The sequence below is a fragment of the Haemaphysalis longicornis genome, unplaced genomic scaffold (genome assembly GCF_048455015.1).
Source record: "Haemaphysalis longicornis isolate Haplotype H1 unplaced genomic scaffold, Haemaphysalis longicornis Haplotype H1 scaffold_2, whole genome shotgun sequence".
NCBI lineage: Eukaryota > Metazoa > Arthropoda > Arachnida > Ixodida > Ixodidae > Haemaphysalis > Haemaphysalis longicornis.
Window position 1 is genome coordinate 92,012,849 of NW_027526295.1, and position 144,179 is coordinate 92,157,027.

Sequence of the window (144,179 nt, forward strand, 5' to 3'; positions counted from 1 at the left end):
GTTGTTCTCGGATGGCGATGTAGGGAATGGGCCGAGAAGGTCCAGTCGAAACTGTTGGAAGGGCCTCGATGGGACGGCGATCGGCTGCAGAAGTCCGACTGGTCTTTCGTCACTGGCTGTCATGGCAGCTCCGGACGTAGTGGGTGACGTCGGACCTAAGGCGGGGCAGTAGTAATTTGCCTTAATTTTTTTCAGTTGTGCGGGCTGTTCCGAGATGTCGGCAAGACTGGTCGTCGTGGCACGCTTAAAATATTTCGTCGCGCAGGTCTCCTTGAATGACAAGAAGATTATTTCTTTTGGTTGCGGGGCTGAAATTCTTCTTAACAAGAACAGAGTTTTTCAGACTTAATGCTGGTAGCTTGCGTTTTAAGGTCTTAGGCACGGCGACGTTGCATCCTTTGAGGTAGTCAACTATGACGCGTAAGTCGGGATCGGCACGCTGGTGGGTGGCTAGGTCGCTCTAGTCACGACTGCGAAGAACCCGCTGCCCTCATCGGAGTCTTGTGGTGGTGGGTCTACAGGGGCGCAGGACAGGCAGTCCGCGTCGAAGTGTTTTCTGCCGGATTTATAGATTACTGTAACGTCAAATTCTTGCAGGCGAGAGCTCCACCTTCCAAGACGGCCAGAGGGGTCCTTCAAATTTGCGAGCCAAACAACGCATGGTGGTCTGTCACAACTTTGAACGGTCTTCCATACACGTATGGGCGAAATTTCGAAATGGCCAATATAATCGCGACGCACTCTTTCTCAGAGGCTGAGTAGTTTCTTTCTTCCTTGGAAAGACCACGGCTTGCATAGGCGATTACGTTTCCGCACCCGCTTTGCTTTCGCACGAGGACGGCAGCAAAGCCTATATCACTGGCGTCCGTGTGCATTTCCGTTTCGGCATTTTGTCGAAATGCGAGAGCACGGGCGGGCTTTGCAGGCATTCTTCCATCTCGCAGAATGCTTTTTCTTGGGCATTTTTTCAGCTGAAAGGAGTGCTATCTTTCTTCAAGCACGTGAGTGGCTCTCTAATGCGAGCGAAGTTTGCGACGAAGCGCCGGTAGTATGCACACAGTCCCAGAAATCTCCGCACGCCCTTCTTTTCTTTTGGTCTTGGAAAGATCGCAATGGCTGAAGCTTTCGCCAGGTCAGGCCGGACTGCCGTAGCATTGACGACATGACCCAAAAACTTGTGTTCCTCGTATACAAACTGCCACTTTTCGCGTTAACCCCGACGTATGGATGGCCTCGAGTACAGACTGCAACCTTGCAAGGTGTTCGTAGAACGTCCGGGAGAATACCACAACGTCGTCGAGGTAAACAAGGCAGGTGTGCCACTTCAGGCCAGCTAGCATAGTGTCCATGACTCTCTGAAACCTTGCTGGCTCCGTGCATTGCCCAAACGACATAACCTTGAACTCGTATAGGCCGTCCATGGTTATGAATGCAGTCATCTGTCAATCTCTCTCGTCCACTTCAATTTGCCAGTAGCCTGTCTTCAGATCCATCGATGAGAAGTACTTCGCGTGGCAGAGGGGGTCGAGGGCGTCATAAATTCGTGCCATGGGGTATACGTCCTTTTGGGTGATCTTGATCAATCGCCGCTAGTCAACGCAGAGCCTCAGAGTGCCGTCTTTTTTCTTCACGAGTACGACCGGAGCAGCCCAAGGGCTTTTCGATGGCTGCGTGATGTCGTCGCGGAGCATGTCTTCGATTTGTGTCCGGATGGCTTCTCGCTCGTGGGAAGACACGCGGTGCGGTGACTGTCGAGTAGACGGGCTCCATCTTCGGTTATATTTCGATGCTTCGCTAGGGGTGTCTCAGGTACTTTTGAGTTCGAGGAAAAACACTCGCTGTAGCGACGCAGCGATTCCAATAATTTGTTCCGATTTTCTCGCGCCAGCGCCCGGTTCACGTCGAAGGGATGCGACAGGTTGAAAGCATCTGCGCGTACGCATTCTAAGTCGGCAACCGGGATCACGTCACTTGCCTCTTGCATTTCTTCGAATATCGCAGTTTTAGAGCCCTTGTTTAGATGCTGGTACTCCTCTTAGAAATTAGTGACCAAAACTTGGGATTGGCGTTGCTTAAAGCTCGCGATGCCTCTTGCGACAGAGACACCGCGGCTAAGAAGCAACCCTTTGCCACTCTGTATAACACCTTCCACGTCAGGAGCGGCTTCTTAACAGTAGACGGCGACCATCAAGCTTGCGCGAGGGGGCAGGGTGACATGATCGTCGGCGATCCTTACAACAGCACGGTGTTCGCGGTTCGGCTGCGGCGTCGCCGAGTGATCGGTGGAAAAAGTTATCGACTTGGTCTGTACATCAATTATTGCGCCGTTGTCCGTCAAAAAGTCCATTGATAGAATTACGTCGCGGGAGCAGTTAGTCAAAATGACGAACGCCGCAGAGTACGTTGTGCCGTCTATGGTGACACGCGATGTGCACGTTCCACTTTTAGTCACGAGGTGGCCTCCTGCTGTGCGTATGGGCGGAAAACCCAATCTGGTGATAAGTGTTCTTCAGCTTAGACGCAAGTGGTTCGATTATTACTGAGTAGTCGCCGCCCGTGTCTATAAGGGCGACTACATCAAAGCCATCGATGGACAGCTGAACGTCGGACACCGCTTTCCTCAAGTTTCGGCTGGGTCGGGGCGTCGTAGCTCGGCTTGTACATGTTGACCGTCGGGCAGTATGCGTGGTCGTGTTCGTCGTGTTATCAGCGGCAAGCTCGGTCATGTCGGGTACGCATCGCGTCGTATTGTGGTCGTCGTGTTCTGGAGTTAGGTCAGGGTTAGATCGTGTCGTCGGGCATAGGGCATATCGTTGATCATGGTATTCAGCGAGCAGTTGCGCCGTTGGAGGGTTTTCCTTTTTCCGCGGTCGTGCAACGTTACCTCCAGAAGTTGGTGCTTTTAGTTTCTCCCGCGTGTGCTGGGGGACCTTCCACGTGAGAAGTCAGCAGTTCTGCGGCGGTTCGTTGACTGATACGGGTATGGCGACGGTGAACAGTTAAAGCGGGCTGATATTTGTTTTGTGTTGCTGATGTATTCTTCGATCTCAGCAGGGCGCTGGCCGTATCGGGGGCGTGGGGCGTTGGCGGAGAACACTCGTAAGCCGAGGCGAGGAAAACGACGGTAGATGGGGTCGGCCTCTCCGCAGTGGTAGCACAGCGGTCAATTATCGGGCGTTGGCCACACGTCGGTCTTCCTTGGTGTCTGATTTCGGGCTACCGGGGTTCGGGCGGGCGACTGTGGGCGGTGGTACGGTGGGTCCTGTTGACGACGTGTTGGAGCAGGGCGGGGTTGGCGAACTGCCATTGAGTAGGACATGGCTTATGGCTCGTGGGGTACTTTGGTTGGCGTAGAAGTTCCCATCGCTTGTTGAACTTCTTCCATATTCACGTCGGTAAGGGAATCTACGTGGGGCTGCGGCGGCGTGGGGAGAAGTTTCCGTAGCTCCTCTCTCACTACGGCGCGTAAGGTTTCGCGCAGGCTATTAGCAGGAATCTGCGTGTTGTCGACGTAGTTGACATTGGCCGCGCCAAAAACGTTGCGGTCATACTGCTTAGCCTGTATTTTGAGAGCCGTCTCAATCGTGCTGGCTTCGGTCACAAATTCGGCGATGGTTTTGAGAGGGTTGCCGACAAGGCTAGCAAACAGTTCCTCCTTCACACAGCGCATCAAGAAGCATAACTTCTTTTCTTCTGTCATTTCGGGGTCCATGCGGCGAAATAGTTGCTTCATCTCTTCAATGAAGATCACGACCCCTTCGTTGGGGTGTTGCGTGCGCGTTTCCAACAAAAAGGCGGCTCGTTCTTTCCGCACAACGGTGGCGAATGTTTTGAGAAACTCCCTCTCAAAGTCCAGCCGGTTAGAGAGCTTTCATGGTTTTCCAACCACGTTCGGGCCATCATCGAAGTAGAAGAAAACACAGCGAAGAGTGCCTTCGTCATCCCACCTGTTAAAGAAGCGGACGTGCTCCACTTTCTCCAACCAGTCCTCAGGGTCTTCTCCGGGGGATGGGCGGAACGTTGGTGGTTCCCGGGGCTGTTCAAGAACTAGGGGAGGGCTGGAAATGGTGCCTGCGGATATTATGGTGGTGGTCACGATGTTTTTTTTATTAACTTTATCCTTAAGAAGCCCAAACAAACTCTGGCTGAAGTTCTTGCTGTCGGCGGCTGGCACGACTGGGACTGTTCTGTCGGCTTGACAGGGCATAGGGTTCATTTACCCAGCACCTCTACCAGATGTGACGTGGCCAAAGACGACGCAGTTGTCTTAAAGGGAAACAAGTTTATTGGAGCGAACGTGTGCTCCCCAAACAACGCAAAAGAATACAGAGGCGGCGAAGCAGCGGTCAACAAATTGACTTGCGCAGGCGAGTGTCGTTGAAAGGAATGCCACTACATCTGCTCTGCAGGTTTTATTTTTCGGCGCGAGAGTTTCCGGAACCGTCGATTTACATCCAGAACATTTTAGGTCAGAGAAGACTATTCTGGGCTAGTTACGTTAAGATGAAACCGTCTACTTATCTGATCGAGATAGCCCTTGTGGCATAAAAATAAAAAAACTAAAGACGCGCTTCGCTTGGGACACGGATAACGCAGCCAGGCGTGGCCGGGCAATAAAAACAAACAATAAATAAACAAACCCATATTTGGTTCGCGGCAATATCAAAATGAGACCGATACTTTGGCTTCGAAACATCAAGCCATAAACACCTTGCATGCTTCATCTGGCCTTGAGTGGTAACAATATCCCACCTAAACCATGCAGGTAACAAATAAAGAATGTGGGATCGACAAATTTCTAAGTCAAGTAAACACGTGTCTTCTTCTCCGATCAAATATTTTCACCGGTAGTGTTTGTGTACAGATCATTAAAGGTTTCTGGGAGGGGAAATCAGGCCTTTCCACATAACGAGCTCTGGATTTTGAAGGCATTAAATGTGATGCAATGATTATGGGTGGATGAGATATATTATAAGCAGGCATCTTGCTGGAACCTTATAGTACTGAAAAAACAATGAGCAGGCCCAATGGAAGTTGGCGCTGCACACATGTACAAGATTCCTGCTGCTAGCCATTGCACACTTACTCAGGGCAGTTTCCAGCTGCTTTTCAAGCTTCGTGATCTGTTTCTAATGCAGATCGAGCTTGCGCCTCAGTTCGGCGATGGGAGCCTCCTGTAAACACTAGCTTCCACTGCACGCGTCCCACGTAAAGGACTACATTTCACATGAACCCTCGAGTTAGACATATATTACTGAGTCCAAATAAATGTGCCCTTAGCTTGGAGTCATCACTTCTTATTTACACATGGCCAGATTTATGTCAGCGAAAGTCCATGTGCAGTACGGCCAATCAGGCGTGCTACAATCGAGGCTTATACAATTACTTTTAAAGAAGCACCCTGGTCCTAGAAACTTTTTTTTTTCTTTCCATACAATTCTGATGAAACTTCTTGTACACTTACTTTTATGGAAGTACACTTGTCCTAGAAACTTTTTGCTTTCTAACCAATTCTGGCGAAACTTCATAGGCCTGTTAAATTTTTCTAGCTGATTTAAAATATCTAATTAGATTTGACGTTACGTAACTAGTTTCTGTGTTCATTAAAAAAATTCCCAGATTTTTTTAGAAGAGTAGGAAAAATCTATTCAACAAAAGATTACCAGCAAGATATCAATGAATGCCAGAAGTTGTGTAAAATATGTATAGGAAGCAGTTTTTGTTTTGCAATCACATACAACTTTAAATCGATTCTAACTCCTAGGTTCAAACTCCTCCGGCTAACCAATTAAAATAAATGCTAATTAAAAAACTACTGAAACAAAAAATACAAAATCTGTTTCCCATATCGCATGGTGTACACATTCAGCTTAACATTGCAGAAGAAATTAGGTTCCTAGCTGCACTACGTGCTGGGATATACCTCTCGAGAGTTTAGTACCTCTGCGATACCACTCGAGGTGAAAAAGCGGAGAATTCTGAGAAAATAGTTATTTCTGTGTTAAAATCGGATTCTGTGGCTTATAAAAGTACATGGCACAGTTTCACATACGGAATGCTTGGAGGAAAGGCTTTGCAAATCACCTAAAAGTGATACTAAAAAATGCTTTGAGGGGCAATTTTTTGGTCCAGAAGACCTATGTGCCCCCTTAAGAGAGCCGTGGCTCTTCAACACATGCTGAACCTTTTTTGCAAGACTAGCTTGAATTTTCACAGAAAAAGAGCTGCCCCACAATGCCACCAAAGCTTACAAGTTAGGTTAAAACGTAAGATTTTTTTCGTACCTTTTCCAGAGGTACTGTTGTGCTCAGATGTCCCGCAGAACTTCGTGTGGCGTTGAGTCCACCGTAGTCGCTGAAACATATTGTAGCGTACAGCGAATGCGTGCTCCGGGTGATAGCGGTTTTAATGAGGCACAAAAGAACAGCGACAGCCTAGGGTCTAACCTAAAGCTCGAGAGCCGAGGGACCGGGGCCAGCGCGCGCGATCCGAAGACGAAGATTCTGTTTTTTCTGCCTCGTCGTCGACCGTTGCGTGTGCCCTTTCTTATACAACACGTGACATTTACCTCCTCCACAGGGGAAGCATCGTCCCAATGCTCGGGTGAAAGTGTGGTGAAACAGCGATCCAGTATGGGCGTCTCACATTCTTGCGAAGTAAGACTTCATGCGGACGATATGGATTACTTCTGACCGGCGTTGGGGACGCCGGAATGGAACACCGTCTTCCGGAATAACTTCGTACGTGACGTCACTAAGTTGTTTCAGAACTCTGTATGGTCCAAAATAGCGTTTCAGAAGTTTTTCGCTTAGCCCTCGACGTCGGATGGGGGTGCACAACCATACATAGTCGCCAGGCTCGAAGGAAGCGTGCCTGTGACCAGCGTTGTAAAGAGAGGAATTCTGAACCGGATGTTTTCTGATGCGATACCGAGCGAGCTGCCGCGCATCTTCGGCACGCTGCGCGATCGCTTGCGCAGTCTCGTCGGCATTTCCGTGGTCGTGTGGGAGCATGGCATCCAGAATCGTTGTTGCCTCGCGTCCGTACAGGAGAGCGAATGGCGTCATGCGCGTAGTTTGTTGCCGGGCCTTGTTGTAGGCAAACGCCACGTATGCGAGAATTGCGTCCTAATTCTTGTGTTCCAAGTCGTACAAGCTTAGCATGTCTGCAATGGTTTTGTTCACGCGTTCGGTCAGGCCGTTCGTCTGTGGGTGGTAGGCAGTAGTTTTTCGGTGTGAAGTACCAGGGAGATCCTGATGGCGACTACCAACGCCGAGTTGAATGCGGTTCCCTGTCCGTGATCAAAATTTCTGGTGCTCCTTGGCACCGATCAATGTTGTCCATGTAGAATTGAGCCACGTCGTGCGCAGTGCAACGCTGAAGAGCTTTTGTTTTGGCGTATCTGGTAAGGTAATCGGTCGCGACAATTATCCGCTTATTTCCCGAAGAGTAGGTTGGGGAGGGGCCCAAAAAGTCCATGCCGATCTGTTGGAAACGTGTTTTCGGTATTTGTACAGGTTGCAGTAAACCAGCTGGGCGTCCAGGCGGTGTTTTTCGTCGGTGAAATTCCCGGCAGGTGCGAATGTAGTATTTCACTGTCGCAGGAAGCTTCGGCCAGTAGTAGTTCTGCTTGATTCGGGAAGTTGTACGCGCATAACCAAGGTGACCCGCAGTCGGCTCGTCATGTCAGGCCTGTAGTATGTCGCGGCGAAGACACGCAGGGACAACTAAAAGGTAGGCTCTGCCATTTGGACCAAAGTTGCGTTTGTAAAGGATGTTGTTCCGTAAACAAAAAGAACTTTAAGCCGCGTGCGAAGAGCTTGGGCTTCCTTGTAGAGCGGCCTTCCAAAAAGCCCACAAGTGGTTGCAGTTTGGTGTCTTGCCTCTGTTGTTTACACAACGTTGCGGCGTCGATTGCTCCCAGAAAAGCCGCGTCGTCTTCATCTTCAGGGCCGGGGCGCTCGACCGGGGCTTGGGACAAGCAATCTGCATCAGAATGATGTTTTCCTTACTTATAGACTACCGTCAGATCAAACCCCTGAAGTCGCAGGCTCCAGCGAGCAAGGCGACCAGTGGGATTTTTTAAATTGGACAACCAACAAAGTGAGTGGTGGTTGCTCACTACCTTGAAGCGACGGCCGTAAAGATACGGCCCGAACCTCAAGAGCGCCCATACAACAGCCGGACACTCTTTCTCAGTGGCGGAATAGTTGATCTCCGCATGGGACCAGGTCCCGCTTGCATAAGCAACAACTTTTCCAGCACCATCTTGCCACTGGGTAAGGACGGCGCCTAGACCTACGTTGCTGGCATCAGTATGAATGGTGGTCGCAGCGTCTTCATCAAAATGGGCGAGGACAGGTGGCTCTTGCAAACGCCGGCGCAGGTCCTCAAAAGAATCGTGCTGCTCATTGTTCCATACGAAGGCGACGTCGATACGGGTAAGGAAGGTTAGTGGAGCCGCGATGTGTGCGAAATTTTCTATGAAGCGCCGGTAATAAGAACACAGGCCTAGAAATTGCCGCAGGGCCCTTTTGTCCTTGGGCGTAGGGAAATTGGAGATCGCGGCTACCTTTTCAGGGTCGGGTGTGACGCCGGCATTGCTGACAACGTGGCCGAGGAAACGGAGCTTTTCATAACCAAAATAGCACTTTTCTGCTTTCAAGGTAAGACCTGCGGCTCGCACGGCTCGAAGGACTGAAGATAGTCGTTTCACGTGTTCTTCAAATGTTTACGAGAAAAAGATAACATCATCCAGGTACACGAGGCATGTCTGCCACTTGAGGCCGGACAAGACAGTGTCCATCCTTCTCTGGAATGTTGCCGGCGCCGAACACAAACCAAGGGGCAGGACTTTAAACTGAAAAACACCATCCGGTGTTATGAAGGCGGTCTTCTCGCGGTCGCGCTCATCTACCTCGATCTGCCAATACCCGCTATTTAAATCCATGGAAGAAAAGTAACGGGCGTGGCGAAGCCGGTCTAGAGAGTCGTCAATTCGGAGCAAGGGATAGACGTCTTTTTTGGTCACTTGGTTTAGCTTCCTGTAATCCACGCAAAACCGTAAAGTGCCATGCTTCTTTTTAACCTAAACGACGGCGACGCCCACAGACCTATATTTGTTCCACTTATCTACGAATTGCTTCACGTTCCTTGGTAGACACGCGATAAGGGTTTTGGCGAAGAGGTCTTACTGCGTCATCAGTGATGATACGATGCTTCGTGATTGGCGTTTATCGGACCGCAGATATCGCAGAGAAGCAATTCATAAACTTCATGAGCAGTTCGCGGAGTTCTTGGCGCTGCGTGACCGGCAATCTGGGGTTGACATCAATCGCGGAACGGGACTGCTCTCGCCAGGCGGGGCGCCCCTTAAGGCCAAGCAGTGTTCGTCGCCGCCAGGAATGTCCTCGAAAAAGGCGACTGCAGTATATTTGGCGACGTGTTGGTGCTCATTACTGAAATTTGTCAGCAATAACTCCGCTTTGCCGTCGACTAAGTGCACGACACTTCGGGCAACTGCAACGCCGCGACTGAATAAAAGCGCATCGACACGTTCTGCGATGCCGTCTACAGTGCTTCGCACGTCGCAGTGGGCGCAGGAAGGTGGGTGCAGAGCGGGCTGGCCGCCACCTCGTCCGCAGCTACGGTGTACGAGAGGACTCCACTGATGTGCTTGCCACAGCTGCGCTGAACAGAGAGTTGGACCTGCGGGTGCACTAACTGTAACAGCTTCGTGAAGCTTCGGTCACCGCGAGCCGCAGCAGCAAGCACTTCATCGTCAATCGCGTACCGACCACCCCTCTTCCTTCCACTATCAGCCCGCGAAATGGTGCACATCGATACCAGCATCGCAGACATCTTCCGCCTCGCCGCGTGCGACACGGCGCGAGGGCGCAAAGACGTGTGCCGCACTCTGACCCTGCTCCTGGATGACCCCGCGGGCCGCCTCGCCCCTTACATGCACACGGTCATCGAGTTCGTAATGGCGCGGACGCAGGAGCCGGACGAAAGCGTGGCTTAGGAGGTATGCGACTTCTGGATCTCACTGGCCAAGCAGCCCATTTGCCGGGAAGTGCTGGCTCCCCACCTCTCACGCCTCGTCCCCATTCTCTTGCAGAGGATGAAGTGCTCCAATGTCGACGAGATGGAGCCCGAACAGGAAGAAAACCTGCTTCCCGATGACTACCACAACGAACAGGTGGACGTTATCGTCAGCGAGGACAGATCCGTTGCCTACGATGAAAACGGCGATGCTTTGGAGTGGAACCTGCGAAAGTCCGCCGCGGCCGCGCTGGACGAACTGGCCTGCATGTTTCACGAAGTCCGGCTCGACGTGATGCTTTCATCCTGACGGAGCCGCTGTTGCACGAATAGCGGCAGACCAAGAAGGCGGGCATCCTGGCCCTCGGATGTGTCGCCGAGGGCTGTATGGGAAGCACGACCCCGCACCTGCCCCAGCTGGTGCCGTTCCTGACGGACTGCCTAAACGACGAAAAGGCCCAGGTGCGATTCACCGCCTGCTGGGCCCTGAGCCGCTACGCTTACTGGGTGGGCAACCAGCCACGAGACCGCTACCTGAAGCTGCTCGTGAGCCACTTGATGAGGCTCATGCTGGACGTCAACGAGCATGTGCAGGAGGCGGCCTGCCCTGGCTTCGCTGCCCTCGCCGAGGAGGCCCGCTCTGAATTCGTCCGTTACCTCAACCTCATCCTCAGCACGCATGCCCGCGCATTCAGCCTCTACCAGCGGCGACAGCGTCCTGCACTGCACGACAGCATAGGAGTGCTTGCGGACACCATCGGGCACTACCTCAACAGACCCCACTACATCCAGTTACTCGTACCGCCACTCATCGAAAAGTTCAAGGCCCTGAAGGACGACGACGAGGAGCTGCTGGTGGTTCTCGACTGCTTGTGTAGCGTGGCCACAGCTCTCCGGTCCGAGTTTATGCCGTACACCGCACTGCTGTTCTCAATGTGCGTCTCCATCATCGAGCAGTTGCAGGAGGAAGAAGGGGTGAGGGCGGCTCACCCAGACGTGTTCGACGGCGCCGACAAGGAGTTTATCGTCGTTTCACTCACTTTCCTCAGCGACCTCGTCGAAGGGTTGGGTGACGACGTTGCGGCACACGTCTCGCCGTCCAACATCGTGCCGCTGCTCCTCCAGTGCCCGGAGGACCCGTTGCCGGAAGTACGTCAAGAGTCGTTCGCCCTCCTCGGAGACCTAGTCAAGACCTGCTTCGGACAAGTGCAGCCTTGGATACCCAGCACCTCCACCAGTGTAGCGTACAGCGAATGCGTGCTCCGGGTGGTAGGGGTTTAATGAGGCACACAAGAACAGCGACAGCCAAGGGTCTAACCTAAAGCTCGAGAGCCGAGGGACCGTGGCCAGCGCGCGTGATCCCAAGACGAAGATTCTGTTTCTTCTGCCTCGTCGTCGACCGTTGCGTGTGCCCTTTCTTATACAACACGTGACGATATTTGCACACATCAGCACCACGGCTGGAACTTTCAGAAGCATGGGGGAGCACTCGGCAAACCGCACTCTTCTGTATTGGCAACATGACTTAGTATGTGGGCCACTATTCCTACAGCTAGAGACGTGGCTCCTTCAGCAACAAAACTCCCACATTGCTACAGGCGCTGCGTACTTTGTTCACTGTGGACACGAAGGGGTGCAAAATATTCTTCGGTGGTTATTGGCTGGTTTTCAAGTCAGCAGTATTCAGGGTACGAAAAGAACCGTTTAAGAACAAAATGTACACACTTTAACAGTAACTTTCCATTGAGGCCTTAGCTAACAAATACGCTTCGCATTCAAGGAGTGCAACCCTGCAATTGGGATTATTTGCATTATTCCAGATAAAATGGAGTGCACAAAGCTTCAGCAAAACGTACCAGGGTCATCATGCATGCCAGAGGAGATCTGGCTCACGAGTAAATGCACCTATGTAAAACAAAGATTTATAGAGAGTTCTCAATCACAACACATCCTTGGCCTTTATTACCTAATAAACACCCCCTTGTATCTGCATCTGTCACGTGCAGAGTGAGGATTTGCCCTTCTGCCTTGGCCTCTGGGAAATCCACCCCTTGCTCGTACAGAATGCCTGTTGTCTCCACAAAAAGCACACCCGGCCTTAGTTGGGGGCAGTAGTCTGTCTGCGCCTCTGCAGGGAACACAGGAGTTACAAATGGAAGGACAGCATACTTTCTTTCATTTCCTACTATAAAAACAACAAAAGGCCAGTGGGGCAGTTTAGTTGAAGCGCAAAAACACTCTGAACAATTAGGCATGTTCTCTGCAGCCAGCCTTCAATAGAGCCGACTGGCTTACACCACAGACGAACAACCTGAATTACGCGAAGGTAAGCGAGGATATTACCAGATTCAGCTGACAGAAATTCAATTTTCCATGATGAGCCCTGCACTGGAACAGTCTGTTCACACCTCTCGAAAGAGCCAGCCACTGCCGAGTCAGTGTCTGCAACAGCTGGAAATAGAAATATCAATGTCTCGTGTGCTTGTAGCCAATGCCTAGTTCTAGCCTTTTCCTTGCGCTGGTATTCATTTAATAGATGTCGTGGTGGCTCTTAGTATTTATTTGGTTCAGTTATAGTCTGCTTATGGCCCAGGATCTCCAAAAAGATTGTGCTCGTTAGAAATTGGTTTTTGCTTAACTATGGGTTCACGCAGGCAAGACGAGTTGTTTGCGGCTAGGTGTGCATGAAATGATGTGGTACGAAGCAGGCTGCACTGAGCTTTAAGCGAATCGCTGCTCATTCTTGTCGTGAAGTAAAAATATGGCACGTGACATCAAAATCTATCACGACAATTTTGCTACAGCCAGACGTGTTCTTTCCAAGATCACCTGTTTTACATTTTTCAAGGCTTCACTTCGGAGGTATGAAGAAGTTTACCAATGTAAGAAGTATATTTCTGGGCATGTTCAAGCAAAGTGCTCTGCTCAACCAACTTTGACTGCAGTTCACAGTGATTCTTCATGAATTTGCTCATTGGGCTCAATTTGGGCACATCTCTCTTTGCACCCCAAAAAACGTTTTATGGAGCCATTCATGTCAAGCTTGGACAATACAACAGATCGAAAGCCAGCCAACTGAGATAACTTTTCTGCTGTGTTCAACACTAAAATAATCATAGCAGAGCTAAAACAAAGCCACCACGTGAAATGTGCTGCATCTCAATGTCTAGGAATTCGGTAAATGAGGCACGTACAATGATGGCCAGTTTCTTGACTTCTCCGGATTTTCCTCCGCGCCTTCTTGTGCAATATTCCCCTGAGGCAAAATAGTGGGAACAGCATCCGACTTTAGAAGGCGTCCTTCATCTGCACTACCAGTCTGAAACTGGCTGTCGTCAAAGTGGTCCTGTTGAGAACTTACAAACAATTTAGGATAGCATCAATAAATTAATTTGAGTAGTCATTTTCAACGATACTTTCGGAGATTTTGGCTCCTGAAAGGTATCATTTTGTTACCCGTAAGTCCTAAACACTATGCAGAATCAAAATTAAAGCTGTGTTCTTGAATAAGCACCCAGTTTCACTTCAGATAGTCATAACTACAGGCCGGAACTTTAGGCACGAAAAAGTACGGTTTTAGGCGCCTATAATAGGCACTGAAAAGTGGCATTTAGGCATTTATAGGCAAGAAATGTTGTCGTTTAGGCACATATAGGCTCAATTCGCTTTAACTTGAGCAGCATAGTTTGCTACAAATTTCCTATTTGGAGTAAAAACTGCGGACAAGTATTGTAATGTGGGAAAGTAATAATATTTTATTCGTGGAAATAGGTCAGATTCGCGCGAATTGCAGGGTGCTTCGACACAAAAAGAGACACTTAAAAGCAATTGCAAGCCACACCCATTGCAAGTATTTGCGGCTTGAAGTTGTAGCTTATTTCGGTCGATAATTGTGGGCGAAAAAAAACACCACTCACCGTTCACTGAAGTTGGAGGAGCGTGCTTGTTCGTAGGGACGCTTATTGACCCGATTCCACCTGAAATATCATCATGTTTGGTGCGCAGAACCTTCGGCAGCTCTTTTACACAGGGAATGCAGGAATTTTATGTCAGACAGAAAGGCAGATTGTAAGACAGGAATTTCTCTATCAGAAACCGATCCTTTGGAGATTGGGGGGGGGGTAAGTGGTGGATTTTCGAAATCAGCTAAGCATTCTTAGTCAGAGTGTCACAAAATCTCACCGCTGCGGAAATGCGTTTTGCAAAGAATATTTAATAAGAACACAAATGGGCCAAGTCACGTTCAAGTTTACCGGGGTATACACAATTTCGGCTGCAATGCTTTTGTCGTCTGCAATGCTGTGAGTAGCACCGGCGAATGTATTTGTAGTAGTTTTCCGCCCTTAGCCGAGTTTTTGAGGCATAGCAATTGGCTGTGGTAGAAGAGGAAGAATCGGTAACTGCTGCTTGAAGACGCAACTGCAAACCGAAGAAAGGTCTTAACTGCAGGTATTTAATCATTTACAGAGCAGAACGACCTGCTCAGCTCTTCACAGCACCCTTGAATCTCATAGATTCACCGGCGCCGAGGTTTTTATTGCGGAAGCAATGGATGGGGCAGATAAGAAAAAATGTTCTCGCTGTTGGTCCACGAACACAACGCGTCAGAAAGACATACAACAGACCAGCTCGTGCGGACAACGGTGACGTCGGTGAGGTTGGCTGCGGTTCGCTGCGTACGGGCATCTGGCGGCTTTGCCGATGTGACGAGGTCTGTGTGGCAGTGGCTTGTGCACGGTTTGCGTTTCTGGGCTTGTTTGGCACTGCTGGCGGAGTTTTTTGCATAGGGGGTACGAGAAACACTTCGCTGCGGGTCTCTGAAGCGAGAACAGTCCGTGCAGCCCCCCAAGTCGAAAAACCAAGAATAGCATATATAACAGAAAAAGAAATTTTTAGGGGTTAAAAAGCCCATATAGGTTTATACACAGTTCAAATAGGCGCTAAAAAGCTCATATAGTCAAAATAGGCATTATAGGCACAATAAAGTATTGCTTAAAAGGCTCCCCTTCTCTTAGTTCATGCTTATATAATAAACAGGATTGATACCGACTCAACGAAAAAATAGGCATTTTGCATAAAGTTCCGCTCTCTAGTAATAACATAACGACAAGACCTAAACATGTCTCTACTGACAACTTTATATGAAGCTGCACTGGATATTAAATGATAAGAACATGCTCTCCCACAGTTTTGTTTGCTAACAGTGTTTGAGAAACTTCTACAAGTTAGAAAACAGGAACAAGGTTAGACACAGCGAGCACCCAAAGCATTGCCATGTAAGTGCTACTTCAATAACACAGAAGGGTATGAAATATGGCAAATAAAATTGCGCGCTGCCTGCCTGAATTTATTGCATGCCTGGGAAGGTCTGCAGCCGCGACATGGAACTTATTCATCGGTGGTAGTGTTACCATGGCGTCGCATTACGACGCGCGTTTGGTTATCGAAGTTATGCGCGCACGAAGCCAGCGAAGCTTGCTCAAATACAAAAGCAAAAACGACACACAAAGAAAGTGCACCGAAGTGCTTGAAAATGCTAATTCTCTTAGTAAAAAAATTTCAGACACAATTTAAGGTTGTAAGCACAGTTCGTGTGAGGCGTAAGTATGGGAATTACTGTGTGTCGGTTTGGGGGGAGATTTTACGACGCCTGCGATGCGCCAGCGAGAGCAGTGTGAGAACGTTTTTAGGAGTGCCTTCGACTGGGAAAAGTCAAACCGTTATACAAAGTATGAATTGTACGAAAGGAATGTTTACGGACTTACCTCACAGATTTTCCAGCTCGACGTCGGCTGAAAATTCTGGCTATGGACGATTTCCATCCACGCCCGCAGGCGGTCACCGTCGGACTTTCTCAGCGGGAAGCGAAGGATGCGCCTACTGTCTTTATTGCGATTGAAGCAGCCTAGAAAGACGCAGGAAGGCATTTTGTGCCTTTTGATGCATCCTTAGCGATGATAAATCACGTTTGGAGGGAAAATTAGGCTTCACAGCAACACTCAAATTTCGGCTGAGAGGCTGCGAACCAAAATGGCAGCGACCAGGAGCCTGCCACCGGCGGAGCGAGGGTCCCGTGATGCAAATGCGCCAATGACAACCGCGGCGGCAAAAAACAATGACAGAAAACAGTGCGCTATTCTCAAACCTTTATCTAGTGACGCTACCCGATATCAAACACAGTCGACCCCTGGCGGCGTGCGGACGAACCGCTCCTAGTGTGGATAGCGCTCTCGCGACGCCTGGTCATTCACGTTGCGCGCGACGCAAGACGCGTGCTGCACACGATAAAACAACCAACATGTGTACTTGTTCAGCAGTAGAGAATGACGTAGTTACCTCCACTTCCGTATTTTCTCTAGAGACGCAATATTCACCGGCCGCTGCGGGTCAATGCGCTGGTTTAATTTCACGAGACATCTTCGCCGTGAACACCGCTTGAGTGTGAAACGTGTTGTAAACATTGCTTCGACGCATTACACTTTTATTAGTGATGAGTTAAGTCGGCTGCCGTTTCCTTAAACGTCAAAGGGTGCTTTTTCAAGCTCGCATTGTGGTTATATAAAATATTAAAATTCAATACACGAAACGGGTAGGAAGCGACAAGCCCTGTGCATACCCGTGCATTTACCACACCCTTGTAAAATTGCGATGCTTCCTTATAGAAATGAAAAAAAAAACAGTTACAATGCACACAACCCGTGCGCTATCACCCATACGTTACCGAGGACGGATTTTACACCCAAAAGCGCCTTTGTGATCGAATTCTTCCCGTACCTTTTCCAAAATAAGTGCCATTTTTGGACACACATTTCTTCTACCGTGTTAATATTTTTTCATTTTATTTAAAATACGTTTTTGTGGAAGCGGAAGCGTATTTCGGGGTAACTTCTTGGTAAAATTAAGCAGTTGTGAGTCTGCACCTGTCCTGCAACATTTCGTGTTTCATTTTTATATACCCCATTTTCGAATGGCGACGTCAATCACCTTGCCCAGACGCGTGTTTCCCTCAGCATAACTAAATGCCTTGTATAACCACGTCTTCACCTGTTAAGGTGGGCCTAAGTTGAAATTGGAAAAATCGTGTAATATAATGCACGTTGTTGCCCACATGTGTGGACGGCGTGTGCCATGACTTGCTGGTTTTTTTATTTTCCCCACAATTCTCGCTTACAATACAATTTTGAAAAATGCAGAGCAATATTTCCTGACCAATCTCGGACCAAAAGGAGTTTTGAAAATACTGGCGTCCACTCGTTAAAGTACCGCTTTTTGACCGTTACAGAACACAACGCCTAGCGCACTTTATTTTGCAAGTTATACTGATAAGCAACATTTGACTTTTCGCGTTACATGTATTCTCTTCTCGCTACGCTTGGAACGTTGGCTCAAACCCTCCACCCCCGAAAAAAAAGAAAAACAAACGAGTTGCACAGAAAACTTTATCTGTGCCTTTCTTTCCAATCCTGAAGAATTTATTGCCAAGACAAAACCGAGGTTCATTTTACAACACGTAGTTCTTACCGGGAACCCATTGGGCTGTTTCGTAACGATGAATAAAATGAAAAGTTTTACCACATCTCTAATACAGCAACTTCATTTGCCATATTTATGGTTCGTAAGGAAGATTACGCAGGAATACAAACACATCCCGCTGTTCTGGGCTATTTAATTCAGGTCAATAAATTGTGGTTTATTTGCTCATAGTTCTGCATCTATCACAGTTTGGGCCATCAGGTGCACATGATATCATGGTTGCATTTTTGGATGCGTCACTATAAAACTCTGCACATTGATGTTTATGCTACAGGAACAAGAAGTGCTGCAAAACTGCAGTTTTTGGTACCCTAGTTTTATTCATTTTTATGAACGATAAGTCACAAGACTCAGGATGAAGCTGGCAGTGCGGTAAAACATCAGTAAAAGACAATGTGTGACTGTCTAAAGAAAAGGTTGAAACCCGAAGCTTCCTTTCTCACTCTAAGTGAGAACGGCAAAGAGACGGACGGGCGATTCACAAGCAGTGGTGATGTGGATGTATCATTAAAAACAGGTGGAAAAGGATGATTATTCAGCGATGAAATTTTAAAAGCATAGAGCAAGTCCATGTACGTCTGTTGGTTCTCAAGGCACCACCGGTTACCCTCGACATACAGACTTTGCACGGGGCTTATGCGGAAAGCACCCGACACAAGACGATGCCCCAAGTGCAGCGCTCGGTCAAGAATTCGCAATGTTGTTTTAGTCGCCGACCCATACACCAAACTTTCATATACAAAAGAGACCCGGTCTTAAAGGTGGCTCAAAAACAAGCTATAAAAATGGTGCCACGATGATAAAGATTCGTATGGGCCTTAACATCACCAGACTTTGTTCTGTTCCTTCTCAGAAAACTGCAAGGATGCCGTTGCTGCACGAGATAACTTCACGGGAATACACCACAGCAAGACCCCCACATTCCCGCGTGCGAGCAAGAACATCGACGAGGCTTACCAGGCGATTCACCTGCCCGACGAGCGCGAGTAGTCTTTCTGCGACGTGCAGGTCCTGACGTATCGCAAATGGTGTGAACTCCTCCATTTCTAACGCGCTGGCCGCATGATAGATTACCTCGAAGGGGCACCTGGGGTGGCCAGCAGCTCGCCAACTCTGCATCGTACTCACGCAGGACAAGGGCACTGGGATCAATCATGGCGTCATCATGTGGCATGATGCTCCAGCCGGATGGGGTACCACTGTGGGGTCGGAGAACGTGAGAGCACGTCAGAAGGGTGCGTCATTGCCATCTCCGCCACAACAAGGGTTGTAAGGAGCCCCACCGGCGACGGATGCACCACATTTAAGTCGAATCTTGCATGCCGTAGCCCTAACCCGGTACTTGCCGCGGTGGCTCAGTGGCTAAGGCGTTGCGCTTCTGAGGCCGATGACGCTGGTTCGATTCCCGGCCGCTGTCGCCAATTTTCTGAAGCAGGCGAAAAGCAAAACACCCGTTTGTACGATATTTCTGCGCACGTTAAAGAGCCCCATGTTGCAAAAATTAATCGAGAGCCCTTCACTACGGTCTACCTCATCGCCTACATTGCCTCGGAATGTTAAACCCTACATTTATTCAACCCAATATGTCTATTTGGGCGAGTATTTTTACGCGTCCAATTCCTAACTTTATGTGCCCAGTTTTAGGCAGGTGATGTTGTGGAGATATGAATGGTGTTTTGGCAGGGGGCTCACTGCAACGACCAGTGCTAAAAGATTTTACATGCAAAGTTGTAGTCTTTGCGTACATTTGTGAGGGTTCATATTGCGGGCGCACGTATTTCATGTATTCAATGGCCCAGTGTCGAGGTGTCGGAAGTAGCGAATGAGTGGTATTCGGCAATGGTTGACTCATGTAACGGGATGGTGTTCGCGCGGTACTTGTTAGGTGCTTGGTGATTGCGTATGAGTTCGCGCCAGGCTACGTGTGTCGGCAGATTTTCTCCTCTCAGTAGACCAGTTTTATTTACACATTGTGGGTTTGAAGCATGGCGTCCGGGTGTGGCTGCACATATGTGGCTCCGGAGGCTTACGCAAACCAGGACCTTAAGCGAACAAGGATGTTGACTTTCAAATTGACACTCTGCGTTGTTTGAAATTGGAACGCTCATAAGGCGGTATCGCGCGCTTCCATTGTGTTGTTAAAAGCCGTTATTACATTTATAGAGTGTTATCTGGTCTCTGCGCAGGAATTTGCATGATGAAACCTGAAGGCGAAGTACAATGCGCATGCAGAAAGGGCTTGTGACGACGATATGTCAGGTATGGGAAATTACTTTTGGCTATAAAACTTTGGAGCATATCTCTCTATAATTAGTTAGAGCCTCAATACTTATCGTCAAAAGAAACTCTGCTCATTTGCTTCGCTAAGCCGAATCGCGCCTAATAAGGCGTAATACCCTGCTTTCCTCACCACACAAGAAATAAAGGCGGAATTCTCAATCTAATAAATCTTTAGAGCATGAGGTCTTCAAAGGCACTGTGTACACACCAAAAAGCATAATGTCCCTTCTCAAAACTTACCATGATAACGAGATTGAAATATGTTATCCACATCTTTTGTTTCTGGAACAGAATAGCCATGCAAATCTTTGTTGAAGCGAAGCCTGAAAACCGAACGAACATACTTTTGTTAATATAACGGGAATAAAAATAAGCAATTTAATTTCAGTGTAAAAGATGGTGATGTTAGTGATTTTACACGGAAACGTTTGCCAGCCTATTTACCGGACTGCGAAGGTTCGGTAATTGTTATGCGCATGAGTCATGCAAAACATGTCGTCAAGCTGTAGAAATAGTGCAGCGTTAGAAATGTGTCATCAATAAATAACGACATTTCTATCATGTACTTAATAGACAAAACTGTGCTACTTGTTATAACTTGATATTACTCCGAGAGGACTAAAAAAGTTCGGTTTTTAGCGCAAAACAATTGCACTTTTAGAGAGCCAAAATATTAAAAGGCTTATATTACATACACGTGCCTTTAGAAGGACATCCGAAATAAACATAGGCGTGCACAATTTTTCGTAATAAGAGCAGGATGTTTGCCAAAAGCAGAAGCCTTCCGAAACCACCCAATATTATTCGGTCGGAACTTCTGCCGCGTCTGTATTGTACAAGGGAAGCCCTGCTTTAAAAAAATCTGACATGATATTTCTGCAAAGTACTTGAGCCCGTAATGTTGATTGGGCAGCAGCGGAGTGTTCTGTTAGCTGGCTAAAGGAATTGTCCATCCTTTATCGCATCTCTAGTCACAAAAGTACGTTTAGAGAGGCCATAAAATATAAAACTAATGCTCCCTATTAAAAAAGATATATTGGTAGAAAACGTCCGCAATTCTGTAGTGCTCTGAGAAAGCTTTCTAGCTTTCTCACGACACTACAGTATTGCCATCGTATTCATTAAAAGCTCTTTCTAGAGCTTTTAATGAATACGCTCCACTGAGTACACGGCGAGTCAAAGTGGCAACAAAGTTGGTGCACCGGCAGAAGGGCCTTCATCGTTCACTTCGTTACGTCGTCTGGCACGCTAACGTTAGCGAGATTCCCCACATCGCCACTGTAATTAGAGAGCCTGTGCTGCTCCGATGGCACTGTTTAAGACGGCACCGCGCAAATATAAACATTATTGGAATGCAATCTATATAAGAATATTGTGCAATGTGAGTTCTGCTAATAGTAACGGTCAGACCACGCAAGCAAAATGAGCACTGAGACTAAGGGAACAAAATTGACAGGAGATTCATTAGCTTTAAGTGAAAAAAATGACGACGCAGGATAATGGGCAGCATTTGCAAAAAATAGTTGCGCCACGCAACTAACATGATGGCTAGGGGCAGAGGAATTTCCCCAATGTCCGGATAAATTACGCGGCCAATATTGCACTAAGACATCCAGCTCTAAGAATGCCGATATACAACACAGCCCATAGGATATAATTTTTTCACTATGGTTGATATAAAAAAATGACGCTAAAAATATGAAACAGCACTTAACGAAGTGTATTTTACAAACGATTTATTAGTTTATTTTAAAGGCTTTATCAGAGCAGATTACGGCTAATATGACAGGTATTGCAAACATACAATTGCCCAAATAAAGGGTAAGTTATGCAAAATCCGAAGAAAGTATAAGTTAACCAAAGTGATAATGTAATTGTTAACAACAAAAAATTTTTGTTATTGCTATGGCATAATATTAATTGGCGGAACGGCATTTAACGCCACAGGGGCGTGTTACGGTGCTATTAGAAGCACAAAACAAAAATAAGGTATGTGCTTTCCGCCGGTTCACTCAGGTCACAGAAGTTAGGAAGAATACGCTTGCTCCGTACGGGTAGCCTGGCGCGCGTTTTATTTATCGTGGATGCTATACCTACCTGCGCATTTGTAAATATTCTAAGCCTATCTATGCTTCGCCTGCTCATCCAAACAAAATTGATTTTCTGCTCTCAGAAAATAAAAGGAAATCGATGGTCTCAAGGTATTATCCTTTGTCACTGTGCTTGTCCAATGTCCATTCAGAAGTAATATTCATTCTGATTACCAGCATTTAGGTGAATGCTTTTGCAAAAACAGCTGGACGTACCACGTAGAAGATCCGCTGGGGTGGATGTAGTACACTTGAGAAACGTGCCGAATCCTCTTGCGAGCATTATTTGTTATCGCAAAGGCACAATCCGTATTAAGCTTCTCGGATTCAGGAGTTTTAAAGTTTCTCCCAGATAGGTACATGGGTCTTTTATCTGCCAAAAACTGATCAGGAATTATGTATACATACTCAAAGAATATTGCACTCACGTGCAAGACTTGAATAGTGAAGCTGTTGTTGGTGAGCATTACCGGACACGTAGATAAGTTTCGGTACCATTGCTTATTTGCACTGTTGCTGTCCCCATAATCGTTGTTGTATGCATAGAAGAGGTGCTTGTCTTCCAGAGAGTGATGGATCCAAAGTCATTCTGAGCCTTATAGGATTCCACCAGCTCCTCGTCATAGACTCGAGGCAGGGGTGTCGGGACCTGCAAGTAGCCTCGGGAAGCATTCTAAGATGCGTAGGTATGTTTCCACGTATTCATAATGGCTTCTCGAGAATCCGGCGGCCCCGGTGACCTCTCCCTAGCAGAGTGCCTTTTCATATTTATCATCAGCACTGAATTTTTTTACATGCGCGGTAAGCACTTGACATCAGCGCTGGATTTTTTTTTGGTGAAGCCACTGCGCAAGCCGTGGACTCGGCTGTCGCGGCGGAGCGCGCGCTCACAGTGCTCTGGATTTTATTTCTATTTTTTCCTATAAGGCCAAATTACGGCTTGCGGAACAGGGTGACTGTTCAACTAAAAATTTTTCACTTTAGTGGCAGAAGTATGGTGTGGTCTGAATGTAGTGTGTGGACACCCATTCCGACTTTCTGGCATATTTCTATAGGCCGGCATAATTCATAATTCATAGGTGGCATCTTTCTGGCATAATTCCTAGTCCGGCAATTGAAACTTCAATACATATCACAAATCCACCAGTGCAACATTTTTTTCTGTATTTACTAGGCAGTGGAAAACACCTGGTGATATGTTTTAAAACTGGTGTGTTAATTAAGGCTGGTGTCTTTATTCTGAAGCATAAATTTACAATTCTTCGGTTTTGCGTAACTCATGCATGCTTAAGAATTAGGTAATTTTGGCTGTATGATTTGTATTAAATATTATGCTAGGAGTACACGCCCTTCCTCTCAGCTAACACATTGCCACTATTGTTAAGTGTCTTTAAATTATTTTGCAATTAAGGAAGGGCTAGAAACCTTAAGAAAGTTGGCATTCTAATCATGATTTTGTAGCGTCAAGCATGCAGTTAGTTCCTTACATCGCTATTGAACAATTGAAAATATACAAGAACTAAATGCGTACAATACTCCTCAGTACAAAAAGCAGACGGTCGAATATAAATGACAGGTCGTTGATTTCTTGAAGAGCAGAATCGTGATGGAGAAATCCTTATGTGGAAAGCTATTCTTTCCACCTTCTACAACAACATCCTACTGCATATTGGTACGCCCATTTTGCATGAGAGTGTCTGAGTCGGGCTTTTTAGGATTAGGCTGCTGGTGACATTCATCACCGTCATCGTCAAAGCCGTTTCTTCAACCTTTATATTCCTCTTCTACAGTAATAAATCAAAGCTTTTGCTTTCGCAACGGTATTATACGGAGATGCAGACCTGTAAGCAGACTAGCAGGCTGCTTTGAGCGCGCGTCTCCCCACCGACAGTACCGAGCATCACGCGTTCTTCGCTAGCCGCGGCAGCAGTTTAAACTCGCGGTGCCTGAATCACGGCCACGATCGCTTTTTGATTCAGCGGCTGACGAGATTAGTACGTTAGGGCATTAGCAGAAACTGCTGCCGATGCGGAATCTACACTGCTATGGCAGCACTGCTGTGTAATAGCTGTCCGGCAGGCAGGTGGCCGCTTTGCGTATACCAAATCCAGCCGTTCGGGGAACCCGCTGAAAACGGAAGTGCTACTGGCCGCAGTAGTAATGTCGTTAATAAAACAACAGCCACGTGCTGTAGCAAGTGATGTTTCGACACTTAATAAATAGGTCATTAGCTACTTACCGTTAACAAAAAATCACATGAAAAATTTTTATAAGTTCCTTTTTAAACCGGGCGCGGTATTCGGTCTATGGCTAAATGCGTTTTGAACAATAGTACACTATCATTTTGGTACACCCAATTCGAACTTCGTTGAGAGGAGGCGGATTGCAAAGGATACATTTCCGGGGACCAACCCTATAGTAGTGACGAAGTAGCTGCGGTAGCTTTTTCCTTCAGCTGTAAAACCAGCTGTTAAAGCTCCTATAAGTCGCATAATAACTAATGAACAACAACGCACTTCTAAGCTCCCAGAACCACCCCGATCTCCTTCCCCTCTGCTAGTCAACTTCACAAGGCTGTACATCATCCCAGGAGGCTCTTTACCACCGTCCTTTTTTGCGCTACCGATATCCAAGGGAGCAACACCCCAAGCCGCTGAGCCACCACAGTGGAGAAGCTGCTCACATCTACCGTCGCTGCTCCTGCACAAACGTGTCGGACGCGAGGTTTCTCTGTTAGTGCTCCACTCTATACCTGGCCAGCTTCTGACTGATACCGACAATAACGGTCGAGCTCCAGCCAAGGGCCAGCGCGTATCAACCGTGCTCCGTCGCCTTATACATACGTCTCGCCTATGCGCCTCAGCAATGTTGGCTTCCCATGGGGAAGATTACGCACCCAACGCCAGGAAACTAGAAACAGCAGCTTAAAGACGCTAAGTTTCATTACGGCGAACAAGAACAAAGCTTCCAATTTCCGAACGAGGCACCGAAGATCAACCCCCAAAAAACATCCACCGACCAATTCCGATTATCACTATTGACTCGAAAGCCGAAAAGGAAGCCACAACCTCTAGCGCCTGTTTAACGTGACAGATCCTGCCATAAAGAACACGACGACGATCTACGCGAGCCGACTGCCATGATTCCGCACGAGCCTTCATGACTGCGTCCTTTGACATCCAAATATTTGTCGTTGTCATGACTTAGTGGCTCTGATACACGCAGGAGCAGACTACTCAATGACAGCGGATTGTTTGTTGCGAATTTGAACAAAGCTACTATAAGTTGTATAAGTTGCACCTGTCCACATTGTCACAGCGACTGGAAAATGTACGTCTCGCGTAACCATAAACCGTAAAAGTATAGTGGCACGCGGAGGTTGAGTAAAGGCTGGGGTGAATATGGGTCATGTTGAACGGATCGGTGAAGATTGCAACTTGGAGTTGGCGCCATACGTGACTTTGTTCTTATGTAAGAGATACAATCGGCGGGATACAACCGGCGGGAGAGGAGGAAATACCTGGTGATGTCTTTAAAAGCGCTTAGACGTTCCCTTGAAAGGAACCACCATAGAAGGCACGGAGACTGATAGGAGAAACACACAGCACAGCCCCTGGTCTAACAACTTAGTTTTATTAGGTAGAAAGGAAACTATATGCGCATCAGGAATCACAACACAAACAAATGAAAAGCGAGAAAGAACAAAAACACTGGGCATAAATGAGCTACCGAAGCAAAATGTAACAAAAACGAACTGATATGCTTGAGAAAATATCAATCACTACCTCCGCAGATAAGCAAACTCTTTTGAGTATAGCAACACACTCGCTTGGATAACGCACGTGTCCTCCCTTTCTGCAATGTGAAAAGCTACTAAAACTTCACGTGTGATCTGTCGTTCATGTTTAAAGAAATGTCAGTGCCTTGGAAACTCGGTGAGCAGCAAATTCGGTACAGTGTGGTGCCAAATGAGAGCTGGTAGGATCCTTCTATGATAAATGATGCTCACCTAAGCTTACACTAATGCAACGGCCCGTTTGGCCTACATACATCAGCCCACATGGCAGGGGAATATAAACAACTCCCGTTGCGCATGACGCGCAGCGGTTCTAATGCTTAACGCCACAGCCTACCACTTGTTTAAAAGACCTATGCTTCGCCCTATTATCTGCTCTGGCGGAAATAGAACAAAGCTTATTGTGGGCTGATATAGCCACCTGCACACCGTACCGCAACCCTACTTTCTTTAGCCTATGCGTAATTCCATGAAGGTAGGTAATGACAGCAACGTTTCCTTCTCTATTGGCGTCAACTTCTACATCGACATTCTTATTTCCAGAGCTAAACATTATCTTGAGTTTTTCACATGTACCCGCCGCGGTGGCTCAGTGGCTAAGGCGTTGCGCTGCTGAGCACGAGGTCGCGGGTTCGATTCCCGGCCGCGGCGGCCGCTTTTCTGATGGAGGCGAAAAGCAAAAACGCCCGTGTGTACGAGATTTCGGCGCACGTTAAAGATCCCCAGGTGGTCAAAATAAATCCGGAGCCCTCCACTACGGCGCGCCTCATCGCCTGCGTTGCGTCGGCGCGTTAAACCCTACAATCAATCAATCAGTTTTTCACATGTACAAGTATAACGGGGCTGCCGGGAATCTGGACAGCCTTAACTTTACCACTTGGCCTTCAAAGCTATTTCCCATTTTATGAACACATGACTTTCTGACAGCGGAACGCAAGCATGACAAAGCGATGGTATTCTTCACTAGCTTTGAATGACCGGACGAATTGTGCAGCAGTGGCTTCACAGACCGCGGGGCGTACATCCAACATGTGTAGATATTGCTTAGATATTAGAGAGTTTTAGCTAACCGTTTTCGACGGTCCGCTCCGGTATCGGCGGCACGCGCAGCGGAACCGGAGCGTCAGCAGCAGAAACGCTTTTAGCTAACCGATAACCTTATCGCTCTTGAGCGAGGAACATTTGCGCTGCTGGCCGTGCCCTCTGGGAATGTAAAGCAGAAAGTCATGCAAACGAAAATACAAGAAATGCTTTTTCATCCATTCAAATGAAGCAAAATACGTTATCTCTATTTTTTTCCTTCGCATATAATGTAGTCACAAAAGCTGAACTGGGGTCACAGTTCACTAAACAAAAAACTGCTCAAGTTTGAATAGCCAAGACAAGTCTGGCTGTTTTGGGGCCAGAAAAAAGGGCGAGCATCTCGGGCAGCGTGTTTTGCTTGTGATCGTAAGGATGGCTCAGCCTCACAGCATTCTCCAGGACCCGTTCCTTCTCGTCGCACTGAAATGGGACGAGATCGTAGATCTCCTCTGCACAGAAGTGTTCTCCGCCGAACGACGAGACCCGCTTTCTTTTCACGGCTTGTTCGACAGCAACGCGATGGACGATGGTGTGTTCCGCACCCTTTTTCGCTTCGAGAAGGATCACGCCAGGCGATTGGAACGTGCCCTACTCCTACCCGAGGTCATTTACAGTGCACAGAGGGTCCCTGTGCCTGCCCATGAGGCACTGTGCCTCACTTTGCGCCGGCTGGCCTACCCCAACAGACTCTGCGACCTCGAGCGTTCGTTTGGGCGGCACTATTCAGTGATTTCAAGTGTTACGAACAAAGTGTTGGCCCACATCGACGACAGTTTCGCACACCTGCTTCATGACTTGAACAGCCATGTGTGGCTCGACCTTACCGCATTAGAAGCTTTTTCACAGGTAAAAGAAATACTTTGACCGTTTTTTTTAGATTCTTATTTAACATGCTTTAGTTTGCCTTGCAGGCGGTGCATTCAAAGGGAGCGCCGCTCAAGAATTGCTGGGAGTTTATTGACGGCACTGCACGTGCAATGTGCCGCCCGTCAAGAGATCAGAGGCCTTTTTTCTCCGGTCACAAACGCTTCTATGCCTTAAAATATCAAGCTATTATGTGTCCCAACGGGATAATTTGCGAGCTGGATGGATCTTTTCCCGGAAGTCTTCATGACGCAGGTAAGTACTCTTAGCTGGCATAAAAAAATGTATATCTGCAACAGCCCCTCACGTGTACCAAAAATTACTATATTACTGTTGCGCCTTCTCTAAATCATGCCTCTCGTTTCATTTATACTTCCTATATACGTCTCTGATTTTTTGCAAATATTCTTGAGTCTCCTTTCACATCCCTGCAGGATAGAAGAAAATTTGGCGAGTTATTTCCTAATGGCACGCTGTCGCACTTGTAGTCCCATTTTTTCTGAATGTTTTTTTTCTGTGTAACTGGTAGTTCGCGGTTATCACTTTTTACACCCTATGAGCTTTAGTGCCTACTCGTCAGAGCAATGCATGGAGCCCATAAACGGTTGTATTATTTCTGTTACTGTATTCTATGCAAATATTTTAGCCAATGCAAACCAACTGCACGACCCCGAGAACAGGTTCTTATAACTTAGCTGGAGTACTTACCTTTACTTCATTTTCCCTTTTTTTTAGGTATTCTTCGGGAAAGCGAATTGTACGGGAAGCTTGAGAAGCTGGTCCATCAGAAGAGCTACTGCCTTTATGGAGATCCAGCGTACCCTTTGAGGCCGCTGTTGCTGAAACCATACGGCGGAGTGCATCTGAACGAGCAGCAAGTCGCTTTTAACAAGGGGATGAGCCGTGTTAGGCAGGCGGTTGAGTGGGGGTTTGGGAAAATTGCTGGGCTGTTTGCTTTCCTGGATTTTAGAAAAAACCAGAAGCTCTACAAGCAGAACTTAGCACAAATGTACAGGGTCAGCACCATTTTGGCAAACTGCCACACCTCCCTCTACGGATCTCAGGTTTCGCAGTACTTTGAACTTGACCCACCCTGCCTGGAGGACTACCTCACCACCAGGATCAACTAGAAGGTACGTGGACACTGAAGATGCCACTTTAAAAATATGCAGTTTTATTTCAGTCATAAAAGTAGTCTTACAAAGGCCTACAATTTGGCCAAACATATTGCAATGAAGTTTAACTACACCAATTTCGCAAAATATAATGCCATTTCGCAGAAACTATAAAAATGGAGGTAGTTACACCCGCAACAAAGATTAGATTAACAAGAGGCTATATGTTTTCACTCACACTTTCGAAAAGCAACTCAGATTCTCTTTAACAAGTTCCTCGATCCTTTTTTCTTGTTCCTCAAACAGTTTCTTCACCTCCTGGATTATTTCCTTGTGTTCCTGGGCCCTGGAAGACGCCTCCATGTGGAATTTCTTCTCCTCGAGCATTAATTTCCTTTCGTCTAGGGCAAGCCGTTCCTCGTCATGCGCCATCCTTCGCTCTTGGAGGTCCAGTTCGCGCTGCTTGATTGTAAACTCATTCACCTCACGCTTTTCCAGGAGCATCATACCAAGCGTTTGTAGCCCTCGAAGCCCTGCGAGGCATAAACATGGCAAAGGTACTTGTTTTCTATGCTTTTAAATAAAATGCAACCAATATCACGAGATCACTTGTCTTCAATTTAATTTATGGCCACAACACACACAATGCGAAAACGCATAAGACTGATTTTCTGAGTATATATCAAGTCGCATGCGGTAAAAAGTGCAGAAAAATAACTCAAGTAATATATCCAGCTGCAATAGTATGGCAAGACCTTCTGCTTCACACGCTTTATTTTACGCTTGCAAATAGGTGATTTATCTTGTTCGGCATCCCACCTCTTGGCAGGCTTTGTGTGGTAGGTCGCTTTCGTGGTGGTTGCCGTGCAGAGTTTGGAACCGCGGTGTCTGCAGACGGGGTGGTACCACCCGCCGTGACTTCAGTTTCACCTGACTCCACAGCCTCCTGGCTGGCTGGTGGCGCTTCACCTTCATCCGGTGACGGTGCACTTGGCTCGTGCGAATTGCACATGTCCAGCAGCAGATCGCTGACACCAGATGAGTATTCTGCATGAAATTCGGGAACGGTAACACGCGCAAGTAAAGCCTGCGATCACGGTGAGAAATTTTTGCCGCACAAAAAGTTAAGTTCGAGAACTTTTCTAAACTGCGAAATATGTAACTATGCAGCGTCGCAGATACCAAAACAAGAGCTACAATCACGTGATAACAAGCTTAGCTTAGCAAACTTCCAAGTGAGGTGAGGGTGAAAAATAAACGTGAACCAAATGAAAACCATTCAAGCTCTTTTCAGTGAAAGGATGGACCAGAGGGAGCAGTCCATGCGATGTATATTTCAATAAATTCACACGCACGAGTGCAGCCAAATAAACGTCTACGCAGACTACACTTACCTCTGATCTGCTGGCTGTCACAGGGCTGGGCGGATTCTCTCGTCACGAACGACACTGCGTCCACGGTGGCTGCTTCCGTATGTTGTGCAAACGGCGCAGCTGGTCTTTTCCAAATTTGCTGTCTCACCGCCGGCGGGACGCGCACAGTGGGCAGCGCGGCATCCCTCGTTTGCTGCGCCAACAGGAGCTCGGTTGGTTTTCGTTGGGCCGTAGCGTTCCCCTTCCTCGGCTGTGTTCTCGGCATGGTTCTCGGCGCGTAGGAAAATTCCCGAGCAAGGTCTGATACATCTTGCAGTAGTCGCTCTTTCTCCCCGTATTGCTCTTCAGTGCCAGATCTGTACAAAACAGAACGGAAGCGCTTGAGGTGCTGAACGGCGGGCCGCTGATGCATGCTGTCATCACTGCGAGCATGCACCTATCGCAAAATCACGGAATGAAGTTCAGGAAACGGCAACATGAGCAATGAAACTTACTTTCTGAGGTTCACTCTGTCGTTGCGACGGAAGTAACCGATGAGCAGGTTCAACCTCTCTCGGATGCCACGAATTGTCAACGGTCGCGCGGCAAGGTATTCCACATTAGCCAAAACTTCGTCCCACCTTTGCGGTTGCTCGAACGGATTAGCCACCAAGACCTCTTTCAGGAGCGCTATATCTTCATCTACTCGGAACCGCTTTCGCCCTTTCGTCGCTGCCGTCTCAGGTAGTATTCTAGGGACTGCAGTAGTAGCGCTTGCCTCGCTAGGAGCAGCCATCTTGAAACTGCGCACAGGAGCGCGAGCTGCCGTGACGGTCCTCTAAGACAGCCCGGCGAGCGGAGCGGGGCCGCGCTCCGGTAACGCCGCTGGCGACGTAGCGCGCCGCGCATGCGCACTAGCTCTCCCGCTTGCTATCGGAGTGGAGCGGAGCGTCGAAAACGGTCAGCTAAAACTCTCTATTGCTTCGCTAACACATCACGTCTGTGAGGTGCAAGCGCAGAAGTCCGGTGTGTATTAATTCACGGTTGTCCCCGATTGTAAGCAATATCTTTCTTGCTAGTGTTTACCGGTCCCTTCAAAAGGATTTAGGGGGTATTGTGTAGAACGTTTTTCGTTATGTGGAGATTACTTGGTTATTTTTGACGCAGATTCTTGCCTCAGGTAGACATTTTAAAGGTTTTTAAAGAACGAGATCTTGGCCTTAGCTTCACAGTCGAAACACTGAAAGAAGGTTGCATTAAGTATTTAGACTTTACTGTTCATTTTAACACAGGCCCCACTTGTTGGATGTACGCCCCATGGTCTGTTAACTGACTCCTGCAGTATTCGTCTGGTCATTCAAAACTAGTGAAAAATGCCATCGCCTTATCATATTTGCGTTATACCGTCACAGAGTCATGTCTTCATAAAATGGGAAATAGCTTTGACGACCAAGTGGTAAAGTTAAGGCTGGGAACATTCCCAAAAGCCCTCGTAACTTGAACATGTGAAAAACTCCTGAAATTGTATAGGTCTGGAAGTAATAACGTCGATGAAGAAGTTGACGCCAATAGATAAAGAAACGTTGCTGTCATTCGCTACCTTGATGGCATTACGCATAGGCTAAAGAAAGTAGGGTTGTGGTATTGTTTGCACGTCGCTATAACAACCTGCGATAACCTTCGTTCTGTTTCGGCCAGAGTAGATAATAAAGGGAAGTGTATGTCTCATAAACAAGTGGTAGGCTGTGGCGTTAAGCATGTAAACCGCTATGTTTTTTGCGCAATGGCAGTTCTTTGTAGCATTCCCCGGTTATTTGGGCGAACGTATGGGAGCCAAGCGGGCCGTTGCATTAATTTACGCTTGCATGAGCATCATGTATCCTTGAAGGGTCCCGCCACTTCTTGTTTGTCATCATCATCATCATCATCATCATCATCATCCTATCTACGACCACTGCAGGGCAAAGGCCTTTCCCATTATTCTCCAATTACCGTGGTCCTGTGCAAACTGTGACCAATTTATCCCCGCAAACTTTTTAATCTCATCTGCCCATCTAACTTTCTGCCGCCCCCTGCAACGCTTGCCTTCTCTAGGGATTCACTTTGTTAGCATTAATGACCAACGGTTATCTTGCCTTCGCATTACATGCCCTGCCCACGTCCATTTCTTCTTCTTAATCTCTACTAATATGTCCTTAGCACGTGTTTGTTCCCTGACCCACTCCGCTCTCTTCTTGTCCCTTAATGTTACACCTATCATTTTACGCTCCGTTGCCTGCAGAGTCGTTTTCAATTGAAGTTGAATCCTCTTAGTGAGCGTCCAAGTTTCTGCCCCACAGCTGAGTACCGGTAAGATGCAGCTGTCGTACACTTTCTTCTTCAGCGACAATGGTAGGCTGCTATTCCTTATCTGAGAATGCCTGCCATATGCACCCCACCCCATTCTGATTCTTCTAATTATCTCTGCCTCATTGTTGGGATCTGGGATCACAACTTGGCCTAAGTAGATATAGTCGCTTACCACTTCCACTCCCTCGCCAGCTATCTTAAACCGCTGTGCTGTCCCGAGGTTATTGATCATTACTTTAGTTTTCTGCATAATATTTTCAGGCCCACCGTTCTACTCTGTTCGTCCAGTGCGGAAAGCATGCTTTGCATTTCGTCGCCCGCGTTACTTAGCAAGGCAATGTCATCAGCAAATCTGAGGTTACTGAGGTATTCTCCATTACCCCTTACTCCCACCTGTTCCCAATCCAACGTTCGCAATACTTCTTGTAAACATGCTGTGAATAACATTGGAGAGATTGTGTCTCCTTGCCTGGCACCCTTCCTTATAGATATTTTACTGCTCTTCTTATGGAGGATGATGGTAGCTGTTGACCCATTGTAGATATCCTCTAGTATTCTTACATAATGCTCATCTACCCCCTGGTTCCGTAATGCCTGAATGACTGCTAGGGTTTCAACCAAGTCAAATGCTTTCTCGTAATCTATGAAGGCTATATAAAGGGAATCAGTATACTCAGCGCACTTCTGTATAATCTTATTGATCGTGTGAATATGGTTCATTGTTGAATAACCTTTACAGAACCCTGCTTGTTCTTTAGGTTGACTGAAATCTAAGGTTGTAGAAATTCTATTAGCGATTACCTTGGTAAATATCTTGTAGACCACTCACAGTATGCTGATCGGCCTGTAATTCTTCAAGTGCTTCATGTCGCCTTTCTTATAGATTAGGATGATGTTCGCGTTCTTCCAAGGTTCCGGTACCATTGCGGCCATTAGGCATGGCGCATACAGGTTTGCCAGTTTTTCAAGTACAATTTCTTCGCCATCCGTCAAGAGGTCTGCTGTTATCGGATCCTCACCAGGTGCTTTGCCCCTTTCATTTCTTACTTCTTCGATCGTTACTGGTGGGATGTCTATCTCCTCTGAGCTACTGTCTCGTTCGGCATTATCCTGGATGTCCCGGCTACTGTACAGATCCCTGTATCACGCCTCGGCCACTGTGACTATTTTATCCCTATTTTTGATGACATTGCCTTGCTTATCTTTAAGTGAATACATCTGATTTTTCCCCACGCCAAGACGCCTATTCACAGCTTTCAGGCTACCTCCGTTCTTTACAGCGTATTCGATCCTCTCCATATTACACTTCCGTATGTCGGCTGCCTTACGCTTATGGATTAACTTCGAAAGCTCCGCTGGTTTGCCGTTTCCTAATTAGAACTTTCGTCTCCTGTGAAAGTTTGCCAGTATCCTGTCTAGTATCCTGTTTGTCATCACACTGTATCAAATGTGGCTGCTCACCCAATTTACAAAGAACTGAAATTTTGTTTTAACGCGGACTGCAGATCACACGTGTAGTTTTAGAAGCTTTCCACATTGTGGAAAGGTGCGTTAGCTTAGCGAATGTGTTGCTTCACTCACAAGTGTTTCTTATCTGCGGGGGACGTGAATGGCCTTTACCCTCACCAATCAGCTCGCGTTTGGTACACTTTGCGTCGGTCGCACATCTGTGCGCAATGTTTTTTTTTGCTTTTTGCGTTGATTTGTTTGTGTTGTGGTTCCTTATGAATATACATTTTCTTTCTACCTAATAAAACAACGTTGGCGGACCAGCGGCTGTACTGTGGCTTTTCTTCTCCCGGTCGCCTTGCCTTCTGCGCTGGTTCCGTTCAAGATGTCGTTCAAACTCGCCCAACTTGCCCTACTCCTGTAGACGGTCCCGCGTGAACTGAGCAGCGTGGTAGGGATTTGGGCTCTCCCATCTCGAAATACGTTTTCGTGCATTTTTTTTAAATTTTTTTGAGTTATGCAGGGCGAAGGACAGCTGTGCGCCGTAGAGATGTTTCTTAAGACAATATTTTGTACATTCAGTGCAGCTGGTGTAGAAAGGTGTCGTCTAAAAGGATTTTTCTTGGGCCGAAGCGTGACGCGGACGCAAGCGTACTTTGTCATGCAGCTTGTAGAGGACCATTCTATGGCCTCTTGAGACTCCCGCATGCACTATACAGTGAGAGAAACACAGTTGCCAAAGCGGCGGTTATTTAGGAGGCCTATGACCTCAATATGATCTTTTACAGGTGAAGAACCTGAGGGGGAAGCACCACCGTTCTCACGGCACACCATCGTGTAAATTTAAACATCTGTGACCACAAAGTTCACAAAAGTTTAACAGGAACAAAAGAAAAGGTTGAAGAAAGGTTAGAGAGCGAGAAAAAGAAAGACACACGCACCGTGTAAATAAAAACAGGTGTGAAGAAAAGGCTAAGAGAATGTTAACATAAACAAAAAAAAGGTTCCCAAAAGGCTAGAGAAAGAAGGGCGACAGAGAGAACTCGTTGAAAGCCATGCTGCGAATGCGCGAGGACCATTGGATTGGATTGAATTAGGTTTGGATTAGATTTGATTGAAATGGAGGGAGTTGGACAGAAATGATTTGAATTTTTTTGCAATTGATTTATTGGCATTGGACTTAATTTGATTAGATATTGATTTAGCAGTAGTAAGCACTCTCACGGGTGATTTGTACTGAATTTTGTACTGAGCACGCCCGGAAAATTAAACGGCCTTCTCGCACATATTATTTCGAACCGCAATATTCATTGTCTGTTTAAGGATTCTCTATAATTGTATAATAAGGTCTAATGTTTGTACCTGAGCACAAACTCTGTATATTTGTTTACGTTTTGTACGTTTGTATATATTGCTCATTTATCAGTAATTCATCTGACGTTAAAGGTAAAACAAATTAAGTATATCGCAATACGCTTCCTTCACTTTATTGGAGACCAAGTTTTAACCCTGTGTTGCTATTGGGGCATTACAATCATGATGCCTTTATATTCAGACGCAATTGACTCTAGCAGCTGCTGTGCGTGGAAGGCCGTGACATTTACTTCGTCGGGATAAGCAATGCTCCGTAATTCGACAGGAAGGGTGTTGATGATATGTACTTTGACAAGCAAGTTGGAGCAGAAAAGGAGTTTTGTAAGGGCCTGAAAAACATCAATATCCGCTGCTTCATTTTTAAAATAAAAAAAGCTTGGGTATCTATACACTTTTAGTAAGACCGAGCACCACTACCAGAGAAACGGCGTTGTTGATTTGGTATGTAGATATTTACGACAGTTTATATGTCGTATGACAGTTTACTTATATGTATGACATATGTCGTATGATAGTTTATTTAGTATGTGCGTATTTAGGAGCGTATGTAGATAAGATGGAACATTTGTATCCATACTACTACGCATGATGATGTCAGAGTAAAGTAGTTGTTTATAAGAGTGAAATCTGTGCAATTAAGAGAAAGACTCAAAATATTTCAGTAGGTTTATTATTTCGTTGAATATAAAGTTTTTAAGTAGACTGATCTGTAAAAGACCGCGAAACAAATTCACCATTAAAGGGTTGTTCCAGGTTTTAATATAACTCTGGACAATGCGGAGCAAAATGTATGAAGAAAAGTCCGCAATGTACTCATATTTAGTGTTTGTCTGTAGAGCAGGATTGATATTGTTTTCTTCACGGCGGCATAAAGGTTTAGGCGTAGTGGATAGACCATTATTAAGATAATCTTTGTTACTTTTTAGGCTTCTACGCGCATTAAAACCAGACTCAGTGTCTCTCTTGGATCAAGCAACGCTGTAATACTGCTAGAAAGCAAAAACCACAGGACCTTTCTATGTTATCCGGAGCGAACCGTGTCAAACGCAAAACAACAGAAGGCCCTCTCTGCGGCAAACAACGCTGCGTCGGGGCCTGATATATTAAGCTTGAAACGCGAACAAAAGAACTTTCTCTTGACTTAACAAATGCAGCAAAAGACATTAAATCAAAAAAGAAGGTTAAAAATGAAACTTTTAGTACCACCAAGCTGCTTGAACATGCATTGGTTGCTCTTCTCTCGACATGCCTTGTCTTCACGGGCAAGAATCGACGTTTCGGGAGCAGGATTTTTCTTTGCCGGGTCGCCTGTATCACTGTCCATATCAACTCGCTTCTGCTGCATCTCTTTCTATCAGTGGTTTGAAGAGGCAAGTGTTGGCACCACACAACACACTCCTGCGATATATGTTGCCAGAAGAGGCCTGTAGAGTAATGCGTCTACCATTGTAGACACAAAAACAGCTCTCCAGAATTTCAAAGCAGCACTTCCCGACAGACCACATCAAAGCATGCATCGCATTGTACTTTTCCCTAAGTGTCCGTGGTCCTGGATGACGAGAAGCGGGTGCATTACTGATGGCTCTAGCCGGTAGCCATCGTCAACCCAAGAATTCACACTACTCTATACTGCGACGAGAGTGGAGACAGCAGTGAAGAACGATGCTCACCATAGAAAGACCTGCATATTCAATCCACCAGATTTAGGCGAAATTCCCAACATGGAGTACGTTTCTGCAAAGTAATGTATAACATCCACCAGAATGCAGCCACACATCTAAGAAACTTCTCAGTTGAAAAACACATTTTCTAGGTCAAGATTCGAACCCGGGACACAGTTTAACCGATGCTGTCGAGCTATCGGCGGAGCTAGCCAGAGGGCTAGTAGTATGTTGCGCGAGGACGAATTGATCAACATCTCGAAGTAGTGAACCTATTTTATCGACCAGATTTAGGGGAAATCCCCTAGGTGGAGGTGCTTTCTGCGAAGAGAAGTTTTACATCCATCACAACGCGTCCATACGGCTTCAAAAGAAAGCTCTCAGCACTCTAAGAAACTTTGCTGTTGAAGAAAAATTTTTCCAGGTCCAGGTTTCGAACTTGGGACCACCGCTGAACCGAAGAAGTGGCTACCTGCTGAGGTAACCAGGAAGATAGTCGTCTGCAGAGCGGGAACGAATTGATCACCAACTCCAAGTGATTGACAGGTGTCAATAGACCAGAATTAGGGGAAATTCCTCATGTGGAGTACGTTTCTGAGACGCAAAATTTGACATTTATCTCAATGCAGCAATACGGCTTCGAAGAAAAGCTATACAGCTTTCTCAGAAACTTGTCGGTGAAGAAAAAGTCGCCCGGCTCCAGGATTCTAATCCGGGACCACCGCTTTCCTTTGTAGCCATTCGGCTGCATTGAGGTGGATATCCAACTTTGCTAAACATCCAAACATCTTTGCTATATAAGCTAAATATCTTGTCAATTTTCACTATATGCCAAAGAGAAAACATTTGTCAGCCCAAGTAAGAAGTCCTCCAAGCAATAACAAGATGGGAGTCAGAGCGGGACTTACACTGCTCATTAGTTACAGCACTCGTTATGAGCCCACTTATGAACGAAACCTCGTGTCACCAATTCCTCGTTCGTTCTAAGCTTCATTTTCCTAAATATATGCGCTACGAACATTTTCCTTTCAACGACATTTACTGACATTGTATTTTGATACTATTTTCGTTAAGCAGACGTTGACCGTTCTGTTAAAAGTTCTGCTACATATCGGATAAATTACATACACAGTATTTCATCGTCCGCATACATGAAAAACTCTTGTGAGAGATCACGGCCAGGAACTTTTTATTTTCTGATTTTTAATAGTAAAGATGGAGACGCCGAGGACCATGACATCAGGATTCATGCAGGTTGCAATAGCAGAGGTAGTGGAAGGCTACATGTAGTTGACCGGTCTGTACTTGATGAATAAGTTTTTCCGGGTTAGCGACTGCCCTCAGGAGAGAGAACGAAAAAACGCAGGAAAACCCAAACACACAAAAACAACAGATTCAAAATGATAACACGCACAACACAGCAACAGTTGTGCGGTTGGGTTTGGGGACATGACACGATGCAAAACATCCGCATTTGCATGTTACTTTTTTAACATTAGATTTGTTTTCTCTTCAATTCAAAACGATGGGAATGAATTGGTTTTTATTTCGCTAGCAACGTGGACAGAAAAAATACTAAAGTACGTGGCGAGCACTCCATCCGAACCATTCGTGTGTCCGAGCTTCGTGCATACCAACACCACAGTGTAAACGCCTTGACTGCCGGCGGGGGGTGACATAGTTTCATCGTGACAAATAACGCTTTAGAAAGAAGTGCGCACAACACATTCATATCCGCTGACACATCGGTGCCCCTCAAAGGCCGACGAAGGTTTTCAATTCGTTTCCCAAAATCTACACGGTGCTCTTGCTGAGTGGAGGGGGTGTTTAAAACTCGCGACAAGTCGGGGCAAAATTTTGATGGTCGCTTAGAAGTCTGAACCACCGTTGAACTCGACAAAATCTCCATCACTGGACGCATAAACTCAATCGTTTCGTTTATCGGATGTGACCCATACTTCGCAGGCACCGGGTGGCGCCACGACGTCACGTAATTATAGGTGAAACATGCGCGTGACGCAACCCCATGTTGAAAAAGACGCCTCGCCTCCCTCGTGCCCATCATTATCATCATGATCATGTTCGATTAAAGCACTTATCAGAGCTGGTCTCGGCCGCTTGTCCTTTCTCCCACATTTTAGTGCCGAAACCCTATTGCTCGACGTTCGGCGAGCTTGCGACGAACCGCCGGGAGAACAGGGAACAACGGACCTCCAGCGGTGAGCCACACCGAGCGGATTTCGGCTTACTTTCGACCGCCTTCTCACCTCTGGGGAACAGAAATAAAGTCACCGTACCCACGAACCCGTCGATAAAGATCGACGTCAGCCGAAGAAGAAGAAGTACTGAGCTAGAACAATTCGTACTGCGCCTTCGCCGACACAAATAAGATGCGCCTTCGCGGCTGCGTACCTGCCGGACTGATCGCGCCGACCTTTGCCCCGTGAGTCCGATCCCCATCCCTATCGACGTCTGCGACGCTGGACTGGACCATGGATGCTCTATACAAAAGGCGGCTGATCGTCCTGAAGCAACTGACCGATGTGATCGGCAAGGCAGAAGACTTGCTTCGTGGGGAGCAACCACCTTTTGGTGAGTGGACCGATCTTCTAAGAACTCTGACTGAACAAAACGAATGCTTGACGGAGATTAACAGAGAATTAGAAAATACAGTGGACATAGTTCATAGCTCATAGTTCATAGTTCATAGTTCGTGGACAAAATACCGTGGACATAGTTCATCGGCGAAAGTTCAACTCGAAATGAAGATCACCCATGCCAAAACTAACCGACAAGCTAGCATAGCGTCCGTCAAAGCACGAATTTGGTCAGACCTCCAACAGCAACGAAAGGGTGAACATATAGATCCGAAAAATACGGAAACACCGAAAGGAAAGAGCAATGTTGGCCCTCCAAATCACAGATGCCAGTACAATCCAGCATTGAATTTGCAAGATACCTTGCCAATGAAGAATGGATGTCTTGGGTGTTCTGCCATGGATTCTTCGTGCCATCTGGCGGACAATGATTGCTCAGAGCACGGTGGGTTTCTCCTGGGTGAAGAGAGACTAGAGCAATCGGTAAACACCGTTGACGATTCGACTGCTGGCTATAAGACACCAAGAATGACAAATGCGGAAGTTGAAGTATCCGACCCCGAGAAATCACAAGAAGCCGACAGCAGCGGGCCATCTGAAGGGCCAGAGAAAAAACCTACTATTTTTCTTGATCATCCGCATAGGTTTCCTAGAGTAAAAGATCGCATCAAGCCTCTGAAATGTCACCATAAAGGCATAAAAGGAACAACCACGCCGGTACAGAATAAATTTAGGAGTGGTTTACTTTGCAACGTGGCACATGTCAGACACAAGCGGCACCAATGGATGCGTTGTGGCAAGATGCAGAGGATGCACAGAGTCGCTAACAGCCCCTGGACGAAAGTGAGAGTTAAACGAAAGCCAGGTCAAAAGGAAACAATGCCTTCGAGTCCAGACTTCTTGAGGCTGCTAAAGACAATACAAACAGCGCAAACTTTTATGAAGAACGGCAAAGCCTACCGGCGAAAAAAGGGTATTGGTGCTACTGGTGAACTCATCGGTTCGATGCCTCTAAGCTACACGCAAGGTTAAGCAGTTGCTCATCGAGGTCAGAGTTCCAAGCTTCGGCTGGCTAACCAGCATCGATTTCATCCGTGGAAGCAGAAGCTGCGAGCTCTCTGACCCTTCTTCCTTCAACGGACTTGAATTCTTGGTACCTTTCAACTGGACTGCTTATCGGCCATGAACTCTGGCACGCCGTGATACTTTTAGCCATCTTCGTGCGGGGGAGGATGTTGAAAAAAAGACGCCTCGCCTCCCTCGTGCCCATCATCATCATGATCATGTTCAATAAAGCACTCTTCAGAACGGGTCTCGGCGGCTTGTCCTTTTTCCCACACCCCGGTGGCGCTTTCGCCTTGGGCCAATCGTGTGAGACCGTGCGGTAAATCTTCCGACTTGCCTCCGGAGGCAGCGTGATCTAGCACCCGGTTAAATACTTATATTGCGCCTCCAATGTACTTGGAGGTTTTTTAGTCTAAACAATGAGGACATATACGGCCAGTGTCCACGGATCTAGGAGCTTGTAACGTTTCTGCCTATATGATACTCTTGGGCATCATCATCATCGTCACCATCATCATCACCAGCCTATCTACGCCCACTGCGGGGCAAAGGCCTCTCCCATTATTCTCCAATTACCTCGGTCCTGTGCCAACTGTGACCAATTTATCCCCGCAAACTTATTGATTTCATATGCCCATCTAACTATCTGCCGCCCCCTGCAGCGCTTGCCTTCTCTAGGGATCCACTCTGTTACCCTTAATGACCAGCGGTTATCTTGCCTTTGCATTACAGGCCCTGCCCACGTCCATTTCTTCTTCCTAATTTCTACTACTATGTCTTTAACACCAGTTTGCTCCCTGACCCACTCCGCTCTCTTCTTGTCCATTAATGTTACACCTATCATTTTCCGCTCCATTGCCCGCAGAGTCATTTTCAATTTAGGTTGAACCCTCTTAGTGAGCCTCCAAGTTTCTGCCCCGTAGGTGAGTACCGGTAGGATGCAGCTGTCATACACTTTCTTCTTCAGCGACAATGGTAGGCTGCTATTCATTATCTGAGAATGTCTGCCATATGCACCCCACCCCATTCTGATCCTCCTAATTATCTCTGCCTCATGGTTGGGATCTGGGGTCACTACTTGGCCTAAGTAGATATATTCGCTTACCACTTCCACTGCCTCCCCACCTATCTCAAACTGCTGTGCTGTCCCGAGGTTATTGATCATTACTTTAGTTTTCTGCATATTAATTTTCAGGCCCACGGTTCTACTCTGTTTGTCCAGTTCGGAAAGCATGCTTTGCAATTCGTCCCCCGAGTTACTTAGCAAGGAAAGGTCATCAGCATATCTGAGGTTACTGAGGTACCTCTTGGGCAAGTATCCTCTTAATCTTTGGCGGGAAGGCTGAGTCGATCGACAAGTACGATATCTTTTCGTAGCCTCTGTTAAGGTGCCCGACGGCGCGTGTCTGTTTGGGTTCGTGACGCCACGTGACATTATGAGCGCAGAAGATGAGCTACGAAGATAAGATGGGCCTCTGAAGAGCGCCGAACTTAGAACTTCCCAAATCGCCAAATACATCGCGCGCTTGACAGGTCAGAGCGTTCACCTCTGCCGTGAGGAAACCCAACATAATGCTTTCTGCGACGTGCAAAACCTGGCTCGGCACCCGGCTGTTCTTTCAAATTTCGACTAGTCAGCCGAGACAGTAAAGCACACAGACGCAATTGACGTATTCTTGGGTGCTATCCTAATGTAATTGCAGAACGGCAGCAATAAGTAATCGGTTACGCAAGCCATGACCTATTCAGCAAACCATGAAAGATTTCAACCTCGAAATGGAGTGCCGAGCCAAAATCTCGCTCATTATTATGCTTCGCTCGTACGTCTATGGAACGCCCTTTTTCATGGGAAATCAGTATTTCGCGCTGTGTTGCCTTGAAATTTCGAATGCCAGTAAGACGATTTTTGGCGGTGCAGCCTGCGCGTGCAGGCTCTCGGCTTCAGCGCCCTCTGCAAATATTGCAGGAAGCAATACAGTGCCGACTGCCTATCACTTGAACTGTAGACACTTCACCATAGGACCCCAATAAAGACAGCGGGTGTTTCAGCATGATGTTGCAAAATCCACCTAGCGGCTTAACAGAAAGTCGACTCTGACTTGCAGAACTTCATCGATCACCTTGAAATACGCGATGTCGCCGAGCCGATGGATTTTAAGCGAAACTTTCTTACTTCTGCCTGGCAAATCCGTTGTCGTGGTGAAAGACTTCAACGCCGTACATACAACAATGTGTCTTTTTGGCGACTCGCTAGAATTACCTATGTGACAAAATTATAAAAGCGTACGCGTCAGGACACATCTCCGGAAATATTCTGCACAATTCGCACAATATAGTAAACAGCATGTTCTGCAGCCCCGCCTTAGAAGCGATGCCATTCACGGCATGCGGGCCTCCCGTGATTTCCAGTGACAAATTACATCCAATGAGACCTGGCGCACTACAGCTGATCATTGCCATACCGGCGAGGGGGTGGCGACAAAGCAGCACACGAAGAAACTGCACGCAAAGAAGACCATCGACTTAACATCACGGCGTCGAAAGGGCATGCGACAAAACAACACGTGACAGAAGCGCATGCGACAGTAGAGCACAGCGACGAAACAGTACAGCGTCAAAACAGCACAGAGAGAGTAGGGCACAATTTCATGAAACGCCTAAGCGGGAAATTGTTTAGATTGTTTATTTATATATACATTATATGACGCAAAACGCTCTCTATGCGTTTCAATCAAAGTTGGGTGGCTATATCTCGGAAAAAATGTCCTAGCTTTAAGTATTACATAATCTAGGATGGTTGAAATGAAAGCGGCCAAGCGAAAGCCGAAATTTGGTAAAACTATTCAGACGCCAAGAGAAAACACAATTAGTTAGAACCACAAAATACATAAAGAAAAGGCAAAAGGTTGGCTTGCGTGAAACTCAAAATGGCTTTTGTTTCTTTTTAAACAGCAACATTTATAGGAATGATCTCTTACACTAATCATTTTTGAAGTACCCCGACAATTTTTGAGAATAATACCAGACTCTAGTATTCAATCAATCAATCAATCAATCAATCAATCAATCAATCAATCAATCAATCAATCAACCAATAAATCAATTAATCAATCAATCACTCCGCCAATCAATCAATCAATCAATCGATCAATCACTTATTAACGTGCCCAGCAACATTTGGGTGCCTATATGCTGGCGCACGGAAACAAAAATGCCCAAACATGATGTGCATAAGGCCGCCCCCCCCAAAAAATATGTTTGTAACAGTAGTGGTTACACACACACGCAGAAAACTATATTTTGAAATAAACGCGTACAAGCGCACACACCCACAAGCCCCCATTCATAGAAAACAATAATGCCCACTACAGAGGCACATCTGACTGAAGTAAACCAGAAAATTAAAAAAGGAATATAAAGAAAAGAACGAAAAGATAGCTATGAAAATTGTGATCTAGGATTATAGTTACTACTACCACCGAAGTGATGGTTGAGGATTTCTATAAACCTATTTTGGACCCTTTCGATAAGCATGTAGTTTGTTTTCTGCGGGCTCTTCCAGACTGATGCGTACCCAAGCTGGGGACGACATATATTTTTGTAGAGCTTGAGAAGAGAATTTGGATCCTTGACCTCCTTCGACGGGTGACAGATAACCCCAAGCGATCAACGATCTCTAGGAGTGATTACCTTAATATCTGAAGAGAAGCTCAGTTTTCTGTCGAAATTGACGCCTAGGTCATTACGTCTAGCACACCCGGTAGTAATTCACCATTGATGTTATTGGAGAACAAGATGTCAGTGTTTCTTGTGTAGGTCATTACTGCATTACTCAGTTTTAGATGTGATGATGAGGAGTTTGTTGCATGAGTACCACTGCGAAAAAGACCAAATTTCTCTCTCAAGAGCGGAACAGCTGGCAGTGTTTTAACCAGGGTGAATGTTTTCACATCATTGGCATATAAAAGAAAATTACAATCATATACTGGAGAGTCATCATTTACAAAAATTGAGCATGTGGCCCGAGAACTGAGCCCTGAGAGACACCACTGGTGGCCTCTTAGGAAAGCGAAGACTGCCCATTTACTCGCACAGCACATGACCTACAACCTAAATAAGTATATATAAGCGATATAAGGGATGGTTGTATATCAAGCTGAAACCTTTTTAATAAGATCTCCAGCAGAAGACATCAAAAGCTTTGCTCAAAGCGAAAGTAGACGTATCAAGTTGGCCTCTCCCTTGCATAGCTTCTGAAGTGTGCAGCATAAAGTTGAGCGAATTGGTAGTGGTCGCTCGCCCCGAAAAAACGCCATGCTGTTCAGGTATTAAAATAGCTTTTATACTGGAAGCGAGTAGTTTATGCAGCATGGACTCAAACAGGTTACTGGTCGCACGTAAAATAGATATTGGTCAGTAGTTCGGAGGGTCCAGTTTTGAACCTGATTTAGATACAGGAACAACGCATGCATTCTTGCAACGAGCGATGAACTTGCCAGTGTTGAGAGAAGTTTCAAATGTACATCTCAAGACTGGAACAAAAATATCACCAAAAGATCTCAGTACTGCAGGAAAAATGCCGTTGTGCCCACGCAAAAGTAACAATTTTAATTTTTTTAGCGCTCTCCAAACAGGACTTTTGGTAACCAACACTGCTGAGCATTTATAGTAACGTAGAGAAAGTTGAGGGGGGAGGGAGCTGTACTTTTTCGCTGTATGTGAAACAAAATTGCTGCTCAAAGGTATTAGAGAGTTTTAGCTGACCGTTTTTGACGCTCCGCTATGCTCCTGACGGCCCCCTAACCACAACCGGAGCGCCAGCGGCAGAAATGCTTTTAGCTAAGCGATAACCGTATGTCCATCGACGGGGAACGATTGGCGTCACTGGGCGTGCCCTGTGCTTGGGCAAACCAAAACGTCATCGCAAGATACGAATTAGAATTTGCTCGCTCAAGTAATGTAAAGTGTCGTTTAGTGCCTACCTTTTTAAAACGATGTAGTCGCTTACATAATGGTTCTAAATTATTTTAAAGAAGCCGATAAACTTTGGAACAGCCAAGACAAGGCTGTCTTTTTCGGCGCTGCATAGAAGGATCCCCGCGCTTCGGTCGACGTTTTTCGCTTTCGTACTAAAGCTTGTTAAGGAGTGTGGCGCCTTTGCCTATTCGGAAGAGCTTTCGCGATTTTGTCGCTCGCGTTTCAACTAAAGAAACGGAGTTCGCGGGAGCGCGCTCACATCTCGCGGTAGCCAAGCTGATATTCCGCACGGTTACGTAAGCTGCCGCGAAGGTCCGCTAAGATGCCCCGGTTAGCGGAGCCGGGCCCCGTTCCTGTATCGCCGCTAGCGCCTTTGCGCGCCACGCATGCGCAATGGCGCTCCCGCTAGCTATCGGAGCGGAGCGGACCGTCAGAAACGGTCAGCTAAAATTCTCTATTGCCAACTTCTGATATTGTCCCGTGTGCTTCGACGCCTTCACCAGATACTCGTTATCCCCGTGGGTGTATGTGCATAGACTGTGGCGTAGTGTACAAACGGACAATCAAAGGAGACGGCGAAGAAGCGTGCTTACTTATGCTTTATTCGCCATATTGATTCTCGTTTGAGCTGACCTAAGCATTTAGTTATGTCACCCCATAAAATCAACATTGCTGAGTGTAGCCAACTTGTGTCTCCATCTGGAAGGTGATTGATTTTTATTGTAAGGATTTAACATGCCGACGCAGCATAGGCGATGAGGCGCGATTCAGGAGCGGGGGGCTCCGGATTAATTTCGACAACCTGGGGATCTTTAACGTCCGCCTAAATATCGTACGCCCGAGCGTTCTTGCTGTTCGCCTCCACCAGAAAAGCGGCGGCTGCGGCCGGGAATTCAACCCGCGTCCCCATGCTGAGCAGTACAGCGCCATTAGCCACTAAGCCACCGCGATGGGGTTTCTGGAACGACGCAACAGTGGTGACAGGAGCTTTCGGTGTCCATGACACCCCCTGACTTCAGCCCTCAAAGACCTCGGATCATAACCACTCCGGTCCATTGGTTCAGCCGATCCGTCCAGCTATATCTTCCGCTGGAACGCGGTGTTCTTTGAGTCGGTACCAGGCCGTCAACACTCCGAGCCGGGAGAGATGGGGCAGGCGGTACCTACGTTCGGGACGTTCTAGTAGTCTCGTGTCCCCACTGCCTCGCATGGGGAAGCCTACGAAGACGTTGAAGACTGGCTTGAACCGTTCGAGTGAGTATCAGCTAATGGAGCGCCCTTCAGAAACTGCAGAACGTTTACTACTGACTCGAGTAGGGCGCGATAGCGTGGTTTGATAACCAGGAAGGAAGCTGCGCTCATGGGACGCCTTTTCCTACCAGGTCACTAATAGCTTTTCAAATGCAAACCGCCGCGACTATGCACAGCGTCTGCTTGACGCGCGTTACCAGAAGCCGAACGATAGCGTTTCAATGTTTGCGGAGGACATCGTCCATCTCTTTCGGCGAGCAGACCCTGATTCGGCGAAAAGCAAGCAAGTGCGCCAACGTATGCATGACAACAAAGAACAGCTGTTCGCCAGTCTCGTGCAGAGTTCACGAGGTCCTGTCGACGAATTGATCCGTGAGGCTACTGCCATCGAGTGGGCTCTAAAGCACCCTTCTCTTCAGTACGACCACATGGCCACCAGGACAACACGACACAAAGGTGTCATGGTGGCCATCCGGTCGAGCATCTCTGCTCTGTTGGACGGGGATGATGATAACCGCCTTCACGACCTCATCCGTGTAGTCATAAGAGAAGAGCGTGCTAAGTGCGGTATCATTCCGTGGGAGAAACTGCACAAGCCTCCGTTGCCAATGTTGTCCGTGCAGAAATTCCCAACACCCTTTCTGTGCCAGGGGCATAGTAGAGTCGCCATCTCTATCTCTTAGATGGCGTCCTATCTCTTATACCTTTCTCTATCCCTGCCATTGCTCACAAAAGGAATAGAACGTCGCTGTCGCTCGTAAAGAAGGAACCTTGCATTTTTCATTCTCATAGCAACGCTGCGAGGAGGAACAGAAGAACGGAACATAATCGTGAACAGCAGGGCCGTAGCCGGTATATTTTTCTCGGGGAAGGGTATTCTTTTTGGTTTTAGGAATTCAGGAGAAGGTTTGCAAAATGGTCACCTCCCCTCGCATACACGCTGCTTTAAAAAAGCGGGCGGTAGAGGATTGAATCACCCAACCCCTACCTCTACCCCTGGCTATGATCCTAGCGAACAGGTTTTTTTTTTTACCGTTAGTTGTTTACTCAATCAATAATTTTTAGCGTCTCAAAACAATCCGCAATAAGCAAACTGCAATAAGCGGATCTTTTACTGACAGTTCTTCTAAAAGCGGGCGACACTGCACTCCAGCAAGATACAACAGATTCGAAAAGATCTCACACGTGGAGTTTTATGGAATAATTTTCGAAGGAGGTGCCCGGGAACATTTGTTTCGGCACCAATTATCCGGGACCATTATTTCCGGAACCATAAGTTCCGGGACCATAGGTTTTGTGGCCACTTGTTCCGAGACCATTTGTTCCTAAACCCGTGTGGAGCCGATACCTATGAGGTTGCCGGAGAGTAGTTAAACTTGCAATATAGGAAAACGAAGTGGTGGCACAAGCAGTCATGAAGCCGCAACGAGTCCTCGAATCTCACGGCTTGTAATGGAATCCGCACAAAAAAAGGGAATTATATGATGCGAGTAAATCTACACAGCCGCAGCTTGACATAGCGAACATGTGCGTGTCCTGCCCGCTAATTGAAGTGATAAAAATGACGGGAGAAACAAGAAAGAAGGGGACCCTTCTTCGGGGTTACGGACATTTCGGTGTCGAAAATTTCGGTACAGGGCATATCGGTGTCGAGATTTCGGTGCAAGGGCATTCCGTTGGACGGACAATTTTATGCGCGGACGGTTCAGTGGAGGACGTCTCGGTGCGGATGTTTTAGTGCAGGGAATATCAAAGGCATTCTTTTAAAGTTTTTTTTTATATTGTGCCGAATTTGGCACGACAATCTGATTTTAACATTCCAGAGTTAGCTTGGGCCGCAATGCGTTTAAATGAACAGTTAACCTAGGTGGTACCTGACCCCGTAAAACCCCATTTCTATAATATCGATTAAACATTACCTTATTTTATTTACATTCAACCTTCAATTGATATTATAGTTTTTGTAAACAGCCATAATCCTTTAATATAAATGTGCCTAAACGGCTTTGATTTAACCTCTTCCTATTTCCATTTTAGTCCAATTTATCTCATATCGCCGCGCCAAAACGCTGCAAAAAAGGAAACGAGGTAGCAAAGGGACCCTGCAGCACTCTTTGAGCATCGCAAGTGGACTTGCGGACGTTTAAATTAAACTGCCAGGAACACCTTAGCCAAACACAACACATGCACGGGAAGTGGTCAACGCGTAAATCGCTGTTAAAGACGCAGAAAAATTATCCGCGCTCTCTTTACGTTTTCTCATTATGCGCCCCTGGCATGTCCTACACGCCGTCATTTAGGCCATGGCTGTCCTATTGGCTGTCGCTGGTCAGCTTTGCGTCTTATTTGTCGAATTTCCTCTGACCGCTCGCCGTCATTGCCGCTGTGTAAAAATATTTTTGATTCCCAAACCTTTACTCATAGTTTTGGCGTTTATTTTGTGTTTTGAGTATGCGTGGATTTCGAGCGACGAACTCAATCTTCCTCTTTCAACGAGACCACTCGACAACAAGCGTCTATTTCTTCATAAACGCCCTACCAGACAGAGCACGCGCTTGCGAGGAGGCAGCCATGCTTGCTGTTTTGTTGACCCAAACCACGTTTCAGAGAAAAGGAGAACACTCACCGGTTTGTCATATATCGAATGCCGCGGAGAAGACGCCGCGAGCTGCCCCTCTCTCCGGAAGAGAGCGCGCAGCTTTCGTAGCGTTGTCCGCGGTTGGGGAGAGAGAGGACAATTAAGCGCGATTGCTCATCACGGGTACTTTCGGTGATATTGAAAGGGGTTTTATAACTCTTGCCTGAGGATAATAATGGAAGATTTAATTTCACCCCAAAATAAATTTCGAGAAGTCGATGGTAAGTGCTGCAGGTTCGCTTTAGGCATGTGTGCATTTCCTTTTCAATATTTTCTCTATCAAATTTATCTTCGCAGCATTAGGTGTCTGTTCTACTTAAAAACTTTCGAACGATCGCTCTTGAATTGGGCACTTATAAACGAGTAGGGAGGAACAGGGCACCGGATGCCAGCCCGCTTGGTGGATGAAGGGGGTGCCACTTGTACTTCTTCAATGTGTAAACAGGGCGTATAACACTGGGAAGACGATTTGCGGAGCTCTTGCTAAACCAGCCTATTGATTTTTTTGTTTCTTTACATACAAGAACGGGAGAAGAGTCTTGGTTGCCAATAATATGTACGACTTGAAGATTCAATTGCCGATGGGGTGACGGAGGGAGAAGAGGTGACTCCTGGAGAGGGGGCGCCGTCGGTACGACCGCATTTCGCGGAAAGATGTAGCGAGCAAGCTTGTTCCTTGAGGGGGAGACAGGGGCCAACAATACTGGTCATTGTGCCCTCGGAGGCTTTTTGGGCGGCTTTTTCTTGGGCATTAGACAGGTTGTCTGAGCTCATGGTAAATGTGCAGCTTTTTTTTGCATCAATGTGGTGAATATTTGACGACCATGAACTCTGCTAGGCCTGTAAGAGTTTCACGGAAAACCGAAAATAATATGACTGATAAAGAAATGTGGGTGAGATTAAAACTTGAAGACGGAGAGCTACTGCGACAATAAATCAAAATGCCAAGAAAGTAAGCGTTTATACATAGAGCGAAGGTTTTTTTGTCCGACCAGTGCGCGCTTTATCAACATTGAGGATGTACAGAAGTTGCGCCTGTTTTCAAAAAGGTCCGTTCTTTCTCCACGAAAATAATCTGACTTGTCCAGGAAAAATAGTGAGTGACTAGAGTGTTTGTGAATTCAGTTTATTGTGACAACGCCACCTACATTGAACTTTTCACACGATTCTAGGCATTTTGTGGGGAGACTGAATGTTCGTAAAGCTGATTTCTTTGTAAAGTGAGAGCGCCTTTTCTTTTAGGAAAATTTTATTAACAAAGCAGTATACCATTCTGAACACCGCAAACTGTCCGAGCTGATTTTCCTGCCGTAAAACGAGCGAATATGAGAAGCAACTTTTATCTGATAAAATAAAACAAGCCTGCGCGAAAGAATTCAAAAATCAGTTGGCTGCATACCAGGGCTTTTCTGGACGAATTATGAATAAAAAATGCTCAAATGATCAATTTCTAAAAAGACTACCAATATCCAAGACGAGATCACGTTTAACTTGTGCTTCTCAATCTATTTTCTTTAGATTCCTTGTCGGTTTGTACCCGGTTTCTGTCCAATTAGAGCCAAGTTCCTCCCATACTAGGGAAAGTTTCTTCTCAGAAAGTCGCTTTTATTGGCAAAAATGAATGTATATAAAAGGTGTACGAAACACCCAAGGGTACGTTAGCTTATCTTTGGAGGTATCGTTTGCACCAAGTGCAAAGTCCAGGTCAGGTTTCTTCTTTTTTAGTTTGTAAATAGAGAAAAAAGCAATCATGTACTCTCCTAGCACAGTGCTTTTGTTTTCTGACCCGCTGTCTCCCACAATGCTGCTGGAGCCCTTAAGTTTTTTGTTGTTGGCTGGACGTCTTTCCAAGTGCAATTCGTCGTTTTGTTAGTTTTTAAATGCGGAGCATTTCTTAGGCTCGCCTTGCCCTGCGTCGTCGATGGCGGCGCCGTCCACACGCTCACTGCGCATGCGCAACTCTCCTCCTTACACCCACAGCTCCGCGATACTACACTATAAAAAAAAATAGTTAGCGGCACCCGGTTTCGATCCCACGACTCTCTGGCCGCAACGGGACGTACGCGGTGCTCTTCCCACTACGCTACAAATCCGGGACAGGAACAAGTGCTACGAACGCGCCTTATGTCCTTGACTCATTCAAACTACGTCAAGAAGCTACTGATACAACGAAGGCACGCGAAGCTGAACGTCAACGGAAACGACGAACTGAAAACTTTAGAGGGGGATGCTGAATTTCCCGTGGGAAAGCTGTGGCGGGAAGCGCCACGAGCCTTGCAGCTCAACCAGACCCGTCCGCAGCGCCTCTGATGCTGATTGCGGCAGGATGCCCCTATGGATTGGCCAACCAAAGAATCCATAACGAGGTAGTTTCGCGTTCAACCACCGTCGTCATATTCCGTTAGGGGAACCGCCGAAGAAGAAGAGGAACGAGAAGACAAAGCTGCGAAGAGGAGGGCGTGTACATTGCTCTCAGCCGGTGCACCAATGTCAACAACCTTTACCTCACCAAAGCTGACGGAGACTACCGATTCTACCACAGAGACAACATCGACAAGAACATGATGGACAAGTTTCGGCGCCTTGAGAACCACCGCCTACTCACCGTAACACAACAGCACTTGCGTGCCTTTGCCACCGGTGTGGACCCGGACGCGGAATTCCCTCTGGCGCTAGTAAAAACCAGATCGCTAACATAACGGCAACACAATGGAACCACACGGAACCGCCACGATGCTTCGCATCCTCATCAGGCTTCCCCACGCGGAAGATGGTGCAATTTTTTTTAACACCTTCGCGTGAGTGCATTTTGGTTTTTTGTTTTCATTTCACCTAAACGATCGATGAGCCGAATTGTTCTTATTAACCTTTTAAAGTTTGCCGCAAACGACTGCCGGGACTTATGAATTACCCGGTCCGGCGTGAGCGGGTCCGGGCCAGAAAAGTTTGTGTTTAAGCACGAGCTTGGCCCAGGAACAATAAAATTCGCGCTACGCGGCGCGAGCCTGGGCTTGGGCTTTCCGGCTGGCCCGGCTCCGTGCAATACACAAAGTAGAGAACTGCATCAGTTGCAATTTCTAGGCCCGTCTCGACCTGAGCCTATGGAGCCGGGGTCGTTCCGAGCCCGCTGAATCTTATACAATCTGCGCGCTATTCTGGCCCGAGCCTGACCAACTTTGAAATATAAGCCAAAGCCAGGCCCGAGCCCGGCAGAATTCAATAAAATAAGCACTAGTCCGCAAGGCTATTCCTAAATATCATCAATATTCCGACAGGCTATAAACACAGAATTGAATAAGTCTGCTGTTAACCTAAAAAGCGTAAACACAAAGCGAATACGGGTAATTTGAATTCAAAGTTCCTTTAAATTTGTACAGAACTTTCAACGACTTTGATAAACTGAATTAGAAGCTGTAATTTAATATGTCGTGGAACTTTATTTACCACATAATTTTCCAGTCTTCGAAATCAAGGCACACCGAGGATACTTTAACGTGACCCTGCAACACTTTTTGGAACGTAGCCACCCTACGCACCCAGTACTTTGATTGTGGAGTCGCAATGCATCTCGTCCAAAAATAACTGCTCTGTGCCCCTCAGATAACCAGGAAACTCACTCAAAAGTTTTTATCTTTCCTGGTCTTTACGATCTTCCACCGCTCCAATTACGTCATTTATTTATTTAGTCAATATACCCGCAAGGCCCCAGGGGCATTAGTGAGGGGAGTAGTACATGAGTAGTACAACACAAAGAAAAAGGACAAACATAAGACAACATTGCAACGCCTGTACAAGACCAAAGCAAAAAGATATTTAGGGTCATGTAGCGGCTTTTGGCCGGTTTTTCTTCAGTTGTAGGAATGAGTGCTTTTTGATAGCAGCGTTAAAATAAAGAAAAAAAGCAAATACGGAAGACGCACATGGTGCGGCAAGCAAATAAGGAAGGGCTGCTCCATGCTAGAGATAACTGTAGCTTTCACAGTTCTTCCAGACGCGGAGTAAAGAAAGAAAGTGTTTATCGAAAGTTTGTCAGAGTCCCTCTGAATGATGCAAGTAGATAATTTGTTAACAATGAAATTTTTCAAAAGATATTGCGCGTGTTGTTGTTACATTACTTTCAGAAATTTTAGCAGACGATGCGTCCGATTTTACTACTTCATTGTTGTCTTTTCCTCTAAGATGGCAGCATTAATTTATCTGAGCGTCCGTTCTTTCTGGCCTTAAATTATGGTTTTCTGAAAAAAATGTTACGCAAAGAAATCGTGGTCTCTCATTCGTAAATTGGTTCTTCAAACTCTGCATACCGTGAACAGTCCAGATCACGTTTGTTCTCTTTGTTTTAGTTTGAAAAGCAAAAGGAAACGACCAACATGTCGTAATCTGTAGCTGGAGTGCCCTCGTTTTCTGGCCCGCTCTCTACAACTATGCTTATTAGTGCCAGACATTATTTTATTGATTTGGATGCTTTCTATACGCATTCAACTTTTTATCATACATATTTATGTCAGGGTAGTGGATTTGCAATTCACTTCTTTTTGTTTTCACTTAACCTGAGAGATCAAGGAGAAAACTTTTTGTTGTCAACAATTTCCAACTTTCGGCACAGGATTGCCGGGCCGCCGGCGAAAAAAATTGTGCTTGAAGCGAGAGCCCAGCCCGGGCCCGAGAAAAGGTGTATTACCAGACCCTACACTGGCCAGCGAGTACACTATGCAAGGCTAGCTCGCTATACTACCACACTCATCTATTTTAGTGCTTTGCTTATGCGGTGTGCTGTTCTGTCGAGGGCTCTTTCGGTGCCGTGTTCTTCTCCCGGGGGCGCTTTTGTCGGTTTGCTATTCTGATGATGTGCTCTTCGGTAGGGTGCTGTTTTGCAGCGTGCCCTTTCTTCGCGTGCTCATCCGTCGGAATACCACAGGCGAGGCACCTCCAACAAACTGAAATAAACATTCTTATTCCCCTCCTTACGTCACGTGCCGAGAGGAAGCGGAGCGTAGCAGCCACAAATATCATCGCGTGGCAAAGTCGAACCGCAATCAAGTTGATGAATTCTTCATCCGGCCAATTTTGCCGTGACATTGAGCTACTACGCTAACCACTGGCAGCGCTACGACCTTCACGGGAAAGCTCAAAAAGTAGTCGTACGTTGGAAAAGCAGCCATGACAGCAGAACAAGGCTGAACATACATGCACATGCAAAGTGGAGCAGTGAATGCCGAGTATACAAAATGGCTGGAAACTGTCCCTTACATTTCAGTTGCTATACGATACAGCTATCCAGAACACAGCCTATATGACTCGGCTTGAACTTGTGTAAAGAAAGCAGCTGACTACGATTGTTCAGGCCATACTGTAGCACGTAGAACACAACCGCAACGACGAAGTCCAAGCATGCCACAGCCTGTGAAGCAGGCCCGGCAGCTTTTTTCAGTTCGTACAGTAGACCCGCAGCTCCAGACGCCCAACCCTGCGACATCCGATGAGAACTGCACCCAGGGAAATTCCTGTGGATTTAGACCGTACTTTGTCTACACCGACTCAGTGAGAAGCTTCTGAGACGGTATCTTGTACATCGGTGGTAGCAGGACCTCATAACGACGCATGCAGACAGAAATTGTTCACGCTGTTCGAGTCAAGCCGCATAAGAGTCTTGGTAACAGCGAATATGTTCTAAGTAGAGCCTCGCGGTCTGCCTAGCGGTGTCACTAATGGGCAGAGTTCTGCAACTACGGCCATAGTGTGCCCCAGCCACAACGGGGGGGAAGCGGCCCAATCAATGTGTGCCCGGGTCGCAGAGGGTTGATGGTCGGCGCACGTCTTTTCGACAATTACTCTTAGAACGCTGCTGGCGCGACCGGCATTAGGAGCTCTCCAGAAAACAGAAGCGCTCGCGAAGTGCAACTCACGAGCTTTTAAACGGGGGTGCCGAAGCAAACCGCCAAAATTCAGTAACATCGACAAAAGTCACGTGGACAAAATTACATTTTGCGGCAAAGCCAGCTTTCCGGTAAATTCTCCGTAGATGTTTATCCAATGTATAGATAATATAAAATTGCTAATTTGTAAATTCCTGTTTCTTTGGACGATTTTTTATCTGCGCCTAACAACGCTGGTAGTACTTTTTCACAAAACAGAAGGGCACTGAATTTCAGTTTTTGGACGTTCGTTTTATTTAGGCATGATTTCGATACTCTCATAGATGGTGGCTATGATCACAAAATCTTCTCTTTGTTTCCTTTCCAGCGCCTGGGCGCGACGGCCGATCTGTTTTTTGTCTAGTCAGACGGGGTTTTATATTCACGCGGTGTGCCACGCCGGTGATCATCTGCTCCAGACAAAAGACTTCACGCGGTATTTACTAGTCTAGACCTGTATACGTTTAGTGAGCAGTATTCTTGATCTATTTGTACACTTGGGTAAAGCATAGCACCGGGAGATCAATGATCGCGCCGCAAAATCCGCAGCATTCCGGATGCCGAGGCTCGAGTGTACGTGGTGCTTTGTTCACAACTTCGTTTTCGCTTGTGTCCTTGTTTCTTGGAACACTGAGCGAGAGAGAAGGCTTTTTATTGTAAAAGCTCGAGAGTTCTGCGGCGTTTGCAGTCGCCTACGTGATTATTTGCTAGGAATCGGGAATGAGGGGAAAATAGGCCCTAGAAAAAGGAGGGCAGAGACAAAAAAAAAAAAAAACACTGGCGTGGCTTAACGTGTTTGATGGACTATTGTGTAAATTTTGTCCCAGAATTGACATTTTGAATTGTGACCAATGTCCTCCAAATAAGCACACTTTTTAGAGCCTGGCGCTGCTTTGAGGGGCAAGTTCATAGTCCCAAGATAGTCTTCAAATTTACCGGGCCTTGATCTAGGCGTTCAATATCTTTATAAAACAGGATCTTGGTGAAACTACGCCACATATTCTAATAAAATGTGTTCAACGGTTTCTAAAGAACAACAGAGTTCGCTGTACGGGTTGGTCGTCAGTCCGAGGTGAAAATGGTAACTGTTGGTGCAAGCCGAGTTGTCGTTGGCGATGTTATAATGTCTCTAGGCTACAAGGGAGAGGTCTTGGTAGTCTTGAATTCAACTCCCAGTCAATCGAGTTCAAAAAGACATCGTTATTTGGTTGGCTACAGCATAGCCGGCTTCTGTGTTTTTGTAAGCAACACTTTACTGTATTTTCTGTGGTTAAGACCAATACGTGCCGATTGCTTCATCGGCTTTGTGATTTCCAGTAATACCACCGTGGCCGGGTATCCATTGTAATTTTACACTGTCCAGCAATGCAAGCGAGGTGGTCAAGGTAGGAGATATCGGAGTTTACGGTATGGTGGGGGGAAGACCTGCTCCTCTTTGACAAAACTTGCAGAGCTGCCTAAGAGTCTGCCAAGACGCTCCACTGAGGCGGCTCGTGGCACAAGACGCAAAATTATTGCTTTTGTAAGGGCATAGAGCTCAGCCGCTGTAGATGACATTGGTCGCTACAGACAAAATGAAAACATTTCACTAGTAATAGGCACGTACATTACAGGTGAAGCGCTCTGCGTGGACGACGATCCCTCAGTAAATATGTGAGTTCCAGCAGAAGCATTTTCTACATGTATTCTGGCACTATATGTAGTATTTCAGTATGGGAAATTGTCTTCTTGGGACAAATTCTATTGATGCGACACTGCATTTGTAAAGGAGTAACTTTGCAAGGAGGAAAATGGGGAGGCATTATTTCTTTGGGCTCGCTTGCAATTACGGAGGTATACTCTCAATGGCGTGGACGAATTCAGATCTCGAGCAGCTTGAGGTTACTCAACTTATGAAGGAATTTTTTGAGTGAAGCTGATGCCTCAGGTGCGCACGGAGTCTTCTGTTCCTTAACCACGTCAAACAGAAAAAAACATGACTCTGCAAGGGTTCTGAAGGACGAAGATCGCTTCGGAAGGCCTAGACAGATGCCCAAATTGTTGTTACTTGCTGCCTCTTGACTGTTCCTCCTCGTGTCGGATATACGTTGCACGATAGGGAGGCTGTACCTCAGCAAACCATCCACGGAGCTGGTTTGCAGCATACCATTGAATGGCAATCCCTGCTCCAGCGTGGAAGCTGCTTACCGCTGCGGGAAATGACCGTCCACGAACAGTCGGAATCCTGAGCCCTGTCCTCAAATGGACCAGCGTAGATCACCGACGAGCTTGCGGACTATGGGCCGGCCAACAGTGCATGCGGGCGTCCTTGGGTGCAGACAGGCGATCACCCATCAACAGGCGGATTGTGGCAAGCGAGAGAGAATCGACGTTTACTGAGCCCTTAAACAAGGCGTGCGCGCGTAGGCACCAGATTTGTTGGCTACCTAGTCACGAGCCGTATATGGTTCCAGTAACTCATATGCCCTGGCCACCAGCCCGAACTGAGGGTCAAGGTTGGGGCTGAACAGCAAGGTCTTCTATCGCTCGACGGGGATGGGGACAGAAGTTGGCGTTGGGAAGGGGGGTCTTGATTTTGATGCTCTACCTTATGATTTGCGCGAGAGTGCCTTTTGTCTCCTTGTAAAACGGGCACAAGCTGTCACGGTCGGTGAGGTACATCTTGTTCAGGTGCACGGGATGCGCTATCGAACCACTTGCTTGCGAGGAAATATCGTCTGCTGTCGTCTGTCCATCTGCGGATGCGGACCGGGATGCCTGCATTGCTCGTTGCGGTTCGTTTGGAATATGTCTTTGTACCTTGTGGCAGGGTGCGGTAGCGAGTCCTCAGCACGGATTGACATTTCCCGGGCGTGATGGTCTCAACGAGGTCGCCTTCCACCTGCGAGTAAGCCGGGATGCACACGAGCTTGGTCGCTCGTCCCCGCGATATGTGTTTAGAATGGCTTGTGCTGTTGGAGAAAATCTCCCTCTCCGCTGCGCACGTATGCCATCTTAGAATTGGTTACTACGGTCTTCGCCTCCGGCGTAGCTAGGGAGTGGGTCACGGGCACCTCTTCTGCTTCGACCGCGTCCATCGTGCACACCAATGCGCTGGTGAGCAGCTTGTCCATGGTGGCTACGACCACCACGTTGCCTTCGTGTCGTGTTTTGGGAGCGAAGCGTCGACGTAGAGTAGCCGAGGGTCCTTTTCCAGCTGCCGGGCCAGAGCTTTGGCCCGCGCCAATCGCCTGTGCTCATGCCTTCCCTTTTGCATGTTAGTACGGAGTGGTTAAATGTCGATTGCTCCTTTCCACTTCTTGGGGAGCGCGGTGTATGGCTGTGGTTCGTTCTGCCATCCGATATTTCTCAGGACGGCCCGGCCGTGCTACGTCTTGCTCAGCCGAATTCGTTGGGTCGACAAGTGAGCCTCGGTCAGCTCTTCCGCGGTGCTGAGCGTGCCCGTGTCCATCACACGTTGCGTCAACCAGTACATCGGCATGCCCATGGTGGTATTTGTTGCTTTTCTCCAGGGTTGCGTTGAGCGCTTCCCGGTCCGCATGTGTCAGCCGGAGGTAAGGGGCCGTGTAAGCGATGCGCTACTCGGCTAAAGCCCGCAGCAGGCACAAGACGCCTTCTTCCTTGAGTCGTCTGTTGATGTTATCAACTATTCTCATCATGCTCGTATCTGGTCCGACATGTTCTTCTTATTTCTCACAGCTCCCCTCGCCTTGCCGCCGCTTCGAGGCAAGAGGCCCAGATTCGGCTCTGCTCCATCGGCTTGATCAGCGTGCCGTCGATGGAGATGGTCATGTTTGGCTGCGCCTCCTTCTTCGGTGTGCCCGGTTGCACCATAATCAGCTTCGATATCTGTTAAGCGCAGAGGGCGGTCGTTGCCCCTCCCTGCAGCAGGTCCTCCTCCCAGGCGTCTGAAGCCGCGCGATTCATTCATACCATCATGTCTTCGGCGTAGATGGCGCCGTCCACGCCTTCGATTTGCTAGAGTAGTTCACGTAGCGGGAGGACGGCAGTTTTAAAAGCAGAAGCAACACTACCGACCCCTGTGGGGTGCCCCTGTCTCCGAGTTCCACTGGCTCCAATCGTTCCTTCCCTATTGTTATCGTTGCGGTCCTCTTGGTGAGAAAGTCCGTGATATAGCCGAATGTTTTGCGGCCGCATCCCATCTTCCTTAGGTTCTCCAGAACGCTCACGTGAGACGCGTCGTCAGACGTCTAGTGAGAGTATCCCCCTGGGTGCGTTTTTCTGGCTCGCTTGGCTACCAGTTCGGTGAACTGGACGAGGATGTCCTGGATGCTCAGGTGTTGCCGGAACCCGTACATAATCACCAGCAGCTGGTCCGTCTCGTCCATGTTCACTTGAAATCTTCTGAGAACCAGGCGCTTCACGACCTTGCCCATGCAGGACGTGAGCGAGATGTGGCACATATTCTTTATCACTGGCTTTCTAGGCTTCGTTTCGAAACGTGCCTCGGCCTCTTCCCATTCAGCAGGCAATCAGGAGCACTCCCAGGCCCTGTTAATGTGACCCAGGCACCCCTGCCCCGCCGCGCTGTTCATGTTCCCGCGCAGCTTGTACGTAGTACCATCCGTTGCGGGCGCACTCTTCTGTTGCTCTTGTCTATGGCTGAGAGGAGCTGCACGATGATGAATAGCTGGTCCAGACTTGAGTGTTCGGACCATTGTACTTATCGGGTATCGGGTAGTGGCCATTTTGAGTCTTGAGGTAAGTCTTCTCGAGTTCTCTCAGCAGCCGCTGCCCGCCCCGTCGTAAGCGTTGGGCACCTTGGTCAGATTACTGGTGCTCGCAGTCTTGCTTCTGAGCCGGTCGATCAGTTGCCAGAGCAGGCACCAGGTCTTGCGCGCGGACAGCTTGCCCTGCAGTCTGTCACACGCAGTCAGCCAGTTTTCCTGGCTGAGCTTGCTAGCATAGTCAGGTATGCCCTTGTTCAGGACCGCGATTCGTTTCACTAGCTCCTTGTTGTGACATATCCGATAATGACAGCCATCTGACCACTCATACAATGAATGAGTAATTTCCATGAGTGAAACTTAAGCGCAAAATTTTTCACAGGGACGAGAAAGGGAACGACACAGGCGCTTGTATAAAACAATGTATAAAATATTGTATAAAAAATTGTATAAAACATTGTATAAAACAATGAGTAATTGTTTTATACAACGATCAAATTATTAAGATTGCAGTTAGGTTAATCTGGGCTTTTGTTTTGTCTTCCCTTGAGCCACTGCTGCCTATGATTGCAAGCATTTTGGAGGTTGTTAAATATCACCATCATCTGTTCAGAAGAGGAAGAAGACCAGCTCGTCGCAGCGTGAGCACGAGATTGGTTCGGGCAGCTATAAAAAGAATACACGTGGTTCCCCGGCCTCTCGCGTATTTACAAGTGGTGCCGTGAGCAGGATATCTATCTCAATGCAATGAACGCCAACAACCTGCCTTGGAGCAGCGGAGAAAACGGCGGAGTCGGAGCAGCTGATCGACCTGGTTTAGACAACGAGGAGGCTACCGCGGAAATCAATGGGATCCGACGAGCTGACTGAAACGTAAGCGAGCTTCAGACAACCACCTTCCAAGATGAGCAGAGATTGTAACCAAGAAAAGAAACGCTTTAAGGTTGCAAATAACGTAGCTCATCAACGCCACCGAACAGCAAATAAGAGAAGGAGCCGAAAGAAGGGCGCTTTGCTCTACGCAAGCACAGATCAAGGGGCTAGAAGCACGGCTAAAAGAAGCAAAAAACCAAACAAAGCAGTGGTAATGTACGAAGGTGAAGACAGTGAATTTGAGAGGAGAATTGAATAAGACATGAAGATATTGGCTATTCTATCAAAGCTTGAAATAAGCATTGCGGAGTCCATAACGAGCAGCGTGAATGCACAGGCTAACAACCAGAAATTAGCACGAAGCACTGAGCACAACGCCAGGCCAGATGGCATCAAGCTGGACAAGCTTCCAAAGCTGAAGCCTATAGAGTTCAATACAAGTCATCAGTTCACGAGAGGCCTAGCATGAGTAATGCCCAGACGTTCAACTACTTAACGGCTTCATTAGTGCAAGGCAGCGGCTACAATAGAAGGACTGTAGTTTTCCGCTGAGAAGTACTATAACCACGCAATACAGTTATCGGAGGACATGCTCGGAAGGCATGAAAGATCACCGGATCAACACATGACCGAACTGCTAAACCGTCCAAAGGTAAAGTCAGCGAGGGGTACCAAAGAGCTAAGAAAGCTATTCCAAGCCGTACAAGTGAACACGCTCGCCCTGGACTCACTGAATAGAAAACCCTAGTTGTATGCCCCAATGCAAGTGCCAGTGCTGGACTGGATTGGAGTTTTATCGCACATAAGCAACTAGGGCAATCATACGCCAAACAGGGGGTAGTGTGTTTACTTTTGTGTAATTGCCTATTTTTAGAACAGTTTGAGCTTGTTTAAGAGTTTAGCATCTTTAAGAAAACTAACAAGGGAGGACATTTCAACAAAGGCATACTCTCGTATGAGTAAGCTAGGATGAAAAGGGATTTGTTGTCTCTAAAACTGCAGAAAATGTTTTTTTCCTGATTGCCCCAAATTTCGCACAAGAGAGTATGATTTACTAATAGATCTTCGTCACATCCTTTACATCTTGGTTTATCTTGTTTCATCCGGAGAATGTTATGTGTCACATGAGTGTGTCCAAAGCGAAGGCGGCGTAAAATGATTTCTGTGAGGTGATCTTCATGTCTGCCCGTTTTCCTGTTTTCTATAGTGGTTTTAACCATGTGCAGTTTGTTGTTAGTTTCAGTATCCCATAAGGACTGCCATGTGGCTGCGAGTTTACTTCGTTAACGTTCATGCAGTCGCGGTGAGGAATGTTTACTTTAGTTATCGTTTCATTACTGGCCTGTGCGCCGCCTCAGTCGGATCTCTCATTTCCAATAATTCCCCTGTGGCTAGGAACCCAGCAGAATAAAATTTTGTGTCCGAGAGCTTCGGCTTTTATTACATCGCGTATTATATATCCTACTACAGGCTGGGAAGCATTTTTGTAACTCAGTGCTGTGATGGCGCTTAGCGGGCCTGTGTAGATAATACTGTCTTTAATTTTTTTATTTTATTATTATTTTTACAGCCACAATACTAGCGCAACAATCCGCTTTGAAAATAGAGGCACATTGAGGTAGCTTGACCCCTTTTCCCATTTCCTTTGCAATACTGCCGCCCCAACGTAGCTTGATGTGTTTGAACCGTCTGTGTAAAAAGGTGTGTGGTCTTTATAATTTTTGTTGAGTGCTAAAAACTCCTGCGTGATATGTTCACCTGGTGTTTTGGTTTTTTGAAACTGTGTTAGTGTAAAGTGACATACAGTAGGAAAAGTATACCAAAGTGGTGGTTGGTAATGTATCTGGTTCAATTTCAGGTAACGCATCTAATATAATCAGCTCTTCGAATTTTTCTTTGAACCGAAGAAGTAATGATTTAATTGCTTGGGGTTTGTTAATAAACAGTGTCCTTGACAAATATTTTGTGACTATGGGGTAACACAGATGTTTTGGTAGACAACGGATCTTTAGGATGTATGAGCATGTCAGCATATATCTTCTGTCTGCGTGTGGTTGTTCATTTATTTCGACGTAAATAACGGTGATGGGTGATGTTTTATATGCCTCAGACGAGAGATGTAGACGTAAATTGTCGACTGAGTTTGATCGTTTCAAATAAGATTTTCTGGCTGAGCCATCTATAATGCCGCCATTATCCAAGCAGGAGCGTACAACAGAGCGGTAAATATGTAAAAGGCAGGCGCTGTCTGAACGCCAGTGTTATCGGGACAGGACTTTAAGTATGTTTAGAGCTCTGTTTGCTTTCTTTTTCAACATATTGATGTGAGGCACGAAAGTGATTTTTCTGTCAAATATTATGCCAAGAAATTTGTTTTCGTTTTTTATGGGTAAGTCGATTTCCTTGAGGTGTAGATTGGGATTGGTCTTTGCAACTCGTTTGAGTGAAAAGGGAATAGCGACGCTGTTGTGTGGTGAGATCTGAAAACCGTTTCTGTCCGCCCATGTTCTTAGTCTATTTATAGTTAACCGTAATTGTCTCTCGCATATTACTCAATTGGAACATGTGCAAGCTATTTGGAGATCATCAACATAAAAAGAATACATAATAGACTTCGGAAATATTTTCGATATACAGTTCATTTTTTACAAAAAACAGTGTTGTGCTTAAAATACACCCCTGAGGGACTCCGTTTTCCTTTACATAGTTCTTTGAGAAAGGTGAGCCTAGGCGCACTTGAAATAAACGGTGTTCCATAAAGTCGTTCATGAACTTCAGCATTCAACGGATGCCTAATTCTACTAAATTGTGCAGGATTCCAAATCTCCATGTGGTATCGTACGCCTTCTCAAGCTCGAAAACGACAGCAAGGCAATGTTGTTTGTGTATAAATGCTTTTCGTATAGTATTTTCGAGGCGGACAAGATGGTCAGTTATTGAGCATGGTTTTTGAAACCCGCATTGATAAACATAGATAAGTTGGTTTGATTTTAGAACAAAGCTTAAGCTGGTATTTATGATATGTTCGAACGTTTTGGTATGACAGCTGGTAATAGCAATAGGTCCGTAACTTCTGGGAGAGGTTGGTGGCTTCCAGGTTTTAAGAGTACTACAAAAAATGCTTTTTTGCGACCTTTTGGCATTCTTCCAAATACCCAAATTTTGTTACAAAACTTCAAGAGTGCTTCAACAGATGGACCCGAGAGATGTGCAAGCATTTCGTAATGTATTTCATCTGGTCCGGGGGAGGTCTTCTTGTAGACCAACAGAGCTCTTTTAGTTCTTGAAGTGTAATTAAACTGTTGTATAGTACGTTTGTTCTACCATATGTTGCAAGTCTTTATTTTTGTGTCGTGGTTTTGTACTTCAAGAACTCTTCAGTGTAATGTGCAGAACTTCAAACTCTGGAGAAGTGTTCCCCCAGTATATCTGCCTGCTCTGTTATGCTGGTCTGTACAACTGCTGCAGTTAACAGGAGGAATGTGTAGGGGTAGTAGGTCCCATTTATCCTGTGAACTTGCTCCTATACATTTTTTGATGTAACAGAGCTATTTATAGAAGAGACACATTTTGCCAAGAGGATTTCTCGCCATTGCGGCGGATGTACCTTGCTTTTGTTCTTTTCTTTTTAAACTTTATTAGGTTTTCCTGCGTTGGGTACGTTCGAAACACACCCCATGCTTTATTTCGCTCTTTTTTCGCCTGTGTACACTCTGGGTTCCACTATACCTTGTGGTTTCGCCTCACCACTCCGGTGGACTGTGAAACAGCTATGCGTGTAGAATTAACAATGCGGTATCTAAATACTTTAATATGTTCGTCAATGCTAAGGCTGTACTAGAAAACGCGTAAATTTGCGTGGGAAGTAAATAGTTCCTAGTTGGCAAGCTGAAGTTTCCACCGGCGTGGTTTCGTTGGGATCATGGTTGGTGAAGGTATTACGCTGATCATCACAGGTATATGATCGCTCCCATATGAATTGTCTATGATGTCCAACCTACAATCCCTAAAAACAATCGGTGAACTGAAAGACAAATCTATGCATCTCATGTTTCCTGAGCTTGGACAGCTGTATGTAGGTTTGCCGGTGTTTAAAAGACAGACATTATCGGAAAGAATAAAATCCTCTAATATCTGACCCCTTGCATCAGTGTTTCGCTCCCCCAAAAAGACGAGTGGGCATTAAAATCGCCAACTATTAAAAAGGCTCCGGTAGTTGTTTACCAAGTCTTCAAAATCTTCCAGTGTTACTGTGAGGTGTGGCTCCATGCACACACAGCACACTGTGATTGTTTTAAATGCAAGCACGGTGACAGCCGCTGCTTCTAGACCAATTTTAAGTTTGTCTTCTCGAGCTGCTACGCCATTTTGGACAATTATTGCCACTCCGCCCGAGAGCCTACTCGCCAGCTCTCGGTCGCAGCGGAAGACCTGCTAACCTTTCAGTATATTCTTGTGTTTAGGACCGAAGTTTGTTTCCTAAACACCAACGGCAACAGGTTACTGTGTGGCGAAGATGTTATTTGATGAAATGAAATCTAGGTTTTAAGTCCAGTGATTAGGGGCTTGTTTCTCTCTGTGTTGTCCAAGGTGTTCTGCCGCCCATCCGAAGTAGAGGGCGCAGAACCTCCTTCAGTTGTGTCGATCGTCTCTTCAGAGACGCTGGAGGTTCGTGCAAGACGCACGTGTGTTGAATGAAGTGTCTGACCTCACCGTGTGGCGTGAGGCCTTGGAGACTGCCGAACCAGGGGTCCGTGCAGCGCGCTTTGGGGGTGATGGCGCAGTCTTAGCTGCTTCCACCTGGGGCACGAGGAGCCTTGCTTTAGCCTCACTCTGTGTGGCTTCAGCAGGCACCGAAGGCCGCTGTGACGCTGCGCCCTGTTGCACCACAATAGAGTTAGATTGGGTATGTGCCGGTGAGAGTCGCCTTCTTGCATCAGGAAATGTTAGTTTCTCTGTCACTGTGAGTGTGATTATTTCTTTGTATTTTTTCATGGCGGGCAAGCACGGGAGTATGCTGCGTCGTTGCCCTTGCAGTTCACACAGAGCTGTTGTTCAGATTTGCAGTTGTCGGCAACGTGATCGTTGGAGGCACATTTGGCGCACGTGTCTTGGCCCCGGCAGCTCAGCGAGCCGTGGCCGTAGTGTTGGCACTTGTAGCATCGGCGTGGATTTGGTATGTAGGGTAAAGAGTTTCATCTTTGTGTACCCCACCTCTACAGATTCTGGGAGGATGCCTGATGCCAAGGTCAGGACGATGTGCTTAGTCTCAATCTCCTTGTTTTCACATTTGATTTTGATTCTGTAGACATTTGCGACATTTTGCTTTTTTACGCCTTCTAGAAATTGCTCCTCCGGCGAGTACTTCAGGTCGTCACAAGAGATAACTCCACGTGCTGTATTGAGTGACCTGTGTTCACTGACGGGTAAACGGATGTCTCCAAAAGACGTTAGTTGCGGCAGCTTCTCGCATTAATGTTTGTAGAGCATTTCGATGGGATGTCTTCATTCGCCAGCTTTTTGATGTTGTAGCCTTCCGCAATGGTGGGTGTTAACGTCTTTGCAACAAAAAAGGCGAGACGAGTCGTGTGGTTTTTTTCTGAGTCATTACTGTGCACCACGTGGAAGTGTGGGAAGTTGTTCACATTTTATTAAAGAAGTTGGCAGTCGCGTCGGTGCCCCTTTTTTCGAGAGGGATCATTTGAACGAAAAAAGGAATCTATGAAATCAAAAACATGTTCGGCCATGGTGCTAGCCACTCACCAAGGAGCCCAACGAGGGGACGGGACAGAAACTCGCGGGCAAGTCCTGCCCACGCCAGCCATACACCACGACTATAACCAAATATTGCTGAACGCAGTGTCATTCGCCACACAAGCTTAACCCTAGCCGCCAGAAAAAAGGGAAAACGAAGAAGGAACGAGACGACAGGAAAGTTGTTAGAAAGAAGATAGGAAAGTAAAAGATGAAGGGGAGGGCAGGAAGAGGTGAGTGTCGCTTCCCCCCGGGTGGGTCAGGCCGGAGGTGCCGTCTACGAGAAGCAGAGGCGACAGTGGTGTGTTGCCTTCGCCAAGGGGCCTTAATGGTCCAAACACTCGGCGTCGGCTCAACCACCAGGGCCCTCTTTTCCCCGGACACGGCGCTGCCTCGCAGGTCTAGGCGTGGGTGCTCGGGGTCCGTGGTGTCGCACTGTACACACAAACATCTGCTTGAACAGATGCCCCCTGCGCGGAAGTGCCAGTGCTGAAGACAGTTATTCCATCAGAGTTGTCAGTGGAGCTCAGGTTCAAGAAGATGGGTCAGAGTAGGCAGGTCAGAGAAAGGGAAGGAGAGCAAAGCGAGTCAGCAGGAAAAACAAGTGCGGACGCCCTAATACGACTGCTTGAATTTCTTCGGCATCAAGTACATATGAGAGTAGAGACAGAAAAGGGGCAAAGATCGCGGATTCAGAAACAGACAATAGATAGTACGAGAACGTTCCCAACAGCAGCGAGTTGTTACAGGTAATGGGAAAAAGTGTGCATCTTTTGCAAACAAAACAACCATGCGACAGAAGATTGTCGGCGCAGCATCCTGATGGCAGGAGGGCGGCGCTCGCAGCCAGCAGCCCATGCTCTAGGTGTATACGGCCAAACCACATGGCACGCGTTTGCAGAGCAAATGTGCAATGCAAATAATGCGAAGGACGGCACGCGACGTCAATGTGTCGGGCGAAACGAGAAGCGAAAGCAGTACAACATGCCGCAATGGTGCACCCACAAGGATCGACCACGTGCAGCACGCATACCATTGAATGACAGGAAAACAAATGCGTGCTACTACAAACTGGGGTAGCTTGGAATAAAGAAAATCCTCATGGAACTACGCGTGACTATTACTAGACAGCAGCAGCCAAAGATCTATTCATTGCCACCCGATTACCGTAATCAATAGGAGCGAAGGTCATTAAACAAGAAAAGTTGATGATTGGCTCTTTCAGCGCTACCGAAACGGTGGAGATCATAGACGTGGTAAAAGCGAAAGTAAAGCATCAAACCAAAAACCAAGCCACCGTGATTGAAGCCCTAAATGTGGATGTGATATCCCGCGACTGTCTGCCAGGACCCACAAAAGGAATCAGAGAAGAAATGGAGAAACTACATAATGAGATCGCAGACGAGACACGCAGAACAAAAACGCCGAGATTGGTAGGCTTGCTAATTGGGTCTGATTTTTCTTGGGAGTTCTTCACGGGACCAATCAATCGACTAGGAGAGAGGCTAATCGCTGCGGGGACAACGCTTGGATGAATAGTTCAAGGGCCATGCGCATAAAACGAGCTGAAAGCAATAAAAGGAGAGGCAGTCATGGTACTTCACATTGACGCGGCTGATAAAGAAATTCTGAAAGAACTGCAGGAAGTTTCTAGTTTCGAGTCGATCGGCCTAGCAACAAAACATGGTCAACCGAGTTCAGAAGATAAAATCTTTGAGCGGTTCGAGGAGCAAATAACGATGGACAATGGTCGCTACTCGGTCGGTCTACCATGGAAAGAAAAACATAAACATAGACAGCAGCAAAACGATTGCAACAAAGGCTAGTACAGTTAACAACCAGGCTTAAGAACAGTGATTCTGTCAAGAGATATGACGATGCCATACCGCAATATTTCACCTCTGGTGTGCCTGAAATAGGTAAAGAGAAAGCTGTACAAATGACTAATCTTTCGTACTTTGTACCTGAACACGCACTGATTCGGGGGAACCGAGAAAACGCGAAAGTTAGAATGGTTTTTCACGCGTCGGCAAGGTGGATGGAAAACAGATCACTCAAGGGCAACTCAGAAGCTGGCCACAACTTCAGCAAAGAGAGAAAAGAAAAGACGCCACCAACCGGAGACCTGGAAAAAATATTGCTGCTGATGAGCATCAATGAGAACGACCAAAAAATCTTGCGTTTTCGAGTGCATAAACACTATGCCAGGGCAGACTAACGGATGAAATTGAAACACGGAGAACAGCAAGAGAGACATTAGGAACCACAGTGAGAAAATTTGTACTTTTGGCGATGATCAATGACTATCTCAAAAAAATTAATTCCCTATTTACAAGAACAACAGAAAAGCTACAGATGGCAATTTATGTCCACGACGTCATACTGGGAGCCGCAAGGATCGCTGAATCCATCAATTGGTACGACGACACAAAAATGGTGCTTCAGAGTTAGGGAGGAGTTCATCATCATATAAGAAGCCTTAAGACCTACATGAGCAAAATAATTTCGAGGATGACGATCGCAGTAGAACAGTTGCAAACCTAAGCAACAGAAGTGGAAGGAGTGCTAAATAATTGACCCTTAACCTGTCTGTACATCGAGCCTGTCGAGCCTATGCTAATAAATCCTGCGGATATGATTGGACAACGATGTCACCTCAACGAGGCACAAAGTCGATTGGCTGGAGATACTAAAAAAGGACGGAAAAACCAAGGTAAGATCACAAGGAACTGGTCGGCAAGATGGCACCGAGAGTACTTGAAGGAAGTCGGACAAATATCAAGCACAAAAGCAGCAATCGGACAAACATTAGAGGAAGGCGACGTCGTTCTACTGGGAGGAACTGTACTGAGAGACACCTTTACCCGCTCGAGAACTGCTTGAAAGACGCGCCCCACAGGCCATCCTAGCGCACTTTTGGCGGGCGGCAATCTGTTAATTATCACCATCATCGGCCCTGAAGAGGAAGAAGACCAGCGCCTAGCACTGTGAGCGCGTGATCGGTTCTGGCAGACATGAATGATGGAATGCAAACGGCTTGCCGGCCTCCGTCGTGTTTACAGAGGTATTTGTATTTTGACGCAGTGATGTTCAGCCGTATTTTACCTTCAGTCATAGTGAACCTTACTTCCGTCCATCTTATTGAAACTTTCAACAACAATGCATCTTTTAGTCCCCTTGGGGATGCAACACCGTAGTTTCACATTATTGTCCACCTCGCTTTTCAACAGTGGCCCGCTATCGAATATTTTATTGAGATGCAGTTGTATGATACAGTAACAGACTCACGTACCGATCTAAATGTTAAATGCTCGTAGAGAGGTTTTTACAGGACTGCGGCCAAAAAAATCATCTACATCAGGGCAATTTTAAGGGCAAAATAAATTGCTATATACTCGCCTGTGTGCTTGCTCCAGAGGAATGCTTTTTCCGGCTAGACCAAACACTGTTTGTTAGACCCAATACGCGTTGGTGAGATGGCAAACTAAGCATTGCACGTGACGGAGAAAGTGGAAGTAACATAAAGAAGGTCCACTTTCAAAGTTTTCGTACACACATTATGAAGGAACATCGTCGTTATATAGAGAAAAATAATTTACATAACAAAAGTAAAACATTAAACCTAATAAAGGGGCTACGGAGACAAAATGCAAGTTCGGTATATTCGAAGATTGCGTCGTTCCTTCACTTCCATGAAACCTAACTTGAATAACCGATATAATTAATAAAAAATGGCCATGCGACCCACGAGCTCATTTCACGCACTAGTGTACATGACGTATTAGCGGCAGCTGTGCGTTTGGCTGTGGTCAAGAAAATCGGACATATATTAAACAGGGGTTTGAGCTTGCTGAACGTGCTATTCGCGCTTAAAATAACTGCATATTGTTCTTATAGCAGTAAGAATGGTGGCGTAAACAATTGAAGTGACGAACTGGCACATGCATATAGAAGCACCGGAGCCTACAGGGTGCAAAAAGCCGGTTATTGCTGCGAAGCCGTCCAGCGCGTAGAGCTCACAGTTGCCGACGGGCATAAGCGCACTTTCATTTGTGATTCTTTCGACCTGACTTAACGTTTATGAAATGAATACTCTAAACCGTAACGACGTTTATCCATGTACAATCCGGTGAGAAACTAAGCGAGGGTGGATCGCAGTCCGGATCGGTATTGTGAAGCTATCTAGGAGCATATACAGCAAACATGGCGTTCCGATTTTTTCTACATCCCTAGATGGCATACTTACGTTTCCTTCAGTAATTTCTCTGGATACGTCAAACCATACATAACGAAACACATGATTTATAGGGAAAATCACAATTATCACTTGAAATTATTTTTCGGGAATAGCTATTGTTTGGTGCCAGCCAATTGCTGGAGGCATATAAAACACCAACAGTTCTGAATAAAACATACTTGCATTTTGTCTGCATGACCCCTTAATTAGGAGGGGAACAAGTACGAATTTGAAAAATATAGAACGAGACCCGGGATGTCATAGTTAAGTTACTCTCACAGCACTCATGCAATTATTTCAGAAAAGTAAACAAAAATGTTCCCCTGTTAGGGCAATGCACAGTATGCAAACTGGAGAGAAATCTTTAGTGTGAAATTATCAGATCCGCCACCACCGAAAACGCTTTAAGTCATAGGCATCTAGGGAATATCGCATACAAAAATATCAACCAGTGAGAATACTTATTTATTTATTTGTCGTATACTTGGAATCATTTACGATTCAAGCAGGAAAGATAGAGCAAGATGCAAGGTAATCAATGTTACAACTAAATTAGAAGAAAATAACACAAGTACACATTAAAGGTACAACTACATGCTAATCCTTGAGAGTGGAGGGCAGCGCAACAAACGTGAAGAACCGAGGACGAGAGGAACACGTGCGCTTATTAACAAACAGATGATTTATTGCATCGGGGCGCCAGTGTTATGCATGGTTTCTGGCCACCGAAAACAACAAGGATGAGAGAATGAAGGATAGGGGAGAATCAAAGCACTCTGACGGGCTAGTTGGTCTGACATAATGGAAATAAAATTGCGCTACAAGGACAGGGCGAGCTGAAGAAAACACACTAAAAGCTTAGACTAACAAACTGGGTTAACTTCCATGCTCATATATACCACTATCAAGTTGAGACGTGTAACCATGAAGCTATCCAAGAAGGTATCTGTTTCCCGCTCACAAAGAAGGTGGTTTTGCGGTTTTGCCAAGCCATTTGTACCTTGCAACAGCCGCATCAGAGTATGATTTGGTGTTTGAGTGGCGTGGCAATGTCGTGCTTTCCAAGGTGCAGATCTGAGGATTGGAAGTTAGGCAACGCAGTTGGACTTGAAAAAGTTGACTTGTTTAGAAAAACCCCAACTTAACTTTGGTCTTTTTTAGCCTCAAATCGCACAAAGTGGACTAGCCATTCAGAGCGATGGTTTTAGAAATCGGCACTTCGCAAAAACTGATTGTTAGATGCCTACAAGATAAACTTGCAATTGTAACGTTGGACGACCCGTTTCGGATTCAATGCTCTGACACCATTAGCGACTACATTAAGCAGAATTCGGAACTGAGCTTTGCCGTTTGCTCAATGGACATAAAGGACCTTTTCTACTGTCGTCCTTGCGAAGATCTGCTTATTTTCGGGCCGGAATTTATTGTCAAACTTGGTGTTGCTTTTTAAACAATGCCGGCACGTCTGTCGGTAATTTGTTCGAGCTGTTATGGTGCTTAGGTCCAGTTAAGTGTGTTTTCACGGTAAGGCGTTCATTTAGTTGCATGATGCATTGCATCATGCATAGCGCCAGTTCTTTGCGATTTGTACGTCGCAAATTTGGGCAGACACTTTAACGAGTATCTGGATGACTCAAAATTGTTGAAATTATTTCAATACGTCAACGATTCAACGATTACCTATTTGTTGATTTTGTAGCCTAGAACCTGGAAGGCCCCCCAGAGCGTGTCATTTAACTTTTAGCCAGGACCTGGAGCATTTGCTTATTACTAGCTACTTACTCGATGAAGCCCATATCAGGGTTTTAGAACTGGACCTACATTTCACAGCATCCATGTCTGCTGGTCATACGCTCCTAGGGCGAACAAACCACTCCTTCCGTTTAGGTCTTCCCACTCCAAGCTGGTCAAGACAGCCATCGCTTCACTGTGCATCAGGAATGCCTTATTGTAGTAATTCCGACGCACACAGAACAGCAGTTAGGACGAGGGTCGGGTAGAGAAGAACAACGTTTTTTTGCGACAGGCGCGTATCTTGCCATTCTTGCCGTTCCGAGAGGGTTACACAGAAGGGGGATAGAGGTAAGAGCACTTAGGCGCACGGGGCCAAAAATAATTGGGTGTACGCGCAACGTATTTTGCTGGCCGCCACAAAAGAAAAACATAACACTTATCAAAATTATGCCCGCACATAATGACGCCTAGCCCGGCTTAGCAAACTGAGCGATTATCGAGTTCCGGCTACCCCACACACCTGCTCGCGTCAGCAGCCGAAACGTTGCTTAAAGAGGCTAAGCTGGCACAGCGAGACACGACGAGGGCAGCAGGTGGTGTGAATCTATAGGACAAACAAATCGCTGGTATTCCTTCTATCCACAAGCTGAGCAACAACCTTAACCATATCGCTCACGTGTACAGGCCAAGGTGTTTTTTTCCGCACCCGACAGGCTTGCAAAACTTTGTCGCCAGGTCAACTGCACTCAAAAAGAAGAGAATGGGCGCCGCGCGAAGCACCATAGTTCGTTCGTTACCTGCAAGCAGGGAGTGGTTATCTGGTAAGAAAGTGTAACAGCAGCGAAAGTGAAATATGTTTTAACGATAGAATTTGTGAACACAAGAATAATGTTCGTAACCCGATAAGCGGTCACTTTGGTATTCATTCCATGATTGTAAGTGTTCGCCATTTTTTGAAAAACTAAGGTGTTCTTTAGAAGCCGTGACTCGCTCACGAGGGAATTTATAGAATTGCGTAAAATTGCACGTGGGGGTGATGTATGCATTGTAGTCGCTTCACTATCGTGGTTGGGCAAAGAAATCGCGTTTTTTATGGGGTCTAATCTGTTGGAGACAGCTCGTGTGTCATGGTGCAAGCGTGCATTTTTCTTTGTTTTGGAGGAATTTGGTTTTGTATTTTAAACTTCTCTTCCTTCCACATTCCAACTTGATAGTAGGGTATATGAGTGTCAACATCAAATGAGTCTGTTAGTCGACGCTGTGTGGTGTGCCTTCTTCTGGTCGTCCGGTCCTTCTAGCGCAATTTTATTTCGATAGGATAGAAGGAACAAGAGAAGCCCTTGTTCTATTTTCTTTACCTCTCCTTCTTGCTTGTTTTTGGTGTACCACTAACATGTATAAAACTGGAGCCCTGATGCAATAAATCATTTCGTTGTTAATGAGCGATTGTGTTTATCCCGTCTTCGCATCGTCCCGCTCATTGCGGTGCCCTCCAATTTCAAAGTTATGTACCAAGAGACTCAAGCTTCAATTCTTCTGAACACGGTAATTGACACAAATAATGCATGTTTTCCACACATATGGGCTGAGTACACGCACAGCAACCCAGTACAACATGAAGGCGAAACGCTATTATGCAGGCAACATGTTGATAACAAAATAGATACATATAGCATTGTGAAAGTCAGAAAACAAAGTGTATTTTAAGGTGGAACAGAGGGCAGAGTTAGGATTCGGGGCGGCGTATTTCACTCAGGTATTCTTTTTGAAAATATGGGTCCTACCCACGCTGTGAAGGTGGTTGTAATGCACTCCGTGTGCACTTGAATTTACACAAGTAGCATCCGCTCACTGCTACCACCCATTACGCTGGTCGCGTCACTGTCTCCTCCACTCTTGATGAATTTAAGGGACATTTGTCCAATGGGATTCAAGTTTCGAGCTCGCGCGTCCCCTGCCAGAAGAGCGCGAGCGGGAGATGTTTTCTTTTTTCGCTTGCTCTCATGTCGCCCGTGCCGCACCTCACTGCGCAGTTTGGAACGCTCCGTTCCTGGCGGCACTTTTAGCGCATTTCGAAGGCTGAGTAGAAAGGTGGCACCAGGACTTTGGCGTCACGTAGCCGACCAGCTCACCCCGGCTTCACGTGCCACTGCGGCACAACTGCACATGTTGCCGACCCCCCCCCCCCAGGGACACGCAACTAGGGGCCATTTGCAGTAACGACATCCCTCACCGGGAGCTGCGGGCTGCCCTGGATTGATGCCCCAAGTGGCATTCGCCCTTGGCGTCGACAGGGTGACGTACCAGAGGCTCCGGAACCTGGATGTCAGAAAGCTGGAGCAGGTTCTAGAGCTCGTAAACCGGGTGTGGAGACAGGGCAGCCTTCAACCATCTAGGCGGGTGGCATTTGTCAGGGATATGCTGAAGGTTGGTAAGCCTCCCAGAAGTGGGGAAGTTGATGGAAACCCTCTCTAGTGGATTGCTGATCAAGAGGGCGTCTTCGAGGAGCAGCAAACTGGCTTCAGGCGGCATCTCTGCAGGGCCGACCCACTGGGGGATCTGGTGTCTAAGGTGCAGCAGTTACTATGACAAGAAGATGGCCTTCGTCTCCTGCTGGACATGAAGTCGGCATTCGACTTCATCCCCCAAACGACACCACATGAGGCACTGGACAGCATTGGCATTCTGGGGCATCTCCGAAGTTACTGAAGGCATTCCTGGCAAAAAGGACTGTTCGAGTCAAGGTGAACCAAGCAACGAGCAGCCCACGAGACGTGAGCTGTGGGGTTCGTCAGGGGAGTGTGCTCAGTCCATTCCTCTTCAACCAAGTCCTGGCTGCCCTCCCGTACTGCAACCCAGCTGGATTTGCGTGTTCAATGGGGATGCAAGCTGATCCTACGACATAGCTATCTGGGTACACGCGCCAAAGAAACTACTATCCAAGGTGAAGGCGTGCCTCTAGGGGGTGCTGTGTGCAGTCACCACCTTCCTGACAAGCCGCGGCCTGCACCAGTCTGGGTCAAAAACACAGGCCTTGGTCTTCCAGGAGAGGCTACAGGGCACGCAAGGTGACACCGCCTCTCACCTTGAATGGCCAGCCCCTTCCATGGTGCACCAGTTCCAAGTATCTGGGGCTTCTGGACGACTTCCAGTTTTCCTGCCTACCAGCGTTGAAGGCGGCACTCCTCCCGCACTAGTGCAGCGGCCAAACTCTCTGATGGGCATGGTGCTCAATACTGACGAGAGCCACATCAGGTTGGCGCAGCAGCCCGCCTGGAGTTCCTAGCACCAGAAACTAGGCACGCGCTAGGCATCGCCACCACATTGCCTGGGGTTCTTAGCAAGAGGTCCACTCCATCCCAGACCATCCACAAGAAAGTGGCAGCCGTGCAGACGGACGATGCTGCTGGACTCATGCTAGTGTACACAGAGGGCTTCGTGCAACAGTCGATGGGCGAGCTGCACCCCCTGAAACTCGGCAGCAGCCACTGTGTACCTAGCACTTCCCAGCCCAATCCATCTTCGCATAGCTGGCCAGACTCTACTTGGCTGCGGTTCTTCTTCTAGAACAGGGCACCCAGGTCCGCGGGACCATTATCCTGACTGACTCCTGGTTTCCATCGCCTTCTGAGCCCGCCGACCAGCCAGCCAGCTCCAGCGGCTATTTAGAGGTCGCTGGTGGCCAAGCTCCATGTGGTGGAGTTTCAAGGGTGTCCACTGCAAATTCACTGGCTGCCATCGCATGTGGGCATCAATGGCAACAAGGTTGCAGACGCCTCGGCCATGGGTGCTGCTTGCCAGGCAGGAGTCTCAGCCTCCCGAGATGTGGTGACATTCGACGGTGCAAGGACTATCCTGGGCCCAGTGATGGAGGCCATGCTTCCAGATGCCGGAGTTGCCAGTGGCCACGCCAAAGGAGTCCTGTCAGGAAGCATCAGCAGAGATGCCCTGTCGCTCCTGTTTTGCTGCGGCAGAATTGCTGCAATGTGGGAGCCTGCCTGAACCATCAGAGCCGCCGAGCGCCCCCCCCCCGCGCGCGCCCGCGCCTACTACCTTGAGTCCGAGACGCTCGAGAACTTACTTTGCTCTTCTTTCCGCCAGCATGACACCGCGATGGAGAAATTCCGGGCTGCGCTCCAGCGACTCGGTGCACCAAGCCACAAGCTGGAGCACTTCCTGTTCCCCACGGGACCGGACGACATCCGACGGAAAGTCTTCCGGCACTTACTTAACTTCCTGGACGTGACAGGTCTAGTGCAGCATTTGTAGCCGTCGAACCATGGACTTGATGAACGCGACGTAGATTGTCCCCAACACTCGTCCCTCTCTCCTTTTATAGACGATAATCTTTCTTGGGCTACTTATACCCAGAAATTTCGATCTGTCTGTATGTCTGTCTGTCTGTCTGTCTGTCTGTGTGTCTGTCCGTCTGTCTGTCTGTCTGTAACTAGATCCAGCTACCCGGCCAAAGTGAAACGCTTACTGCGTAATAGTCTTATATACTCATAGCCAACTCATAGCCAATTGTAAACGTCTAAGCCCAGTTCAGATGTTCATACTTGTCAACTTTGTTGAACAAGAACTAGACATTGCGCAAATATAAGAGAGGAAATTAGTACACAAGGGTTATTTAGGGTGTTTCTTTATTAAAAAAATCATGGATGCTTGGTTTTTCGATAGCAATTGATATTCAACATCTACTGCAGACAACCTCCGCCTGCTGTTCTGTTTTCGACGCCACCTCCTGGCGGCATACGAGAAATCACGCGGCAACAGAAAAGAAAGGCTCCGCTAGCTAGGTTTCGCGCTCTGCTTGGAACGCACGTGGAGCACGACGACGCGGTTCTATAAACCTTGAAGTCGGCCGCCTCGATTCACGCGCGTCTCTGCCGTGCTGCAGCGCTGGCATCGAGGAACCCAGCCGGTAGCAGTGGAACGCGGTAAAGTCGAATCGCCTTGAGAAAACCTTTAGTGTGTTTACCTTGGGATGAGTGCGACGGAGCAAAAACAGCGCGAGAGGTGAGCGGGAAAGCAATGAGCGTCCTTTTCTTTGCAAATGTGTACAAATACTACCGTGTTTTGACGACATTTGCAACGAAAGGAGCAGATATGCGGCCAATTTTTTCTTCCCTCTCTTCCTGTCCTTTGACACCCCCCCCTCTTCCCTAAACTGGAGTCTATGATGGCAAACTCTCCTTCGGTTCAAAAATATCACCAGTTCTTTTCTCTTCCGTTTCTCAATAACCTCCATCACCACCGCCACCTCTCTCAATGCTTCCCACGCACTCTTTTTATGCGTCGCTGCAAAGAGCACCCTCCTACAGATCGCCCCCTAAAAGCGCCCTGCAAGACCCTGAATTCAAACAAATGTTTTCCTCCTCCTTCTGCACGGAGGTTTGCTTACTCCGCAAGACGACCAGCTCGCTTCTCTTCTCTATGTCGGGCCAGGTTCGGTCCTTGGTGGTGGCAGCAGTTTCTTTGCGTAGCGCGGGTGTTGCCAGTAGCTAGTATTAGCTTGGAAAGTATGTTTGTGTAGCCAGTAGTAGCCTGGGAGTTTTCTGCTCACGCCGACACGAATGTTTCCTTGGCTGGTTAGAGGTACACTGCTTTGCAGTACAAAACGAGTTTATACATCTTAGTTCTTGCGAATATTGGCGTGATGCAGCATCTGTGTTTCTGGCTCGAAGCTCCAAAAGAATCTTCAACTTCAGTTTATAATAATATATTATACGAAATAAGAAGTCGAGCAGTTTGTCGTCTGTCCTCAAGTGGTTTAAGGTTTCCAGACTGCAACATCGTGGAGGGGGAAGATTGAGATCTGTATTTAGTGTAAATGAACGCACGGCTGGGCGCTGAATTGAGTCAAGCGTCTCAAGGTTTTTGTGTGAGGGTCTAATACTACACTGGCGTATTGCAGAGACGGTCTTATCAAAATTTCGTATGCTTTAGGCCTTACGAAACTCGGGTTATTATCTAATTTGTGCTTTCAAAATTCTAGTTTGTTACTTGGAGCTGAGGATGTGTGTTACATGTGAGCTATCAAGTTGGTGCTTGAGGTAAAGGTTGCGCCCAAATATTGATATACTTTTAATCTGCAATCATGCTTCCTGTTACATATGCAGAATGGGACGGTAACATCTTCCTTCAAAAGCAAGTTGTATGTATTGGGTCATGCATCGCCCCCATTATCAGGAACCTATATTTGGCAGCGAAGAACCGAAATGTCGCTTCGCTGCTAGAAGGGTCAAAGGTCACTCGCGTCTTTCGTTACGTGGACGACTTTCTTGTTTTCATTGACGCGAACGGCGATCTTGACACAGCAGTGTCAACAACGCTATCTGTCGTTCTGCCTTCGCAAGGGACTTGTGCCGCCAGAGATATGTGCTTTGTTTGGTTACGTCAAGCCATCCCACAGCCATGTGAAACGTCTCATCAGGATCCTACGGTCAGAGCTTGGGCACCAAGTTCGGATGTTCAACGACTGGTTGCGTGTGATCACCCACGCTCAGCATCAGGACTGGACAGCCCAGAGGTATTTGCACTCTCTCCGACGGCAAGCTTCCGAAGCTACAGAATTTTTGTGGAAGGGCACGCTGCTAGGACTCCCAAGGAGACAGGAAAAGTTCCCTGTTTGCGAGGCAGCACCTGTAGTAACTGAACAGGTTCAGCTTCCCGACCGAGTCAAGTCTGTTCTAGGAAGAGGACCCAAATTTAGTCAAGAGCCTAAGATCCCTGCTCATGAGCTGCTGACACTCAATAGGCAGATCGCTGGAAAAGCCGGCGTCGAAGACCGTGAACGGTGTCTCCTAGACGGTGTTGACAGCCTTCGTAGGACTGCTCCTACGCAGCCAAGGCAGTGTTCCCAGCTGAAGACCAAGCCTGTGGTTCAGTACTTCAATGACAATGGGCTCCGACTACTACTGAGTGACAAGGAGGGTGGGTTTGTTGCGATGCCGTCTGGTGTTTTCAATGAGAAATCAAGGCAAGCGATAGAAAAGAGCTTCAAACCTGTGAAGGCAAGTGCCCTAAAGGTGAAAGCAAAGGCTGCGGAATTATGTCGGGAACTTGAGCTGCCCCGTCTAGCAAAGGCCATTACTAGTTGTAAAAACAATAATTGTTTGAGCGTGTTTTTCACTGCTAAGACACATAAAGATAAGATGCCCTTCCGGTGTATTGTTAGCGAGCGCGGTGCTTGGCAGTCGCATTTAAGCCAGTTTTTACAAAGGCATCTTGGTAGCCTTAACCTCGACGACCCGTTTATCACCAAAAATTCACTTGAAGTCATAGATTATATTAAGAATGACGCCACGGTAGGGTTCGCCTTTTCGGTTGACGTCGAAGATTTATTTTATTCTGTCCCGCACGTGGAACTGTTTGCGTCTGTTAGGCAATGCATCGATGTAAACGGCGTGGTCAAGTTCCAGAATTCTTGTGGTATGTCGGTGGAATGTTTTATGCGGTTGTTGGAATTTTATCTGGACGCAACATTTGTTTCTTTCGAAGGACGCACGTACATTCAGAAACAAGGAATTTGTATCGGGTCATGCGTTGCGCCAGTCTTATGCAATATTTTTCTTGCTAGTGTTGACCGGGACTTGCTTTTAAGTTTTGACAAGGATGTTGTTCTGCGTGTTTTTAGATATGTCGACGATTTTTTAGTGGTTTTAAAAAAACAGTGTTCTTTTAACTACATTGCAGCCGCAGAAGGGATTTTAGAGAATTTTAGTCGCCATGGGAAAGGTCTTGCATTTACACACGAGATTCCAAGTGATGACACCCTGCAGTTTTTGGATATCAATTTTAAATTTTCTTCCGACCATGTTTGTTGGGTCTATCGCCCGCGTGCCCGTAAACAGCTCCTGCCTTTTTCATCATCTCATTCAAAGACTGTCAAAAGGGCCATAGCGTCTCTGGTTTTAGAATCTGCACTGAAGAAGTCGTGTGCACATGCTGTTCAAGAGAGCTTTGACTCTCAATTGAAGAGACTTCTGTCGGTCGGCTACCCAAGCTATGTCTTGGTGGGTGTTGCCGAAGCCTTGCTGCGGAAAGCCAAAGGCCAAGTAGGTGCGAGGCGGCCAGAACAACCTAAGGTGAAGCCTGTTGTTCTGCCCTATATACATAAGGTTACGCACAACCTGAAAAAAGTGGCAGAACGGTACCAAGTGCCGGTGGTGTTTTCTGCTCCACAGAAACTTGGCCGCCTGTGTGCGCAAATTTCCGGCAAGCCAAAACCGAAAAAGTGCGAAAAGAAGCATGCCAAGCGCTTTGTGGCGTGTGACGTCGGTGTAGTCTACGAGATACCGCTTTTATGCGGGGAGGCCTACATCGGCCAGACGGGCAGGTGTGTGAATGACCGGGCACGCGAGCATAGTTCTTCTCTTAACAATGATACGCGTGCGCATTTACCCGCACACTGCAAAGACTGTAGGCCTGTCAGTCCCTTGGAAAAGTGCAGACCTCTGTTTGACCAGATTAGGATTCTCGGTAGGAGTAAAAATTCCGTGGCGAGAGAGCTGTTAGAAGCGTTCCATATTAAGCAGAAAGGTGATAAATGCGTCAGTGATACTTCGGTTCTTTTGCGTGCCAGTGAGTGTGAATTTTTGAAAATGTCACTGTGATTATGTTCTCTGGTTGATTCGTTCTACGTAGTGTTCCAAAGTGCGCATGCTCCTGGTACATGTATAAATATGAGACGATGCCTCAATAAATGTTAGTTGAAAGTGAGCGCTTGTCCCGTCGTCCTTCTCTACTGTCGTTGTCCAAGTCGCGCTTTTTACCTTTTCACGCTACAAGTGTTCATGAATTCCTTAAGGCCGCTTGTAATCACCCACGAGATTCCTGAACGTGAGAGTATTAGGTTTTTGGATCTCCGGCTTCGGTTTTATTACAAACATGTGTGCTGGAAATACGAGCCACGATCAATGAAGCCGCTGCTTCCCCACTCTTCGGGCCACTCAAAACTCGTTAAACGTGGCATCGCTAACCTTTGCCTAAAAAACGCGCTTAACAAATCTTGCTTTCATAAGTGCAAGCACAGTCTGTTGGCGCAAGTGAATCGTCTAGGCAAGGCTGGATACCCACTGGCGCTTGTTACCTCTGTGGCAAATAAGCTCCTGGGAGACGTCAAACGTTCCCTCAGAAATGAACCGCTCGAGGCTGACGTGAGGGACCAGGCCAAGGGGAAAACCGCAGTTGTCCCGTACGTACACCACCTTTCCCATAGGCTCAAGCAGATCGGTGCCCGCAGCAATGTGAAGGTAGTTTTTTCCGCTCCTGAAAAGCTTTCAAAGCTTTGTAAAGAAACTTCCCCAGGACAGAAGCAGATGATGATGATGATGATGTTTTGATGTTTATGGCACAAGGCCAACTGGGGCAAAGAGCGCCAAAACAATAGTGATATATGAGGGGTGAAACCTTAAACCCTACGTAAACTCAGCAAAAACAAAAGTAAAATCACAAAACGACAATGAGCATGACTGGTGTATAGGGCCAGATTTCATTATGCATGATAGGAAATGAGGTTTAAAAACTTGACTTCTGACAAAAACTCAAACACACGTTTCACGGAAACAATGGCATCATCACCTAGAAAAAACGACGGATGTAGGGGAATATGTTGTCTGTAGAGTTCTCTGAAGTGTTTGTGTCGTGTTGTGTGAAGTGCCTTGCATGGGATTAGTATGTGCACTACGGATAGGGCCCCTCCGCACCTGCTGCACTGGGGTCTAGATGATCGCATCAGCAGATACGAGTGCGTCGCATGGGTGTGCCCTATCCGCAGCCTACCCAAGGCGACTTCCGTGTGTCTGTTGTGTGAGTCAGTTGTGTATCGTCCCAAGTGTGGCTTCATTACGTGTAGTTTGTTATCTGTCTGTTCATTCCACTGTGCTTGCCATTTCCTACGAAGGTGTTGTCGAATTTGTGGCTTAAGGTCACTCTGTGGTAGCATTGTTATATCTACTGTGTTCCTTTGTGCAGCAACTGCGGCGTTCTGATCCGCAACCTCATTGCCAGCAATCCCAGCATGGCCTGGAACCCAGCACAACACCAGAACAAGTTTTTGGGCATATATAGACATAATAGTGTTGAAAACCATATGGACAATTCTGTTTTTGCATGGCTTGTACGATGCCAATGCGCGCACAACGCTCAAGGAATCTGTATATATGATGGACTTCGAGATTTTGTGTTCAAGAATGTGTTGTGCAACGAGTAATATGCCATATGCTTCAGCTGAGTAAATTGTGGTGTATGTGCTCATGGTTCTGCATGCATCAAAGTTTGGTCCATGAGCAGCGCAAGACACTATGGTTGCAGTTTTTGATGCATCACTATAAAACTCTGCATATTGATACTTGTACTGGAGGGACAAGAAGTGCTGCAAAATTGCAGTTTGTGGTACCCTGGTTTTATCAATATTCGTGAAAGACAAGTCACAACACACAGGTTGAAGCTGCCAGGGTGGTAAGACGTCAGTAAAAGAAGATGTGTGAATGTCTAAAAAGGAGATGTCGAAATTTGAAGCTTCCTGTCTCACTCTAAGTGAGAACGGCAAAGGAACAGACGGGCGATTTACAAACAGTGGCGATGTGGATGTATCATTAAGAACACGTTTAAAAGGATGGTCATTCAAAGATGAAACTTTAAAAGCGTACAGAAAGTCCACATACGTTCGTTGGTACTCAAGGCACCACTTATTACATTCAACATATAGACTCTGGGCCGGGCTAGTGCGGAACGCACCCGACGCAAGGCGCAGACCCAAGTGCAGTACTGGATCAAGACTTTTTAGCGTTGTTTTCGATGCCGACCCATACACGACACTGCCGTAGTCTAATCGAGACCCGACTAACGCGGTAAAGACCCGGAGAAGCAGTTCTTTGTCTGCACCATAGGATTGGTGGGAGAGGACCTTGAGAATGTTTAGTGTTTTGAGGCATTTATGTTTAAGTGTTTTGACGTGAGGTATGAACGTGAGCTTGTTGTCAAATATGACACCTAAAAACTTGTGCTCCCGTTTAACAGGAATAGGTGCACGGTTAAGCGTAATCGCAGGGTCGGCGTTAATCCCGCGCTTGCGGGAAAATACAACACAAGTACTCTTGGCCGGGTTCAGTTTAAACCCGTTAAGGTCCGCCCAGCCAGCTAGTTTCTTAACACGGAGTTGTACTTGACGTTCGCATATTGACAGGTTACAGGATTTAAAAGATATTTGCACATCGTCTACATAGATGGAACAGGAAATGGTCGGCGGCAATGACTTTCGGAGGGAGTTCATCTTAGCTATAAACAAGGTGCAGCTTAGAACTCCACCTTGCGGCACACCATTTTCCTGCAAATATACAGTGGAGAGTGCACCGCCAACCCTCACTCGAAAGGTTCGCTCGGCCAAATAACTACAAAGAGTGTTCATCATGTTGCCAGAGACACTAAATGACTTAAGGTCCCTGAGGATGCCGTAGCGCCAGGCTGTATCATAAGCTTTTTCAATATCAAAAAATACAGTAAGGCAGAACTGGTTATGGACAAATGCATCTTTTATGTAGGATTCCAGTGCAAGAAGTTGATCATTGGTAGATCGCCCCACCCTGAAGCCTGCCTGGCAGCCCTCGAGAAGACCGTTGTACTCCAGAAAGTACACTAGCCTACGGTTTATCATCTTCTCGAGGAGCTTACACAGGCAGCTTGTCAGGGCGATGGGACGATAACTTGCAGGAGAGGAAGGGTCCTTCCCCTCCTTCAGAAAGGCCACAACTATAGCCTCCTTCCAAGACCTTGGAAGCTGCCCCGAAAGCCATATTATGTTGTAGAGGTGTAGGAGTGTCTCAAGAGTGTCTGTGTGTAGGTGTTGTATCATGGTGTATGTAATGCTGTCTGGCCCTGGAGCTGAGGGTTTACAGGTGGAAAGAGCAACCTTCAGCTCATGAAGTGTGAATTCAGAGTTGTAAGCAGAATTCGACTTGTTCTTGTCTCGTAAGGGCTTCTTTTCTGCATTAGTTTTGTGTTGCATGAAAGTATTAGTGTAGTGTGCTGAGCTGGACACGTGTTGGAAGTGTTGTGCGAGTGTGTTAGCCTGGTCTTCCAGTGTGTCCCCTGTTGTACTAACCAGGGGCAGGCTGTGTGTCTGTTGTCCTTTTAGTTTTCGTATTCGTGTCCAGACTTTGTGAGTGTCCGTGTATGAGTTTATGGAAGTGAGGAACGCGCGCCAACTCTCCCTTTTCGCCTCACGACGCACTCGCTTCCCAAAAGCCTTTGCCCGTTTAAAAGAAATGAGGTTATCTGACGTGGGGTACCGGCGAAGGACACCCCACGCCTTGTTCTGGGCCTCTCGCGCCCGCCTGCAGTCCTCGTTCCACCAGGGCCCCCTTGGGCTGCGGGACCCACTGGAGGCCTGGGGAATGGACTTTTCGGCGGCGTCGAGGATGTGCGCCGTGACGAGTTGGGCGGCTTCCTCAACGTGTGGGTGCTTTATGGATGTGTGGTGTAGTTGAGATGTTTGTGTGAATGTGCTCCAGTTTGCTTTTGATTCATTAAACTTTTTATGGGAAGATGGACTGCTCGGGCCTATACCTATATACGTTAATGAAGTGGGGAAATGGTCACTACCATATGGGTCTGTGCCCACACCCCACTCAAGACATGGAAAGAGAACTGCGGAACCAATAGCCAAGTCAAGATGCGAGTATGTATTGTGTCCTAAGTTATGGTATGTAGGCTGTTTTTTGTTGAAAAGGCATGCTCCGGAAGATGTAAGAAACTTCTCTATCAGGCGACCTCGGGCATCCGTTCTGGAGGAGCCCCAAAGAGAGTTGTGCGCATTAAGGTCGCCTGTTAGTATGTATGGTTCGGGCAGCTGGTCAACCAGTGCCTCGAAATCAGAGCTCAGAAGTGCAAAATCAGGAGGAATGTAAATGGAGCACACCGTTATCAACCTATTAAATATTATCGTACGGATTGCTACAGCCTCAAGGACAGTGTTCAAAGTGACAGGGTGGCAGGCTAAGGATTTCCGGGCGACAATTGCCACACCTCCTGAAGAGTGTGTGCAGCCAACCCTGTCCTTTCTGAATACCATGTACCTATTCAAGAAATTTGTTTGTTTAGAATTGAGGTGGGTTTCCTGGAGACACATGATACTTGGCTGACTGGCATGCAGAATCTCATACACATCGTCAAGATTTTTAAGGAGGCCTCTGCAGTTCCATTGGATGATGTTTTCACTTCCCATTATTTAAATTTAAGAATAACTGGAGTGTGTGTGTGTGTGTTTGTTTATGTGTCGTCTTTCGGGGCAGTTATTCTAGGATTTCTAGGCCTTTCTGTCGGCTTGGACATCGGAGGCCGTTCCTTGCGCTGCGTTGCAGGCAGGAACGGCGCGACATCCATCTCCTCATCGGATGCCAGAAGGGTGCCTGGCGGACCAGGCCCCTCGGACTTGGCCCTCTTTCGGGAGCCCTTCGTTTGAGCCGCCACCGCCGAGGGCGTCCGGGGCACCAGAGGTGGCACGGGAGGGGCGGTGGCGGTGGGAGCCGATGCGGGGCCCCCGGTGTCCATCCGGTCGGCACCCTCCAACGCACTGGAGGACGGGGAGGCATAGGCGGGAGCGGCACCGGTCCCTACAGAAGAGGTTGTCACCACAACCACTGCTGCCTCAGCAAGCGGCGTGGCAACGGATTGGGCTGCCAGAGGCAACCCAGGGGGGGCGGGGGAGGGACCAGATCAGACTCGCTGAACTGGGTCCCTGTGGACACCAGACGCCGCTCCGCCCCCCGGCGAGCCGCGTCGGCATACCTTCCCAGGGGGAAAGAGGCGAACCTCTTTCGCGCCTCTGGGAAGGTGATGTTCTCAGTTACCTTCACATTAATGATCGCCTCCTCCTGCTTAAACTTCTCGCACGTTCGAGCGTAGGCGGCATGGGGTCCCTGGCAGTTGGCGCAGGTGAGGGTTGATGATGGACAATTATCAGATGGATGATCATGCTCAGCGCACTTTGCGCAGGTCAGACGACCACGGCAGGAGTTGGTTCCGTGCCCGAACCGCTGGCACTTAAAGAAGCGGCGCGGGTTCGGAATGTAAGGACGAATGGAGCATCGGATGAACCCTGCGTTGATATGGTCAGGAAGTGAGGAGCAGTTGAAGGTCAAGATGATATGTTTCGTGGGGATTACCTTATCATCTCTACGCATCGTGATGCGGCGCACGGCTGTGACACCCTGATCCTTTAGACCTTCAAGAATGTCGGCATCTGTCTCGTTAAGAAGATCTGCCTCAGAGATCACACCCTGCGAGCTATTCAGGCAGCGGTGGGGTGTGACCCTGATGTCCAGATCGACCATTTTCGTCTGACCAAGAAGTGTGGTTGCCTGCTGTTGGTTTTTTACTTCAACAAGGACTTCACCTGTGCGTTGTTTTTTGGCGTTATAGGTTTTCCCAATGATTCCATCAAGGTATTTTGTAATCAAAAATACTGATTGTGAAGCAAGAGGGCGGGCTGTGTCAAGGGATTCGATAACAAGGAAACGAGAGTATTTGTCTGGCTTTGGGAAGCTCATGCTTGGAAGTGGAGGGAAAGATACTTCGGTGCGGCCCCTTTTCAGGGACCGATCACGTTTGGGGGGGGGGGTTTGAATTTTCCATACAGCATAGAAAAAAGCAGGGGACGGGGGTACTTTCTTCTCAAACCTTACCCTGATAGCCTGAGAGGTCCCGGAGCTCCCTGCCTGGTAAACAGACAGGGAGCCCATCCGCCGGAGCTTGACCTGGGCTCCGACGGCCACCGTTTGAGGCTTCTACCCTTCACCTTTAAACACATCACCACGGTAGGTTACAGTTTATGTTGGGGGCTCGGGGTCCGCGGTGTCGCCAACACTGTCACCATGAATACTCAAGGTGCCCCGTGCGGGGCAGAAGCAAAAAAGGACCTGCAAGGTCAAACACAAGAACAAGTTTGTTGTGTGTACCAAAAATGTGGTGTATGTGATTCCCCTCTCCTGTGGTCGCAAATACGTGGGCCAGACATCCCGGTCTTTAAATGATCGACTGCGGGAGCACAAATGGAATGTAGAGCGTGGAAACACGGGGCACCTTAGTGCGCACTGCCGAGATTGTATGAAATGTACAGAAAGTAAACCTGACTTCAATAAGACTGTAACAATAGCAAGACATCACAACCAGTTAACAAGGGAACTTATCGAAGCTTCTGAAATGGCCCGCCTCGGAGGGGATGGATGCGTGAGCAAGGCATCTCTGACTCTATCACAAAAGGAACTTTCGTATCTGAACATACGAATCTGAATGCACGTGTCGCACAAGCTGCTGTCGAACAAATATTTTTTATCGTTTTTTCGGTTTTCTTGATTTTGTTTTAACGTTGTTTTACCGTATTCCGATTTTATCATGCGTGTCTTGGGTGTGTGCGGCGTGACCTCAAGAATGTACCGGTGTGCGCACGATTTCTGTGTATATATTTGCCTTCTTTTCCTAATAAATCTTAGTTGGAAGTAGCGCGTGTCCCTGTGCCTCTCGTCGTGCCTCGTTTTACGTTTTGCGCTTTGAACGGTCTTGCAATGTTACATCGTATTTAAAACAAAACGCCTTTTTGTGGGTGATAGACGCAAGAGTAGTTTTTCTAGACTGATTGCCCTCTTCTTCTACGCCCCCCGAGTATTCAGACGGCCGATATCTGCTTTTAAAACTGGCTGATCTGACGCAAAATGGATTACTTTGAAATTATTGCAGTCGTCTGCGAATTGCTAAGTGATACACTTGGATCTATTACTTCAATCAAACGATTCCTGAAAGTTCAGCCATTACATCTGCAAGACGCAAGCGCGATCCCCCATCTATACGAATGGCTTACGGTTTAGTAGTATGGCTTACGGCCCCATTTGTTATACCTGAGCGAATGTTCCTTCAATTCAGTTTAGACTTTTAACTTTTTAGGTAACCTTTATTGAATACTTTTGAGAAGCAAATTAAAACACGCCAACCTGGGTACCAGCATCTAAAGCCTTGGCAAAGTCAATATTTTAGAATAATGTTTGTAGTAGTACAACAAGCTCGTCTGAAACAGTATTAATGCTCACACAGAACATTCGAAAGTTATAGCAAGTTATTCAAAAATTTTGTGATATGTTATAGTAATTACCAACAACGACAGGTAACTAAAAACGCCGATAGCTAATAAAGTTGAGACGGTGACCCTTAATAAAATCTGTAGTCCAGCGTGGAATACGCAAGTCGTCAGGTATTGAACCAGATGAAACAAATTTGAAAAGTGACTACAAGAAACTTACCCAACTGTGTAGCATTACCTCTGAGTAATGCGGAGGGATATCGGCTGAACCTGTGAATTTTATGTTTATCCAGTCCCAAAAGCTTTATGGTGAGACCGTACCTTGCTGCGTAATGATTATATCAAGAATGCTGAGCGAGAAAGAAAGAGGAGGTGCAATCTCCTTTCTTCTCTCAGCCAAGCTGTGTTGCCGGCTCGTTCGCTTCTTTTTGCCGTTTCGTGTGAGGCGTGCGTACCAAGTGATTCAGTCTCTTCTTTCCATCGCCTTATGAGTGTACTGGAGGGTGGGTAATACGTCGACATAATGGCTAATTGGCTCACGCTGAATACCTCACGTAAAACCTTTTTCTGCCATGCGAGAATCCCAGTTAGAACCAAGCAGCACCGAGTCCACCGGTGGTTAACTATGCGACAGAACACCATGATAAAAGTTAGAAGGACTGCAAAGAGCACAGGAGCAACGTTAATCTACTTATATAGACTTTAAAAGTTTGCGATCTATTTTACCCTTGCTCAGAGTGAAAAAGAGAAAGAGAGAGAGGGAGAACTTTTATTCTAGCAACGGGCACTGAGGGTTTGTTGAAAATCTACGACTGAACTAGCTCCTATGCATGTAACAGCTATCACAACTTTCGTACCTACGCTAAGATGGTTGTGTTCGCTGACACCTTCCGAGCTCTGTCACTACCGCCTCACTCCCCTAAGAAACTGGTTACTATGTTTGCTTCCTTTATGTTACCGATTCAATGTTGCTTTTCCCTTAATTATTCGTCAAATGAAGTGATTTAGTGAAGTGGCTAAAGGCACTTAATATCAATCTTCAGACGGCCCAGTTTGAATGCTCAGTGCTTTCGGCAACTATCATCATCACTGCAGCGGGTATAAATCTAGCCACGCCAAGAAAAAAATTGCAGTAACAATACATTACTTCAAATTGACTGCAGTTGTTTTTTACGTGTATAGAAAACAGTGTAATGAGCTAAAGAGCTGAAGCCATTAGAAGCATAACGCGTTGCCCACGTCCTCTGTCACGTCAGTGTGGCTACCTCAAACACATCCTGGTTGGTACTAATTAGCAAAATAACATTTGTCGGATTTTATGGCAAGCTCAATGCTTTCGTCGAAATGAACGCTTTATTAGCTACGCCCGATTTAAGCGCGTGTAGAACTGCTTCTCTGCCTGTCGCCCTCAGAGAGCATCCCCATTGCCTATTCGCAGGTTCTGAAACGTGCGTTTGAACAGCGACAAGCTTCAAGGACAAACAGGATAATACCTCTCACTCAGTGGTTGCATCACGATATTGAAATAAACTTGCGTCATTCCGCTGCACGGTAGGCAGAATAATAACGCAAGGCACGGGGCTGAAGGAAAGGCGCCTTGGAATGGCAACCATAGATATTAAAGCGCCATCTTGTGAAGTGGTTGCACGAATTTCCCTTCGCTGTCGAAACTCGCAGATCCCATTCGCATAGCAGGACAATGGGCGTGGTGTACCGTAAGGACATAATCGTGTAATGTAAATTTTGCATATGCATAATTTTTTGTGATGGCGAAAGGCGTGAAAAAATATATTAAGCAATGCAACTTCCCGCCTACGTTAACAAGGCACTCATGCGCCAACATATTTTATTAAGTTTCTTGGCCAGTACGACGTATTTATTTTGCACGGCAAATTATAACCGAGCAGAAATGGTGGTCGAAGTAATGCGTTATAGACACGAGCACTGACACCTGATACAGAATACAGAAAATAGCGGACACACCAAGCATCCCTTCTCTGCGGCGCCGTAGTTAGTTTTCCTAGTAATACACCAAAACCCCGCAATAGAAACTTATTTGCCGTGTTTTAACCTACTTGTTGGGGCAGCATGCGGACGCTGTGTCTCCTACAACAATGTAGGGAGTGTTTCATGCAATGGCTTGAAGCTAACACTATTAGCAATGTGGTCGGTGCAAATGTGTTTGCCGGCATCAAACAGAGACTCCAGGGCATAACGACTCACTTACTGAAAATAAAGGGTACTCTTGTCAGTCTTTCGCATGCAACCAAAATTGCTTTTCGTACGGAAATTTGTAGAGAAGGACCTATTTACTTTGCAAACCGTGGTAAATGATTCGCAAACGTCATCCAATACTACAACTTTTCCATACCAAAAGGTTCATAGAGTACCTGCTGCAGATTGAAAGAAATTAGTTTGAATGAACCTACTGCAGAAACCGAAAAGTGCACTTTTAAAAAAAATGGGTCCATCAAATTCTAACCTTCCATCCATCTTGCGGCTCAGATGGCAATGAAAACGGGCACGAAGAGTCTTCGGAACATTCAGCTTCTTGGAGAGCATACAGAAGTATTGCAGTGAGCAAAATTATAGCATAGAAGTCGTCGACACTGTTTCGTGGTTTGACTACCTTTGCCATTGCAAAGAAGCAAGAAAGTGGTTCAGCTTTGCGCTTGCTGATGTGTAAATATGCCAGTAGGTCACTTCATATGCTTGAAGTGAATTTATTTCCCGGAAAACATTTTCAAACGAAAGCGATGTCAGCGTATCCAGAAAAACAAAATGTGTGGTCTTCTCTGTATTTATTTCTTATGAAGATTTGTTCCCGTCATCCAGACATACTTTGTTCGAGTATTGTTTTGAATAAATCCACATGAAACCAGCTATAACGCAACAATGAAAAGAAAACTATTGTTAACGTTGATTGACGTATGTATACACAACGAAAGAAAACTTATTGCAGATGAATTCTTAGTGTTTCTTGTTGGCAGATAAAAGTTGGAACTTTCTTTCATATTTTATACCAGTGTCTATATCAAAAGTTCATCAGGAATATTTTAGTAAACATTTCTGATGTGGCTTGTCTAAAATCTGTATTTTTACAGGCAAATATGCCTACAAATAGAGAAATAAGTTTAAATATTTTTTTTGTTTTTATTTTTCTTGTTTTGGCCAATGATGTAAATACAGGCTATTATAGTGTACGAATGCCTGTATTTTGGTAATTACAGATTTTTAAGAGCAAGCACGCGATACTGCAGGTGCTGGCCCATTTAAGCTTTTTTATACGTATGAACACGTTCTTTTTCGGATTTTTTTGCTTATTGTAACGATTCAGGGGAAGATGTAAAAGATGCAAATTTTTGATTTGGCAGATAATGTTTGTAGATATTTTCTTTTTATCTTTTTTTCTTTGTCAAAATGTTTTTCAACCAATTATCTTCATTGAGGGTACTCTAAATATTACAGGTGTTCCTTCCGTCAAATCGGCATTTTTGAGAAAATGCAGGATATAACAGGGCTCGCTGCTTTTGCCATTTTTATTTTGACGGTTTTTTGACGGAATTTTGACGGAATACCATTGATATTTTTTTTACATTTGCACAACAATATTGTAACAATTTCTTCTATTTTTATGTGCTTTTCTTTTTTCGTTTTTTAAAATTCTCTTCGACCAACCAGCTGCATTTACGGTACCGTAATAATTACTGGTATGTTTTGCTAAATCTGCATTTCGGCGGTAAAGGAACACAGTAAACAGCTTTGTCGCCACTTTCGCCATTTTTATTCCTGTTTTGAACGTTTTTTTTTTGTACTTATATTTATTTATTCATTTATTTATTTATTAAGGAATACTGCCAATCCCTTGTCGGGATTTTCGCAGGAGGGACATGGGGAAAGACACAATAAAAGCACACAATAACAACATCCGTAAGTTATGCACCGTTTAGGATAGAGAGAGAGAGAGAGAACAATCTTTAATAAAAACTGGCGATGTCAGCCCAGCTAAGATAAGCTTTCGATTACGATACGCGCATCGTTTAGGATACGCGTTACATTGATGCTACCAAGTTCTCACAATTTCTGACAACCAAATTCAAACAAGTTCAAACCAAGTTCTAACATCAAAGTTTTAACAATAGTTGTGCTACATCCAAGTGATTACATTACTGTGCGAACGAGTCAAAATAACACAGCCTCAAAACAATCGATTTTGCAAAGATGACTACAATAGCGCAATTTTAGGGTTCCGAACGCAAATGTGCTTCAACAAGAGGTGAAAAAATATTTAAAGAATTGCTACTAGTAATCATGGCGGCTGAGGTTTTTTATTCCCTTATAATGGCTGGGAAGAATGAGTGTTTGAAACATGCCGTGCGGAATTCGTATTCTTGCAGCATTTCGGGGTGCCGCATACGCGTGAGTCGTGATTGTTTAGCCGCAATTTATCTGGAGGCATCGATGTTGGTTTGCTTATGGCGTAGCTGGTACATGAATCGAAGGCGTGCTAGGCTTGCTCGTTTTTGCGGCGTTAGCATGCCCACTTTTTCAAGCATTGCTGTAGGTGAGTCCGTTTGCCTAAACTTGCTATAAATGAACCAGACGGCCATTCTTTGGACGCGGCTAAGGTTGCGCCGCTGAGCACGAGGTCGCGGGTTCGATTCCCGGCCGCGGCGGTCGCTTTTCTGATGGAGGCGAAAAGCAAAAACGCCCGTGTGTACGAGATTTCGGCGCACGATAAAGATCCCCAGTTGGTCAAAATTATTCTGGAGCCCTCTACTACGGCGCGCCTCATCGCCTGCGTTGCGTCGGCGCGTTAAACCCTACAATCAATCAATCAATCAATCATTCTTTGTACGCCTTCTAGCTTCGCAATATGTTTTTTTGTGTACGAGAACCAAACAATGTTCGCATATTCAAGAACAGATCTCACGTACGTGTTGTAGGGTAACAGTTTAATTTCAGAAGGTGCTAGCCGAAGGCATCGTCTCAGAAAAAATAGTCGTTTCAGCGCAGTTGCTGTAACGTTAGAAACGTGGGCATCGCATCTGAGATCACTAGTAAAGGTGAGGCCAAGGTACTTATGATGACTTGCTCTAGGAAGTGGGATGCAATTGATGGTATATGAGAACTGTGACCATTCCCTTTTTCTTGTTACTGTCATTATAGCTGATTTTTTTACATTCAATACAATGCCAAGCTGAAGACCAGTTTGATATTAACTCAAGGGTTTTGTTTAAGGCAAGATGATCTTCTGCAGAGTTTATTTCATGATAAATTACACAATCATCCGCGAAAAGTCTGACGTGGACGGGAACTTGAAAGGGTAGGTCATTGATAAAAATTAGTAATAAGGTCGGAGGAAAAACACAACCTTGGGGAACACCAAATTTGACGGGAACTGTTGTGGATACTTGGCTATTGAAATTAACAAATTGTGTGCGACCGGTAAGGTAGTTTTTGATCCATTTTGTAACGAAGCCATTGCCTCAGGTACATTCTAACTTTTCTACCAGTTTTTATGCGAAACCTTATGAAAGGAATTTGCGAAGTCTAATAGGATAAGGTCGACCTGTTTTTGTTTGTCCACACTTCAGGATAAATCATGGGTTAGTTCTGTTAGTTGCGTGACTGTAGAAGGCCCCCTACGGAAACCGTGTTGAGAAGGCGACAGGATGCGTTCGTTTTGAAGATACATATTGATATGTTTTAAGATAATATGTTCAAGATGCTTGCTGGAAGTGCAAGTAAGAGATGTAGGCCTGCAGTTATTTACATCATCTTTTGGGCCTGAGTTGTGTATCGGTGTAACTTTCGCTTTTTTCCAATCATCCCGTATGGTGCATGTTGCTAGGGATTTATTAAATATAATGCACAGATAATTTGCCATCCACTCCGCATATCGGTTGAGAAACAAATTTGTAATGATGTCTGGTCCTGAGCATTTTTTTGTGTCAAGTTGGAGAAGCAGATGAAAGATACCTTGTTCGGTTATCAGGGGCAGTTCCAATGGTTCATTGTTCAAAATGTCGATTGGTGGTTGATTGCCGTCATCGGTCGTGAAAACTGATGGGTTTCTGATAAAAACCCAATGTATTTCTGATGAAAACCCAATGACATACATACATCAGTTTTCTGATGAAAACTGATGAAAACCCCATGTATTGTGTATTTGTAAATTCTTTGGGTTTTGGGCAAGATGATGCAAGATTTTGCCAAATGATGCATATTTTGGATTTGTTAAGATTTTTTAGATGCAAAAGGTACTTTTTTAATATTTCTGAGTTTCTGGTTTTTCAAAGTTTAGATCAATGAATTATCTCCGTTTACGGAATTTTAACAATTTCCGGCGTTTCTTTTTTGCCAATTGTACATTTGTTGTAGAAGTAGTGGGCGCTACACAGGTATAATAGTCATTCTTTTCTTCGCGTTTTGAATGTTATGGGGAACTTTTTTGTTTACTCTGGGGCTTTAGGAGGAGATGTATATGCAAAGAAGTGACTTTGTTAGATGATTTGTGTAAAAAGTGTTTTTATCTGTTCCCATTTTTTTGTTTCCACAAATTCTTTTCGTCTAATGAACTCCATTTACGCTTGTTGCGGCGCAAAGCGGCCTTCCGTGTGTGGTGCAAAGAGCAGATGCTCACGGAAGAGAAACTTATCTTCGAGATTAAGGCTGTAATAAAAAGTCAGTTGTTTTTTTGGGACGCGGTGGTTCACTTGCGCAGCTCTGCAGAGCAACGCGTACCAACATTAGTGACCCGGAATTCAGACGCAGCCACCAGCCGCCTATGGCTTCAACTTACACGACAGACGCTCCCCCTCCCACCCCCCCCCCCCCCACCACCCGATAATATCCTCAGTCGACGCTAAGTTGCCGCCTTTTTGGACTGCGGACCCCGTACTTTCGTTCATACAAGCGGAGTCAGACTCCGTAGCCCGACACAACACCGCGGACCTTACGAAATACCACTACGTAGTCTGCAGTCTGCCGCCGCCCACCATCGCCAGTGAAGTAAGGGTTCTTTCGCTCGCGCCGCCTGTCGAAAGTCCCTATGCAACGCTAAAAAAAAACCCTTGTTCGTCGAGTTACGCCCTCCGAACCACAACGACTGCACCAATTGCTTCGCGGCATGGAAGTCGGGGACCGTACTCCTAGCCGTCTTTTGCGGCACATGTAAATATTGCTCGGCGAGATATCAACCTCGCTAGAAGGAGCATTGCTCCGAGAACGTTTTTTGCAAAAGTTGTTTCAGCTGTCCGCATCTTCGGCGCTGCCTCAGAGAACCAAGGTTTAACCCCGGCTGCCGAGCTTTCCGACCAAAAGGTAGTGTTAACCCCGCCCACACCCGAGCCTTCCGTGCAAGCACACCAGTGTAGAGGCGAACTTTGCGGATGTAACCTGAGTGTCAGCGCCGCGGACAGCGCCGCGGAGAACAGAGCACAAGAAGAAAAAGTAACAAGGTAGCAAATTGGGCGAGTTGGGTAGCATTCATGGTGGTGAGCGAGAACAGAAACAACACACAAAGAAGAGAATAGACGACACAGGCGCTGTCTAGCAACTGAAATTTTATTGGAAGAAGAAGTGTTATTTAAGCAACCAAGAAGAGATACAAAATTGATGAAATCATAGACGAGTCACACAGCCATATCACGTACGCACTTTACCCACACGAAATGTCAACAAAATCTACTTCCTCATCTATTAGTGCGATAGACGGGTGGCTCACGCACGTGTCGCCGCTTTTTATGATTCAGTGCGCTTCCGCAATTTTCCACGTGCGCTGGCTTCTGCTTGTCATCACCACGACCGTTTTTCAAAGTCGGAACGCAACCGCATTCCCCCGAGTAATTGCAAATGGTTGTGTTGCAGTTCCTAGACCTGTCCTTGCACTTCCAGAACGACCATGTTTGCTGGTCATATTTCCCCGATCTGTAAAGCCGTTGTTAGTTTTCATCCCTAACACTCAGAAAATGTAAAAAACTGGTTGGCCAGGTCGTGTATCCGCGCAGCACTAACGAAGTCATGTGCGCATGTCGTCCAAACAGCTTTTCTTCGCTATGTTGCCAGATTAGAAACGGCAGGTTTCCAGCGCCTCGGCCTTGCTCCGGTGTCGCAAAGACTGTTTCATCGTTGAAGTTAGAACAAAACACTAGCAAGGAGGTGGTAGCACCGCTTTCAGAAAAGAGAAAACTGTTCGCCGTAATACCCTATCTACACGCTGTTTTACACTGCCTCAAAAAGATTTTCGGGCAGCACGACGTGAATGTCGTTTTTCGTGCAGGCAACAGGCTGGGGAGTGTGTGTGCCAGCATTGATAGAAAGGTGAAGGAAGGAGAAGCAGCCCGCGGTGATAAGTGCTCGAGAAAAACGAAAAGCGTTTCATCAAATGCATCTGCGGAGATGTGTACTCCATCCCGTTGCTTCCATGCGGTGGCCAATACATAGGCCAGACAGGGCAGTGCTTACATGTCCGATTGAGGGAACACGCTGGGTCTCTCAAGGGAGTGCCGTCCTCACACCTGTCCCACCACTGCAAGGAATGCGGTTGCGCTCCCGACTTTGAAAAATACGGTCATGGTGATGAGAAGCAGAAGCCAGCGCACGTGGTAAATCGCGAAAGCGTGCGGAATTACAAAAAGCGGCGACACGTGAGTGAGCCACCCGCCTATCGCACTAATAGATGAGGAAGTAGATTTTCTTGACAGGTCGTGTGTGTAAAATGCGTACGTGATATGGTTGTGTGACTCGTGTATGATTTCATCAATTTTGTTTCTTTTTTTGGTTGCCTAAATAACACGTGTTTTTCCAATAAAATTTCTGTTGCTAGACAGCGCCTGTGTCGTCTATTCTCTTCTTCGTATGTTGTTTCAGTTCACGCTGACCACCATGAAGCAGATCAAGAAGTAGGAGCAGCACCTACTCCTTCCGTGATCGTCCACGCGGAACACAAAAATGCCGACCTCATTACGAGCCAAGACTTGGTGCGCCTGATCAAACACGCGAGTCCATAGGCGGCCGTGCGCAAGCACCAGTACATCATGAACCGGGACGAATACTACAACTTGATGAGGATGACAAACGAGGAACAACGTGAGCTACTGCGCGAGATCATCCACCGGCAGACGACGATGTCAGCACCTCCGGTATGGGTCTGCTTCACCGTACCGGCCGGTTGCGGCAAGACGTTCGTCCTCCCGCTTGCAATGGAGCTCTACAACCGGCACAGCAACACCGGCAACAACAATGCCTACAACGCGTTCGTCATCTGAGCGAGCACCGCAAAGGCGGCTGCGGCAGTGAGAGGAACCACTGTGCACGCGGCTTTCAAGCTCTCCCGGAAGACCACCTGCCACAACAACGACGGACACCTCAGTGCCAGCGAGTTGAACACCTTCCGCGTGGCCTTCCGCAACCAGAAATGCCTGATTATAGACGAGGTGAGCATGATGTCTCGCGCAACCTAAACGCAGTTGACTTGAGTTGACACCATGGCTGCTTCGCGCACTACTTAGTTTTCCCCTACCGGAAGTTGGGGTATTTTTTTCTAGAAGTCGCCTTAATAGCATTCAGCAGTTAAGTGTAAGGATGCTGGTGTTCCAGGCTCCACCTATCACACTCTGTGGATAAGCTTTCAATGGGACTCGTCCGGAAAGCTCCAGGTGGAAGACGGTGCCCTAAGTGGACACTGGGTCTAACATTTTCAGAGCAGTTTTACAGGCGGACCCATAGACGACACTTCCGTACTTCTACTGTGAGCCAACAAGGCTGGGAAAAACAAGGAGGAGTATTTGTTTGTCCGCTCCATAGGAGCAATGCGAGATGGCCTTCAGGATATTCATGGTTTTCAGGCATTTTTGTTTGAGGTGATGAATATGGGAAATAAAAGTCAGTGTTTCAAGTACCCCGCTTAAAAATTTGTTACAATTTTGGAGCGTTTGAGACACCTTTAGGCCTAAAACAGGATCAGCATGGATTCCGCGCCCCCTTGAAAATACAACACAAGTACACGTGTCTGGATTAAGTGTAAATTCATTCCTGTCTGCCCAGTCAGCGGCTTTGTTGACCCCAACCTGACCCTACCTGTGAACGTGTTCCAATAAGCTCTCGCTTCTTTGAGCTTTTTATGGGAAGGAGAACTGTTTCGGCCTATATGTGATAATGACGTAGGGACGTGGTCACCACCGTACAGGTTGGTATCCACCTCCCATTTCAGAGATGGGAACAGAACTGCTTAGCCAATAGATAAGAATAGGTGTATATGGTTTGTGCTGTGTTATGGTATGCAGGCTGATTCTTGTTATGTAGGCATGCTCCTGATGATGTTAAGAACTTCGCAATGAGGCGGCTTTGCGCATCTGTGCAAGAACAGCCCCAGATTCAGTTGGGTGCATTCAGGTCACCTAACAATATATATGGTTCAGGTAACTCATCTTTAAGTGTTTCAAAATCGGAACTTGTGAGCCGATAATCAGGAGGGATGTACATGCAGCATATTGTTACCAGCCTCTTGAATACTATCGTTCCCATAGAAACATCTTCAAGGACAGTGCTCAGTGTGACTGGATGACATTCTAAGACTTTTTGGGTGATTAGGGCCGCAACATCAGGAGAAGTTGGGCACCCGTCCCTCTCCTTTCTGAAAACTAGGGAAGTGTTGTAGAAGTTGGTATGTTTTATTTTAAATGTGTCTCTTGTAAGCACATGACACTTGTTTGGCTGGCAGGGAGTAGCTCGTAAACATCATCAAGGTTTTTAAGGATGCCTCTGCAGGTCAATTGGATGATATTTTGTCGGCCTATTAAAGCCAGTTAAGAACTGCTTGAATTTGTGCGTGAGTGTGTATTCATGTTTTGTGTATCGGTGCCTGTACTCTTGAAAGGGGCTTTTTGGGCCTGCCTGTTGGCTAGGACGTCAGAAGCCGTTCCTTGCGCTGCGATGCAGGCAGGTACGGCCCGACGTTCATCGCATCCTCAGATGTACTGGGTGTGCCCGGTCGACTGGGATCCCTGCACCTGGATGTAGCCCCCTTTCGGGCGCTCTTCTCTTCATCCACCACTGTCGAGAGCTTCATGGGTGCCACGGGCAGGACAGGGGCTCGAGCGAGGTTTGTAGAGGGCACGGTTCCATCCGTGGCCATTTCCGCAGGGCTCTCGGGTGTGCTCGAGACCTGTGAGGCAGGAACACCAGTGACTATGCTCCCATCAGCAGAGGCCACCTCAACCACTACCGGTCCAGTAAGAGATGTGGTGACTGGGGCGGCTGCAACAGGTATTCTTGTGGCAGGGGCCGGCAGGAGTGGGTCAGCTGAGCTGTATTGTGTCCCCGCCGAAAGCAGGCGCCGCTGTACCAGCCGGCAAGCAGCGTCGGTGTACGTTCCGGAGCTGGATTGCGAATCTCTTCCGGGCTTCGGGAAAGCTGATCTTCTGATTGACCTTCAAAGTGATTCTTTGTTTTTCCGGTTTGAATTTTTTGCATAAACGATTGGAAACAGTGAAGTTGTTAGCATCGCAGTTGTCTTTAGGATGGTCAGTTTGCCAGCACTTCTAACATGTTATTCTACCGTGGCACGAGTTCCTACCGTGTTCCTACCGCTGCCACATGTAGCAGCGACATGGGTTTGGCACATACCGGTGCGTGAGACATCGCAGGAAACCTGCTGTCAGGGAGTCTAGTAGTGGGGCTGTGTGAAATGTCGGGATTATGTGCTGTGTTTTGATTTCTTTATTGTTGCAGCTTATTGTGATGCGCCGGACTGCTGTGACCCCTTCGCCACGGAGTCTCTATAGGTTGTGGGTTTCTGTTTCATAGATGAAAGCGACTTCAAAGATGGCGCCTTGAGAAGAGTTTAGGATCCCATGGGGAGGTACTGTTTCTAGATCGTGGTATCTGCTTTGTTTCACAAGCTCATTTGCCTGCACTTTCTGGCTAACTTCAGTGAGCACATCTCCAGAGTTAAGAAGACAATTGCAATTTTGGGGGGGTGCGCGGCGAATGGTGATGGACCGGATTGTTGGCGGCGTACGCTCAACTAACCTGCACAAGCAATTACTGGCTAAGAAAGATATAACGCTAGAAGAGGCGGAAGGAATGGCCGTATCAGACGAAGCGACTGACATCGGTGCGAAAGATTTGAGTGCGGAACTGTCGACGGAGCTCAAAATGCAAGCGCAGCATCACTCGCTTTCAGGTCAGAACCGTTCACGAGGCGCGTCGCAAGAGTTCGGGTGATGTATAAGCGCGAAGCCCAACGATAACGCCTCCTCCTCGACTTAAGCACGCTGCTATCGCTGCAGCCAACGCGGTTATTTGTCAAAAAAATGTTACCGTGCCTCAGCGGATCTAACTTTTGGTAGGAGGACAGCGAGCGTAGAGACAATGACAGTTGAAACCCCGGCAAGCAGCGACGACATTAATGGCGTGCATGTTTGGACGCTGATTTAGGGAAGAAAAGGCCGCTTGCAACCACTGATACGTCATCCACTGATACGGGCGGACAGTGATCTATCTATAAAAGTGGACACAGGTTCTTCAGTGTGTGTCATATCGCAGCAAGTGTACGACCGACACTACGTACAGTGGCCATGCCTGGAACCAGAACGAGTGAACTTATTGTGTTACACCAGTTAGCTACCGGTGTTGGGCGAACAAGAATTTCCAGTGCGATATCAGGATGTATCAGTACCTTGTCCACTCGTTGTTCTTTACAGAGCAGGATCAAGCCTATGTGGCCTCGACTTCATTGCTCTGCTTGGCACGGCGGGCGTTCATATTGCAAACCTGACTGCGCTGGACCCCACAACAAGAACCAAGCCTGGGGACCATATGGTGAACCGGCTGTTCTGCAAATATTAAGACGTTTTCTCAGGAGACCTTGGCCTAATCAATGGGGCACCAGCCAGCCTGAAACTCAAGTCGACCGTGGCACTTAAATTATGTAAGCCCAGATCCCTTCCTTACCCCCCCCCCCCCCAGCGAAAAGGTCTCTCGTGAAACTGGTCGGCTTGTGTCACTTGGTATCCTACCTAGCGTGCAACACACGAAATGGGCTACGTGTATTGTAGTCGAATTGAGAAAGACGGTAGCGCGAGGATATGCGGTGACCTAAAGGTCACTCTTAACCCACCGTGCGAGGTGGAGCATTACCCCCTGCCTGTGGTAGACGACATGATCGCATGCCCAAATGGTGGTGGATATTTCAGCATCTTCAATTTCAAGGATGCCCACAACAAAGTGCCCCTTGAGGAAGCATCCCGCGGGCTCTGTGTCATTGCACGCACCGCGGGATTTTCTAATATAACAAACTCCCGTTTGGGTATAGCTTCTGCACCGGCCATTTTTCAACGGAAGATGGATGCAATACTGTGCAGGCTACGCGGCGTCCAAGCCTACCTCGACGATATGCTATTGTCTGAAGGCAAAGGGGACAATAGAGAGCGACTCAAGAGAGAGCACGGCGTTAAAATTAAGCTTGGCAAATGCAAGTTTGGACAGCCTTCCGTAACTTAACTTGCGCATCGCATAGATCGGCGAGGACTCCACACAATTAAAAAGAACGTAGATGCCTTCATGCACGCCCCGCCCTAGCGTAAAGCTAGCGATGTACGCTCATTTCTTGGCATGCTTATGTTCTACGCAGGTTTTCTACGGAACATGTCGACTGCGCTCAGACCGTTGTATCGGCTCATGGAAAAGGGAGCCCGTTTGGAGTGGCTGGAACCACAGCAGTCTGCGTTTGAGAGAGCGTAACAAATGCTGTAGTTTGCACAACTGTTAGTTTATTTTGAACATAGCAAGGAGCTCAAGCTGGAATGTGACGCTTCCCTTTATGGTGTGGGTGCAGTTCTGTTTGACGCCGTGGGAAATCAGCAAGGACCCATTGGTTTCCACTCCATAACGCTCACAAATGCAGAACAACACTACACGCAGCTAGAGCGAGAAGCCTTAGCAATCATTTTAGGCGTCTCTAGTTTTCGGGACTACAGTCGAGGTCGGCAATTCACCCTGGTCACCGACCATCTGGCACAGCTGGGACGGCTCCGGCCTGATGGTCAGCTACCGCCAAAGGCCGCCGCGCGCATGCAACGATGGGCACTGTTCTTGGGTGGGTACCAGTACAAGTTGCAGAACATGTCGGGGAAACTACTACTTACAGCTGATGCACTCAGCAGGCTTCTAGCATGGGCAGCGGCACTGGGAACTGAGGGAGAACCCCCTGAATACGTCTTGGGCTTGGAAGCTCTTGACTAAGGTAGATGAATGACCCACGAGTTGCAGGAGCTCACCGCCCAGGATCAGTTATTAGCCCTTGTCGAGCGCCACATATCGAATGGGTGGCCTCGAACTACAAGTGGAATCGCACCTGACTTGTTGCCATTTTTTAATCGGAAAACGGAGCTTTCGTGGCTCATCACCTTGTGTACCGGGGTAACAGGGTGGTGATAGCTCGAGAAAATTGGGGTGGTGATACCTCGAGAAACAGGGTGGTCGAGGAATCTCGAGGGTTGTCGAGGGTGGTATCTCGAGGGTGGTCGAGGGTGGTGATACCTCAAAAAACAGGGAGCTCGAGGTATCTCGAGCTCCTTTATAAAACCCACCAAGGCTACTGGTCGATGAAAGCCGTGTCACGGTCTTTCTTTTGATGGCCGCTCGCAGACAATAAATTTGAAGAGTTGTCGTCACAAAGTAGAAACTGTGTGAAAAACGTGCCCATTCCTGCGTCAGCCTCATCTGTATCGTGAAAAAAAACAGGTGGCATTTGGTCGCGCATTCACCTCGACTATGCAGGACCGCTAGCTGGAAAATGGTACTAGTGGTTGTAGACGCGCACACAAAGTGGATCGAAGCAGTTTCATTGAAGCACGCGAACGCAAATAGTACTATTTGCTGCTTAAGAAGCATGGTTTGTCGTTTCGGTGAGCCATTTACGATAGCGTCCGATAACGGAACACAATTCACAAGGCAGGCATATGGTTCGTGGGTGGCAAGAAACAATATTGTACACTTGCGTATGGTGCCTTTCCACCCGCAGTCGAAATGGAGGAGCGGATAGAGCTGTTCGAACCCAGAAAGACGGACTGCGAAAATGGTGACATGGACCTCTCAAAGACGACCTTTTGCGGATGTTATAGAATTACAGGTGGACTCCAGAGAACGGCGGACTCGTTCAAAAATGCTTCGGAAAGTTACCAGCTCCGGTGTCCTCTGGACACGTGCCTGCCTCTCAGGGATGCCAACTCGTCACCAGGCGCTGATGACAACACCCTATCGCCAGGCAGCAGCGTCTACTTGCGCAGCTATGGTGTGGGTGAAAGATGCACTCCTTCACGCTTACAAACTACTGCAGGCACCCTAATGATGAAATTGGAGACGTCGAAGGATGTAGTGCAGCGGCACGTCGGCCAAATCCATCGCTGTCTCGAGCCGACCCCGGAGACTGCGTGTGCGGAGGCGAATTCAGCCACGCAGGGTGAACGTGAATATGACGGAATGGTTACCGCTGCCCCTCCCCCTGGGTTCACATATTCCCCAGGCGGAATCTCCAAGACCGAAGCATGGAGCTTGCAACAGGGAATGGTCGGGGTGAGGTCCCTTCGGACCACGCTCAGGTGATCGACAAGAATGAGAAAACGGGTACTTGGGTCGCAGTTTTCAGGGGGAAGAATTACTGTATTTGTTTTATTTTGTGGCCTCCAGCAAAACCGTCTGCGCGCGCAGCCATTTCGTTTGGCCAGTGGGCTACGGCATTCACCCCTTTCCCACACCTCTGTAACTCTTTCTGGATGCTGAGAGAAATACGCGCTTGTCACATAAACGGGGTTGTTTTCTACCCGACCCTGGGCTACACTGCTGCACCTTGTGCGCTCAGGTTACTACAATAGTTATCCTTCAAAAACCACGCTAAAGAGTCTGGGGCAAGTGTCGCATTTAGGGCTCCGCGTGTTGTCTGGGGCTTTCCGTACAATAACTATGGAACTTCTGTATGTTGAAACCGTCAGTGGTGCTTAGGGAACCAACGCAAAAACATGGCGCTTTTGCACTGCGTGAGAGCGACGTCGATGAGGAATCATTGGTTGAATGCTAGTATTCAAACCACAATTTCTGGAAGGCTGCTTTTGGGCCATCCATCGCTCCCTCTGCCTTTTTTTCTGAGTGAGAACAGAAGCAGAGGACCTTGTTGTCACCCGGACCGACACCTACACAACAAAGATCACCAAGTTTACTGCACCTTGGGATCAGCTTCCTACAAACTGTGCCATGTCTTTCATGGAAACTGACAGAAGACACGCACCCAAGGAACTCATTACACAACACTTTCTACACTTACACACAACAAAGATCACCAAGTTTACTGCACCTTGGGATCAGCTTCCTACAAACTGTGCCATGTCTTTCAAGGAAACTGACAGAAGACACGCACCCAAGGAACTCATTACACAACACTTTCTACACTTAGAATAAAATCACCCATACACTGCTTTTTTTACGCGTGCCTCAAGGTCTACCACTGCCGTTGTATGCACTACACATGGTCCCACTTGTCTAGCACTCGTGCTAAAGAGGAACAGAAGTATATTTACGGCAGAACCGCGTGCTATTTCAATACATGTGGGACATGTAACGTGAACAAAAACAAAGCAATTCATTACATATACAGACTCCTTAGGTGATCTAACAGCGTTACAATCAGGCAAAAAAAGTGGAATTGCAATACTGGACAAAGTATTGCACAAATCATGTCAGGGTATCCTTTCAATTATACCATAATAGTGCGCTGGGTGCCAGGACGCAGCCGAATACCTGGAAATGACCTTGCTGACCACAGCGCCGCTGCAGCACCACTGCTGTGAAATCAATCTTCCTCAGCTGTCCTATCGTGACATGAAGCCACTCATTCGTAAGGCAATAGGGAAACGCTTAAAGCAACACTGGCTCATACAGACAGAACGAAAACTCCAGAATATAAAACCCGAAATTGCCAGATAGTACACATAAAAACATCCCAGAACAACAGAGCTGTGTGTGTGTGTAGAATATGTTTAGGACATACATATGCCACGCATTCGAATCTCCGTAATGGAATCCCACCACCACGATGCAACAGTTGTGGACAACGTCTGTCAGTAATGCATGCTCTCGTTGAAGGTACGCACTCCCACAGGGCGAGGAAGAAACATTTCCGGGAACTGTACACTCCCAAGATTCTACTTGTTTCGTCATTGTTTTGAAGTGCTAAACCCCTCATTTAAAGTAAACGTCTCTTTGATTACCTTGGAGACACTGGATTTCGAAAATGCATCTCCTACAGCGCATCATAACAAAGCCCCTCGGAGATAGAGTATTGACAGAACATTTATTCATTCCAAAGTGTTTGTTTTAAATTAAGCAGCACCTACACCCCCCTTTTGTGCAATTTCTAACTATTTTACTTCACATACTACGCCAGAAATGACAATATCATTGTGTTGGCACTTTTCGGCCTTTGTTGCTCTTGCGCGAGAAAACAAACATCATCGAGCAATCAATTTGTAATTTTGCAGGTTATGCATACTAAATATCCCCCTAACAGTTAGAAAACTTTCATGCAGAAATAACAAGTTCTCGGTTTAAATTTAGTGTTTTAGCTTTTTTGTAGGCCCAAGTAAAGTTTTCAGAATTGTTGTTCACAGTTGAAACATCTCTATGCGTGTCATGTACATGGCCGTCTATGCGTGGCTTTCTACTGAATTTCTGTAATACCAGTTGCAACCACCATTCATTTTTTTAAATATTTCGATTTTACAAACAAAAATTTAATAACTCTTAACAGAAAAAGTGTGCATAAAAAGGCAGTTTAGGTGTTAAAACGCCAATTTGGTTTACAATGTGTATATTGCATTGATTAGAACTCCACAGAAAATGATTTTGTAAACTCAAATATATTATGGGAAACCTTATATTCCTGGAGGAATAGGCTCCACCGAATAACACAGTTCAAAAATTTCGCGCTGTGAAAATATTATAATTGTTGGTGATCGGCTTGCAAAATGAAGTTCTTGCCGTATAAGTACAACTGTTAATTACGTACAGTCCAGATCCGTGCTACACTTTCGCGTTCAACAGTTAAATACCTGCTTTCCCGAGGTGCTAGAGCGCGGGTAGCATACGATACAGGATGTAGTGTCCCCTCAACCTCGCGAAGAAGTTCGGCGCCCAGACTATGGTCGGATGAGGCAGTCCGCAAGACGAAGCTTTTCTGAATGTTGCACGGGCGCAGGATAGCAGCAGAAGGAAACTTTCTCATTAAAACAGAGAAAGCTTGCTGATGGTTTTTGTTTAATTGAATCTGGTTTCCTGGGCTCTCAAAAGTTTGATCTGCGAGAGGCTTGTCCAGTTCAGCGTAATGGGGAACAAACTGACTGTAGTATCCTGTGATTCCCAGGAATGATCTACTTGCTTCTTGCTCTGAGATCGTTTGGAACCAAGGATCTTTGCCAGCGTCTTGTCTATGGGCTCCAGTCGACCATTACCTATCTTGTATCACAAAAAGGAGACACTAGGCTGCCCGATTTCAGATTTTTTGGTTTGAGGGTCTCTTCGCTCCACGAATTCGTCGAAAAACCATTCGTAAGGTGTCCGACTGCTCACTACAGGTTTGACTTGCGATAACGGCTTCGTCAACATTTGGGATGCCTTCGAAAACCTTCCGCATTAGTATATCGTAAGCCACGGAGGCGGATTTATTCCCAAAGGGCAAGAACATGAAATGGTATGAATATGACGGGCATGGAAAAGCTGTATTTGCATGGCATTCTTGCGCGGCATTCTTAGTTAGTATCTTTTTGGGAAATCAAATTTGGGAAGTACTTATTAGGTCCTACTTGTGGAAGAGTAACATCGATTAGAAGAATCGCGTCAGTGTTAGGAACAATAAGTTTAACTCCCTGTACTCAACGCATAGCCGGATAATGTATCCGTCTTATGGACTGAAACCAGTGAAGCATAGTACGGGGATGTAGATCGCTTCATTAAATTTCACTGTAGCCTGTCTTTCACCTTTTTTTAGTCGATTTCTTTAGGGTAAAGGAATAGGGTACTGCCGTGATTGCACTACAAATCACTGAATATGCCTTGGTATGCTTCGCAGAGTAGACGAGCCATCTGACTCTGTGTTGTAGGCAGTCTAGGTGATATGGGGATGTCTTGGAAGGTCTGATGCTGTTTAATCGGTAAGGCAGGTATCTGTTTCCCTTCGGCTCTAAATTCGATGCTGCTAACCACATCTACGCTATCCATGGCTGTCTTGCGGTTTTCGTACTTCTTAAGCATGTCGATGTAGAAGAGCGTGGTGGGGTTCACTTGAAGTTCATAGTTCATATCGTTCTTCCTTTGGAGTACAACAAATGGCCCTTTTCATAGCATGGTTAACCTATTAGGGTTGCTCGGTAGCAACCCTAACGGTAGCAACCTTTCAACCTTTCAATAGCAACCTTTTAATGGTAGCAACCTTTCAATGACCTACCCCATACTCCCCTTTGCTTTCCGAGGTATTATTTACTTCCAAACTTATGTCTGTGTTAATTCGACGAGCCCCTAATTTCCCATTCTGATGCGTTACATGCAAAGCGTCGGTCTGTGTCCTGCAAGTCTTGGTACCATACGTAGCTTAAGAGGATTCAACGCTGGTCGACCACTCTTGACATGTAGTAGAAGAGCGAGGCACGCCCCGGGAAAAAAAAAGAAGGTACCCTTCACCCCGAGTAGTTGAAGTGGCGGCGGTTGACACCCCCAAGCGCAGGAAACAAAATACCTTAACTTACATGCCCCATAAAGTGTAGGGGAAACAGCGCCGTTGGAAGCGTAGTTGCCATCACACAAAACACGTATTCTGGAGGACATAGGGTCAGATCCCAAACAGCGGGCATTTTTGCTCCACTTTATGTCTTTCAAAATTCTTCATTAGTTTCAGTGAGCTGCCCCGATCTCTCCTTTAATTTTCGAGGTGTTTTCGACTGCCAACCCTTATTTGTGCGGTTTTCAACGAGCTTTATTATCCCCACTCTGATTCGCTATCTATCTATATATATATATACAGTATAAGTAAAGAGTCGGATACACAGCAAGAACAATAACAAACAAGGTTTACTTACGTAGCGGCAACGGGACTTGCCTTCATCAGAGTAAAGTTACATGATTTTGCTGTCGCAAGCATTTCGTACACATTTCTTATATAGGTTTGCAGAAAACTGTGAGAAGGAGCGGAAAATGTTTCGGAAATGGAGAGGGTGCATACAGTCGGGCTAGGCCTATGTTACAACAACAAAAAAAAGAGAAAGAAAAAAAGGGGGCGGGGAGCGAGAGAGAGAAAAAGGGGTCGTGTTAACAATGCAGCGTTCAAGGTTCACGATGACGGGTCAACGTATGCCGCGCGGGCTGCAAGTTCAGACAATGGGGGAAACTGGACAACCGCGGTTTGAAAAGAAAGGGAAGAGTGTACAGTAAGGTATCCAGTGGCTGGGGAGACTGGTTGGGGCGGAAGCGAAGATGGGTGTGCCCCGCGCGGATGAACAGAATAGATAGGGGGCACAAAAGAGCATTTCACAGGAGCTAGCAACTGAACAGGAAATAGGTAGGGTCACAAAAGGTTAAACATGAATAGATCTAAAAAAGTTAAACATTCTTAAGTGGTGGTGGGAACGAGGCCTCCTTCCCCAGGACAATTGGCATTGTTGAGCCGCATTAGGCTAGTAAAGCTGCTGTATTAGGAGAGTTTCTGCGAATTCTGATGGGAAACTCGAGGGTAGGAATAATGAACATAGTTATAAAAATTATGAAGCCGCTAATTTTAATCGAGGGATAAGCACGTTAGTTTTCCGTGCCTTTCATTATTCCAAGTGTGGCTGACCCAAACTTATAAATGAGATAAGATTCCCGAACCTCGCGGTCGTTGTGTGTTTTGAAGGTGGATTCTAAAATCGTTGCTTTGAGATGTTCAAATGCTTGCCCGGGACTGTTCACATGTCTTGACAGAGGCAAATAAGGGCAGCTTTTTGCATGAGAGTGGTAATTATTGAACCGTATTCGGAAGGGCGTTTCAGTTTGCCCGATATATTGTTGGCTACAAACAGTACACTCTAGAAGATATACGACATTAGCGGAGTCACAGTTAAAGTTACCTTTTATATTTACGTAGTAGTCTGAAGTCGTGCTGCTGGCGCGCTTTGCAGTGGTCATGTGTGGGCATACTTTACATAGGGGTTTATTGCAGGGCATGCAGCCAGTAGTTGCCCGTCGGTTGATACGAGAGTTAGTAAGAAAGTCACCTAAATTCTTATTACGCCTGTAGACAACGCGTGGTTGTTCGGGGAATATGCTTTTTAAGCGGTCAGTTTGCATTAGGATATTGTGATGTTTTTTTAGCACGGTTGACACTCTTGGAGCGGAAGATGAGCGGGTTAATACTAAGTTAGTTTGCGGGTTCCCGTTCGGCGCTTTTTTCTTACAGATTTCGTTACGTTCTAATTGGTTGGCTCGCACAATAGCGTCGTCGATAACTTCTTCCGAGTATTTTTTATTCAGGAGGGCGGTCTTGAGTTCTCGACAGTTTGAGTCAAAGTCGGCTTGGTTTGAGGAGATTCTCCTAAATCGGTGGGCTTGGCTGTAAGGTATTGCTGTCTTGCAGTGTCTGACATGGCTACTTCGGAAGTGCAAATACTGCCGCGTGTCTGTCGGTTTTCTATACAGTTTAGTTTGAAGCCGACCTTGGAAGGTAGTAGCGGTGACGTCCAGAAAGTTTACACTGTGTTCCGAATAGGAATGAGCAAGGGAAATACTAGGATGGGCTAGGTTAAATGCCTCAATGAAGGCGAGGAGCTCCGCCTCACCGTGTTGCCAGATCACAAATATGTCATCAATATACCTTTTACAGTACATTGGCTTTAAATTTTCGGTGTCAAGAAAGTTGGATTCGAGGTGAGCCATAAAGATATTAGCGTAGTTAGGTCCAATTCGAGTTCCCATTGACGTTCCGCTGACTTGCACGTAATGAACTCCGACGAACTCAAAAATGTTAAGTTCAAGAATAAGCCTAAGGAATGTTTGGAGAGCAGAAGAATCGATAGGTTTGTCGCACGATGACTGCTCATACGCAAGGGATACAGTGGCGATGCCATCTTCATGGGGGATGTTAGTATACAGTGACGCAACATCAAGGGTGACTAGAAGGCAGTTATCAGGAATTTCAATTTTTGAGATGTCTGAGAGAAAGTCATTGGTATCCTTAATGAAGGAGGGAAAGCTGGGCGGAATGTCGCAAATGAGATTATCCACATAGCGCGAGAGGTTTTCGGTAACAGTGCCAATGCCAGAAACAATGGGGCGACCTGGGTTGTTCACCTTGTGAATCTTTGGGAGAAGCTAGAATTTACCGGTTACTGGGCTTAAGGGCTTAAGGGGATCAGGGAACGAGCCGTGGTTTCATTTATTGTTTTATTTTTAACAAGCTCAGCAAGGTTATCTTTGACAATTTACTTATAATCTTGAGTGGGATCATTGGGTAGTGCTTTATATAACATCGATACTGATAGTTGCTTATTGGCTTCGTTAACATAGTCGGTTTTTTCAAGGATTACGATTGCGCCTCTCTTGTTGGCAGGTGTAATAATTATATCGGGACAGCTTGCGAGTTCCACTAGGGCTTTCTTTTCGTTGGTAGTCATGTTGTGGTGGAACGAAATTTGTGTTTGTTATGCTTTTCGCACATCGCGTTGCACAGCTTTGATGCACATGTCGAGGCAACTATCACGCTGTGTGGGAGGGGTCCAGTGCTTATAGCTAGGTAGGGTTCTGCGGGCCTCTTCCGTCGCGGGGTGATCGTAGAAGTATTCTCGTAGCCTCATGTTTCTTGCGAAGTTATCTAAGTCCTTAAAAAGTTGAAATTCATCAAAACCGCCAGTAGCCGGGCAAAAGTTTAGGCCCTTTGAGAAGGCGTTCATCTGAGCTGGGGACAGGATTGTACTTGAAAGGTTCATTACATTCCCGGTAAGGTTTTCTTTTGTGACGGCAGGCGAGGGGAAAATATTAGTACAGGGGTTTAACTGAACTGTTTGGGGTGCAGTAGTCGCAGCATTTATTACAGTCGTAGTGACATTATCGGCCGTATTGTCAGAGTTGGGGCAGTTACTAGTGCCGGAGCTTGTTAGGTTCTAACGCATGTGGCCAGTGTTAGAAACCTTATCTCGGTTAAAAACTTTCGGTCTTTTTTTCGGGATATGGCGGAGGCCGTCTTAGATTCGTAGTTGCTTAAAAGGTTCAACTCTCTTTTGCTTAGTCCCTGACTAAGTAGTTTCTCTTTCTTTCGGAGAGAATGGGCAGTAGTTTCGTAGTGATTGAGGATTATTTCAGTTAATTGTAAAGATGCTTTATCGAGTACCTGTTTCTACTTATTCATGTTGTACAGGGAGAGTTCGGTAGTAGCAGGTTTTATTCTAATCCTGAGACCCCTGCGAGCGACCGCGGCAGTCAAGTACTGTGCAAGAGCGAAAACGTGCAATTCGGAACGTATGCGATTTTCGGTGATTTTTCTTAGCTTTAAAAACTGTCTTCAAACGGGGAAGGAGGTCTGACATCCGAAATAGTCTCTGGTACATGGCATGTCTCACAGTCGGGGTCACTCGTAAAGCCAATGAGCTGCTTGTAGCGACGGGTAAAGGCTACGCCAAGCCGTAGTCGGCGAAACAGCCAGGAGGTAACCAAAACTTGCCGTCGGGGTCCAGCCGGGGTAGTCTTCTATGACAATGGTCAGGGTGGGACCAGTGACTCGCCGAGGCGTGGCGGAGAATGGTAGACAGAAGGGCGGTCGTGTCCGTCCTTGCGAAGGGCAGACGTACAACATCTGCATTTTCAGAAACCTTCTTTGCCTCCTGGTCAGCCCAGTTGTTACCAGCTAGCCCGCAATGGCGTGGTACCCACTGAATGGTGAGGTCATGTCCTTGTTGCAGTGCCAATGAGCATAATTTGAGTACCTCAGCAGGAAGGGCATAATAAGGTCCTTGCCTCATAACTCCGTTGAGGACCTGGAGTGCTTGCTTCGAATCACAAAACAGGGTCCAAGCTTGAGGTGATTCACGCGAGACTAAACAAATCGCCTCCCGTGTGGCAACCAACTCAGTGGCAGTAGACGTTGTCTTGTGGTCTAGTGTGAAACCTCGGGTAACGCATAGGCTTGGAATTACCACAGCCCCGGTAGACCGGGATGCAGTCACAGAGCCATCAGTACATACATGTACAGTTCCGGCGTACTTGTCTGTCAAGAACGCTATAGTCAACTGTTTGATGGCTATTGATGGCAAAGAGGACTTCTTCCCAGTTCACGGGATGGAAAGGTGGATGGATGGTTTTGATAGTACCCAGAGAGGATTCTAGGAAACCACCAATGGGGCGAAACCTGATGGGATGTTATGTTAGGGTTGCAAAATGGCTGCCGCAAAACTACTTCTCGAAGACGTAGTAGGAAGAGCCAATATTAGACGGTATTCATGCCTTGTGAAACATCTAAGGTAGAATCGAAGGGGTTCACCCAAGAGAAGTGCATCCGTTGGAAAAACACGTGCCTCGGCAATTGTGTCCACAGTAGAGGTACATCGTGGTAGTCCCAAGCATATTCTGAGGGCTTGTGCTTGTAAACCCTCCAATGTGCGCCGGGAAGAAGTTCACAGGTTTGAAATGACTGGCAGGCTGTAACGAAGATGCCCCAAAAACAGGCTCCGGTACAACTGGAGAAGAGCGCTCTCAGATGGACCCCATCTCAACCCCGCCACGAAGCGAAGAACATGTAAAAGGCTTGCAAGTTTAGTCTACAACGAGGCGATGTGTTTCGTCCACGACAGACCGCGGTCTACAGTCACTCCCAAAAATAAATGGTTGGTGGGTGTAAGGTACCAGTGTCCCCTCAATAATATTAGGATACCGGAGCATCGACTTTCTGGTGAATGCAAGAACAGCGCATTTTTATGGCGCTAAACTCAGACCTTGACGGCACAAATACCGAGACGTCCTTGTTGGGGCTCGCTGTAAACGGGCTCGCAGCTGCCGTCGAGTTACACCAGAAGTCCAGATGCAGTGGTAACTGGAAATCCAATCATAGAGTCGGCCGCCTACACCCACAAAATCTAGAGCATCCATAATCGCATTGTGGAGCGCGTTGTCATAGGCGCCTTTGATGTCAAAAAACAATGCGCCCGCGATTCGGCGACGGTTTCTTTCTTGCTCCACTGAAGACACCAGATCGATAACACTGTTTATAGAGGATCGTCCTCTTCGGAATCCTGTCATGACATCCGGGTAAATGTAGTTTTTCTTCAGAAAACATTCGAGTCGGGCCGGCACCATTCTCTCCATAACCTTTCCGATGCAGCTTGCCAAGGCGATGGGTCTGTATGAGAAAAGCTCCAAGGGGATTTTCCTGGCTTCAGTAGAGCAACCACTCGACTGCACTTCCAGTGGTTGGGGACAGAGCTGGAGACCCCCGTTGCATTGAACCATGATAAGAGAGCTTTCCGACCTTCGCTGCCAAGGTTTCGCAGTACGCAGTACCGTACACCATCAGGTCCTGGAGCAGATGAACGGCAGGAGGCTGAAATAGCGGCATCCAGTTCCTGCATCGAGAACGGAACGTTGAGGTGGTAGTCTGTGGTATGCGGTGCACGCCTTTGTATACTGGGAAGCAGGGCGTGGGTTTCATCAACAAGCAATTTGCAATATGCTTCAGCTACATCTACTTCGCTTCTTCCTGTGCTTAGAGCCAAAGCACGAAAAGGGTACAGTTGCTTCGGGTGGTACTGGAGACTTCACTCCGCTTGCTAAATTCTTGAAAAAGGCTCGCGCGGATCTACTGAAGAGCGAAATCGCCTCCACTGCTCCCTTCCAAGCTTTTCTAAATGGCGTCGTATTTTCCGTTGCGCGCGGCGACATTCTGTTGGATCTGCTGCAGCCTGGGTCCTTCTATACCTCCTCTCTGCGCGGCGTCTTATGGCACGGAGTTCTTCGTACACGGCATCTATGGTTGTTCGATGTTTGGGAGTGCTGACGTACTTCGTGGTGCGCTCCATAGCAGAAAATATTGTGCTTTCTACATCGGACTCCGACGTAATAGTTGCGCATGACTCGTCAACCATCAACGTAAACTTCTGCCAATCAGTACAACTGATCCTAGGCACATCACACGTGTGGAGCCAGCGCAGTTGTATGTAGGTCAGAATGTGGTCACTCCCATGTGCCTCAACATCACATCACCAAGTTGCAGATGTCGACAGAGTCTTTGATACGGTTGCAAGGTCCAAGCAGCTACTGTACGAGAGCTCATGAAGAAAGGTAAGGGAACCGTCGTTAATAACCAGGAAGCTTTCGTCCTGAATAAAGTCTGCAAGTTCATTTCCTTTCTTGTTAGTATCCGCACTGCCCCACAAGGGGTGGTGGGCACTAAAATCACCGATGATGATATCTGGACCGGAAAAAGTGTGCCCCACAGAGCTCAGGTACATGAAGTCAACGTCCGCGCGTGGAGCTAAGTAAGCCCCGGTAACCGAAATGACTCGACGCCTGTGCGTTAACGTCACGCAAATATATTCATTTGAAGCATGAGCAGAAAGCGTATGGCTGACGTAAGGTATGTCCTTTCGTACGCATAATAATACCTTGCTGGGTATTGCTTCCTTCTGTGACATTTAAATGGAGAACGTAACCGGAGAGACGAAACGGGGCAGATATGTTTGGCTCACATATAACCACGACTGGGAACTTGTACTTAAACATGCGCTGCCGAAAATCTGACATCCGCTCTCGCAGTGCTCTTGCGTTCCATTGCATCACGAAAGAATTGCGAAGTCTCTCTTCTAGTAAAGTTATGCCGGTTTGTTGTGCCATATAAATCACTGGAGTGCCTCAATGAGCGGCTCCAACGCATCTAGAGCCTGCACCACAAATTTCGCAGATTGACTTTTCAGACCATCGACGAGCTCTCGCATAGTGTTAACAGCTGTTTAAGCATGCGTAACACCTCATCGGCGAGCTTCTCTTCATTGCTATGCTTTTCATGGGGGCCTTTCTCTACAATGGCTGACTTGTTTGCAGCAGAAGCTGTTAAAACTTTATGGATTATCATCATCGCTGCACCGATGAGGTCATCATCATCGGTGCTGCTTGTCATTTCGCGGGAGCAGCTCACGCTCGAGCTGCTTCGTCTTTCATCATCCGCCATTTTGTAAATACAACCACCATCGCATCACCGGGACGTCTCGGCCCTTGGTCCTCTTATATTTTTATATGGTGCCGTAACCCGGGCAGAAGGCCCTCTGCGATTCGGAGGGATCCGAACTTTGGCCTATTAGAAGGAGGACCCCTCGATACCGATGACAAACCCTGGTGATGGACAGGTCGACGGTGGTGCTACCGAAAACGGAACAACGCGATGGGTGGACGAGACGACGATGACTCCTCACTTGCAACGATTTTCCACGATGACCTCTGGCAGCGATATTCTAAATGGTGAGGAGAATTCCGCTGCTCATCGCGCAATGGAAGACTCAGCACCTTTGATGCACGAACAAAGTATTCCTCTGCCTATGATCCGCCTCGACACATTCAATATGCAAAAAGATAAAACGCGGTTAATCGCTAGGGACCTGTGCAGAAACGCGAAAGCGATATTAGACTCGTCCATAACGATAACTGATGCTGGCGGTGTGTTAACGAGCTATCTGCGGCAGCTACGGAAAAGCGAACGTGAATTGAGATTGTTGAATGAGGAGATCGAACCGTTTATTGATATCGAAGACTTGGACCAGGAATTTGCTGCCAACATCGAATATGAAGAGGAAATTGTGCATGTCATGATCCGATTGTACTACCGATTGTAGGACACTAAACCTGAAACCATCGGACAGTGCGAGATTATCGAGAAATTGTATTCTTCGCGAAACTTCAAAGAATTTCGCGCACTTACGGCACACCTGATATTAAAACCATTCGTAAACCAGCCATGTTGGCAGAAAAGTCACCCCTGTCAGATTTCTTTCCTCGGAAAGAATGTGAGAATGTGTCCCCTTTGTTGGCCGCCCTAGAAGGTCAAGCGGAAAGTTCCTTACGTACTTGTGAATTTAAGAGTGTGCCCATATGACCGCGAGCAAGACAAAGGGCGCATCGACTCCCACTGCGTTGGCAGAAGCTGCGTATGCCGAATGTCTCGAGCATGATACCATGAATGCTGCACTGCCAATGTTGAAAGAGCAAGATGAGACGCACATATCGACCTACCTTCAAGCGATGCACAAAACTGAAAAGTGGCATCACTACGTTTTTATAAAGTATGCAAGGAAGATGGCCGAAGGACGCAGTCGTCAATGCAATCTGAAGAAAGAAATATACTGCAGAAACCTTCCGAAGAACAAGGCAGCTGACAGCGACAATCTAATTGCGAGAGTCCAGAGCTTCAGAAAGAAGCGGAAGCCTCCAAGACACTATTCGGAGATCGCAGTGATGAAAGCTGAGGAACTTGCGTCAGAGTACAAGAACGCCGAAGACGGGCTTCGTATTTCATCCTGGCTGCGTCACCTCCGCCGACATTCTGGGCGTGTCTTCAAAAGACGTCCGCTGTGACAGTTTCACCCTCTGAGTGCCCTATCGGATCTGACCGGACCGAACTTATCGCATAATCTCGCGGACGCGGACTGATCCCGGGTTCTTTGTGGCCGGGCAAGATGTTAAAACTCTATGAATTATCATCATCGCTGCACCGATGAGGTCATCATCATCGGTGATGCTTGTCATCTCGCGGGAGCAGCTAACGCTCGAGCTGCTTCGTCTTTCATCATCCGCCATCTTGTAGATACAACCACCATCGCATCACCGGGACGTCTCGGCCCTTGGTCTCTTTTTAGTTTACATTTTTTGGTGCCGAAACCCGGGAGATGACAAGCAGCACCGATGATGATGACCTCATCAGTGCAGCGATGATGATAATCCATAAAGTTTTAACATCTGCGGCAAGAGAGGCCAGTCGTCGGCGGATACAGTTCCAGCCGCAATATTATCTTGACGAGGAGTAACCGGAGGAGGTCGTGGTTCTTCCTGTGTCAACACCTGAGGGGGTGGTGCCAACGGTGGGGCCGCTGTGGTTGGCAAATCCCTGGGGCGAAATATACTGAGTGACAGTCGTCGTCTGCGATGGGAGCTTCGACGACGTCTCCGAACAGACGCTGCAGCCTCTCTGTGCGTAGAGTTATCTCTGACCATCGTGCGCAGAACTCGACGCTCATGCATAATTTTTGGGCATTCATTAGAGGTTGCCTCATGAGGACCCGAACAGTATGCACATTTCAGCGTGCCTTTGCAGTTAACATGGTCATGAGCACCACCACACCGCTTGCATGCTACTACATTCTTACAAGCAGCACTCACATGACCTAGCTTCTGACACTTATGGCACTGAAGGGGCCGTGGCACATACGGACGCACACGATGTCGCACGTACCCTACCTTCACAGACACTGGCTGCGAATCGCACTTTAACACCACCTTCACGCACCGTGAGCGACCGACGCGATGAATGTCCACGATGTGGACCATTGACGAAAGGAGCTGCACTAGGTCACTGTCGTTGATCGCCAGGTCTACATCAGAGATGACACCAGCCGTTGTTTTTCTTTCCGTAAGCCAAGACCTAACGCACCTGGATGATTCCTAACCGTGTGATGGCCTTCAAAGTGTCTATGATGCCGTCGGTGGTCACATCAGGCGTTAGCACGTTCAAGCGGGCATTGATCAGGATTTCCTTGACCTGGTTAACCGCAACCCGGCGAAAGTACTCTGTCAGTTTCTCACAGTTCAACGTGTTTAGGTTATCCATCTCCTGGCACATAGCCAACCGTGAAGACCTTCGGACCAGTGGGCATTCCGGCCATCGTCTCACTTGTCGTTGAGGTGCGGCGGAGTTTCCTCTTCAAACGACGCCCTGTGACGACGGTGAATTCGCTGTGCGAGTCCATTTCCTCAGTCATGAAGCCTTCCGAGGATTCGTGGCAGCCAGGGGAATCCAAGTTGTCAGCTCTCGGCAGCGGAGACGACACCGACCGCTGTGCAGCGTCGGGGGGAAGGGGGGTTTATTATACCCCATCCTTGAAGATATCGTGTCGAGAAAGCAGTTTTTTGATAAGAAAACTCGGGAAAAAACAAGAGCGCTCAAGGAACAGAATTTTCCGTCTGCTTCTTCTTCTTCTGCCGCACCGATTTGAAGCGTATGGAAATGCAGGGCGAGGAAATCTCACGGGGGATCGACAGACTTTCTGAAAATGGGAAAGCGACCGGGTATTCAGAACTCCCGTTGATCTGATGTTCTCATTTCTGTTACAACTAGTGGCGGCACTGGTCACGTTTTCATCTTTTCTGGACCGGAACCTTCGATGCACACTCGGCATAGACAGGGACACCTCTTCCTCTTCTTCGCTACCTTCACCTCTGAATGCTGTTACCATCGCACTTGCCTCAGCGGCCTACGCAAGTATTTAGAGGATCTTTCCTTACCAGATGCACTCTGCGACACCATTTTTTCAGAGTTCGCATGTATCATTTTCTCACTTTTCTGCATACTATTTCCGGCGAGAAACTGTTGCCTCGCTCCCCATGCTCTATTTTATGTCTGTGTACCTCAAGAAGATTTTTTGTAACTCGAGTCTGTCAGAAGACATGAAAATATATAACCTTCTCCTAAAATGTGTCTGACGCCAATCAGTGGAGTGTGATTTTACGTACTCACCACTTAGGGTAGGCGTCAATAGTGCGTAAAACTTTGAAATACGAGAAATATGGTTGCTGCTAGCATCACAGTGCGTATTTACGCGCTCAACATTTATCGTAGCTATCTGTCGGTAGCCCCACAAAATTTTGAAAACAAAAATTATTCGCATTTATCATGGGAATGAAGGACTCCATTCGAACTGCCCAAGATGCAACATAAAAACAAGTAAGGAGGCTAGTGACTAAGCAGTAGCTGCGCTGACTACCGTAGTGAGGATGATGTGATGCTAATACCCCCACAGCATCTAAGAACAATAATTAGACAAACAATTTGCGAGAAAACTCATGAAGATTGAGATACATAACGATTAAAGAAGCTTCTCTCAAGCGCACCTAATATAAACAGGGAAATAACAGAAAACGTTGGTTGGGTATCTGCTCAGCTCGCTTTAAATGTCGTCGAAAGATTATAGTCGTCTGCCACCGCTGCCCCCTAACGGCTCCCACAATAAATACGTCACAATATTGCTCAATTAAACTCAAGTGTACCGTCTTCCTCTCCCTCTCTCTCCGTCTCTGGATTTTGACTACGTTCGTTTGCTAGTGCTATGGGTATAGACCGTATGCAAAAACTGGCGCCCTATTGCGGGAACCGCGCGCGCTTCCGCCATGTTGGGGGATTCCCGGGCCTCCGGATACCGCTGTGTACATGATAGGCCGGGGTTATCGACGCGAACGTCAGCATTTATCGTTGTCCAAGATGCCCAAATACAGCCGCGTAACTTGCTGTGCACAAACACGTTACGAGGACGACCACGGAGATAGCGTGCACATCTTTTTTTTTTTCACAACAAAAGCATGACTCGAGCCTTACCTATAGTCGCCTGTGGGTGTCGACTTCTCTTGACGCAGTAATATTATAGATAGATCACATGCATAGTCTTGAAAACGAATGCAGTGCAGGACTAAAAAGATCCCAAAGTGAGCTATTTTCTAGCCCTGTATTTGCCACGGAGCACTGCTCTCTGCTTGTAGTTAAGGAGCACTGAATCGGTCACCTCGTACTTTATCGCGGGGGTAGAGTTTTGAGTCTGACGTTCGTGCTTTACGCGCCCGCCTTGTCTTTTTATTCTGGACGTTCGGTAGGTTTTTATGGAAGTACTACGCATTCTTTCGTTTTCCAAACGTTACAGAAAATAAGAGGTCCGCGAGAGTTGAAACCTTCACGTAGCGCCATGAGCAGCACGAGTAACGTACTTAGTAATTCCGTGTATCGGTCATTTTCCGCTGGTCGCTTGCTATTCAACCGTAGCCTATTGTTCCAAGATCAAATTTTTCGAGCGCAATTTTCTAAGCGGTAGTGTGCACCCAGTTTTCTTGTCTATGGCACGAGCAAAGGAGGCTCAGCGGTCGCCGCGAGGCACGCGCTGACGAGCGCTCGGCATTTTCTCGCTCTTTAAGGTTTGCGCAGTTTTCTTTTCTAAAGCCTTTGCGTGTGGTGGGGACGCTCGGTGGGGTCCCCGAGGCACGTCACCAGCGCTCGGCAATTTATTGGTAATTTGAATATTCATTCGCAATTTATTGGTAATTTATTCGCAATGGTTAACGCGTTACACGCCACACACGTTACGTGCTACACATTACGGCCAGCTACAACTGCTCCACTATAAAAAATGCCAGGTATGCAATTTATTTTGTTAAGTGTTTTTTTTTTCTTTTGCAAGTTTCCTCTGCGTCCCAGAGGATCCTTACCGTATAGCGATATCGCGAGTGCCCCTCCACCATTTAAACCTCACGACAGCCCGCAACTTTCGAAGCGTTTTAGGAATGACCTCCTGAGAAACCCGCAGGACGCTAACCAACAGGGATGTACTTTCAATGTTTGCGTTCTCAAGCCAAAAAAGGAGAAGAAATGCGACAGCCTCCAACAGCTTCTCTGCCGGTGCCTCCCTGACTGCTTTTTCGATGCATAATGCCTATTTACGAAGTCACCCGCAAATGTGGGCAACAGAGAAAGGTCCACAGATCACTCGTCGCTTATTTTACTGCGATTAATAATGAATAGAAAAGGATCACCAAGCCGAGAAAGCCCCTCACACGCTCCGTACCAAGCAACCTCGCGACCGTCATCCCCCAACATGGCATCGCGTGCTCGTTTCGTTTTTCTTCCAGTAGATGACGGCATTTTGCATAAGGTCTATTGGCTCTATGTTGTCGTACCATGTACTGAAACTTTTCGTTGCTGCTAGAATTCTTCGAGCACCGCTACGCGAGCGTTTGTCGCTCACGAGCGCTTTTTGGGCTTTTGAAGTTAAAACTTTTTACGGCGTATTTGTTGTTGTTTAATGTTTATTGACAAAAACAATGTTCAATAGCGGTCTGTCTTGGTGCCAAGGCAAGACGCGGCATTGAAAGCCACCTGACCGGGCCTTCGACACCAGACAGTACACGCAGCAGACAACTTGAGCGCAACATACTTCAAACCACATAGCGGGATATCAAACGCGAAAACACACTATATCAAACATTAAATCGAAATTGTTCAAACGCATTGCAAATTATCACGCGCATACAATAAAAATACACGCACAGAGTATCAAACACGATAAGCAATATAGGCGAAAAAAATGACAGAATTTGTGGTGAAAACATACATCACCAACATGACACATAACCATTAGGCCAAAGGAAGAACATGTTCTTTAGGACTGAAAAACAATATGTACAGAAAAAATCACGATTGTTCAAGGAAATAGGTTTTACTCAATTTTCTGAAGGCAAGCAAGAAGGGAGAACTGTCTATTGTATCCAGAAATGGTGGATAACAATTCAGAAGGTTGGGAATTTGCCATTTTATTAATTGCATGCCATATTTAGTTCTAGCCTTAATTTTGACAATGCTTTTATTTCTCGATTGATATGGTGTCTCCGTATTTGTATGTATCAAAGAACAGCTCATGATTTGCTTTGAATTCAGGAAAAACCATTTCCAGCAAACGCTGTTTGTACAACATTTCTATATGAAGGATCCGGTTCTGGGCAAAGTATGTGAATGTGTTATCACGAGTAGATAGATTTTGAATGAATCGTATATCTTTTTTCTGCATTATATATAGTCGTTCCACATTATACTTTCATGTAACCCCCCAGACTAATAAACAACATTGTATTCGGGAATGCACTGTAATAAAATAAAGTTGCCGTTTTATTCGTATTGGCAACAACGCCCGAAATGTATTTAGCACACCAAGTGATTTAGCAATGATACCTTTTATAAAGTTTACCAGACTTCTCCACCGAAGATTTTCATGAAATAGTACCCTTAAAAACTTGTATTCTAAAGTCTGTTCTAGCGGGCATGATTTAAACGTTATAGAGGTATTAAGGTGAATTGGTTTATTAACGGCGGAGAAGACAATGTACTTGGTTTTTCTAACATTCAATAAGAGCCTATTTGCGTCTAACCAGCAGTACAAATTTTGAATCCATAGATTGACAATAGGAATGAGAGAGGAAAGGTTATTAGACGTGAAAAAGACATTCACATCATCGGCATAAAGGACAATGTCTGAGGTCAGTGGGATGTTGACAATATTGTTTATATATAGTAAAAATATGGTTGGTCCTAATATAGATCCTTGCAGAATTCCATAATTTATTAACTCCGTATCCGACTGCAGATTTATGCAGTAACTTAAGTGGAACTCCTCTTATTCCATAGTACGGTACCTTTGCAAACAGTATTGGATGTTCTATAGGATCAAAAGCTTTGTTAAAATCTAAAAAGATACCTATTGTGTACAGTTGATTTTCTATATTGGTTGCAATTTTCTCTCTAATGCTTAATAATGCTGATTCAGTAGATTTACCTTGCCGAAACCCATACTGATATTAGTTTATTAGGTTGTGCTTGCGAAGATGCTGAGTAATTCTATTATTTACAACTTTCTCTGCTATTTTGGAAAAAAGGGGAAGTACTGATATTGGTCTGCAATTAGAAATACAGTCAAGAGCATCACCTTTATGTAAAACAGAAACCCTAGCAATTTTCATTTTATCCGGAAATATTCTTGTCAACAAAATGGTATTTATTAGGTGGCAAACTACACCGCATAGCAAATCTGAGACCGCTTTAATTGGAGCCACTTTAATGCCATAGAAACCACACGAAACAATAATTTTAAGGCTGTTAATTATATCAACAATTTCAACTTGGGTAGCCGGGTAAATAAATAAGGTCTATGGCAGATTGTGCTTTATATACGTTTCAAAATGCTCACAAGTGGTCCACTCCGACGCTCCAAAAGACAAAAACTGGAGGTTGAACTCGTTAGCAAGAGCCTTATCAGTTAATATCGGCCCATCTATTTTAATTTCCTTAGGAGCGGCAGTTCGCGTTTTCCGTAGTAAATCTTTGATAGTGCGCCAAGTTTTCTGAGGGTCAAAATGTATCTCGGAAAATTTATTAGCGTAGTAAGTAATACGGGACTTTTTAATATCAGAGCTCAGCCTATTTCTGATCTTTTTGTACTCTATAAGCAGTCTCAGGTCTTTGCCAGGCTGACTTCTCTTCATTCATTAGAGGCATTCCTCCTCCTCCCTCCCTGTTTCCTGTACATTTATGAAAGAGTTTACTTTTTCTTTTATTCGACGCAAAAGTTCATTGGTTATCCAGGGTTTTCTTGCTTTCTTACTTTTCTTAATTATTTTGGTCGGAAACGCATGATCGTATGCTCTAATAATTTTATAAAAAAATGCATGATAGATACCGTTGGGATCAGTTTCTTGCATTAATCTACCCCAATCTATAAACAATACAAGCTGTTGAAAATTATCACCACAACTCGTTGTTATAGCCCTAATGCTATAACTTGTCGCTATAGGTTTAACCCTGTCCACCGAGCATTTCGGAATAAGACAATAACGAGACATATGGTCACTGATAGCCGTAATAAGTACCCCAGAATTAACATCGTTTTTATCAAGATTTGTGAGACACAAGTCAATCAGACTCTCAGGAGTGGCTGTTATGCGTGTGGGAACATCAATAAGATTCGAAAAACCGTTTAGTGATACAATATCTAGAAAGTCTCCTACTGAATCAGTTTGATTTAGAATGTTTATATTTAAATCACCTAAAATAATTACTCGCGATTTAAAAGCTAAAAAATATTTCAACATTGGCTCAAAAAAGTGCTGAAATTCTTCTAAGGATCCACAGGGCGGGCGGTAAATAACTCCAATTTCTTATTTGCTATCACAAACTCAGAAAAGTTTTTTTTATTGAAGAAACCCTACAAAGGCCATCATCTATAGGCATTTTGCCGCAGCTATGCAACTGATTTTCTTTTTTTCTCCATATTTTTGGGAAATGACAATATTGCCACAAGAATAAGTAGTATTGGCAGCTTTGGCGTATTGTTCCCGAGTTACTTTCCTTTTTCGCTGGTCGACTGAATGGAAAGACTGATAGAATTACATGCACACAGACCTAAATTTTCGCATTTAGCACCAAAGGAACTATGACGAGAAAAATCAAGTTTGTGGTATTCGAAAAATTTCGTGTTTTATACGGCAAATTAATTAGTGTAAATAATTGTGTTTTATAGCGTAGATAATGGATTTCAGTTAAAATGTTGATTTTTCCCCTAAATTGTGCGTTATCATGGTCTGCAATGACATCACAGGAACTAGAGCCACTAGAAAAGGTTTCAACAGGAACCGACCGCTCTACAGCCGACTGAGAAGCCTTGTTTACCGTTAGTAAGCCTAGATTGCGCCACCATACCATGGCAAACCGTTTTCTGCCTTTGGTTTCTTTTTGACCGCATTTTAACCTGGCTTGTTTTTGTTCAGTGAGAAAATATTAGTTTAGTGAAACATACTGCTCGCTGGACAAACATAATCACGTAAGACACCGTCGCTTGCGTCAATCGGAGTGTCGTCTGAGACAACCAAAAAGCCCCGCAGTCGTGTGCAGCTAAACCAAGTATAGTCCGCGTAGTACCCACAGCAGCACGTATCGGTACTTCTGTGTTTGCGTGTGCTTTCCTACCTTCTACTGTTTGTCCCACCATTCTTATTGCTTTAAAAAGAATGTGCCATAAATTAGGCGCAAATAGCTCGCTCGGCAAGCTTATAAGTTCTGCCTAATTTGCGTTTGCTTTTCCCGCCCTCCGCCAATCGTAGAGCTGTCTGGTATGACATCATAGGTTCTGTTGCGGGAAATGAGCTAGTAGGTCGCATCGCCATTCCCTTTTTTTTATAATTATGTAGTTTATTTGAGCGGAGTTTACGCCAAAAGTGGTTTCAGTATGATTTCAACGAAGGATTCTTTTGCATAAACGAAACCTGTGTTTTCTCTTCATGGCTCCTTTAAAAACGGCTATCGTTTTTAAATCCAAATATATCAATAAATTTCAATTATTGTGGATTTAGAAAAGACACACCCATGGCTCACATTTTTATCTTTCTAAGGACACACAAAACTACCATTTTTACGACGCACATGACCACTTACGTCCTCGTCACTCTTGCTGAAAGCCTAGAACACGTCGCCAAACCACGCAAACACGTTTCAAAATTCTACTCATCCACATCCCACCGCACCCTGCACTCTTCCTTCCGGACAAAACTTTGCTTTTATGTACTGGAGTTTTGGAATTCTTATTTAACGTCGAATTTATATTCTCGAACTAGAGTGGCAATAGCAGCGTCTGTGTGTTCGACCATACAATGCAGTAACTCGATGCGGACGATGCCTGCCGACAATGGTTTAATAAAGAAGGAGAGCACTGAAGTTAAGGGTCGTTAATTCTAGTGGCTGACTGACATTTTGCTGAGTGGCTAAAAGAATGCGACTGCTTGTGGCGACAGTCAATCAATCAATCAATCAATCAATCAATCAACTTTTTTTCTCTTCAGAAAGGCGCAGTCAGAAATAAAAGATCGAGCAGCTTGATGAGGGGCCGACGGTATTGAAAGTTGGCAAACTAAAAGAATGCGGTCATTTCCCCACGAACAATACGGATATATGCATAAGTACTATGTAACATTGATTAACAGCGGCCAGGCAGCGCGCGCCCATCTCCCCCCGTTGCCAAGGAAGACGAGGAGATTCCTGGCCAATCCCCACGTGGGTATGCTATGCGGACATCGCCGGTGGACGCAGGTTCAGGGTCGCTTAAGAAGTGCATTCGCACTTAACTGGCCAATCCCCCACGTGGGTATGTTATGCGGACATCGCCGGTGGACGCAGGTTCAGGGTCGCTTAAGAAGTGCATTGCACTTAACATAAAATGGTGTTACAGAGCGCTCAACAAAGAGGCGACCTCTTTTCGCAGTGATGAACTGCCATGAACCAAGAAGCACAGATTGCAAAAAAAGGTACAAAAATGAAAAGGGGTGAACTTGAAAATAACTTAGGTAGGCGAAGTGTTGAATCGCGTAATTCGATTTCTCGACGCCTCAAAATCTTCTGGGTTTAATACGTTGAGTAGGAAAGGCAGCTTGTAGTGAAGATTATTCACCATAACAAGATTTACGTCTGAGTATAGCCAATATTTTATTGTGCCCGTTGTCAGTGACGACTGAGTTTCCTTTAAACTTAGGCAGACTCGTTATAGTATCAATAGTGCACTGTATCAAAGCTCTCTAGCATAGCGTCAACTTAGATTTGTACGAACGTCAGAACGCAAGAAGTTCGTACAGCAGAAAATAGGTTTTCTAGAAGAGGACCAATGTGAAGCAACTTTATGATATGTGAATTTTTTGGCAACATATAGCTTCCGAATACTTGTCACGCCCCTACTACACACTATGCTGTAGTATTTCAGAAGCGATGAGAGTAGTACATTCTACATGGTAATTTTGCCTTTTTGAATTCGGAAGATGTCGCGTACGTGTGAAGACACCATGGCTAATGACACATTTGAATGCATGTAATGGGCATGTTCATTGCAATTGAGATGCTATGAAAAATGTTCCCTAAGTGTAGTAGCAGAATCCGTTATCTATAGCTGTGGGGAGCCATCAAACATATTAAAGTGCATTGTTTGAATTTTTCCCTTAGCTGGGCAATAAATTGTTCATGTTTTCCAAGGGTTTGCTTTTAAGAATTATGTGAAGCCCTGCTTTCTATAGGTAAGAAATTGGGGCTTTGTTTTTAAAGCCAGTACTATGTTTCCAAATTATCTCAGCAAAAAGTGATGTGTGATCCGCATGCGAAACAATTTTTGCAATTATCAGTACAGAGTAAAGTGTCACGTATGTGAAAGAAAAAGTTGGAGTCGCTAGAATACTTTTTCGCAGCAGCGAAACAACCAGCGGGAGCGGCTCTTTCAGTGTTTTTTTGTGTCGGAGTGGTTACGAATGTTGGAAATTTATTCGTGTTCAAATTAAAAATTAAAAATTTTAGAAGAGCATGCCGTATTTTGGACCCATGATATCTTTATAATTGCCTACTAAGGGCGGAATATGTACATAAACAAAATGCATTGGAGCAACTGACGTACATATTCTAACACCATTTTTTTACAAAAAAATACATCTCTAATTTATTCTTGAGCCAAAATGACTGTTTGCCTAGTGGACGCTGCCTAGCATTTCGGTGAACTTGGAACAAATTGCTGTAATGATGCTGACAGTGATCTGATATGTATTTTAATTTAGCCCCTCCGGGAAATGCTTCAAATGATAAATAAATGGGCAGTTATTTATTGCACCCTTTACACCATGCCTAGACTTCAACATGTTGATGTTTGGGTTTTTATCCCCAAGATCAACTAAGGGTAAGGAGCGCCAAGAATTAATGCCTAAAATCTTCTTTGGAATAGGATACACCATATTTATCGTCATCAGCATCACCAGCACCATCATCATCACCCAACTCAGGTCCACATTCCTGTAAAAAATAAAAGGCAAAATATGGGTATGTACAGGGCACAGAACCCCGAGCACTATTTCATGGGGGAATCTAACGTAACTGACAAATATAGCATAGCAAACGTGCACTACCTTCTTCTTACTAAGAACCTTTGTCTGAAGTATGACATTGTTTGAGTGTATACTTGGTATGATTACCGGCTGTTCATAATTTACACTTTGTATGTAGAATGAAAACATCTTATTCTCGCTAAAAGAACGGCGACAAAATACCCATTGTCGGCAAAAACCTTACATAGAAATGTGAAAAATGCCGACACCCCACGCTTACTACGTTTTATAATATTTACGATACAGATTGCCTCTTCTGGTCAACAAGATTCTTTAAAAAACATTGACTCTTTGTGTGATCATCACAACTTCGTCGATATCATCAAGAACAACTACATCAACAAAACGATGCTCTATTAACTTTTCAGCCCTATAGATGCGGCGCGGAGAAATCTCAGAAAAGAAAGCCCCGACGCCTCAAGAGGCGAGGAGAGACCTCTGACAGGGAATCCTTCAAATATGGTAGTCCAAACTTACGGCACCACATACGTCTTACTAACCAAAATCTCGCAATGTAACTGTAGATTATCAGGCGCAAAATAGCTAAACTTCTACATCTCACCAAAGAAGATCAACAACATGTGATAGTCCCCCAGGAAACAAACAGCACGAACAATCGCCTTCAAGAATACAACGCCTTCAGCAGAACAGAGCGTACCTCAGGCCTGACCAAACAGACCCTCACCACCCAATTGCACGAAATAGCGGACAGAGACATGGACCGTACCCTCATCGAAATCTTACCTGACAGAATGACTCAGCAAAGTCTCTTTAGTTTAAGCGTCTACAGCCCCCTTCGAGAGCAGATCCCGAACTTCGAGCAATTTATAAGGAAAATGAGGAAATCTCAAGGAAGTGCACAAAGTTGAGATCGCGGGATACTTTATAGCTTCATACAAGGTGGGGGCTACCCTTGAATAACCACATCCATGACGCAGCCCAATCTCATTATTTAGGTCTCTGGAACGATCCGCTGCAACAAACCCGAGTATGAAACAGCGTCGCCAGAGACACTAATCAAGATCTCTCTTTTACCCACAGCATCCCGCAGGCGGAATGAACCCGACTGGAGGATAAGTTAGAAAGTGATCATCATAACTAAAACTCAATATAAGACATTGAAAAACTACCATTCGCTACGAGACAGAAAAAATCATGGATTGGAAAGCTCCGTACGTACCTCAATACCGAAAACTTCAAAAAAATGGCTTATGGCTCTGCAAGATACCTGAGAAAGGGGACGAGAACACAAAAATAATGCAAATGAGCAGAGATAGCCCCGCTGTTGACCTTCACCTTTCCCACTTTCAAGGCGCAAGAAGAAGCCAGCTCAAACGATAGAAAAGACCGAAGCGCAAGAGAAAAGTCAAGCTAAAAATCGCGCTGTCACTAAGAAAGCGGAAGAACATGGCGCCCTACTCTACTACAAAATTGGGACGAAGATTGGTACCAACTTCAGGGCACCTTCAGCTCGAGAAAGACATGGAATATCTTACGGGGCCTCGTGGCGACTACAAGGACAAAAATGCAGCAAAACAAGACCTACAAACAATAATCCACTGATATACAGGGACCCAACCATGTATACTAGATGAGATTCAAGGCAAGTTTACCGATAACACACCATCGAGTCCGACAAGTGCTGATCCGTACCGTGGCCAACATAATCCTGAGCTTGATCGGCCCTTCACAATAGCTCAAATGGGGGCAAGCCTGGCCGAACGCACAAGAAATACTTCGCCCAACAAAGAAGAAATTACCAATATGGTTCTCCATAACCAACCTTCAAACGCAACAAAAGCGCTTACAGTATTTTAACGTATGCTGTAAAACAGGACAACTGCTGCCAACGTGGAAGCATTCGGATGCGACGATGGTTCCCAAGCCAAACAAGCGTCTACGTATTAATAATCTTCACCCCATATAGCTGACTTCCGGCGCTGGTAAATGTCTTGAACATATGATCCTCGAACGCCTCACGCCATTTCTCGAGGACAAAGGGCACATAGGCCTCCTGCGCTGCCCAGGGGGCAGCGCAGGAGGGGGCAGCGCAGGAGGCCTATGTGCCTCCGGGTAGTACAAGTATGTGCCTCCGGGTATGTGCCTCCGGGTAGTACCCGGGTAGCAGTACTTCCGGGTAGTACAAAGCAGCGCGGGTCCCGTAGGATCCCGTGTTGACAGAAGCAAAATGAGCTCGACGCTCCCGATTATTTTGCGACGTGGTCACCAGCTCATCCCCGACGCGTCCGATATATTTCAGCGATCAACTTGGCATTAGGGGAAAAAGCTTTGCAGCGCTGAACACGTTTACAGCGCCGACGAAAGTGTCGGGACCGTGACGGCGTCTGCTACTCGCAGGTTCACCGATCGATGGTCGTACGAAGTGAAATTTTAAGTGAAATTTCTAGTTTAAACTAATACTCTAGGTGACAAAGACTTCTCAGAAACAGCCGATCAAAAAATAAGAGTGACGCAATCGGCGATGATCGCGCTTTAAAAAAACCAGCGAGTCCGGCGCACCGCAGGCTCGCCTGCTGCGGTGCGCCGCTCTTTTGCGTACCTGCACAGTATGCGTGCACTTTCATTAAACAGTGCTCGTTTGCGTCGCCGTTACGAATACATGGTGCAGCGTTAGCTTGCCGTTTTGTTGCGTGCCTCAGTGACAAAATGCCGCGACCGTCAGAAGCGTGAAATCTGTTTTGGGATTCCGAAATTAGTGGCCGTAAAACAAAGTGGTCGGGCGAACTAAGAGGCCGCTCGCTTTCCTTCTTCGCTCTCACTTTACTTAATTACGCTCTTGCAGCATACATTCCCAGTTCGCACATAATAGCCTAGAATGAGGGTCGGCAACGGCCGAGTTCCATGCAGCCGACACGGCGGAGGGCAGGGCTGGACGGCAAATCGGGGGGTGGGGGTGGCAGGGGGGCAGCGGGGGGGGGGGCTTTGAAATCAAAGAGAAATAATTCAGCGAATTTCTAATACTATTTGACAATAATCTGGCGAAGTGTGAAGATGGGGTGGGGGGGTAATTCAACTGGAGGACGCCAATTCTATGTTCTTGTCTCGCTGTCTAACTCCATTTGAAGTCAAAACTGGCGTGTCGGCGTTCAGATTCAACGACCCCTGCACTAGAAATCCAACACACTCGTATGTAAATATTCGGGGCCCCGCGCTGTGTATGCGGCTGTGTTATGTGATGTTATAGAAGTACATATCTCTGCAGGCAGCGGGCGTGTGATTTGGTGTATGTTTTGCGTCCTTTAATAGTGCTTAATTTGTTTTTTTGGCACTATTGCCCGACCTACTCGCTAGTATACATGTACCCTGCCGTTCGTAAATTGTGTGGCATAAACCCTTACGCAAGAATTATTTAGTTTGTGAAAATACGAAACAAAATTTCCACTCGTTTCAAAGGCGGTGCCAGGCCAACAGTGTCAGCTGAGTCGGCTGCGCAATTCTTGCGTTCGCTTGCATGCTCCCGCTGAAGCAACCTTTTGCAGTTACCTCAGGATATAGGATGAGCAGCGTTCCGTGTTTATGCTACTCGTGAACTTTCCTTTGTCGACCGCACGCAAGAAGAAAAAACTAACTGTCGTCAAACAGTTAAACCACCCGACCTGGCGATACTGTCCCACGCCGCGACCACCGCGACCGGTCGCTCAAAAGAAAGCCGACAAATCGGCTTCTTTTAGCAGATATTACTCTGTTTAGCCTCTGCAACTACTTTAAGGGCTATTTCATACAGTATGCAGTCATTTAAACACGCCACAAAGCGCCACAACCAACTTTCTATCTGGCTTGTAATTGAAAACGCATGGAGGGCGGCGAGGGTCGTCTGCTTTTGTACCACCCAGAGGCGTCGGCCGCAATGGGCGCTGCATGTCGCCAAAACTCCAGCGCAGGAGGCCTATACCTGACAGAATGTCTGGGTGATGACAGCATCTGTCTACCCATGACAACCTTTTGCTTCTAAATAAGGACATCATAGACTGTTTGGGTCGCCATCACAGGTTCTGTATAGTCGCCGTCGACGTCAAGGGCGCTTTTGAAAATGTCAAGCACCAAGGGTGCTCAAAAATCTGCAAAGTACCAATGGTGGCCCCAAAGCTTTCAATTATATCCGAAACTTCCTTACGAATCGCACGGCAATGGTGGGCATCGGTGTTCTTCGAAGCCCAAAAGTACACCTACCAAACAGAGGCAGGCCTCACGGTTTCGTGGTCTCTCCGTTAGTTTCTAACTTCGCCATGGTACACCTGCCAAAGAAACGTGAGACCATCGAAGGACCAAGGCATGGTCTTTACGCAGACGACCTCACTCTGAGGCTGAGATCGCCTACAACAGGGAAACAACAGGGCGCTCTTAAGGAGCCTATCGATGTGATAGGCGCCTTTGATGTCAAAAAACAATGCGCCCGCGATTCGGCGACGGTTTCTTTCTTGCTCCACTGAAGACACCAGATCGATAACACTGTTTATAGAGGATCGTCCTCTTCGGAATCCTGTCATGACATCCGGGTAAATGTAGTTTTTCTTCAGAAAACATTCGAGTCGGGCCGGCACCATTCTCTCCATAACCTTTCCGATGCAGCTTGCCAAGGCGATGGGTCTGTATGAGAAAAGCTCCAAGGGGATTTTCCTGGCTTCAGTAGCGCAACCACTCGACTGCACTTCCAGTGGTTGGGGACAGAGCTGGAGATCCCCGTTGCATAGAACCATGATAAGAGAGCTTTCCGACCTTCGCTGCCAAGGTTTCGCAGTACGCAGTACCGTACACCATCAGGTCCTGGAGCAGATGAACGGCAGGAGGCTGAAATAGCGGCATCCAGTTCCTGTATCGAGAACGGAACGTTGAGGTGGTAGTCTGTGGTATGCGGTGCACGCCTTTTATACTGGGAAGCAGGGCGTGGGTTCCATTAACAAGCAATTTGCAATATGCTTCAGCTACATCACACTAAAAATTTTTACGCCCGAAAGGGTGCTTCAGCTTGTCGCCGCAGGAGCACCCTAAAAACTGAATTTTTTACGCCCTTTAGGGTGCTTGGATTTTGTCGCCGCACGAGCACCCTTTGTGAAGCACCCCAGAAGACAGGTGCCTTATAACACCCTTGTCCGCCTAAAAGTATCCTAGGGTGCTACTTAGCACCCCAATCTGTAGGAGCATCTTCTGCAAAAGCACCCACATAAAGGGGTACAAAACGGGTGCGTCATCCTCGGTTCACAATTGGTGCAGCAGGTGTGAGACCACATATTGCACAATATCACACACGATTATGGTATGAAACATTCGTGCTTTCCAAGCTCGGTTCTGTGAGACATTCCATTGAAGCTCAACATCAGCTGATAATTTCCTTGAACTTGTGTCACCGATTGTTAAAACATCAATTTAAAGAGTCAGGAGCCACATCTCAGTACAGAGTTATAACTTTAGAGGTAGTTGATTATCCAAAGCTTCGTAAAAAACCAATTATATGTTCACTTTGCCGAACAGCAGTAGACATCCTTCGAGATTCACTGCACAGCCTAACCATGCTGTGCAGTGAAAGCAATTAGGTGTGCAACACTTCAACCACACAAAACTTCCTTGAACCTTAAAACCCTTGGCTTCTTAGTATTGCATCAAACTTCCAATCAAGGTAGCTACCTGCAATGTTTAGTGCCTTATTCTTGAGCTGAGCAGGAAGGTTCAATATGAAGGAAGACCAAATGCAAAATGTATAGTTTCCTCCGTAATGCGGCTCATAATCTACTTATAAAAGTTGGGTACCCAAGCCATTTATTTTCGTTTGCATTATTCTTTTTGCTTTACGAAAAAATATGCATATGGTACAGCACTTGCAAGATTTGGTGGTATATGGAGTTTTATAAGCATACGTTTAGACTAAATGACCCCACATAGCAATAACAAGAACTGCAAACATCACAGAACAATGCATACAAGTTCCCTGGTGAAGCCCATGGTTGAAATGTAATGTCATTGTTCAGAAAACATTATTTTATCATGAGGCTAGCTTGTACATGGTGCCTTGCATTATGTCCCTGCCGGTGGATGTGGGGTCATTTGTCACTGCTGCAAATGAAAAGCCAACAGCCAGGGCCCATTAGTTTTGGCTAGTATTGCGAGGTGCCTCACGGTAAGCATTCTACGTCGATAGACTTTTTTAGAGTTGACTAGAACTGAAATCAGCAAAAGATTCTCTACAAAACATGCAGTCTATCCACAGCTTTAGGGTTTGCTAATTTCCATATTTGGGTTTCTTCTGTCTTTCTTAACATTTTTCTTTTGATAAGAAGGTGCATAACCAAAAGCAAAAAGCTTTTCTGTAAACCTTTGGTAGCTATATAATTGTTACAAAATATTTTACTCTAAATATGGCAGCTTAAACTGAGAATATTTGCATTTAAAAAAATTAAAGTAAGGTTAAAGTGATCATAAATTTTTAGCTGTTTTTACGCAAAACTGTACATGGGATATGAAGTGCACCACAAGGAGGGCTTTGGATTAGCCTTAGCAAATTTGGGACATTTAAGGTGCACTGAAATCTCTACACATGCGCTTTTTCACTTTCTGTATCCACCAGGAAAATGGCTGCCAATTTAGACCGCGATTCTAAATAGTAGTTGACGTGCATTTTAAAATAATCTCAAACATTATAGCCACAAAATTAATTTTTACAAGTTGTAGACATTGGACTACACTGTCAAGACCTTTGACATCTACAATTACGTCTACAAAGCAAGCTTATACTGGTAGAATGTTTCATACCATAATTACTGTATGTTCAGAGCTCACCTGTGAAGTATGGATACTGCTGCTTCAGCAAGAACCGAGGATGAGCACCCTTACTGGTTCTGAAAAAAAATAACAGAGGAAATGCCTTAAGCAGGATTCTGAAACGGGGTTGAAAGAAACAAGAATGAACAAGAAATTCTTTCAAAACATGTAAAGCAATGCAAACAAATATTTATTTCAACTTCATTTCTACAAAAGACCACCTCATGAAGACTGGTGATGGGGTATTGGCTCAAAAAAAAGCAGAGAGCACTTATATAAATGCTACAGGGAGCCTTCGCAGCCAAAAATTGTTTGAGCACCTAAACTAATCACTGTTCAACAAACTCATAAAAAATGTTTGCATAAAAAACCAGTGGTAAACACAGGAAACAGTTAAAACAGAATGACGGCACAAGTTTGTCCCGTCGTTCTCTTCTGTGTCCTGGGTTTTCCTATGGTTTTTCATCCAGTCAAACATGTACCAGCTAGCCCAGTCCAACGCCTTGGTATCATAAAAATATGGATAGTCAATCCTTACAGAAAGTTGAAAAAAAAAGAAAGTATAAAGTAGGTGACAAAATTAAAACGACAGCAAATTGGTTGGCTGTTAATTTTAAATGATAATATAAAAAATAATGGCATGAATGAAAGTGAGCAGCACGCGAAGTACCTTGTTGCTAGCCCGACATTCCACTTTGAAGCAAAATCTCCGCTTTCAACACTACATAGGCTAAACATGCAATGAGGCATTCCTTTAGGCACACAAAATATACCATAATTGTTAAAAAAGCTACGAATTAGTTGAAAAAAACCTGACCACAACAAATTGGAATTAGTGACTAGATACAGTTTCAGAAATACACAGCGACATCATATAAAAATATATGGTTCCCATACAAAGATTGATCATAACAAAAATTCAGGACTACATTTATCAGACTGGCATCAATGTGCAAAGCAGCTTACTGAAGGAAGACGGTCTTCACTAAAAACATGTTAATATTGAGAGCTCATGTGCTTCCCTGCAAGTTGGGTGTGTAAACCCACTTAACTAACCCGCTAACTAACCCGCCTGAATCATCACTTGATGGACATTGAGGAATTTTACGAATTGGTTTATTGTAGCGAGCTGTCTAGTTTATTTCCCTATTTTTCTTGGCATTTCGTGTCTAATTCTAAATTTGGTGACTAGATAGCTTTTACTATGGTCATGCACTGGTGACAACGAATATTTGATTTTAATTTTAAAAAATTTCAGTTTTGTTTTATTGCTCACCAGCCAACGATCTGAAATATCAGAGGCGCTTAAAACGTATGTTGGCATTTCCTTCCTGCACTGTAGTACAACTAATCATGACTTTTACCATAATTTGTTCACAAATCGTAATATTTGGAAAGTAATCAGCCGAATGAAAATGTCATTTCAGAAGCATGCACAATCAACAAGGCCTCAATGACTCTCACGACGTGGTCCACTTGTTTCTGTCACAAATAACCTGAGTGCAGACATATTCCACCGAAGACGAAGGTAACATGCCCTCTTGGGTGATGAATATTTAAAAAGCCTTACGAGTAAATTTGCTGCTGAGCACGTGAAATTGTTGCATTAAAACAAAAGATCCCTCTGCGGCATCTTTCACTTGGAGGAGCGCTTGGCCACAAACTTTGAGAAGCTGGAAAATGCTCCATGAGCCGCTCCAGCCAGCAGAAACGATGCAGGACACAAGTTGGTAGGCGGACCGTTGGCATCCTGCGATTGTGAAGATATTTTTGTTTAGTAGATGCTCTTCTTTTTGTACCACTGTTTATTTCACCTTTAACAAGCAGCTGAACTCCTTAACGTTCGCATAATAAAATGCTGCAATGCGGAACAGTTAGCAGGGTTACCTCAATTTTGCTTTTCTACGAATTAACACAATGTAGGTAATCTGCACACAACTACAATCAAACTACAATTTTCACCTACTTCACTGCTAACATCAGCGTTTGACTGCTCAAGCACAAATACACATCAGACATGTGAGTAATCTGCTAAACTTATCCCCACAAACTGAACAATCAGTCATCAGAAATCGGCAAGGAAGGAGGTGTCACGTTTAAATGGCACTTTTTTTGTTCAAAACTTAAACAACACCTGGAAGCTTGAAGCGTGAGAGGGGGTCTTTCACGCTGACAATGTCAGAACATAGCTTGCTAGTGGGCACGTGCACGAATGTGTTTCTTGAAAATGCGTGCGAAAGCTTGATTGATGTGTAGTACGAGAATTGCAGCACGTTTTGACACAGGCCTTGTGGACGCTCCTGCCTGCTAATGTCAATGTGGATTCCTGCTAGTCGCCCTCTTCGCTTCTTTCTGAATATAATGCTTTAGGCATTATATTCAGGACAAGGACTGCATCAAAACGTGCAGCAATTACCTACGTCCCACACATCGGTGAAACTCTCGCACACATTTTCAAGAAACGCAGTGCATACATCGTGTATGTGCCCACTAGCAAGCTGCGTTCTGACATTGTCAGCGTGAAAGACCCCCTTTCACGCTCCAAGCTTCCGGGTATTGTGTATTAGATTCCATGCGCTGAATGCAAATCAGTGTACATTGACGAAACGGGCAATCTGCACAGAAGATTAACGCAGCACTGGAACGAAGTGAACAAGGGCCATGCAAAAACAAATCCACTGGCAGAGCACTGTGAGAGGACGGGACACGTGGTCGACTGGAACAAGACAGAATTACTGGCAACTGAGTGCAATCTATCTTCTCGATTACTGCTCGAGTCCCTCATCGTTCAGACGACGCCCAACATTATCAACATAATGGATGGCAATCTGCACCATATCTATGCAAACTCATTGTGCCATGTAATGCCCAATATATAGCTTCGTTTTCCACGACACATCCTCACCGTGAACAAGCACCAAACCGTTAAATGGCTTTCTTGACTTGGTCAGTGACCTACGTTTCATCATTGCAATAATGCTTTTACCTGCCTACTTGGCATTCCGTCAAACACTGGACTACACTACATGAGCCATAGCCGTTCTTAACCTGCACCAGAGTATATAACCTTTCACTACTGCTATAAGATAGACCCATAAACGCACTTCAATATGTCCTTTATATTTAGCCCTTGGAAACATTCTGTATAATTTCACCTTTATGTTGCATCTGCTACAGCAGCTGATAATATATCAAAAACATGAAAAAAAAAACTGTGGTTTAACACGCCAAAGCTACAGTTGGGATATGGGGAGCACTATAGGGGAAGGCTTCGCATTAATTTTGACCACCTGGGTATTTTTGTGCGCAACAAAATCTAAAAACACGGGCGTCTTTACGTGTTGCCTCCATCTGAAGGGCGGCCACACCAAGCGGTATCTAACCGACATTCGCCTCCACAGCACACCACCCTAGCCACTGCAGTGGGTTAAACATATGAAATAAAGCGAATTTTGGAGTGCAAATGAAAATATTAATCACACGTCTTATTTTCCCAATCGATCTACCTTTTGAAATTCACCATGCAATCCCCCCTCCCCTACCGGCCTACCAAAACACCTTTGTCTCAAGAGGTAATCAGGCTGTTGTTAATGAAGTATTTAGAATTCGAGACTTGCCACCGTTAAAGTCATGCACTTTGTTTTAGAGATAAGTGACATTAGCCATTTGCAGCACCAGGAGTTCATTGTGTTAAGGTCAGATTGAAAGCATTGACCGTAGTAGTTGAAAGAAATTGTGTGATAAATTACAACATCATCTGCAAATAGACCTACATGGGAGGATATGCAACATGGAAGATAGACAGGACCAAGCAACCTGCCTGGGGGGACAACAAAGTGGCACGAGCAAAAGAAGTATATAGTTATTAGAAGTAAACTGCATTTGAGAAGAATGAAAATCTTTCACTCAAGTAAGGACATTAGGGTGAAGTTTGAGAAGTAGTCTGCGGTGTGCAATGCGATTGAATGCTTTAGAAAAATCGAGAAAAACTACCGCAGTTTGTAAGCCTGCGTCAATGGATCAATGTAGATCGTGAACAAATCCTGAAAGTTGTGTTTCTCAAGTAACCCTTGTGAAAACCGTGGTGATATTCGAATGTGATACTGTGATTTTATAAATAATTAGCGACCTGGGAGTGGATGAAATGTTTCCCGACCTTGCATATGGTGCTTGTTAGGGAAATTTAATGGTGAAGTACCGTCTCCTGATTTAAAGATTGGTGCTACCTCGACTATCTTCCAATCATTGAGAATAGTGCCTGTCATGAGAGACTGCGAAAAAAGCGCTGCCGGAATTCTACAGACTGCGGGATGTAGTTTTCGGTATAGTATGATTAATACCAGTATGATCTGAAGTAGACCAGTTTGTATTGCAAGTTCAAAACCATATCAAAAGATCCTAAATGTTTGCTTGGCTTGATTACACACGAATTCTTGCTTCAAAGTCAATTCAATTTCTCTTCTTGCCCTTTAGTCATCGGCCCCAGATTCTCTTCAATATCTCTGCTAAGCAATGACACGCTCCAAACGCACAGCACTGCTTCATGAAAATGTTTCAAATAATCAGAGGCCACAGCACTGCTAACAGGTATACATCATGGCAGGTTCCACAACATGCAATAACTAACCTGAAAGTACATAATCGGTGGGTGCACCGATATGGCAGCAGTGCCTGGACCGATGTGTCGAGCAAATGCGCTGACTTCTGAACGGGCGGTCCAAGCGGCCAGATGATGGATGAATGGCCATTCCTGGCGGCAAAGCGTACGGAGCACGAACGAAAGGCCAGGCAGTACTTGGGTACAGCAGGTGCAGTGTCGGTTGGCGAAGGGAGGCCCTGGCAAAGCCTTTGAAACTGGACTGGAAAGCAGCTGACCCAGGACAGCCAGCAGCAGCACCTGCAGGTGCATAATCTGTGAGTGTGCTGACACTTGCTGAAATACAAGAAGAGCACACACAAAGCACAAATGCTCACATCAAGTAGATTTTAATCGTTTAAAGACAGTAACCTCCAAGACACTAATAAGAACATTCCCAGAACACCCCAAGTGAAATGTAGGTCACAGTAAGAATGTATTAGACCCGCAGGTACTGTGAGTGGGGTATGCATAATTTATGCAAAGCTCACTGCTGAGCTAATTTGCAGGGAACGCATGCTAGCAGCTCATCTGTATCCCTTGCTTTCCAATCGGAACTGGTGTGTGATAGTTGAGGCTCCTCCATTTCAATGTCTGACTTGTATCTGCACGTTCAATTCTCCAATATAAATCGAGTGAGTGAGTGCCTACAGCTTTCTTGTTAGTCTCTGTATGGCCTGCGGTTTTGCGAAAATGAGAACTTGCGAATTCGCCAATTTTCTGCACTAATTTAAACAATACATTTGCCTCTGATATCAAGCCCCAGACTTCCCGAGAGCTACTCTGACGGAATCGGCAGGCGTTTCGTAGGCGTTGTGAAATCTCCCCCACTACCCCGAGATTATGCTAACTCCCTGCGAGGCCACATGCGCGCATTTCACCTTCAATTTGCACGGATGTGAATTCTTCGCGGCCCGAAGACCGCGAGGCGTACGGTCGCCGGTCTCGCGAGCGCAATAGCTGCGAAGCTCACTGCACGGAATTCGTGTAGGGGAGGGGGGGGGGATTTCAACCCACCTACGAGACGCCAACCAAGGAATCAAGTGTACGCTTTTTCACATGCACTTCCAGGGAACCTCCTGTTCATGTTATTTCTTGTTATACCGCGGGTATTCACGAGGGAGGACTAATCACAGCGTTATGCCACTCACGCGAAATTGCGACTGCGATCTGCAACCGCAAAGGCACTGTTTGAGAGACACATAAACAAACGCCCCGGTGTTAAAGAGCCTTGCGTGATGTGAAATTATTAGCAGCCGTGTACCACAGCGCGAGCATCGTAGCCAAGGTCTACCTTCAGCGTAAATTGATGCTGACATCTGCAGAAACGGTGGACTGCGCGCCACACAAGTATACTAACTCACGTAGGCTCTCAGAGCAAACGAGATGGGGGTGTAGCGAATTACTGACCCATAAACACCAGAACTCGTTCCAACCAAATACAGAATAATAAAAAATGTGTACTTACCCGAGCAAAAACGATGTTTCCAAAGTACAATTCTCCTTCACTGTCGTCTTCATCTCCGGGACACGCTTTGTTCAGATGCAATGTAATCCACTTTTGACGCGCAGTATTTTATGCGGCGATGATCGTTCTTCCGGGGTCCCCATGTACAACACACGCGTAGGTTGGAAGGGTAGACATCACCCATAAAGCTTTTATAACTAAGATTTAAGCTTGAAATAGATAAAACTGATCAAAGCACGCCAGCGACCACTCGGCACAAAACGCCATGAAAAAACACACAAAAAGTGAGAGATAGTTGCCAGACTCCAAATGCAGCACCTCTATGTTTGGCGAAAATCGTGTTAGTATTGTAATATTGGTAATTATCTTTATGCTTTCAAAGTCTGAAATGTGTTTATAACTTAAATTTAAGGTTTTTAAACGCAAAAGTGAATACATATAAAGTAACTGACATATATACTGATACTGTAAAAAGGTTTTGACGTTTGTTTTGGTTTTGTTTTCACGGCGGGCTTCTCAAGAGAGAAGGTGCGAGAAAACGAGCTGCCTTTGGTTTAGGAAGAGGGTGGTAAATGTCGGCGTGATAGAAAGCAAGGAACAGGCGCTTACCCTGGTCCTAAAAAAAGAGCTAATGTAACCCTCACATAAAAAAAAGCTAGGTTCGACGAGGATTCGAACCAGTGACCTACAAAACAGTAAACGGACGCGTTAGCACTCAGCTATCTCGGCGGGAAGTACGAGGACGCCTAAAACTACTCTATACTTACGTAAGTTTTCAGCGAATATTGTCACTTGTGTTTAGTTTATGCGGCATTTTTGAAATTCTGGTTGTACTAACGCTTGTTTCTCACGCACAGGTCTTGCAGACGAGGCCGCATTGCTAGCGCGGCAAGCGATTGAGCCAAAGCTCCCTTTTGACTCACGAAAAGCTATCGCAGTCAACCCGACCTTTCCTGCGCAAGCCACGGTAGCCACGAAATAAATGGAATGTGCCGTTAGAATTATGGCGGTGATAACGCTTGTTTGTCCGGCACCGTCTTGCAGACAAGCAACGTCGCGCTAATACTACAAGCGATGTCACTCCTGGCATGTCAGGCGCATCAAACCCGTCGTGTAAAACGACTGTAACAGTGCGAAAACCTCTGAGTTTGTAACAAGTGGGGATTATTAGAAAGCGACCGAAGCATGCGGTGGCGGCGACGTAATAGGTACAGCAAACAGGTAGGCAGAATGGCAGCGACGAGCGAAAATGATTTTACACGACCGCCCCCGTCGGCCTGCGCAAAAAATTGCCCCCACCTCCCCGAAGGGAATCGTGAGGAAGTGCGAATGCATTTCTTGCGCCGAGAGTACACGGCGTAGTAATTCTGCCATCGCCTTGAGAGGCGCAGTACCGGCGAGGGGGAGCTGTCAGGCGAGGGGAGAGGCGCGCGCCGAGGGTGAGTGCAAACCTAACGGGGGGAGAGGCACGCCAGCTGCAGAGCATGTGACGTCACGGCGCGAGGAGAGGGGGAGCAGACGCAAAGGCGCCAGCGCGCGGTCACGTGGGAGTGTGACGTCACGGCGCGAGGAGCGGTGCGGGAGCCGGCGCGGGCGCGCGCAGCCACGGCGCGGGAGGTGGAGCGCGCGCGGGTCACGTGGGGTGTGACGTCGCTGCGCCGTTGCTACAGACGCTCCTCTCCGCTCCTCGCGCCGTTGCTAGGGGAGAGGAGGAGGAGCAATGCGGACGGCGGATTCAGGGTCGCTTATAAAGTGCATCGCACTTAAAAAAAGAAGATAGAACCCCTGCATACACGCCCTCGAAGAAAGCTGTAGAGCCGATTCAGTTTGTTGTGGACGAAGAGCACCCGAGGCTGCAGCCACAAACGATTGTGCTTGCCGTGGTATGAGCCAAAGCATATCTTCACATCGTTATGTTATCGTCCGTCTGACTGTTACTTATTGAAGGGAAAATTGAGAACACAAACGTTGACGTCTAGCGTCTTTGCCCGACATAGACGCTGCTGTTTAGGCCCTAAAAACCACCTTCAGGGCGTCTGTCGGTTCTGTCTGATGGCGCGCTCGCGCCGCTGATTACGAACAAGGCGTCTGTTGGCGTTCACTGATTGTGTTGGCGAGCCGGTAAACGCCATCACGGTTAAACTCCCTGTTGGAAGACTACGCTGTTGGGACGATAGAGTGCCGACAGAGCTTCTTATTGGCCCCACAAACGCCATCAAGGTTAAACTCCCTGTTGGAAGACTAGGCTATTGGAACGATAGAGTGCCGACAAAACTTCGTATTGGCCCCACAGGCGTGCTGTGAGCCCAACAAGAAAGTCTTGTTGGACTTTTTGCCCGGGGCATAATAATACGGGAACAAATTCTTAGGTAAATTCGATTTCGTTTAGGACACCGATGCCTCGCGTAGAAGTTTTATTTATAGGACTACAAGAGGCATTTTGTAGCGTTCCCTTCCCGTGCACCCAGACATCGAAACGAACCTTGTGATACACTCGAAGAAGTAGATTAGTGCAGAGTGGAATTTAAACATTCAGCACGTTTTGTTCAATTTACGAACAGCAATTTTAGAGCATTTCCCCTGGTCTATGGGGAGAGTTCATATTTAAACCTCTCAACGGGAGGTGAAATCATTAGCGCACCCAGGGTTTTTGTCTAAGGGGGGTTTGAAATTTTCACAATATAAAATATAATATATATTAATGTAAAAGAACAATATAAACACAAATGTAAGTAGTACAAAAAG

The 144,179-nt window shown here is 46.4% G+C and overlaps 2 protein-coding genes across 2 annotated transcripts; one reads left to right on the forward strand and one right to left on the reverse strand.

Moving 5' to 3' along the window:
- Positions 1-9,829: 9,829 nt before the first annotated feature.
- On the forward strand, positions 9,830-18,567 carry LOC144168159 (transportin-2-like). Its single transcript, XM_077697201.1, has 4 exons — positions 9,830-9,982; positions 10,121-10,336; positions 10,378-11,283; positions 18,409-18,567. The coding sequence occupies exons 1-4, from the start codon at positions 9,830-9,832 to the stop codon at positions 18,565-18,567; spliced, it is 1,434 nt and encodes a 477-aa protein (XP_077553327.1).
- Positions 18,568-28,849: 10,282 nt separating this feature from the next.
- LOC144168160 (uncharacterized) lies at positions 28,850-58,546 on the reverse strand. The gene is made up of 7 exons (XM_077697202.1): positions 58,418-58,546; positions 58,233-58,314; positions 58,021-58,168; positions 30,673-30,798; positions 30,200-30,534; positions 29,625-29,852; positions 28,850-29,338 (listed from the first exon to the last, which is right to left on the reverse strand). Exons 1-7 carry the CDS (start codon positions 58,544-58,546, stop codon positions 29,040-29,042), a joined length of 1,347 nt encoding a protein of 448 aa, XP_077553328.1. The 3' UTR covers positions 28,850-29,039.
- Between the last annotated feature and the right edge of the window lie 85,633 nt (positions 58,547-144,179).

What these genes read in the sequence shown, in the direction of transcription:
- LOC144168159 (XM_077697201.1), top strand. Translation starts at nt 9,830, where the DNA reads ATGGTGCACATCGATACCAGCATCGCAGACATCTTCCGCCTCGCCGCG. An exon ending in TTCACGAAGTCCGGCTCGAC is followed by an intron (nt 10,337 to 10,377) that starts GTGATGCTTTCA and finishes TTGCACGAATAG; the next exon opens with CGGCAGACCAAGAAGGCGGG. An exon ending in TACCCAGCACCTCCACCAGT is followed by an intron (nt 11,284 to 18,408) that starts GTAGCGTACAGC and finishes TAACATCACCAG; the next exon opens with ACTTTGTTCTGTTCCTTCTC.
- LOC144168160 (XM_077697202.1), bottom strand. Translation starts at nt 58,546, where the DNA reads ATGGACAAGCTGCTCACCAGCGCATTGGTGTGCACGATGGACGCGGTC. An exon ending in GACAGAGTGAACCTCAGAAA is followed by an intron (nt 30,535 to 30,672) that starts GTAAGTTTCATT and finishes TGTTTTGTACAG; the next exon opens with ATCTGGCACTGAAGAGCAAT. An exon ending in CACACAAAGCCTGCCAAGAG is followed by an intron (nt 29,339 to 29,624) that starts GTGGGATGCCGA and finishes TATGCCTCGCAG; the next exon opens with GGCTTCGAGGGCTACAAACG.